At 36.5% G+C, this 144179-nt stretch overlaps 7 protein-coding genes across 23 annotated transcripts in view; 3 read left to right on the forward strand and 4 right to left on the reverse strand.

The window, feature by feature from the left end:
• The first annotated feature begins 310 nt into the window (after positions 1–310).
• LOC127788608 (adenylate kinase-like) lies at positions 311–30687 on the forward strand. The gene is made up of 4 exons (XM_052317085.1): positions 311–751; positions 15426–15566; positions 16751–17023; positions 30250–30687. The coding sequence occupies exons 1-4, from the start codon at positions 437–439 to the stop codon at positions 30397–30399; spliced, it is 879 nt and encodes a 292-aa protein (XP_052173045.1). The 5' UTR covers positions 311–436; the 3' UTR covers positions 30400–30687.
• Positions 30688–32565: 1878 nt separating this feature from the next.
• Positions 32566–37959, forward strand: LOC127788293 (WRKY transcription factor 44-like). 8 transcript variants are annotated; one of them, XM_052316419.1, is made up of 8 exons: positions 32566–32754; positions 33725–33966; positions 34053–34134; positions 34884–35205; positions 35304–35444; positions 35751–36328; positions 36495–36647; positions 37411–37959. In XM_052316419.1, exons 4-8 carry the CDS (start codon positions 35002–35004, stop codon positions 37610–37612), a joined length of 1278 nt encoding a protein of 425 aa, XP_052172379.1. In that variant the 5' UTR covers positions 32566–32754; positions 33725–33966; positions 34053–34134; positions 34884–35001; the 3' UTR covers positions 37613–37959. The 8 variants fall into 8 exon arrangements, with proteins under 8 accessions (XP_052172379.1, XP_052172377.1, XP_052172380.1 ...); XM_052316417.1 differs by lacking the exon at positions 34053–34134; XM_052316420.1 differs by lacking the exon at positions 34053–34134 and having other exon boundaries at positions 34890–35205.
• Positions 37960–54661: 16702 nt separating this feature from the next.
• LOC127787893 (probable serine/threonine-protein kinase PBL7) lies at positions 54662–59976 on the forward strand. The gene is made up of 5 exons (XM_052315959.1): positions 54662–54990; positions 56655–56845; positions 57096–57285; positions 57381–57772; positions 59152–59976. The coding sequence occupies exons 1-5, from the start codon at positions 54897–54899 to the stop codon at positions 59473–59475; spliced, it is 1191 nt and encodes a 396-aa protein (XP_052171919.1). The 5' UTR covers positions 54662–54896; the 3' UTR covers positions 59476–59976.
• A 172-nt stretch (positions 59977–60148) lies between these two features.
• Positions 60149–94284, reverse strand: LOC127787891 (uncharacterized). 8 transcript variants are annotated; one of them, XR_008020275.1, is made up of 19 exons: positions 94092–94283; positions 93213–93282; positions 92364–92945; positions 92102–92284; positions 91863–91976; positions 90419–90477; positions 89037–89121; positions 88791–88842; positions 88604–88696; positions 88391–88474; positions 87861–88273; positions 86354–86415; positions 85829–85898; positions 85215–85295; positions 85001–85102; positions 64993–65103; positions 63238–63362; positions 60756–60843; positions 60396–60542 (listed from the first exon to the last, which is right to left on the reverse strand). XR_008020275.1 is itself a non-coding variant. In XM_052315957.1 (18 exons), the coding sequence occupies exons 1-18, from the start codon at positions 94136–94138 to the stop codon at positions 60397–60399; spliced, it is 2448 nt and encodes an 815-aa protein (XP_052171917.1). In that variant the 5' UTR covers positions 94139–94282; the 3' UTR covers positions 60149–60396. The 8 variants fall into 8 exon arrangements, 3 of the variants coding, with proteins under 3 accessions (XP_052171917.1, XP_052171916.1, XP_052171918.1); XM_052315957.1 differs by lacking the exon at positions 64993–65103 and having other exon boundaries at positions 60149–60552; positions 89037–89103; positions 94092–94282; XM_052315956.1 differs by lacking the exon at positions 64993–65103 and having other exon boundaries at positions 60149–60552; positions 94092–94282.
• A 6180-nt stretch (positions 94285–100464) lies between these two features.
• Positions 100465–113316, reverse strand: LOC127788432 (glutathione S-transferase L3-like). 2 transcript variants are annotated; one of them, XM_052316682.1, is made up of 10 exons: positions 113177–113316; positions 112932–113006; positions 104261–104321; positions 102920–103006; positions 102421–102519; positions 102229–102331; positions 102050–102126; positions 101749–101856; positions 100871–100951; positions 100465–100778 (listed from the first exon to the last, which is right to left on the reverse strand). In XM_052316682.1, the coding sequence occupies exons 1-10, from the start codon at positions 113185–113187 to the stop codon at positions 100755–100757; spliced, it is 726 nt and encodes a 241-aa protein (XP_052172642.1). In that variant the 5' UTR covers positions 113188–113316; the 3' UTR covers positions 100465–100754. The 2 variants fall into 2 exon arrangements, with proteins under 2 accessions (XP_052172642.1, XP_052172643.1); XM_052316683.1 differs by lacking the exons at positions 112932–113006; positions 113177–113316 and adding an exon at positions 104816–105980.
• Positions 113317–120385: 7069 nt separating this feature from the next.
• Positions 120386–144179, reverse strand: part of LOC127788435 (glutathione S-transferase L3-like) — a 26647-nt gene continuing 2853 nt past the window's right edge. Inside the window, exons 1-10 of one of the 2 annotated variants that reach the window (XM_052316686.1) lie at positions 124331–124477; positions 124119–124193; positions 123647–123707; positions 122770–122856; positions 122281–122379; positions 122057–122159; positions 121886–121962; positions 121625–121732; positions 120727–120807; positions 120386–120624 (exon numbers count right to left, since the gene is read on the reverse strand). In XM_052316686.1, the coding sequence (XP_052172646.1) occupies positions 120613–120624; positions 120727–120807; positions 121625–121732; positions 121886–121962; positions 122057–122159; positions 122281–122379; positions 122770–122856; positions 123647–123707; positions 124119–124193; positions 124331–124341 (714 nt within the window). In that variant the 5' untranslated portion in view covers positions 124342–124477 and the 3' untranslated portion in view covers positions 120386–120612. Of the gene's footprint in view, positions 120625–120726; positions 120808–121624; positions 121733–121885; positions 121963–122056; positions 122160–122280; positions 122380–122769; positions 122857–123646; positions 123708–124118; positions 124194–124330; positions 124478–144179 lie in introns of those variants that run through there. The other variant, XM_052316687.1, reaches the window with a different exon arrangement.
• LOC127788436 (glutathione S-transferase L3-like) overlaps positions 140314–144179 on the reverse strand; it is a 6822-nt gene continuing 2956 nt past the window's right edge. Inside the window, exons 4-10 of the mRNA XM_052316689.1 lie at positions 142694–142780; positions 142206–142304; positions 141977–142079; positions 141806–141882; positions 141545–141652; positions 140650–140730; positions 140314–140551 (exon numbers count right to left, since the gene is read on the reverse strand). Coding sequence (XP_052172649.1) covers positions 140540–140551; positions 140650–140730; positions 141545–141652; positions 141806–141882; positions 141977–142079; positions 142206–142304; positions 142694–142780 — 567 coding nt within the window. The 3' untranslated portion in view covers positions 140314–140539. The remainder of the gene's footprint in view (positions 140552–140649; positions 140731–141544; positions 141653–141805; positions 141883–141976; positions 142080–142205; positions 142305–142693; positions 142781–144179) is intronic.

Below are 144179 nucleotides of genomic sequence, written 5' to 3' on the forward strand. Positions count from 1 at the left end.
AACAAAATCATACTCGTGTGTTTGAGAGGATACAAAATAATTGAATTAAATAGATAAATACATGTTATATTTGTTTATTATAATAATTAACAAAATTGGTGAACCTTTTTGATTTAATCTCTTTTAAATGAGTATTTTTTTTATCTCTTTCGTATTAAAAGAGATATAAAAATAAATTTATTTATTCATTATTTTCATCAAATTCTATTATTTTATTTATCTTCTTTATGTCCAAAATAATTAAAATCATCCATCCTAAACATTTATAAATCATTACATTAATCTCTCCCAAACAGAGCCTAACGGTTGGGACTATCGAGCTATCGATTCCTTCATGTTCTTCCCGTGCGTAAAACGGAAACGCAACTCATCTCTCTCTCTCTCTCTCTCTCTCTAAGGCGAGGTTAAGCTCCGGGACTCGGATCCACACTCCTCAATGGCGGCGATGAACCGCCTCTTGAAGCCCTCGCCGATCTCCTCCTCCGCCGTCGCTTCCCTCCGGAGGTGCCTATCCACTGCCACCGCGTCTGAGTCCGACGCTCGCCTGAAATCGCCGTCATACAGCCACGGTTCTCTCCATCCGCGCGCGGATCCCAAAGGGAGGAACGTCCAGTGGGTTTTCCTGGGCTGCCCGGGCGTCGGGAAGGGCACTTATGGCAGCCGCCTCTGCGCTCTCCTCGGCGTCCCCCACATCGCCACCGGCGACCTTGTCCGCGAAGAGCTCTCCTCCTCTGGGCCCCTCTCCCACCAGGTTTCAAATTCTCTCTCTCTCTCTCTGGAAATTTCTATTTATGTGAGTGTTTGCGGTTCTGTGGCGTTTCTTCTTCAGATCCATTGCGAAAAAAAGAATGTTGCAGTGGGCCGTTAATTACTTAATTTACCTGCTCATACACAAAATGGATTGGTGTTCCTTTTTAATACGAGGACAGTGGGGGAAATTGGGGAGTTGTGGTAGTCATTGAACTGGTTATAGCTCGGAAGAAAGGGGAGGGGGAGAGGGAGAGGGGGGGGGGGGGGGGAGAGATAGAGAGTTGAGTTAATGGATCTATAGATATGGTGAACCGGGTCTCTGGCCTGCTTGAGTGGATTATAGGAGATCTGCTATTGGCAGGTGGAGCCGATTATCGAGGTTTGCTCACCAGACTTCGTGAGGGGTTTATGATAGTGGGATAGGTGACTAGCCGTCTGGCCCTGATTGATCTTGATGCTCTGTTAATAATTCAAACTGGTAGGTGTCAGATCCCCGATCTGACAAGGCGAGTTCTCAATTGTTGAGAAGGGTTTAGGCAAAGAATTAGGAATTGAGGGAGGGAGAGAGAGAGAGAGTTCTCCAATTGAATGATTATGTGAGTATTGGCTTGGTCAGTGCATTTTATACTGATCCATAGCCAGGTTTGGGCGCCAAAACAGTTACCCAACTACACAACTTGCCCACTTGGCTAATACAACTTGCTCCACTTGACATGCTGGAACATTCCTCCAGCTATGCCAAACACAGTCTTATTTACAAGGCCTAATAGCCTAATAACGTGACAGTAGGGAACTCAATATTCTCTGAAGAGCATTGGTGCAGCAGTTGTGGGCTAGTCAGGATTTCTATCTAAGATCTGTTGAGGTGCAAGTTTTTTACCAGAAAAATAGGATGAAGCACCTTGCTGAGCCTCAGGCATGGCTAGTGAGTTTCATTTACTCGGAGGCCTTGACTGGCATCACCAAGTACCAATTAGGTTCCCTGTTCTTGGGGTGGTAGCCTCTTGCCCCAATTGATGAGATGCTTGAGCTACTAGTCATGAACGGAGGAATGATCTTGAGCTGAGTAATGATTGACCAGGTTGGTAGAAGAGCTAAAAGCATCCCACCCCTCCCCCCAAAAATAACATCAACAACGTATCAAGCTTTAATATGGTGCTTGTACATTTGAGGCAAGAGACATTTCCAAAGGTTACTTGCCACTTATTGAAGTCCAAGAAGCTTGGGCCGTGCAAGCTCTAGAGAAAATTAGTTTGAATGGCCATGTGATTGAGCTACCAGCAAAATTACAGGTCATTCTAGTTTCCAATATTGCAAATTTATATCCATTTGAAGGTCTTGGTGAAGAGGCAATAGTGGCTCAGCTACTTGAACAGAGTGCAACCAGCCATTGAGGAAGTTTTGGATGTTAGGGAGGCAATCAACATTGACAATTTTTGGTGAAATAGTTGGGCAAACTAGCAAGTAAAATCGCTTGGATTGCGGAGGAAGAGCTTGAAAGGATTAATCTAGAGATATGTGCTGCGGTGATAACAGCTTTCTTGTCGGTGTTGACTTCTTCACCACTAGGAGAGATTGATACAGCGGCATCCAAAAAGAAATCTGAGGCTAATAAATTTCTGTAGATGTTGGATTTTGTTAAATGTTTTAGAGTTTCAACAAATTGTCTTAATTCTTTAGTCTATTTAGTTCTACTGCAGTCAGTGTGCTATTATTTTATTTTCACACTTATTTTTAATAGTCACCTAGCTGGTCATGTGACTTTTAATAAGGTTAAAGGGTGTAGATTAAATAAGATCATAATAGGTAGATCAAGGGCTGGGCTATTAGGGTTTGTATAGCCCTAATATAAATCTATCTTAGGGTTTTGTTATGACCCCGGGGATAGAATTGTAATAAGGGAAACTACTATAATAGTTTGTAACAAGCTATTGGTTAGATAGTTAGAACAACCTAAACCAACATTGGCTGGTAGTTAGCCTTAACTGAAAGAAGCACCTTTAAAGAAGGCTGTTGTAGAAGGAGAAGGCATCATTGAGAATATTCAAAATCCTTTTTTCTCTCTCATTCGTCTCAATTCTTCTCCAAGCGACGTTACGCATGACAGCCAGTGATGGACAATGCAAGTCATGGCGGAAGGGACACATTTGAAGCAACTCGAGGTGCATATGGAGGCTTTGGAGTTAGGTGTGGTGCTCACGCAAAAGGATGTGGCGGCCCATTTGAGGGATATGCTGGTTGTTCGGGAGGATATGGTGGCCCATCAGGAGGACACGACAGCCCTTAAGGATAGCATAAAGGAGCTGGAGAAGGGCCAAGAAAGGGCGGACTTTTATGGCTAGAAGATCGACATGTTTAACATGATGTCCGCTTTGCTGCAATTCCGATTGTCGGAATACTTCCCTCCAAGATCGGGGCTGGAAGCGCTATTCGACAAAGAGGGACTTTTGCCCAAGCTGGAGGGGCTAGGGATGGCGGAGGATCGGGTTGGATGGGAACGTGAAACCCATAGAGATGGGATCGTGCCTAGGTCGAAGGGGCTGTGAATGGCAGATGATCGGGTTGCATGGGAATGAGAAGCCCATGGCAAGAGTCCGGCTTATTTGAGCAGTGTTCATACCCCCACACCACAATTGGAAATTCCAATCTTTGAAGGGGTAAAGCCGAGATGGTGGGTTCACTGTTGTGAGTGGTTCTTCGAACTGTATCGGGTTGGGGAAGAATAGAAGGTGTCGATGGCAACGGTGTATCTCAACGACATTGTCGACGCTTGGTACCAAAGTTGGAAGCAGGCCAAAGGGGTAACAATGTCTTGGGTGGCGTTCTTGGAAGAGCTGTGTAGTCGGTTTGGTGAGAGGAGCATGGCTAACGCAGTGGAAGAGTTTAATAAATTGAGGCGAGAAGGGTTGGTGGAAGATTACTTAAGGAAGTTTGAGGAATTGAGGGCATTGATAGGGATGGCCCATTCGAGTTTGCCCGAGCCTTACTTTGTGTTGAGTTTCATTAGTGGGTTGAGGGATGATCTGCGATCGGTGGTCAAGATGCTGGGGCCATCGTCGGTTAAACAAGTTGCAGAAAAGGCACGCTTGCAAGAATTGACCTGGGAAGCTGTATTCAAGAAGAACAAGGAGTGGACATAGCCTTGGTCGTAGCCTAGTAAAGGCCTAAACGCAGAGTCTGAGGGTAATCTCAAGGCTGTAACATAGGCAGCAGGTCAAGGAGAGGCCAAGAATGCTACGGGTCTATGGGCAAACAAGAATCAAATTATGGAATAGAGGAGACAATCGGGCCTATGCTTCAAGTGTGGTGAGAAGTATAGTCTGGGGCACCAATGTGTCACGAAACAAAAGGAGGCCGAAAGTATAAGAAATTTTGCTGCGGATATTAAGTATAGTTAGCTATTTTCTTTCCATTATTAATTAAAGCCTTTTCCATTCCAGCTGGTAGTTTGTTAGGCTGTTATGCCAGGTGTAAAGGAGGCTAGAATAGGACAAAAGAATCTGTTAGAGGGGAGAGGATCTGCTGTGACTGCTCCTATAGGTCCTATAAATTATGTGTCAGTCTACTAGCCGAGCAGGAATGAATTAACCAATTTCTGATTCCATTCTCTGTATTCTCTCTCCATTTCTCTCTCTCTGTCTCTCATTCTCTCTTTCTTTCTGCTCAAGCTTCCCTTCTCTCTCACGGTTCTCTAGCGCCTGCTTCCAATTCACTTCGAGTTGGAAGATCGGCTGTGGCCACAGTGCAACTGTGACATTTGGTATCAGAGCCTTGGTGTTGGCAATAAGTAGTAAGACCGCAGAGGATGGCCGAAGGAACACGCATGAAGAACATGGAGTCACAGCTCCAGCAACTCAGCTCGACAGTGGGAGAATTTCAAGACTAGGTGGACCGCTTAGAAGTCAGCAAGCAAAAAAATCATGATGTGATCCTGACGGTAGATCGCAGGGTGGAAGGAGGACTTAATCAAATGAGAGAAGACATCAACCAGATGAGGGAGGAGATGGGTAATCAGCTTCAGCAGTTTATGCTGATGTTTACTCGCCAAAATCAGGTTAGGTTGTCTCTTGATTTTCCTCATAAAGATAGAAACGACCCTATAGTACAAAATGAGAGGATGAATCCAGAAAATAGAACCCATGAGATGGTGGTCGAGCAAGGTGTTGACACTGAGGCGTTGTTAGGAGGGGAACAGGAAGACCAAACTGTACCCCCACCACAAGGATTTCCCATGCCTTGAATGGAGATACCCGTGTTTGAGGGAACCAATCCTAGGTGGTGGGTTAGAAAGTGTGAAAGGTTGTTTGAGTGGTATAATGTACAAGGAGAAAGGAGGGTTGCTCTGGCGGCAGCTTACTTTGATGACGGGGTGGATGCATGGTTCCAAGGGTGGACTCGAGGGCGAGAGCACTACACCTAGAGGGAGTTCTCTGAACGTTTGTGTGAGAGGTTCGGGGATAAGAGCATGTCGGACACTATTGAAGAATTTAACAAACTAAGACAGGCTGGTGATGTTGGGACCTACTTGAGAAGATTTGAGGAGCTGAGGTCCTTGATGAGTAGCCACGACCCTCACCTATAGGAGGCGTATTATGTCTATAGCTTCCTTAGTGGCCTAAGCGAAGAACTAAGGCCTATGGTAAAGATGATCAGGCCACGAACCTTGGAGCAAGCGGCTGAGAGTGCTAGGTTGCAAGAAATGGTAGTGGAGGCCCTGTTAAAGAAGCAAAAGGTGCAGCAACATAGAACGACACACGCGGGGAGTAGGCAGCAAGGAGGAAGTAGCAAGGGGATTGACAAGGAGATGGTGAGGAGTAATGTTGGGGGGGAGGAATTTTGCTAATTCCAACCCGGGTGGAAGGCCTAATGATCCTAGACGGCAACCCGGTTCCTGTTACAGGTGTGGGGACAGATATTTCCCGGGGCACCAATGCAAACGATAGCTGCTGTTATTGGAGGGCCGAGGGGAAGAAGAATTAGGCAGCGAAGAAAAAGTGGAAGTAATCGGTGAAGAGGGAATGGAGGATAATGGGGAGATATCTCTCCATGCACTCAAGGGAATCACCAATAACAAGATAATTAAGGTGGAAGGCAAGATGAAGGGAGGTAACTTATCAATCCTAATTGACAGCGGAAGCACCCATAGCTTCCTCGACGACGGCACTGCCAAGAAACTAAAGTGTCAGCTCACCAACACAATGCCTCTGAGTGTCACAGTGGCTAATGGAAACTGGGTAGTGAGTAACATGACCTGCCTGGGGTTCATGTGGGAAATGCAGGGGGAGAAGTTCGAGGCAGATCTCAGGCTGCTGCAATTAGGAGGGTGTGATGTCGTTTTAGGGGTGGACTGGATGAAGAAAGTGAGCCCCATATGCTTTGATTTCAACCGTATGGAGGTGACCTTTGAAAAAGAAGGGAGAAGAATGACACTCATTGGCGGGAGAGAGATTGCTACCTGCAAGATGATCATAGGAAGGAGATTGCAAAGTGTCATCAGAAACAAGTGGAGTCAACTTGCGCAGCTATTCTCCATCGTGGAAGTGGAAGGAAATACGAAGGAAGAGGAACCAGGGGAGCTTCAGCTCACAGTCAGTCACCAACCAGGGAGAACCGACCAGGTATGCACCTTACCACTTATTGATGAATTGTTGGAAGAATTTAAGGACCTCTTTTTGGAGCCAAATACCCTTCCTCCTAATCGAGCTTTGGACCATGCCATTAACCTAAGACCAAACACCGAGCCTGTAAACATCAGATCCTACTGCTACCCTCCTGCCCAAAAAATCGAGATTGAAAGAATGGTGAAAGAAATGATGAGCCAGACTTTCATTAGACCAAGTCAGAGTCCATTTGCCTCCCCAGTTTTGTTAGTTAAGAAAAAAGATGGGTCCTGGCGCTTCTGTGTAGATTATCGCCAGCTTAACACTTTAACCATCAAGGATAAGTTTCCCATACCCCTTATTGAAGACCTATTGGACGAACTTAACCTGGCCCAATTCTTTTCCAAGCTGGACTTGCGCTCAGGCTACCACCAAATCAGGATGAGGCCCGAGGACGTCCACAAGATTGCCTTCCGTACCCACCATGGCCATTTTGAGTTCTTGGTGATGCTCTTTGGACTCACCAATGCCCCGGCCACCTTCCAATCCTTAATGAACCAGGTCTTTGAACCCTACCTAAGGAAATTCATACTTGTGTTTTTTGATGATATCCTTGTTTACAGCCCAACCTTGGACCAACATCTTAGCCACCTAAGAACCACTTTTGAGGTCCTTAGAAACAACCAGCTATTCATCAAAAGGTCCAAGTGTGCATTTGGTTAGGACCAAGTGGAATTCTTGGGGCACCTAATCTTGGGCAAGGGAGTGAGCACCGATCCAAGGAAAGTGGAGGCAATGCTCAATTGGCCGAAACCCACAACCATCAGGTCTCTTAGGGGTTTCCTTGGGCTCATCGGATATTATTGTAGATTTGTAAAGGGATATGGGGTTATCAGCAAACCCCTCACCAACTTGTTGAAGAAAGGAAACTTCCAGTGGGGGGAGGAAGCAGAAGATGCCTTTGAAAGATTGAAGGTGGCAATGAGCGAGGTTCCCACATTGGAGTTGTCGGATTTCAGCAAGCCTTTTGTGCTGGAAATGGATGCGTGTGGAGGAGGAATCGGGGCTGTATTGATGCAGGATGGCAGGCCAATGGCTTTCTTAAGCCAGGCCCTCAGTCCAAGACACTTAGGCTTGAGTATATATGAGAAAGAATTTTTGGCTGCTCTTATAGCTGTTGAGAAGTGGCGGCACTACTTAGAGGTCGGAAGGTTTGTGATCAAAATTGATCACGAGTCCTTGAAATTTCTGCTACAACAAAAGCTCCAAACCCAGTTGCAAAAGAAGGGGATGGCAAAATTAATGGGGTTAGATTATTCCATACAATATAAGAAGGGGAAGGAAAACGTGGCCGCTGATGCCCTATTAAGGTGTCCAGAGGAAGGAGCTGCAACCCCCATAACCGTGGTGATTCCTGAATGCTGAAGGTGGTGGATGGCTATGAAGGAGATAAACACATCCAGAGCCTGCGGGAGAAATTAGCCCTGGGCAGCAACGATACTGAAGACTACACCATGGTTGATGGACTGTTGAGGTATAAGGGAAGAATTGTAGTGGGCCACTATGAGGAACTCAAGAAAAAAAATCCTACAGTCCCTGCATGACTCTCCCCTAGGGGGGCACTCGGGTATCCAAGACACTTACTTAAGAGTGAGGCAGTTGTTCCATTGGCCGCAACTTCAGAAGGCAGTAAAAGAATTCGTGATGGGGTGTGATACTTGCAAGAGGTGCAAGCAGGAAAATGTGGCCTATCCAGGGTTGCTGCAACCCCTACCAATACCAGCATAGTCCTGGACAAGTGTGTCCATGGACTTCATTGAAGGTTTGCCAAGATCAGAGGGGAAGGATTGTATAATGGTGGTGGTAGACCGACTTACGAAGTATGCACATTTTATAGGGCTGGCTCACCCTTACACCACCCAAGAAGTAGCCAGGGCATTCATGGATAGAGTAGTAGCTGTGCATGGGGTTCCTCAATACATTATATTTGACCGAGACAAGGTATTCACCAGCCACTTTTGGAGGGAATTGATGAAGAACTTGGGCATAGGACTCAACCTCTCAACCGCCTACCATCCTCAGTCCGATGGGCAAACAGAAAGGGTCAATCATAGCCTAAAAACCTATCTCCGGTGCATATGTTTGCTACAACCTAAGAATTGGCATAGGTGGCTGGCATTGGCACAGTGGTGGTATAATTCTAGCCATCATGCTTCTATAAGAAGAACGCCATTTGAAGCAGTGTTTGAGTATAGCCCACCGACCCTACCGGCTACTGGGGGGGCACACCACGACCCCAGCGGTGGAAGAATACTTGCAGCAGCGAAGGGAAATGCTACAACAACTCAAACAGGAGCTGTCATCGGCCCAAAACCGAATGAAACAATACGCTGATAGGCGAAGGAGTGATTGAGAGTTCAACGTTGGAGAAAGTGTTTACCTAAGACTCAGGTACCCACACCTTAAGTCCATCTCCCAGGGGCCAGTCTCTAAACTCAACCCTAAGTACTTTGGGCCGTTTCCCATAACCGCTAAGATCGGCAAGGTAGCTTACAAATTACGGCTACCAGAAGGGTCAAGAATTCATCCAGTCTTTCACGTGTCTTTGCTAAAACGGACTACTGGCAAGGAGAGAGTTAACCTCGAGCTACCCGCATTACCGAAGGAGAAAGAAGGAGAGAAGGAGCCCGAGGCTATACTGGAAAGAAGGGTGGTCTACCACCAAGGAGCCCCCCTCATCCAAGTGCTGGTAAGGTGGCAGGAAGAGCCATTGGAAGAGGCTACCTGGGAATATCTCCCTCAATTACTACAAAAGTTCCCAAGGGCAGCCAGCCTCTTGAATATTTCTTGAGGACAAGAAATCACTGAAGGAAGGGGTATTGTCACGAAACAAAAGGAGGCCGGAAGTATAAGAAATTTTGCTGCGGATATTAAGTATAGTTAGCTATTTTCTTTCCATTATTAATTAAAGCCTTTTCCATTCCAGCTGGTAGTTTGTTAGGCTGTTATGCCAGGTGTAAAGGAGGCTAGAATAGGACAAAAGAATCTGTTAGAGGGGGGAGGATCTGCTGTGACCGCTCCTATAGGTCCTATAAATTCTGTGTTAGTCTACTGGCCGAGCAGGAATGAATTAACCAATTTCTGATTCCATTCTCTGTATTCTCTCTCCATTTCTCTCTCTTTGTCTCTCATTCTCTCTTTCTTTCTGCTCAAGCTTCCCTTCTCTCTCACGGTTCTCTAGAGCCTGCTTCCAATTCACTTCGAGTTGGAAGATCGGCTGTGGTCACAGCGCAGCTGTGACACAATGTCGAAGGTTAATGCTGAGAGTGGAGGGTTCTAATGAAGAGGGTGAGGAAGTAGAGGAACGGTTAGAAGAAGAAGATGCTTCCCATGAGGAAATAGGTGAGTGCATGATGATCATCGGAGAAGAATTATAGATGTATTCTATACAGCCTGAAGTGCTTGAAAGAAAGGCTGACGCAGCAAAGGAACAACCAGAGGTGGTGGCTACTACACTTCTACCACTCAAAAGGGAAAAACAAAACAGTAAGAAGAAGAGAAGGAGGTAGCAAGCAGTGAAAGCAGGGATTGGTTGAATATAGTCGTCGCCATCAATTCTTAGGTAAATTCTTGGAGACAAGAATTTTCTTGAGGGGAGGGGAATAAATTGTCAAGCCCTTCAATTGAAGGCTGGGCAATTGACAGAATTCTGAAAGGAAGATGGAAATCTTAGGAAGAAAGAGAATGAGAGAGGGAAAGAGAAGAGAACGAGAGAGAGAGAGAGAGGAGAATTGAGATGAATGAGAGAGAAAAAAGGATTCTAATTATTCTCAATGATGCCTTGTCCTTCTACAACAGCCTTCTTTAAAGGCGCTTCTTTCAGTTAAGGCTAACTACCAGCCAAGGTTGGTTTAGGCTGTTCTAACTATCTAACCAATAGCTTGTTACAAACAGTTATTGTAGTTTCCCTTATTACAATTCTATCCCTGGGGTTGTAACAAGTTCCTTGGAATGTCAGTCTAATGATCTTGTGTATTGCAAAAGTAATTCAAATCATAATTCTTGTGCCTTGGTGCTTTACTGTTCACCCTTTGTTTTTTTCTGACCCTTACTCTTGCTATTGATTGTTCATAAGCATGGCATTGTGGGGTGGTTATATGAACTATGGTTTGCCAATCATCTATATCTATGGTCATATCTTTTGTGAGACCCTTATATCATACTTGGGAGTTTCCTACTAAATCTTTTCTTGGTCTTCCTTTATTTCTTTTGTTGCTAAGTGGCTTTTCTCTATTCCTTTTGCTGGCGTGGGTATCTATTTGTTATTTTCTCACATGACTAAGTCATCTTAATCGTCTCATGCATTTTGTCTTCAATAGTAGTTACTTTTAATTCTATGGGTAAATTGTACCTAGATTCCTTGTGGTTTAAGTCATTTAAATAGAGACCCTGTGTTTAAAGATGACTTTAGAGGTCATTGTGGTTTAATTTTTTTGTTTGAACACTCGTTCCATCACAAATGCCATTAATTATAGACAAATTAAATTAATTAAATCCTAATTACCTAAAATTAAACTAATTAATTTAAAATTAATCAAAACAAAAAATTAAAAAAATGGCATCGGACTGGAACCGATCGCTAGCGATGGGTTTGCATGTGGTGATTACTACTACTGCTCCTCCTCCTTCATTGAAGTTGCTCCCTCCATTTGCCAACAATTGTAGCACTAACTTCAAGACTATGCTCCGTTGTTGATCTTCTCCGTTGAAGACCCTCGCTGCCATCATCAATCTCTCTTGGTGGACCATCTCATGGTCACTTTGCATTGTCTCATCAGAAATTAGTTCCTTGATTTGGAGAGAAATCAGAAGTAGGTGTTGTTTTTCACTACTTAAGGGCTGGATAACTATTTTCTCATCACCAACAACCCTTTCCGCTGCACATCCTCGTTGCAAGCTATTGTCATGATCCTAAGGATTTCTCAAGGGTAACTTAGTAAATATAATAGTAGAATGTTACATTTCTTTTTGTATTTTCTGTTATAGGGCTTTGTCTTTAGCTAATAGGCAGTTGGGTTGTTTGTTACATTGCCACATGGCTGCAAGTGGGAGGCTGTTAGCCTATATATAAGCCACAACTGAGGATGGAAGGACATGCTTGAGTTGATTGAATGAAACTCTAATTCTCTCTTTACAATTCTCTCCCAATCTCCCTCTTGTTTCTTCTACACTCTCCCTCATTTCTCTCTACATTATTTCCCCCATTTCTGTCCATTTTTCCTCTCTAATGTTTTGTTCTTGATTCTATTCCATTAGATCCTTGTGATTGTCAATCCACTCCTAGGCTAAACCCTAGGTACATGACAAATGGTATTAGAGTAGTTCGTTCCTCGACAGTTCTCTCTGTCAAGAAATTTCGACGATTCTTGGTCGTGACTTAGATTACTCTAGTTTTCATTCCGACAATGTCCGATTGGGAATTCTAACTAGTAGATTCCGAACGAGCAAGCGATTCTCGAACTAAAATCTTGGAGACGTGAAGCAAAGGTAACTACAAGGCGCAGTAGGCGATCAATTATAGACTCAAAATCGTAGACGCAACGGAAGCGTGGTGGGATTTTGATGATCGTTAACCATCAGCGGTAGTTGTGTCTTGGTGAATTTAATCAGGTGAGCTTTGTTGTGATTTCGAGAAGAGTACAACAAAGCCAGTGGACATTGGACGATGACTGGGTGAGGCGAGCGCGAATCCAATCAGGTGCGTTGTTGGCACTAACGCTTCGATTGGTCAACGATGCAGGGGAATTTAGCCTATGAAGGATGGAGACGACGATGCAGGTGAAGCTTGATGGAGAGAGGTGGAGAAGGATGGAGACTGCAACATAGATAGGAAAATATGGATGGAGACGACGATGTAGGTAGAGGTTGATGAAGTATGATAGAGACCAAGAGGGGCTAATCGACACAAGTAGAGCTTGACGGTAGAGGTGGCAATGTAAGAGGAGTTGACGGATGGTGGCCATGTAGGAGAAGATGGACACTGGCAGAGACACAAGAGGAGCTCAACGGAGGTGGAGAAGACGTTGGGTGCTCAAAAAAGGGCTGATTGTGTAGCTCTAGAAAGTGACTTCTCAATTTCAATTTTGGAAGTCAGCTTCCAAATTTCCTTACGGTTTTAGGAAATCACTTTCATAGGCTTCATTTGTTTGTTTCTTGGAAAACACTTTTCGGGTTTTCCTATGTTTGGCTCTAGGCAAACAACAGAGATAAAGGAAATCATCAAAATTTCCTTACAATTTTAATTTCCTTTGACTTTGATGTTTTTTGGAGCCAAACATAGGAAAACCCAAAAAGTGTTTTCTGGCAAACAAATGGAGCCTTTGTGATTTTATTTTTAGTTAAGTTTAATTTTATATAATTTAATTAAAGATATTAAAAGCAAAAGTACATCATTTTGACTCAAAGAAAACAATGTTAGTTCTTAAAACTATTGGAATGGGGTGTGCGTGTGTGGAAAAAATTGAAACCATGAGGACTTACAGGGCTAATTTTGAAGTATAAGGGTGTTCTTGAAAACATGTCAAACCACAAGGGGTGTGTACGTAATTTGCCCAAAGTTTAACTTAATTAAGATTTAATTAATCGCATTTGTGACAGAAAGGGTGTCTAAGCAAAAAAGCTAAACCATATGGCTCTCTAGAGCCATTTTTGAACCATAGGGGGGTTTCTTTTTGTGGAAATGACCTAAACCACATGAGGCCTAAGCAAGTTTGTTAAAATCGAGATTTTAAGTAAGATCGTAAGAGAGTCCATAAAATCAGATCATAAATTGTAAGATTTTACGAAAAATTAAAAATACCATTTAATTTATGTAAATATATGTTTATAATGACATATTCCTTATTTTAAATGAAATACATGTACCTATTTCAAAATTACTTCATCTATCAATTTCAAAAATACTAAATAATATGAAATTTCTAAATATTAAATACATTATTTATCATCAATTCATTATTCATCCATCCATAATAAAAATTTCAAACAACAAACATTACCATCATCATCAACAAATATTGTTAAAAATAAATAAAAATATTAAGTCATAAAAACAACAAATATTGTTAAACTTCTACATTATGTCATTACACTAATTAAGTTACCAATACCAAAGAGGTATATTTGTTTCTTGCTAATTATCAATCTTAATATAAAATTAAACACCCCCCCCCCCCCCCCCCCCCCCATGATTTGATTGTGATATATTTAAGATTAATTCTTTGAATTTGCACCTACTTGTACATATAGATAACAATATCCACAAATGAGAATATACACACATAGGCACAACCACACAACAAACTCACTCATCACATCAATTGGACGCAACACAGAGCTCAGCACAACGCGCACACACCAATTAATTATCGAACTTAACAAAACATAGTCACTCTCACTCACGACTCACTCGCATACCTGGGTTGGGTTTGATTCTTCGAATTTTCAAAGTGAACGAATGAAGAATGTTAACCTTAAGACTCTTAGATTATACCCTTAGGCGAGAAAACCCTCTCATAAACTCTCATGGATGCAGTGGAATTATAAGAACATAAAATGAACAACAAAAAGAAATTAACATAATTGAAAAGATCAAACCATAAAGGAGACACAACAGATTTATCCTGGTTCAAGTCAATTTAATTGGCTCTACATCCAGCAGTCCAACACCCCAATCAAGCAGCTTTTATTAAGAAGAAACTGATCAGTACAAAACCCAAACCCTCATACAATCCTATCGCTCAAGTACATTCCTTTGTTCACTCCAAGAAAGCCCAAGAACTCAATACACAAGTCTCATTTTCTCTAGAACAAAGGTACTCGCAATAGTAACTGAGAACTTGAAAAGAAAGAAGATGATGCTCGACTGCCGCCTTGCCCTCTTATTTATAGAGGAGGTGGAACCCCTTTAAAACTAACAATTATAGGGAATTTACAGTTAGACCCAAAGTTTACATTAATTACACTTTGGCTTAAAAAAACCCTGACTGTCTAATAACTTCCACTGATCTTCCAATCAAAAAACTCTAGGCAAACCTCAACAAAGAAGAAAAGCCGAAACAAGATTGATAGCGATTAGGGTTTGCAGAAGGATATAGCAAACGGATGCAACAAGCACACGGACACAACGTTGTTTAGGGTTTGTAGAAGAACCAAAATGGGAGATTGATAACAATTGTATATATATATATATGTTGGTTAGAGACAAAAATATTTTTGTCTCTAACCTTGAAATTGTGGGCAAGATTAAATTCGGACCGGTAAACTAGTGAATCGGGTCCGATTCTATAAAAACCCGATCCTACAAGTGAGTTGACTTGTTTTATGCCTCATGACTTATAAACTCATAAAATTATACGAGTTGACTCACGATTTTAACACCAATGGGTACATGTAATCTCATCAATGCATAAATTCCACCTTTTATCTAAGGTGTTACTTATCCAAATTCAAATCCTCAAAACATTGTTTGGTGAACAAACTTTATCATTAATCTTAGCATGCATATCTTCAAGTTATGGCAAAGGGCTAATTTTTTACTTTTATTTTTCTGTGTTTGTGTGTGCTATTGTAGAACCTTATATCTGCATTACGATATCTTCCTCTTGGAATTAAAAACTCATTTGTCAGAAGACTTCCCATATATTTCTGTATTTCTTACCATCTATCCATGCTAATTTTGTTTCTCTATGAATGCCCATGTTAGATTCATAATGGAAGACTACAAATTTTCTGTGCCATCGGAATTAACTTTTAAGTGCCATTCATTTAGAATTATGCTAGAGATGTTAGATTAAGAATCATTTGTTTTTTCTGCATATGATTTTAGATTCGTTTGCTTTGCTCCTATAAGTTCCTGCTGTCTTGTCAATTTATGGTGGTTTTATCTAGTAGAGGAGGTTATAGAGATTATTATTATTATTTTTTGAATGTGATATTATCCTTATACTTGAAGTGATGATTTATTGCCTTTTATGATGTGCGGCTGCTCATTTATTTATAAATTGTAATTTACAGCTTGCAGAGATTGTAAACCAAGGGAAATTGGTTTCAGATGAGATTATAATAAGCTTGTTATCTAAGAGGCTCGAGTCTGGAGAAGCTAAAGGTGAATCAGGATTTATTCTGGATGGTTTTCCTCGAACAATAAGACAAGCAGTGAGTGCTTTTTCTTTTTAAATTTATTCCATAAGTTTTTATTCTCCAAGTTTTATTTTTCTTTGATGGAAAGCATAAATTCTAAAATGTGGAATGCTCGAAATTAAGCACTAGAAAGTAGAAAAGGAAATTTTATTTCAATTAGTAAAAGTTTTTTAAGTTGGAAATATTCTTTGTTTACTAGTTAATACTGTATTGAAATATTTTAACTAAGAACTTCTTGAAATAACATTAATTGTTTCAGAGCATTAAATTCCATTTCAGGATATTGGTCAAATTCCTAAAGGATAACAAGGGACACCAGGCAAGTTAACTAAATGATAAGTCTTCCATCTTGATGCAAGGAAGCATGGATCAATAGTAATGGCCATCAAATTCAGTGGCAGACAGCGATGTTGCAATTTGATGATTTATAAATATTGCATTTTATTTGCTCAAGTGGTTCCTGTTTCTACCATATCAAAATTATAGTTTCTGACACTTTCTATTGTAACAAAAAAACAAAAAATCTAGGCATGCTAAGGGACAATAGACAATAGATTGTAGATATGCTTAGCGGACTTGAAGTAGCTGGGATTATGGCTTGGTTGATTTGTGTTGAAGTGTCAAGATGTTGTATATTTATGTTAGGCTTTTCCCTCTGAAACATTTCTGAACCTATCTCTTAGAAATCTAAATGAAATGTTTTGAAGTTCCCCATGTCAGTCATGAGTCATGTAAATCTAAATGATATGTCTTACATGTGTCACAACCTTGGCACTCCAAATGCCCCGTGACTGGCACTTAATAATCAACATCTCCCCCTTATATAGGCACTTCACCTTAGAACTGATGGTGGAGATTATTACAATCAATAGTCTTGATTGAATTTGGAAATATTCTATGTACAATAATTTAAGATATTTCCAGGAGAACTTGGGAGGAACTAGAAACATCTAGAACCATCAGAACCTTTCAAGAATAAAATCTAGGACTCTCCTTAAAAGACTAGAACCGGAAGGTTCCAATAACCTCCAAGGCTTGCTTCCTTTTCCTGTTGCTGAGCATCAAAATGTGTCGGGCAATGACAGATAGGTCTAAATATGTATTGAAGTGTTCTCATGAGGATACTTCAATGCATATTTAGACTTTTTCCTGTCATTTTTCTGGTTCTTAGTTACATTTTGATCCTTCTGTCTTTTCAGGAAATCTTGGATGAGGTCACAGATATTGGCCTGGTGGTTAACCTAAAGCTCCCAGAAAGTGTTCTGGTTGAGAAGTGCCTTGGGCGAAGAATTTGCAGCGAGTGTGGGAAAAATTTCAATGTGGCCTCCATTAATGTCAAGGGTGAGAATGGGGGTCCTGGAATTAGCATGGCTCCACTTCTTCCTCCTCCACAATGTGTTTCAAAGCTCTTCACTCGGTCTGATGATACAGAAGCTGTAGTAAAGGAGCGTCTTCGTGTATACTATGAAAAGGTAATTCTTTATTATCCCGGAAAGTTGTTTGTGATGACATTAATTTTCTCACTGTTCTTTTGTTGGATAATTGAAGATCGATCTATGGCTTTAATTGTTATAAAAATGTGAAAACACTTAGTCAAGGAACAAAATGTGTCTTTGTTTACCTGGTCAGCAACCAGAACAGTTCCACTTTTTAATGGACTGCAATGAAACACTTATTGAATTATATTTCTAACGTTTCCATTGATTCTAGCATTTGATGTGAAGAAGTGGACGAACCAGTGGATTTAGAATTACCAGACCCTTCTTCTCCCCTTGCTGATTCTTTTTCTTCTTCTTCTTCTCTCTCTCTCTGTGTGTACCAAAACCCACCTGCGGGTTGTCACTAGTGGGTTTTGCACCCATTGGTGATGGGTTTTGGCAGTTTGGAACCCACTGCCTGAGGTTTTATGCCAGTGGCTGACTGGAACCGTTGCTGGTGACGGTTCCAGCCAACAACCTTTTTTTAATTTTTTATTTTGATTTTGATTTCATTAAGGATTATTTTAACTTAATTAACATCTAATTAAATACTCAGGTTAATCTAATGGAGGGGGTGTCTTCGCCAAAAAACTAAACTATAGGGACTGGTAGAAACATTTTCAAATCACAGGGTGTTTTTAGCCAACGACTCAAATCACAGGGGGGTCTGGGCGCGTTTTACCCATTAATTAATTATGATGCTTTAGCTTTCAAACATTTATTTCAATTTTCAAATCCTTTGTCACTTTCAGAATGTTTCCACTGTCTCTGTTTTCCGTGCTAATTGAAAGCATTGTTGTCAAAAGCACAAGGTGTACTGAGGTGTGCTAAGGGTGCTTGGAGCCTGAGGTGTGAGACACAAGCCTGAAGCACCTTAGGTGCACGTTTATTCAAAAAACAAATTATAAAATAATTATTCACCAATATTTTTAATATGTACCTAGAAAGAGGTAAATGCAAACTCAATACAATCATGAATAAATGCAAATTCATATTTTCAATTGTTCATTTATTTAAAAAATGCAAACTCGTACAATCATGAATAATAAATAACTAACACTAATAATTAACAACTACTATTATTTGAGCCATTATAATGACAACTAATCTTAGTTCAACAAAGTACTAGAACTTTAAAGGATCAATATGAAACATTGTTTCCAATTTTAAGTTTCACTTTCAAGTAGAAAAATTCATAACATAAAGAGCAAATAAATGAAATATAAATTTTAAACATGGAAATTCAAAAGTAATCTTCGAATTAGTGTTCTAAAACACGCTAGGCGCTAGTCGGGCACCAGATGGGGGCCTAGCACCTTGGGAAAATGTTTTTTTTTTAATAATTTTAACATTTTGATGTAAATTAAAAATGTACAAATTTGTTTACTTGCTGCTTGCTGAGTATTGAACAATTATTATTATTATTTTTTTGTCTGAGTATTGTAACTTGTTACTTGCCAAGGAGGAAGTTGGCTTGCTGCTTGCAGCAAGGGCAAGCAGCAACTTCGCAAGGACTTCCTTGTTGCTGCTACAGCAAGCGTCCTTGCTCGTAGCTGCTTGCTGCTTCAGCAACGAGCAAGGACAAAGATGACGCAGCAAGTAGCAATGAGGAAGGAGGAAGATGGCCATACTTACTGGAGGAAGAAGAGCGAGAACTGGCGGGAGAAAACGGCCTGATCGGCGGCGAGAGACACAAAAATGATGAGATTGGTGGCGACAAGTCTGACTAGGGAGTGAACGGGAAAGTGAGAGAGAAGGGGAAAGCGGCGAGAGATAGAGTAATGATGAGAGAGAGAGGGAAGCTAAAACATAATCGGCCCAGGCCGCACACAACCCAAGCAGGTAGGCAGCCCAGGCGGCTAGGCGCTGCCTTGGCCGCCTAGGCGCCAATCGGGCCCAATTGATGGGCCTGGCGCCTAGGGGTGCTGACTAGGGCTTAATCGTGGCAGCCAAGGGCCGCCTAGCTCCTAGGCGGCTGCCTTGGCTGCCTTTTAGTTCACTGCTTCGAATCATAATCTATCATCTCAGACTCACAATCATATGTAAAAAGTTACAAATTGCTCTATTTTCTCATTCCTCATCAAATTCTAGTTTAAAATCTTCTTCCTCTTCATTTTCTTCATTGAACACATCAATATTTTTTTCATCCGAATCCACCAGATTAGGCTCCTTCTCATCTATGAGTTACAATAGAGTGGACCTAGATGACGTAACACTCTTTCTTTTTGATGATGAAGCTGAAGCAGCATGTGACTTTGATCTTGTTTGATGGATGGGATCATTGACACTAGAAGCCCTAGCAACATCATCCCATGTCAAAGGCTCATCCTCAAAAATGAATTTGTCATCAGAATTATCTTCCATTCTTATAATCAACCACTTATTACTATTATCAATGTCATTCAAAAGAATGGGATCAACAGTATCACACATCAAATTGATGATTCAATCCCCAATTGTACTTTACAAAAACCAAATTATTTAGCCGCTCTTGTGCAAACCTATTTCTCCCTTTGCTATGAAGCTGCCTAAATTAAAAAAAAACTTAAAGAGTATAACTATGAGCTATCAATTAAATAAAAATAAAACAAACACCACCAAATAGGTAATAGTGGTCGCTTACATGCTTAAAACATATTCCAATTTCTCTCACACCTTGAAGCACTGCATGCGAGACTTAAAATCCTAACAACAAACTCTTGTAAGTTTGGAGTTGATCCATACATAGTCCACCACTCGGTTGTTTATTAAATAAACTCTTAACTTAGAAAACTACTTTTGCAAAAAATAATTAGAAAAGTAATTTAGATATTACTTGGTGGCTTTTTTTACTTTGCCTTTTAGCTCTCTCTCTCTCTCAGAGCCTTCTGCATTCCTATACTTGACTAGCTCATCAGAAATTTTGCCTTGCAACTCAATACTTTGCACTAACCTTTGGAGACAATCATACAACCCTGTTGTGATGTCTTCTCTCGGTTGATGTTAGGGTTTCAATAAGAAAATTCTGGCTGATGGAGTTGGGAAGACCACCTATTGTCAATTGTATAAAAAATATGTCCATACTTAAGAGTCGTCATCATGGAAGGACATTGCAATCTCTATCCATTGCCTCATAAATATAACCCATAGTGGCTTATTCTCTGCACCAAACGAATGTGCGAATAAGGGGGCTAGGAAATTTAAGAATTTCAACTATATTCCTCGAAAAATGTAATCATCAGTACACTGCTAGCAGCTCTTTTACCTGCTTGCTCCTTTGCCCACTTACTAGTGTTCCATTCTTCAGAAGTAAACATCTTCCTCAAGTTTTTTCTGTGAATATGCAATGATTTAAGTGTTAGAATGGCTGTAGTGAATCTTGTAACTGCAACCTTTTTAGTTCTGTCTGGTAAATTGTCACAATATAACCACTAAAAAAAATATAGCCCTCGTCAAGGTTTGATGAACTGTAGGAAACTAAATATCCTCCAACATCAAATCAATGCAATGGGCTGCATATGGAGTCCAATATAAATGTGGTCTTCTTGCCTCTTAACATTTTGGCTGATGCAAATAGAAAATTTTGGATATATTAACTACTTTTTAAGTTAATTAAATTAGAAAACATGTTTAAAGATGAATACGAAATTAAGAATCTAAAATATATACCTGCAGCAACATAGTTGTAGGCACTGTCTGTCACCGCTTGAACCACATTTGCCTCACCAATTTGTTCCACCATATCATTAAGTAAATGACACAACTTCTCGGCATTCTCCACGACATTAGAGACATCAATTGATTTGATGAACACTGATCCTCTTGGAGAGTTCACTAAAAAAATTTTGATGTCTCTATTCAAAATTGAATCCCTCCAACCATCAGAAAGAATTGAGCATCCATTTTTTGCCCTATCTTCTTTATGAGCCTTGGGCATTTGTTTGGTGTTATCAACTTGCTTCTTCAACAAAGGAACTCTTAGCTCATGGTAACTAGGTGACTTAAAATCAGGACCATGTTGCCCAATTGCTTCAACTGCTACTGCAAAACTTTCTAATTGTGCAGCATTAAATGGTATGTCAGCATCATAAAACCACATGGCAATTTCTATAAATGTCCTGTCCCTTAACTCCTTTTTACATGCTTCATTGATGACCACTTGTTTCATCTTTCCGTCTCTCCTATCCTGTACAACTTTCTGTGGATTAGGAGTGAAATATAAATCCATAGGGCCCTTTGGTTTTGCCTTCTTTGTGTTGACAAATTTATTGTTACTCGAGAACTTGAAACAAACCTTGTCTCTTTAGATTGTATTTTTTACCTCAATTTCCTTCTCTTCATCCCCAATAACATCAAAATCATTAATTCCCATAAGGTCCATACTTTCTTTGGCCTTTTTCAACATGAAATTTTTTATCTCCTCACACACATGAGCTGGACACTTCTAGCATCCTGTTGTATTTCTAAAGCCACCAACAATGTGTTCTTTAGATTGATATAGTCACCCTTTTGTGACTTTTCCACAAAAATTACAAGCAACCTTGTTCCTATTGTTTGGATATGCCAAATGGCAATATTTCCAAGCCGGATCTTTTCTGAGTAGAGATCCCAGAATTCTCTACACTAACCATTTAATTCAAGCCTAAATGTTATAAAAAATAAATAAACCATTAGAAGAAAGAAAAAGCATAAAATTACTTTAATGTCCCCCCCCCCCCCCCCCCAAAAAAAAAAAAAGACAATAGGAACACGTTGACAAAACACAAAACAAAACCATTTTTTTTAAAAAAGCAAACAGGACAACAATTAGCAAAAGTTAAAAAAAAAAAAGTATCAAAAAGTCATTAAAAACATATTGCAAAAGAGATAATAATTAAAATATAATATAAAGATGTCTTATTTGGACTGGACAACAACAATATTTAATATAATATAAATTATAAAGTTATAAAAATATAAGCAGTTAACATAAAGTTATAAACATTGAACAAGCTGCAACAGTGTATTGTTTGAAGACTGGACCAACAACAGCAAGAAGATAAGACAATGTATACTTATATAGTTACAAATACAATAAAGACGTTGAACATAGTATAATATAATGATTATGTTAAATACTAATATAATTATTTCATATAAAAATTTCAAGCAAACTGGTGTTAGCAGGTTGCACTTGCACAAGTACATTACATAGAGTACACAATAAAAACCAAGTAACCAAATAAACAAAGAAAACCAAGCAAGGAGAAAGAACATAATGCCATTGCTCTTAGCGAAAAAAAGAACCAACTCAATGGACAAATAAACCAAAAAAATGAACAGCAAGCACAAAAAAATAGAAAACCAATGAAAACTCAGTCTCTGGAGGTCAAAGTTGCTGGAACTGGTTCGCCTACCTCTAGTGTCAATCAAAACAGGTTGCTGGAGGTAGGTCCTGCGCACCCACATGCAAGGCCTGTTTGCCAGACTATGAGCCACACATGCGGCCACTTGCCAGCATGTGGGAGGCGCCGGTGAACCTCCATCTTGCAGCAGTAGGTTCGCCTGTCGCCTTAAAACTAAAAAATGTAGTCCTATTATGCAACTAACAAGACAATCTAAGGATAAAGCTTATGGACCAAAAAAAGAAAGAAACAAAAATACCTAAGATTGCAGTGAAGCCTGACGATTTGAGTTGATTTCTATGGGTTTGAAGTCTTGGATACTCAATTCACTGGTTCCTTAAGGCTGGTTAACTCTTTGAATAGTTTTGTTTGCATGGAGAGACTCAATATTCTTTAGGTTAGTAGAAGAGAAAAACCTAAGAATCATGGACTTGGGGACACGGGACACAACATTTTTCAAAATATTAGGACACGACATGGTTGGGATACGTTAGTTAATAAACTAGATTTTTTGTATTTCTAGTGACATAATAGAATAGCAAAATTATATTCTAAACTCATAAATATGCATTTAATATCCAAAATACGAAATTCCAGATAAATAACTTTAATCTCATTACTCATTTTGAATTTAAACACCAAAAGATCTAAAACCAGTATCTAGAATTCAAAAAATAAAATAAAATAAAGACTAGAGTTAGGAAATATGTAAACACAAAATGTAAATCAATCCTTTATTCCTTCATACACCGGGTTTTAGCTGCTTCATCTTGAACTTCATTTACATCATCAATACCTTCTACGAAAATCACACCGTCCAAGTCTGGTATCCAGAGAAAGATTAGCAATTTCAAGCATCCCAACATCCCCAAATGAATCAAATGAATCCCCAGCTATATCCCACATCTTAGTCTCTCCTTGCATATATTGTGGGGATTTTCTTGACAAAAGAAGAAAATAAAACCAAATCTTTGGCACACTTTGTAGTCATATTGTTTCTCTTCATGGAATGCACAAAAGAGTAAGTACTCCAATTTCTTTCACAACATGAAGAGGATGATGGCTGCATAAGTAAATCTAAATGCTAACCCCTAAAGCAAAGGAGCTGAAGAACCATGGAGGCTCCACGATGTAATGGGATCCATTGAGTACACTCCCCTCATGAATGAAAAATCTGTAAATCCAGTAGCTACTCTTGACATGTTCCTCGTTGTCAGAAAAATATCTTTTCATACACTTTCCCCATTCTTTGTTTACGTCCAAATTCTTATGTGGAGCAATTGGATTTGGATCTTCTTGGAGCCTCTTTTCACTGTAAAACCTTTAGTAAAACATAGAGTAAAAAGGAAAAAAAGATAAAATTCAGTTTGAATATAAATGACAAACAAAAACTCAGTATAAAATTAAACTAAAAAGATATAAAGACTAACCTTGGATTCAAAGAATGAGCTAAACAACAGACTGGTGTATTATTTTTTGTTCAATGATCAACAAGTATGTCATACACCACATCATAAAAGATGGATCATTCAGTTAGCCTTTTCCCCTCATGCCTGTATATTGCCTACTTCACATTTTCAATCATAGAATCCCACATCTCGTGCATTAAATGGAGACAAGGTCTATTTGTGTCACAATCTCTAATCATATCATATATAGGTGTTGTGAACACAAGTATACAATCAACACCATCCCACCAAAGTTCATCCAAAATCTTGTCCCTCACAAACCATGACTTAATCATATAATCTGCTCGGTAGCATGACCATTTGTCACTGATCACCATTGATTGCAGACCATGCTTGATAAGCTTGAGCCTTTTTAACATGACTATAGTTGTTGCAAACCGTGTATCTGCAACAGATAACAACTTCAATGGAACAAACTCATTAAAAATTGCCAATCTCATAGAATGATTCATGATGAAATTTTTAATTTGGCAAGCATCGTCATCAATTTCTGTAATCCAACTGCATGCATCATAGGTAACTTGATTATTTTCATGATTCCTGGCTGCACAAATATTTTTCAATGCCAAGTTCAACGTATGAACCACGCAAGGAGTCCAAAAAAATATTTGGAAATAATCCTTCGATGATTTGCCCAGCACCTTTACAATTTCTGGCATTATCAGTAATTACCTGAATCACATTATCAGCCCCAATCTCATTGATCACCTCTTGTATCAAATCAACAATAAATTTCTTATCTTTAACTTCCCCTGAACAGTCAACAGCTTTCAGAAACATGGGCCGACCATCTGAAAGTGCCATAAAATTAATTATGATCTCCTTTGTGAGTCGCTCGTTGCATCACTCATGATACTAATGCCCTTTACCTTCCAGGTTCCTTTGATGGGCTGTAACAATCTGTCAACATGTGCCTTTTCTTGTTGGAGCAAACTAGTCCTCAACAAATTATATCCAGGAGGCAAATAACCAGGAATTGCATTAGCAGCTGCATATGTATAAGAACTCATATAATATGGATTCCTCGCAAGATGAAACAGTAAGCCAGCTGAATAAAACATTCTAGCAATGTGAGCATGCAATTCATTACGAGCTTGCATATTAAAAGCTTTGGAAAGAGAACTACTTTTGCCACCACTTTTAGTCACAAGTGTTCTCTTTTTTGAGCCAACACTTCCTTGTACATAGCCTGCTAATGGTCCTGATCCCATAGTCTTTGATGAACTGCTCTGAGGAGGCAAAGGAATTTTTTTCGGCCCATTCTTCTTTGCTATTTTTTTAGCTTCATCATCTAACTTTTGTACCTCAATGAAATCACTTCCTAGAATTTTCTTACAAGGTGCAACACCTTCTCCTGATATTTTTAGCAAGTGAACTCTAATCCTTGTATGTGAGAGACTTCTTCTCATTGCAAAAGTCACATTGCCATTGAATGTTCCCCCCTCCCTTTTGAGAAGTATTAATTTTGATGACATATCTCCACAATTTCCAAGTTTTCCTCCGAATGAATATTAGTAGCATCAACATTAGAAGAAGAATCCATCTTTGAATCCAAGCAACCCATTCTTTGCTATTTTTTTAGCTTCATCATCTAACTTTTTTACCTCAATGAAATCACTTCCTAGAATTTTCTTTCAAGGTGCAACACCTTCTCCTGATATTTTTAGGAAGTGAACTCTAATCCTTGTATATGAGAGAGACTTCTTCTCATTGCAAAAGTCACATTGCCATTGAATGTTCCCCCCTCCCTTTTGAGAAGTATTAATTTTCATGACATATCTCCACAATTTCCAAGTTTTCCTCCGAATGAATATTAGTAGCATCAACATTAGAAGAAGAATCCATCTTTGAATCCAAGCAATCTAATCAAATAAAATATAAAATATATAATATTGTACTGGTGGTTTCTGTATCGGTGATTTCTGTTGTTTATCCTTGTCAGTTTGGGGCAACATCCTCTTTCTTCGTTCTGCTTTCTGAAGTAGCATAATTTTGGTTTTAAACTCAAATGTATCATGCCTTTCTTATTATCTCAGTCCCAAGCTAAATTTGCCGCATCCCCACAATAATGGGAACACATTTCAGCTGCGTAGACCATCTCCAACCCAACCCCAAATTTGGGGTAAAACCCTCTCCAACCCACCCTCAAATCCTACCCCAAATTTGGGGTTGTGAATAGTATTGTCCCAAATTTGGGGTTACACTATTCCTTGACCCCAAATTTGGGGTAATATGTTTATTCCTATCCCCCCTCCCCCCATTTTAACTATAACAAAATTGAATTCCTTTTGTGTCCCACTTTTATATATTTTTATTTACTTATTATTAGTATTAACAATATTTAAATAATATTAATAAATTATAATCAATTAATGAATAATAATTAATAAATGCACTAAATTAGAAATTACTAAATAATAATTGATTAATAATTATTAAATATATTAAATTAAAAATTACTAAATAAAATTTACAGACACAATAATTAAAAATAAGCTGAATAAACACTACAACATCATACATATTGAAAACTAAATATTATTGAATTTGAAATATTACATAAACAAAGACAATAATTTAATAATCTGGTAAATCACTTCCGGATCCTCCAATATCATTGAAAAATTGGCCAAAAGAACCAGGGGTACTTTGAGATCTGCCAGCTTGTTGTTGAGTCCTTTTCTGTAAAATTTTCATTTGTTCAGTTCGAAAATATTCCCGTAGATTTGGATCATCTATGGATGTCAAATCTTTCAATAAGATCTTATTTTCCTCGCGATATTCAGCCATGGCCAACTTTCTTGACTCATTTTGTGCTCGGATCATTTGGATTTGATAAATCTGTTGTCTATCCTCGCTGCTCTTTTTTAAAATGTTGGCAAGTTGTCGATTTTCTTCCTTAATAGCTTCAATAAATTTTGTATTGTCTTCATCAGTTTTCCTTTTCATTTTTTCCTTTTTTACCCCTATGGGTCGTTGAGTAGAAGGACTTTCATCACCTTTTTCATTTATATCTAGAGAAAACGAAGACAATCCAGGAGATGTTGGTTGTGATGACGGGTAGTACTCTGAAGTTGGAGATTCTCCTTCTGATGATGCACTAATTCCACATGGTCGATGAAGGATTGTTGTTGTGTTAACATCACCTCCAAATTTTTCAATATCTTTGAGGAGAGGCCAGACATGATCAAATTTGAATCCTTTCTTGTAGTTTTTATCTTTTGCTAACAACATCTTGGCTCGAAACATCTACAGAATAATGCAAATGTAATGTTATGTTCATTTAAATATAATATTGTAAACTAATGTTACAAATAATACTCACAATATCTTGTTCCGCAGCACCACTTTGATTCAAATTTTCTACTTGCCGAACACATCCCCGCATTTTGCTAACTGCAGCCAAGATAACTTGCATTCTCTTCTGTAATGATTTTTTATTTCGAGCCTGAGTTATAGAACTTGGAAGTGTGTTGTTATACTCACCTTCAATTTGAGACCAGAACTGATCCCTAGACTGGTTGATACCTGTAATCGGATTTTGCGAAACATTAAGATACACACGACATAGATGTATATCTTCTTCGTGTGAGTATGAAGAACTTCGTTGGACAAAAGTCATTTTTAGGAGAAGGTTTGGGATAGAGTAAATGTGATACTAAAGAGATGTCATATTTATAGACAAAAAAGAAGGTAATTATAAGATTTGATTTAGATATGAATTGTAGGGCTAAGATCTTATCAAATCTAATCCAACGGATGGGGTGACTTATCCAAGATATCTTATCTATTCAAAAAGTAATGATTTTTTTTTTCAACAATAGTGTTGTAAGGCTAAGATCTTGTCAAATCCAATCCAACGGATAGGGTAACTTATTCAAGATATCTTATCTATTCAAAAAGTAATGATTTTTTTTTCAACAATAGTGTTGTAAGGCTAAGATCTTGTCAAATCCAATCCAACGGATGGGGTGACTTATCCAAGATATCTTATCTATTCAAAAAGTAATGATTTTTTTTTTTTATATGGATTGTAGGGCTAGGATATTGTCAAATCCAATCCAACGGATGGGGTGACTTATCCAAGATATCTTATCTATTCAAAAAGTAATGATTTTTTTTTTTCAACAATAGTGTTGTAAGGCTAAGATCTTGTCAAATCCAATCTAACGGATGGGGTGACTTATCCAAGATATCTTATCTATTCAAAAAGTAATGATTTTTTTTTCAACAATAGTGTTGTAAGGCTAAGATCTTGTCAAATCCAATCCAACGGATGGGGTGACTTATCCAAGATATCTTATGAGTTTATCACTAAATAATGAGTTTCACTGCTGGAGGTCCCTCCTATGTTTCTTCTTCTTCGTTATCCGATGGTGAAAGTGATAATGAAGTACAATTTCAGGCTAATCTTGAAGCGATTGATGCAGAAGAGGATGCAGCAATTCGCCTAATTTCCAACAACAATCTCTTTATTGCTCACTATCTCAATCAACAAAAAGCATGCTTACCAATGCATGGAGGCTCGATTCCTAGTCATATAGTGATCAATCGTGACTGAGAGATTGCTGGTGCAAACTTGTTCAATGACTATTTTGTCGAGAATCCACGTTACAATGAAGAGATGTTTCGTCGAAAATTTCATATGTCTCGAAATTTATTTTTACGAATTGTTAGAGCCGTGAAAAGTTATGACAACTACTTTGTGCAAAAAAGGGATAGTATAGGAAGACTTGGATTGTCATCTCTTTAGAAGATAACGGCTGTGTTTCGAATTTTGGCATATGGTGTAGCTGCAGATGCCACTGATGAATACATTAAAATAGGAGAATCCACAGCAATTGAAAGTTTGAAGAGATTTTGTCGTGCTGTTGTGGAAGTATTTGCAGAATGTTATTTAAGATCGCCCAACTCCAATGATGTTGCAAGGCTACTCAATGTCGGTAAACAACGTGGCTTTCTAGGGATGTTGGGTAGCTTATATTGTATGCATTGGAGGTGAAAAAATTGTCCAACGGCTTGGGCAGGACAATATGCAGGTCGTAGTGAATCCCCAAGCATTATCCTCGAGGCTTTAGCTGATTATGATCTTTGGATATGGTATGCATATTTTGGCATGCTAGGGTCAAACAACAATATTAATGTGTTGGAGGCGTCCCGTCCCATCTTTTTGCTAACCTCGCTGAAAGTATTGCTCCTCCTGCTCATTATGTTATTTGAGGAAAAGAATATAGCATGGGTTATTATCTAGCTGATAGTATATACCCAAAATGGTCTATCCTTGTGCAAACAATTTATGATCCACGCGGTCCAAAAAAAAAATTATTCGCCATGAAGCAGGAAGCATGTAGAAAAGACGTAGAACGTGCATTTGGCGTTTTGCAATCTCGCTTTGCAATTGTGGCAGGACCGACACGTTTCTGGCACAAACATGTATTACGTGACATAATGACTACGTGCATTATTATGCACAACATGATTGTAGAGGATGAGCGTAATGTTGATGCACCAATTTAAGATTGGATGGAAGCACCAATTCCAGAAGTCAAGATGCTAAGTGATGAAAATTCTCGCTTTGAAGGATTTCTTGCTCGTCATAGACAAATCAAGGATAAAGAGGCTCACATTGTACTTCAAGATGCCTTAATTGATCATTTGTGCGATGAATATACTAATTCCGAGAATTAAGTTTTATTGTATGTTCGACTTTACGTTTGTGTGGTGAAGATTTTTACATTATATGTAATAATATTTTCTTAATTTTGTCGTGTTCAATGTAATGTTTTGTTGATTGAGATAGTAAATGTAATGTTTTTATTTTTTAATATTATTGATAATTAATTTTTTTAGTTAATTATGTAACTTTTAGGTAATAATTTAAATTGATATATAATAAATAAGTAAATAATTTACATTATAAAAGAATGTTTAGAATCAAAAAATAAAGAAAAAAGAAATAAAATATTCCTTTACCCCAAATTTGGTTGGAGAGGAATTGGATCTTACCCCAAATTTGGGGTAAGTTTGGGGTAAAGGGTTGGAGATGCCCTTAGCCATATTGCTCTCTTCTAAGAAAGAACAAAGTCTCTCCTTATGGTGCCTATTTCTTTTTTCTTTGACTCTCCCACCCATCCTTCCCCCTCTCCGGTAATCCCATGATCATGCTCCTTGTTTCATTTTAAACACTGTAGCAGTTAATCAAAACATTACCTTACAAGCAGTAAAGTTGTGTTTATGAGTACTATTATAAATCATGTAGTTCTCACAAACAAGAGTATGAATGTGGAGTTATAATCTGGTTCTGAGCCCTCTAGGCCTGAACCGCTTTTATAATTATCATGGAACTTGGTTTATCGAATGATTCTTTGGCATTCATTTTCATTTACAGAGTCAGCCCTTGGAGGAGTATTACCGCAATCAAGGAAAATTGCTAGAGTTTGATCTTCCCGGAGGGATCCCAGAATCATGGCCTAGATTGCTGGAAGCCCTTAACCTCGACCTCGATGGCCATGAAGAGAAGCATTCTGCGGCAGCATAAACTGCTGTTAATCAATTTGTACACGATCATTCTTTGCGCGAACAAGACGCATGCCAAGCAATTTTGCAGAATGTTGAGGGCATTATTTTGATTTTAGATATCTGCAAGGGAAATAAAAACAATCTGGTTGTTAGCGCAGCCAGCCAGCCAGCCAGCCATGTTATCATGGTAGCTACCTATCTGGGTTTTGGGCATTTGTTTTACCCATGGTTCTGTTGTTGTAAGCTAATAGGAGAGCATAAGAATGTTGGGATTTTATAATTAAGTAGTTTCTATGGTTTTTGAGGAGTTTTTGGTGGTTTGTGGACTTTGTGGGGCCCTATGAATTCCTTTTTAAGAGCCCCTTCACTAGTTATTTCGTTAAATAATAGATTATACCACCCCGAGACTTAAAGACTTGATAGGGAAGCAACTGAAATATACGAAACTTGAACTTCTATTTGGAAGTACACTTCACTAGGCGGCTATAAATAACATCTTTATTAGTAGTGGTTTTAGTTTCTACGGGTCAGTGTGAAATGAAATATAGTTATATTCATTCCCAAGTCAAAATTACACTACTTTGATTGCACAATTGATGTTTCCTACACAAAAATCTCTAATGAAATTCTCTTTATTATTTGGATAACAATCACATACATACAGATAAATTTTATATAGAACTTTTATTTAAGATGACGACATGGTTTACAAGTCTCCATGTCCATGTAATGTAAGGAAAAGGCAAATATTTATTAAAGTGATTTGAAAAGGCTTCCTTTAGGGTTTGTTGTCACTTTTTTATGTGCTCATGTTTTAAAATTTATGCTCAATGTGCTTTTTTAGTTGGGAAAATATATTTTTTTGATGTGCTTTTAAGGTTTGTTTATGTTGAAAAAATAAAATTGAATATATCGCATAATCTTTACTATCAGTTCAGAAATTTTAAAAAATACAAATGTTGATTGATAAATCTATTTACGTTAGTTTTTTTTTTTTTTTTTGTAAGTTCAAGTAATATAATTTGGTAATATATATATATATATGTATATTGATTTTTACTTAATAATTATAATACATATTTTGACAAGTTCTTTTTTTTTTTAAAAAAAAAAAAATCAAGTCAAGAAATGGAAAAGAGTGAAATGAATAATAGAACATTTGGCCAATGGCCAGACTCCAAGCAGCAATCAAATTCAATGGCGAATTAAGGATAGTACAATAAAAATACTATTTTGTTTTGCACGTGGGGAGCACCAACTACGAGGAGGACAGTGCCCACGTGTGTGTATCTGCCCAACTAACTTTCCTCTTTCGGGTGTCTCAACTAATCCTCGAAATCCACGAAAAACATCAAAATCTTCAATGCAAATCGTTTAATTTCTCATTTCGTACTCAGTACACTCAAACTCAACTACTTATGAATTATTTTTTCTTATGCAGAATAAAATAGATTTTGAAAATAGCAGCCCCAGTTCTGGATTTGATAGCTTCCTTCCCTCATTTCCGTACGCCTCGTGCCTTGTAACCCAAGCCAGGGACAGGTAGTTGGCCATTGCCATTGCCCACCAACCGCAATATCATCCCAAGATCCCCCAACACACACACACACATATCTACTATATCTATACAATTTAAAGCAAGGAAATATGATTTAACAATTGTTAAATTGAGGGGATAATAGCAAGCCTTTTATATACAAATTCTTGTACAATAACTTTTAATTTAAGATTGGTTATATAAATTGAAGATATTTGAGCTCTATTTATTTTATGATAATGTCATCGTATGTTATTCAAAAGTTTAGATTCAATTTTTTATATTATTATCAATTAGAACTACAAATACTAATTTTTTTCCCAAGATACTTGTAGAAAAAGTAACTATCTTAATTTAATTTTATTCTTTTTATAAAAAAAAAAACATGCAATCACTATTAATTCTTTGAATTCATTCCAAAACAAATTTAAGTCTATACATATCAAATAAGCATATAAAAATTTGGGCTTTGAATCGGTTTCGAAAAATGTTAAATTATAGTGGCAGAGGAGAAGAACAATGATGTGAAAATTTCTATATCATTTTTTCTTTAAATATTTAACAATCGCTTTAATTAAAACGTCATGACGTACAGATGGCCTATCATTACAAAAGGAAGAGAGCAAGCTCATTTGATGACACTTTACCGCAGCATGGAATGCAAAGATTGAAGTTATTTCTCTCTTTACAAAAGGAAGAGAGTAAGCTCCTTTGATGACTTTACCGCAGCATGGAATGCAAAGATTGAAGTTCTCTCTCTCTCTCTCTCTCTATTGGGTCAAGTGTTGATTCTCTTCGTGTACATATTATATATTGGGTCAAGTTATTCAAGAAGAGGTGGGTTCTGATTCTTCAGATTTGAAAGCCGGTTAGAAACTAAGATAATTGGGGCAAATCAAGTTTATTTGTTATTGATTCTGCATGTCTTGCTTGTTCCTACTAATCTTTTGTGGGTGCTTTTGGCTTTGATCTGTGGTCTCTTTCGTTAATTTTTTACTTGTTGGGATGTGTTTCTGTTTCTATCCTAATTGTTTATTTGCAATGGACATTTAGGGATTGGGCATGTAAATTTTTATTTCTAAGGTGTTGGGATAAAGATGGATTTGGTTGATTGTTGTAGGAAAAGTTCTATTGTCCATGTGATCCTTTTGCTTAACACTGTGCCAATAAGGTGGTATTACGGAACTTTGAAAAGGTTGTTGGCTTCAACAAATTAAGTGAAAGTTACCACACTCATTAATTTGGACAAGAAATATGCTCAAGTCTGGCTTGAATCGACATATTCAATTGCCTATTTTCTGAGTTCTAACAAGCATTCAAGAAACTAAGAGAACGGGTTCTTAGGTTTAGAAAAATATGAGTGCTGGCCTGCTGGTGAAAGTTTACATCAAGGGGGTAAATATGGGGTGAATGTGGATTGTGGCTACTTGTGTACTTGAGGTGTAGTTTCCGCAACACTGTATGTATGAATCTCTTGTACCTTCAGAGACAAATTGGTTTATCATGCTACATAAGATGGGAGATTCAAGGAGGGATTCCTTTTTTCTTTTTTTTTTTTGTTGGACTACATTTGATTATTCAAGAACCAGTGGGAAGAAAACTAAGAGCTTGAATGGTGAAACTAATAATTCTTTTTGCCATTCCACCATCTAAAATCTATATTGCTACCATTTTAATTTTAATCCTTCCTTCTTCGAAGACAGATTGCTCATTGCACTCTCTATCTGCATATGGATGTTAATTGGTTTCCTTTTCAGATAATATGCTGTAAGGGAAGACTGATCGGACTATATTTTGTTCTCTTTAGGCAAATAATGGTGGTATTCATATGTAGGTTGAGGGATTGGTAATAAGCCCAATTCTTCAAATTCCAAAGCTGAAGGCAAATCTCTTTCTAATGGGGAGAAACTGCTTCATGGATAATCTACCTACCAGAGAAAGACCTTGAGGTTGAGTGGCTTTGATTTCAAGGAAAGGGCCCAATTTTAAGAGGCAACAATGCCAACACAAGGCATCCTACACACTTCAAAAAAGAAGTGCACACAAAAGGTGGATATAGAAAATGGCTTTTCCCTTCTTTCCCTATAATGCTCTACTGTCATCAATTTTAAGAGGTTTGTGTATGGTGCTGCTAGGTGTTAAAATTGCAGTTTCTTAGTAGTGACTGGTGATTAAGTGCTCAAATAACCACACAAGAAGGTGCTCCTACAGAGCAAGGTATCTTAAGGCAGCAGAACAAAATCCTAAAATGTTATCCTACATTTACTTCATCAAAAGTGTTTGTATTCTTAGGGTTGCAGATAATGATGTACTATTCTAGTACCTTCAAGGACTGATCATGAGAGTTTGTATGTCCTTGGAATGAAGGTACATAAAATTCTACTTATTGCAACTTGCACATGATCAGGCCATACCAGCTAATGTGTTAAACCCCCGATACATGTTTCTTAGTAAGTTCGTTCCTTATCTTCTGCAATGTACACCATTTAGTGATTAAAAAATGTTCTTTCTCAAAAGTATATGGTATGAAATCAGGACTTTCCTGGTTATCTTTCTGTTTCCCCTTCTTCCCCTCTCAAAGTTGCATGCTATTTTGGAGGGAAGTTAGTCCTGTTAGGCTCAAAACCTAGGGTGTGTCCACTTGGGTTACTGATTTTTACGTCTAGTGTATGTCAAAGACTTGTTGGGGCATTAACATTGATGTCAGGTACAACATGTTTTAAAGCAGGGTTAATTACTAATCATGACGGACAAACCATTATTTCTGCAACTTAAAAGTAACAGAGTAACATCATTTTGTTCTCTGTAAATAGATTTGCTTTTCCTAGCCTCCAGTGATATTAACATGTTACAATTATAATGCAGCTGTGAAGAAATTAATTTTCTGTGTACAAATAGCAAGAAGCTGATAGCCATTTGGTTTATCACCTCATTCCATGCATATTTTTACTCCTTTTTTCTGATAGCTGCAGGCAGGAATCTAATTTGGAGAGATCTTATGATGGTTGAGAACCAGATCATCATTTAACTTCAACATATTAGGAGCCATCATACTTGAATAAGAACTTCTTATAAGGATTGATAATGGAGATCAAAGACGCAGAGAGAACAGTTATAGCTAAACCGGTTGCATCAAGGCCTACTTGCTCCAGTTTTAGTTCCTTTTCCAACCTCCTTTCTGGGACCATTAATTCCTCACCCTCTAGTGCCTGTTCTGAAACTGCAGTTACTGCCATTAGACCAAAGACTCTGAGGTTCAAGCCGGTGGCAAACCAGGCTTCAGTTGAGGTAATTTCTTCAGGCCCCCCTCCGCGTTCTAGTGATCTCATAGTTCATGAGTTTCTTCTGAACATTCTTTTCTGATGTTAGAGCCATCCTAATTTCAGGCAGAGGTATGTGCCGCTGATGTTTGTTATCCATCTGATAAGCTGGACAAGGTTCTATATTCAGACAGCAAAGACACCTTGGATCACAAACCCCTAGCAGAGGTTGCAACAAAGAAAACATTTTCTTCCTTACAAAATACGGTTAGTATCTCTGAATGTTGATTAGAGGTTGCATTTGATCTTTTCTTGATAATTTTCATGTAAATTATTCTCTCAGAGTTTCCATCCCAAACCAAAAAACTTGTGCAAATGCATAGAAGTAAAAACTTGCTATATAACTGTCTAAACCCTTAATCGAAATATAAAAACAAGTCTGCCATTTCTTGAATCCGGGGAAACTCAAATATTGGTCACAAACAAGCCTTACCTCACACTGAGGCCTGTGTTCAAACTTCAAACCGATTTAAGTACCATTCCAGATCTGATCTTAGCCCGAATCTTCAACAGAAGTTCTCGTTGCAACCAGATAGAGAGAAGATTACCAATGCTTCAAAGATGTCAGTAGAGAACATGGAACAAGATAGAACATCTTTGCCACTCACTGGTAATGGAGATCGACCTCCTTCTGACGGATATAATTGGAGGAAATATGGGCAAAAGCAGGTTAAAGGAAGTGAGTATCCAAGAAGTTACTATAAGTGCACACATCCAACTTGCCCAGTCAAAAAGAAGTTAGAGCGGTTATTAGATGGCCAGATAGCAGAAATTGTATACCAGGGAGAGCACAACCACGCAAAGCCATCACCTCCCAAACGCCACACATCAGGGAGACAAGGTCAGGGATTTGTATCTGGCGAGACAAACAACCCATCATGCATTAACCAACTCAATTACAGAAATGACCTTGGATTACGGACCCATTCAACTTATTCAAGCAAAGCTCCGTTAGCTTATGAGCCAGTTCTTGCTGGAGCTCTGAATACTGCTGTCAGGACTCCTGAGAATTATTCTGGTGTTACTGGGGATTGTGAAGAAGGAAGCAAGTTGTGGGAGGCAGAGGATGATGAACCAAAATGCAAGAGAAGGTTAGAATTGATGGAACTTCAATATGGTGGTGCATGTTTCAATAGTCTTTTACTATGGTTCAAAGAACAGTTTTCTGCGTCATCAGAATTAGAATGCTCTTTTCTTTGTTCCTTTTTTTCTACATACATTAATTTTGTTCAGCTGATTTTGTTATCTTTCCTACAGAAAAAATGAAAATGAACCAGACATATCAGGAGGAGGAGTTCAACAGCCATGTGCTGTGGTGCAGAGTTCGAAGGAGTCTGAGATTGTTGGTGATGATGGCTTTTGCTGGATAAAATATCGACAGAAAGTCATGAAAGGATATCCATATCCCAGGTTGGTAAATCCGCACTTACCATTTAGCTGAAGTTGATGTTTAGTTATGCATCTGGGTATTCATTTGAGAAAATTACAACATATAGGTCAAAAACGAGTCGAGTCTCATCATTCTATAACCTAATGTTAGAACTGGAAGTGTTTTCCTATGTAATTTGATCCTTTATCCAGCTGGAGATTTCAGGATCTTGTCACATTTAACTTTTCAACAAGTTTCTTTCTTACCATGCATATTCTGATAGGTTATCTCCATTCAAGTCCCTGGTTCCGGAGAATAACTCAAATTGTTTACGATTGTTTGGAACTCAAATCCTTCAACCAAAAAGAATTAGGTGGAGGCAAAAATGAAATTACTTAGTCTATGTGTACTTTTACATGCACATAAAAATATTTATTTTCCTTTCTTTCTCTTGGATTAATATGAGGCTGGCTAATAAAAAACAAGTCAAACGGTTAAAAGGTTCTTACATTCTTGGAATAATCTGGGGCTTGTAAAATACCGTTTACTCGTTGACCTCAATGAGCAGTCACTAAATATCTAAAAGATAAAACCCAGGTTTACATGATTTTCCTATTAGGTTTTATATATTATTATAGCATCATTATTCTTGTCTTTATATATAGGACTACTGACACTACAATCATTAAGAAGCTGAAATCGAATAGTATTTTTGTTTCATTTAAACTCACTATGTTTCTTATTCTTTCTTATGGCATGTATGCATGCCATTAAATAGAGAATTTGATAACCATAGCCATGCAGAGTCTACTACAGATGCGCAAATGTGACATGCAATGCGTGCATGCATGTTGAAAGTGCCTCGGATGATCCAACAGCATTTATCACAACATATGAGGGAAAGCACAACCATGAAATGCCCGCTAGCAAAAGTATGAATACAATGCTGGCATCTGAACGGGAATCACATTCACAGGCTGCAACAACCTCAAAGAACACATCGTGAACAATATTATGTAGTTCTGAAGAACCAGATCGAGCTTATGAGCATCTAAAATTCCATGATAGTGAGCCACTCCAATATGTCTTATCGTCTTTGAATTCTACAAGTGAAGGCTTCTTCATGAAGATGACATTTTCCTATTCTCTGTGTGAATAACTATATGTATGTCAAATGTGCAATTCTATTATCTTTACACTGCTTCTGGTTTTCTACTTTATGCATATAGTTCCTGTCTAATATATTCCCACATGATTTAGTGAATAGAGTTGTCAAATGTGTGGTTGAACCATATGTTACATCTTATGTAAATACATGTTCATATTCCGGAGTTGTTATAGCTAGAATTCATATAGCCAACCCCTATAATGGGATAAAGACTTGATATATTGTTCTGGTTTATTACTTTGAGTTGTTATCCGTCCTTTCTATAGACGGCACACCATGAATAACTTGATATGCTCTTTTTAGAAAAAAAATTTGAAACCTTTGTAAACACCTCTGCCTTTATCTAGCTACCAATTTCATCTACTGTGTTGACGCATTGAGACTTTTCTTAGTGTCATATAGCATATTTCAATGGAATAAAAACTGTGTTTTTTTTTTTTTTTTCGTGGCAATTTTTTCTACAATTAGTATCAAAGCCTTCTTCAATTGAGGGGCTGTGAGTGTTTTTACAAGAAATATAATAGAGTTTGTGAGCTGTTTTTTTAATGGCCTCAAATCATTTTTCCGCTCTTAGTCCTCCTATTTTTACAAGAGAAAATTATCAACTTTGGGCTATCGAGATGAAAGCCTCCCTAAAGGCCTTGAGTTTGTGGGAATTGTAGAGAGTGAAGTTGATCCTGCTTCTCTTGTGCAAAATCCAACACCGGTACAAATTAAGAAACATGAAGAAGATGTGGCTAGAAAACCCAAGGCATTGACCTGTATACACTCAGCAATATCATATGTAATTTTCACAAAGATAATGGCTTAAAAATCACCAAAGGAAGCATGGGATAAATTGAAGGAAGCGTTTGAAGGTAGTGACAAGGTAAAGTCAATCAAGTTGCTAGAAAAGAGAGTTTGAAATGTTAAGAATGAAAGATAGGGAGACAGTTAAGGAGCATTCTTCAAAACTCATGTAGCTTGTAAATCAAATTTGACTTTATGGTGAGGATTTTGAAGACTCGAGGTGGTGGAGAAAATGTTGATCAGCTTCCCTAAGAGATTTGAGTCCAAGATTTCCGCAATTGAAGAATCTTGTAACTTGAAACTATTGTCAATTGCAAAGCTAATCAGCAAATAGCAAGCACAAGAACAGATGGCCTCTATGAGGTTAGAAGAGAGCATTGAAGGAGCATTTGTGATGAAGTATAAAGGTAAGAATTAAGTATGGTGGGAAGAAAATCTATTGGTGACAAGCACAATAAAGGGAAAGCTCAAAAGAATTTCACAACAAAGGTAAGTACCCATCCTATGGAACTTGTAAAAGAACAAAAACCTGAGTACCAATATAGATATATATTGCAAGAAGTATGGGTATATTGAAAGGTATTGTAGATTAAAGATGGAGCAAACTGATCAACAACCTGTGGAACAAGCAAATATGGCCGATGATCAACCACAACCTGAGAAACGTTTGTTTATGGCAATTACATCTTCTCAGTCACATGGCAGCAACCTATGGCTTGTTGATAGTGGCTGCACAAGCCATATGGCAACTGATATTAACATGTTTAATTCACTTGACAGATCCTATAAAATCAAGGTGAAATTGGGAAATGGAGATCTTGTACAAACTGAAAGCAAAGGAACTGTTGTTATTAATACTAAAGAAGGTACAAAGTTCATCTTGAATGTTCTTTATGTTCTTACCCTTGATCAAAATTTGTTGAGTGTGGCTAAAATGTTAAAGAAGGGTTACAAATTACATTTTAAAGGTGAATTTTGTACTATTTTTGATGTTAATGGCTATGAAATTGCAAGAGTAAAAATTGTTGATGATAGTTTTTCTTAGATTTTAATATGGCTGCACAACATGTTTATAGTACTAAAACTGATGAGGCTTGGCTATGGCATAGATGATTTGGACACAATAATCATAAATCTTTAAAGGTTATGGAAGAAAATGGATTTGTGAGAGATATGTCTACAATTATAGTAGGTGATGATGTTTGTGAATGCTATCAAAAGGGCAAGATGACTAGAAAAGGCTTTCATGTCACAAGGCTTGGAGGGCAACTCACAAACTTGAATTGATCCACACTAATGTTTGTGGTCCATTTAGCATCCCATCTCTAAATGGAAGCAAATATTTTATTTTGTTTATTGATGACCTTACAAGAATGGTTTAGGTTTATTTTACGGCTAACAAATATGAGGTTTTCTCTATTTTCAAGAAGTTTAAGGTTTTTGTTGAAAAACAGAGTGGTCATAGTTTTAAAACCTTGAGGTCATATAATGGTATGAAGCACAAGTTCGGTGAATTTCAAAAGTTTTGTGAAGATGCAAGCATTAATCATCAGTTGACAGTAGTCAATACTTCACAACAGAATGGGGTATCGGAAAGGAAAAATAGGACTATTGTTGAGATGGTGAGGTGCATGGTTTTTGAGAAAAATTTGTCCAAGATTTTTTTAGTTGAACCTGTAAATACAACTGTCTATCTTCTCATTAGACTCATAACAAAGTCTGTAGAGGGGATGACATCTTATGAAGCATGATTTGGATTAAAACTATATGTTTTACATATGAAAATCTTTGATTCAATATGTTGGTCTTATACCAGGTGTGAGAAGTGAAGAGAATCACTAGTACGACAATATAGGCAAAAATAAATTTTTTTACCGTGTATCAAATACACACAGCGGAATATAATATACATGCTATACATAGCTTGGGTATTTAAACAACACGCATATTCAATAATTGAATACATAAATAAATGCATACCTGTTGTCCGATGTAAGGATGGAATACAAAAACGGTTTCTATACTAAGACTGAAACCATTTTAAGATGTGGTGGTTCTAGTTGGTCTACACCTAGTATGCAGTAAGATACCATTCCAGTCACCTCTTCCCATGCTAGACACGGAGGATCTGCGTATCACCGGTACCCGTATCTCAAAATTATATGCGTAATAACTACACATATAATATTTCTGTAGCAGTAGAATATTTTTAAATAAAGAAGAAAAAGAGAAAGCTACATGGGAAGCATACTCTGTTGCCCTTATAATTTTTCTCCCTCTCCCAAATGTTCCCATTCCGATTCCCTTTTTAAATCTGTCGCCCGCCCCCTACCTCAATTATTCTCTCAATAATTCAAAAGGTTACTATGTAATTTTACTATGCACTATGCAATTTTACTATGCACTATGCACTATTTGCAATCAGTCCCTTTTGTGAAATCAATAATTGATTTCACACTATGTACTATGCATTATTACTATGCACTATACACTATTGACAAGGGCTAATAATCAATTTTTGACCAATCAATTCTTGAGACATTTGGGCACACGATGTCGATACCAAACGCAACACTATATGGTGTGTGACTTTCTAGGTTCATTACCCGCTAGCAATCTGATAACACCGAAACCTTTTTCAGTATCGGTCAACCCCTTGACCCATCACTAAAACTTTTTCAAATCCCGACAATGTTCCGAGTGTTCTTGAATAGCACCTAGCAGCAGTTCAGGATATTATAGGTGGCAGTGAAGTCTCACTTCAAATGAACCTATTACAATTGATGATTACTATGTGTTATAATTCTTCCATTACCTAACGTCCCGATCTAAGCTAGAGTGACAAACTCACAAACTCAATAACTATGTGTCAAAACTTATTAATGACTAAATGACACATCAGAAAACACATTTCCTGACTTTCAATCTACCATGGTTAGAGATTGTTCCGTCACATCAATAGTTAATTACATAGGACGTTCACCCTATCAAATACCGATAAAGGCGACGAATCTTATTCCCAACACTTGTCTTCATATACTAGTAATACGGAATCACGTAGATGAGCGTTCTCATCTCTCAATTGGATGGTTTGGCTTATTAGTAAATCTAGCACACTAATACACAAAACAACCATATTGGTTTAAGTCTAAGAATCAATACACCATCGTAATCTGATGACTTGACCATTATTCACCATGCCATGTGGTCAGTCATTGGCGTCACATTCAACTGATCATTCCCCAACGACCACTGACAACTTTACTAGCGACATCTCATGTCATATGGCCCGTGACACACCACCCTCTCATCGGTATCCCTATACCAAATGAGGTAGTAACCTCTGTGCTAATCCATACTCGATTAATTGGAGTTTCCATTCAAATAATCTAAGGACTAGGATTAGTTTAAGATATTCTGTTACCAGATAATTTTGTTACACAATTTCAACACCTTGAGAATAAGATTCTTATACAGAAGATTTAGGGACTCATTCATATAATTGATTGGAGAAAATATGAGTGAAGAAAACCTTACCTTTTATAGATTTATACAAAGATACAATTAATGCATTACAAACAACCCCGCTAGATGTCATCCAAATCTAGAATCAGGATACACAACACTAACAAGAAGTAACTTGGATGCAAAGGCAAAATTGGGTATCTTTTTGGGTAATGTAGCTCATTCCACATTGTACAAAATTTATAGCATGGAGACTAAACAAATTCTGGTTTCTAGAGATGTTAAAGTAGATGAATTTATTTCCTGGAATTAGGAGAAAAATTTAGTTGAAAAACAACTTGCAATTTTGTTATAGAAATCCAATTTTAGAAGAGCAATTGAGTTTTCCAAATCTTTCATTGCAAATAAAGATGGTGATGACGAATCAAAACCAAATTCTCCCGTTCTGAAAAACTAAATCTCTATCTGAGATTTATGAAAGTTACAATATTGCCAATTCAAAACTAGCCGACTTTCTTGAAGCTTCCAAGCATAAAACGTGGCAACAAGCAATGAAATATGAGATTGCAATGATTGAGAAGAATCAAACTTGGGAGCTCATTACCAAACCAAAGGGAAATAATTTCATTGACGTCAAATGGGTCTCTAGAACCAAGTTGAATCATAATGGTTCTGTTTTCAAGCATAAAGCTAGGCTGGTAGTGAAGGGATATGCACAAATGATTAGTGTGGATTATGAAACTACATTTGCACTTGTGGCAAGGCATGACACCATCAAATTGTTGATTGCCTTTGCTGCTAAAAATAGATGGAATGTGTGTCATTTGGATGTCAAGTCTACTTTTTTGAATGACATTCTTAAGAAGGAGATTTATGTAATATCCGGGTATTTTGGAAAAAATAATAATAATTAATTTTTGTATTTGAAATGATTTATTTGTGATTTATTAGAGATTGTGGATTGAGAAATTTAATGGAGGACATTAGTATTATTGTGTTTATGAATAGAGTTAGTGGGAGAATAATTAAGAGAAAAAAAGAGTTAATGGAAGAATAATTAGTGGGATAGAGTTAGTGGGAGAATAATTAAGAGAAAAAAAGAGTTAGTGGGAGAATAATTAAGAAAAGAAGAGTTAGTGGAAGAATAATTAAAAGAAAATAAGATGGGAGAATAGTTAAGAGAAAAGAATAATTAAGAGAAAATAAGAGTTAGTGGGAAAATAATTAAGAGAAAAGAAGAGTTAGTAGGTGGAGATTAGATTATTATAATACTTAAACCAATTCCCTATAAATAGAGATTGGAAGATTGTGAGATTAGAATTGGCGTGAGAGAAAGAAACTGGGAGAAATGATTGAGCTTGAGAGAGAGAGATTGGAAGAAAGAATAGACAACACCATCAGAGAGAGAGAGAGATTGGGGAAAAGGAATGGTCAGTGTAAGCTTAAGCTAAGCAGCAAGGTAAGTGCAAAATGTTTGAAATTAAATGGAAGTTAATTTTAGTATTATTTTCTTTTGTCTTATTGTGTTTAATTTTTGTTAAAGGAATTTTGAGAAATAATATGTGATTTTAACACTCTGGAGAAAATTTTCCAAATGTGCTATCAAGGCATCAAAAACTAATACAGTAAGGGTTTAATATGTTTTCTGTGTAAACTATTATGTCATGACTTGAATATAATGATAAGGGAGTGTCTAGACATGAGGCTATGATTTGGGACTAACAGAGCTCGTGTTAAGGGTTGAGGAACATCGTATAGGGTTATCAAGAGTCCGAGATGAATGGGGTGAACAAGTCTGCATGCATGATTCATTCCATATTTTTTTATATTTGTTATGAATTTATGATTTTCTATTTACATATTATTTTTACTGAGTCTTAGGACTCGCCCTTTATTACTAACCATATAAATGGATTGGGTTCTAGAAAAGGGAAATTGGTAATGGTGGATACATTGTCGGTAGATTCAGTTGATGAGTCGTGAGACATTTTTTTTTTTTATATGATATGGGTTTTATGAATAAAATGCCCTGGTTTATATTTTATGTGTATAGAACAAACGAATCTTGTGGTAAAATTAAAATTTTTACTATTTACTGATAAATAATGAATTTTATGTAAATTTGTTTCCATGATCTCATCATACTTCTGTAACACTTCCGAGAGTTCAAGCGTGTATCTCGACTGAGTTTCAAGTGTCCTCTGTTGCTTTTTTCCTAGGGCTCGAGTTCTTGGCGAGGGAAGGTAGCGAAACCTAGATCTCACCTAGGGCGCCCTAACTTGTAGAGGCATAGCTAACCTTCAAATTTGGTAGGTAGCCGTAATTGTAATTGTGGGTTATGATAGCATCTCGGATGTAGGATCAAGGGTGCCATAATTTATGTGCATCAATCTCAAAGATTTAAAGTTGTAAGTCATAAAGATAAAGCTTATAGATTAAAAAACACACTATATGGTTTAAAGTAGACTTTTAGGTCTAGTATGATAGAATTGACTCTCACTTGATTTACCAAGGATTTAGGAGGAGTGAAAATGAGACTACACTATATGTTATTGGCTTGGAAGATGGTGAACAACTAGTTATATCCTTATATGTGAACAATATGTTGGTGACAAGAAATAATTTTTAGCTTTTGAAAAAGTTCAAGTAAGAAATGCAACAGGAGTTTGAAATGTATAGCCTAGGGTTGATGAATTACTTTTTGAGAATGGAGATCTATAAAATAGAAAAAAGACATTTTTCTTACTCAAAGAAAATATGCATGGGATATGCTTAAGAAATTAAAGTTGGAGCAGGGTAAATCACTTGTAAAGCCACTTGTTCAAAATAAAAAACTAAGGTTGCATTATCTTTATTGTTTTTAAACCATTTTTAGTTTTAAGTTTTCTAAAACAATGAAAATGTATTTACTTTGTCATTTTCAAAAACAAGAAAAAAATTTGTAAAGGAAACCTAAAATAATAAGATGTTATTTTGGCTGTTTTCAATCAAAACAATCTTTAAGTTCAAAATATGGAAAACATAATTCATTTTCCATATTTTGGCTCTAAAAAAGAAAAGAAAAAAAATCTTAAATTTTAAAAATAAAATTATATATTTATTTAAAATTTTAAAAATATAGTATATCTATATTATAATTAAAGATTTAGGATAACATATAATATTTATTAAATATATTACACATATTATGTATAATAATATTTAATATAAATTATCACTCAACAATTTATTAATCAAATTTATTATTTTATTTTAATAGCAAAATTTTATTAAAAAGAGTTAATTTTATTATTTAATAATCAAATTCATTCAGCAAAATATCATAAAATATTTTTTTCTCAAAATTCTAAAGTAAATGCGTTTTTTATTTTTTTATTTTAAAAAATATTTTTTTAAAATGATAAAAAGAACACATTTTTCAGTTTTTGAAAACAAACTATCAAAATAGAGAACTGAAAATGAATTTAAAACTCAAAATTAAAAACACAAAGAGAATGTAACCTAAAATTAGATAATAGAAAGGACAAAGTGGATGCTACTATTTTCAGAAGTTTGATTGGGAGTTTGCTCTATTAGACTATTACAAGACCTGATCTTATGTTCTCAACCAATTTATTATCCAAATTTATGCACACACCAAGTCAAGCTCATCTAAATGACACTAGAAGAGTGTTGAGATACATTAAAGGCACAACTAATTTTGGATAATAGTATGAAGAGAATACATCTGACAATTTGAAGGGACATATGTTGACAATGATTGGGTTGGAAGCACGGAGGATTGCAAAAGTAACTCAGGATATGTCTTCTCATTTGATTCAAGTTCTTTTTCATGGAACTCTAAGAAATAGCAGGTGGTAGCTCAGTCAACTATTAAGCCTAAGTATATTTCAACTGCTGTGTTGTAGCTAACTATGCCATTTGGTTTAGGAGGTTAATGTTTGATTTGGGAAAAGAGCTCTACTGATATTTTTTGTGATAACAAATTGCAAATAATCTTGTGTAGCATGACAAAATTAAACATATTAAAGTTAAATTTCATGTCAAAAGAGAAGAATCAAGAGGTTGAGTCGCTGCATTGTAAGTCTGAAGTGCAAGTTCCAGATATGCTCACCAAGACACTTCCCAAGAATAGATTTGAAGAATTGAGAAGCAAACTTGTTATCTCAAAGACAAGTCACTATGAGGAATGTTGATGCATCGAGAGGGAATTAGCTCTCAATATACATTTTTTTTTTTTATTTTGTTTAATGTTTTACTTAATTTATTTGTTGTAAAAGCAAATTAGTTGCTTAAAATTAGGAATGTTGGTTGCTACTTTAAAGGCATGTTAGGAGTGGCGGAGACAATTATGACCCTATTCTCTCTCATATAAATTTATTGTATATAAGTATTTCAATGGTATAAAAATTGTGTGCATATTTTTTATTTGCAATTTTATGTTCTACTATTTTTTCTACATACTGACTGATTTTTTAAGGAAATTTGACTTTTTGTTACTTCCTTAAAAATAGTTTTGAAAACAAATCAGAAAATAATTCTTGAAACTACAACAAAACTGACTTTGGAATTCTCTCAAAAATGATCAAATACCAGATTAAAGCTCTTGTTTTGAGTGGGTAGTATTAGACTCTCTATCAAATACCATTCTTGATCATTCTTAGTCAAATATGATTTTATAAGGTATTAGCAACATGGGGAAATGTAACGCTAAAATGGATGGGATATTACTTTAAAAAGTAGTAAACTCAAAAAGAAAATAAAGAAATAAAAGTAAAAGATATCTTTAAATTCTAGCACTAGTTATCCTCTCCCACACCATGCTTGCATGTTTGAAACTTTACCTAGTTGATAAACCATTTTCTCTCTTACAATTTACTACTCGAACAGTTAAAATATTCAATATAATTGTAATACTATGTTATTATACTGATATGATATTATAATTTAATCATAGTGAATACATGGCAATTTGTAGTATGTTACAAAAACTTAGAAACTAAAATAGAATCTGCCGTGTTCTCGACATGAATATATGATAACATGTGATTAGACTATGAAAGACTAATGGCATCGAAGATCTTGCCAATCAAACAGCAGCTTACTTGAAGCTGAAAATCTGGAAAATATAATGAGAGTAAAGCACAAAACTACAACAAATGGATTGCCAAAAGTCATGGGTGAGAAAGAAAGAAAGAAAGAAAGAAAGAGAGAGAAAAGAAAAGAAAAGGTTTCTTGTGTGCTTGAGGACATGAGTAGCCAACCCTTTTCATCATTTTAAAATGATAGCTGCATGTAAACAATAGAAAGCTTGCTCTTTTCCCGGGTCTTTGAACTTTGAATTTTCTGATAGAAGCCAGACACACATATATCTATTGCTGTGCCAGCCATTTAAGGACAGTTGGAATATATATATAGTACTGTAATCAACCCCTTTTCTTAAAACATTTTGCCAGTCACTTTGTTAGCCTGACCATGGTCAACCATTTAGAAGAATCAAGAATGAAATCTTGAGCCCCAAAAACCAATATCAAGTTGATCCAGACAACCGATTGTTATTTCATAGTTCATAGACGTGATTTCTACGCAAAGATATGAGATACTACTACTTTATAAAATGGAACATTTAATTAATAAAAATCACACACAATGCTGTGGGTTCTTTATATTTAATGATTTGGATTTGGAACCAAATGGTTTATCATAATTGATGGTACCCTCGCCAAGAATCTTAAGAATTTAGTGATTTGGTCCAATCGACAGACGCCTCAGAGTTGAGCTGGATGAGTAGCTGGAGGGTTTTCTCGAGGTCTCACGGGTTACGGCTACAACAACAAAGTATTGCTCTAAGACTTTTCAGGTTGACCCTTCGATTCGATGATTAAAAGTCAAGAGACAAAGAAAGTCAAGAATTTAACAATTAGAGTGTGTTTGATTGCATATATTTTTTATAAAAAAATATGTAATTATTACACATTTTCTATAGAAAATAATCAAACACTCTTAATTTTTTTATGAAAAAATATATATGGTACAGCCATTTAAAACTTCTTTCCATGGAATTCATTTTCTAAGAGGGTGATGATTTTTGTTTTCTAGACAATATTAAATAGAATTAAATTCTAGGTAATGCAATTAAACACACATTTAGAGTCTGTTTGATTACACACATTTATCATGGAAGATATGTAATTATTACACATTTTCTATGAAAAATAATCAAACACTCTTAATTTTTTTATAAAAAAATATGTATGGTACAAACATTTAGAATGTGTTTGATTGCACATATTTTCTATGGAAAATATGTCATTATTACACATTTTCTATGGAAAACAATCAAACACTCTTAATTTTTCCATGAAAAAATATGTATGGTACAACCATTTAAAGATTTTTTCCATGGAATTCATTTTCCAATGGGGTGAGATGATTTTTATTTTCTAGATAATATTATCTAGAATTAAATTCTAGGTAATGCAATCAAACACACCTTTAAAGTTTCTTTCTATGGAATTTATTTTCCAAGGAAGTGGGGTGGTTTTTGTTTTCTAGGCAATATTACATAGAGTTAAATTCTAGGTAATGCAATCAAACACACCTTTAGAGTGTGTTTGATTGCACACATTTATCATGAAAAATATATAATTATTACACATTTTTTATGGAAAATAATCAAACACTCTTAACTTTTCTATGAAAAAATATGTATGGTACAACCATTTAAAGATTTTTTTCCATGAAATTCATTTTTCAAGAGGGTGGGGTGGTTTTTGTTTTCTAGGTAATATTATCTAAAATTAAATTCTAGGTAATGCAATCAAACACACCTTTAGGGGTGGGGTGGGGTGTGTTTGATTGCATGAAATTTCCATGAAAAATGTCATTTTCAAGAAATTTAGAGTGTGTTTGATTGTATTTAGTTGGAAAAGGAAAATATTTTCCATCTTTCATGGAAAATAAAAACCATCGCCCCCTTGGAATCAATTTTCCATAGAAATTAAGTTAAAATATGTTTTAAATGGTTGTACCATGGAATTGAATTACATGAAAAATGTTGTATGTCAAATAATAATGATGGAATTAAATTTCTTGGATATGACATTTTTCATGGAAATTCCATGCTATCAAACACACCCTTAGGCCGCATTTGATAACCAACATTTTCCAATAAAAAGACAATTTTTTCACCCAATTTTCATCTTATGCATTATTTGATAGCCTTTTTTTTCTAAGGAATTCATTTTTCCACTAATGGTCACGTGAAGGGATTTTCCTTCAAATCATGGAAATCAAATTCCTAGGGGAAGGATATGGAATTTTCTTGGCAATTGAAAGCACACAGCAACTTGGCAATTTTCTTGATTTTCTTGATTGTTTGGTTCAAGAAAAGTAATTTTAATTTTGTAGTTTTTTATTTCTTTGAGAAAATAATTTAATTAATTTAAAATATGTTATTATTTTATTTTTTTTATAAAATTTAATATTTTTCAATATATTTTCATCATTGGATTTCATAAAAAATATGTCATTGTTCATGAAAAATAATACTTATCAAACATGAAATGCCAGGAAAATAACCAAATTTTATGAAAAATATTACCAATCAAACACCAACCAAATTTTATGAAAAATATTACCAATCAAACACCAAAAAATAAAAAATAACATCATTTTTCAAGTAGAAAATTATACCAATCAAACAGCTTAAACTTTCAATTTCCAAGAATTCATTTTCTCTGCAATTCAATTCCCTGAAATTCATTTTCTTTCCACTCAAATTCCACATTTGCAATCAAACTTAAGATAAAGCGATTGAAGAAGAATTGATTCTCTTAATAGAAACTCCAAGGTTCAACTCTTTCTACTTGCTATTTGTTGGAAAATAAATAAGCAGAATAGATATATATATATATATATATATTTTCCACAATGATAACAGCAGTTACAGCAATAGCACCATAAAGATAACTCTTGTAACACCAACACCAACCGAACATAGAATTTCTGTGATCAAATTTGCACCGAAAACTAAAGGGTTGGAGGTTCAAACCACCACTGTGCCGGAGGTGCACGGACTTGAACCAGGGTAAGAGGCGACAACAGTTGAAGCATGTCGAAGACGCTATCCTGAAGATAGATACACCCTGCACAGATTACAACATCCAATTCAGTAGGATACAACGGCCAGCTCGACAACGGCAACCACGATGGCGGACTCTAGCAGAGCTGACAGACATTGGCTCTCCCCCGCTCAAAAACTAGATGATAGGGAGTAGTAGTTGGAGACTTGGATGCCCGCACACTAAGGTATACTAACCTTGGATGCAATTTGCTATCTGAAAATCAATCGTACTATACTACGCCCGTGGAGGCCTAAGGTATACCAACCTTATATAGAGATTCAAAAACGCACGAACAAATGCTGACATTTATTGACGGAGTGAATGTCGCCATTACGCGCACCTCTGCAAGTAGAGATATTCTCTGATTCATTGCTGCATTAAAGGAAAAAATAACAACGTTGGGCCATCCAAAATAAAAAAATTAATAATTTTATTTTTTAAAATTTTTTTATATATAAAAATATATAGATATATTTATTTTTTGAATTGATCAACTAGTGGTGGCACGTGCGGACGAATAAGGGCTTGCCCTCAAAATCTAGGTGAATTCAGTCTTGCCCGTTCTTCCATATGGAAGCTCTTATGAGATTGATAAAGAGTTGTGAGGTAGGATTAGTATAGTCATGTGTTAATTTTTGTCTCAAAACTAACATTAATAGTGACTGTTAATTGCAAAACATTACTGTTACGTTATTTAGACAATAATTTATGATTGTTTTTGAATTCATAGGCGATCCATAAAGAATTATTATTATTATTATTTAATATAAAAAAAATTGTTGAATGTCTCCCAAATGAATACAAGAAAAAGGCCATTCGGGGAATAGCCAACAACAGATGGATGGAGATGTGGACGGACATTCTGCCTCTTATTTTAGAACATGGGCGGTTCCATCTTCCTTGCTTTGCATGTCTTAAGAAGAGTTCTAAGAGCCGTGACTGTGAAAACTGTTAATTTTTCTCTCTTAAACTATCTCAATTGGGAGCACATAAACTCCCAAATAATCCGGCCGGGTACAATGATAGCAACCAGAATGTTTGGTGGTTTCCATATGTTATCAACATATATGCTAAACAAGAAAGATACAAAACTTGGTTGAATGATGAGTGTTAATTACAGTTGTAATCTATTAGGCTATTTATTTAAAGCTCATTGTGGCTCAAGTGTGGTCCAAAGGGTTTGGTTGATGATTGGTGAAAAGTCTATGCAATTGACAAAATAACAAGCCCTACTAGCATTAATTTAACCCTCTCATTCATCCATCACCGGTGAAAGTTGCAATCTCAAGGCTGTTGCTGCTTGTCATAGTGACATATGCATACTAAGAGAAAGACCCTAAGGAGACAACCCAACCAATGGAGCTGTCCTCACATACAAGACAATGTTGGCTCCTGTTTTAATTAGGGCATGGACGGCTTTCCTTTATTTCTGGATCAGTTAGGAAGTTCATTTGATTTTTTTTATTGTCTTTTTGGGTTTTCTTTTGAGATCATCTTAGTATTAAAGAAGGTTAAAGTTAACAAAATCATATACCCTTAAAACTTGGACTAGTTGGAGAATAGATCCGTGATTTAGAGGCTGTTTGGCTTACCGGTATGGCCGCGGATAAGCTATTTGAAAGCTGATAAGCTATATAGCTTTTGAAGGTAAAGTGTTTGGCAAAAATTTTCAGCGTAAAAGCTACCCCGCGTAAAAGCTATTATACCAGCGTTTTTCAAAAGCTGGTACCCCCCAGCTTTGCCCAAAAACGCTGCTTGGTTGACCAATTAAAATACCAAAATGCCCTCATCTTCTCCCAAATCTCAACCAGGTTCCATCATCTTCTCCCAAGTTTTGCTCTACCATTACCGACGTCGCAGCCGTTGCCCCTCTTCCATATCGCTGTCGACGTGGTCGTGTAGTTCAGTTGGGTCGTGCCATTGCTGCAACACCAGGTCACGCCATCGTTGCAACCAGCAGGTCGCGCCATCGCTGCAACCAGGTTCCAGATCTGCCGCAGCCGTCGCCGAGCACCATCGACCTTCCTCCATTACCGCCGTCACCATCAGGTACCGCCTCCAGCCTCGATCGCGGCCTCCTCCTCCATCGCCGATGGCGTCCGTAACAAAATATATACAATATATATATATTACAGCTGTAAGTATATATATATTAATAGTAATATTTAAAAAATAATAAAAGATGTATTTATATTATATTAATATTTTTTTAATAAGTATGTATAATTTATCTAATATTTAGAAATTAATTTATAATTTTTTTATAAAAAATAATATTTTTATAAATTTTATTTGAATTATTTAACATTATATCTATTTTAGTCTTTTTGTCAGTTTTGACAACTTATCAGTTTTTACAAACCAAACACATAACTATTAATTGACAGCTTCAAAACACATTTATCTAAACACGTTATCAACTTAAACATTACACAACTTTTATACTAACCGCTATTTAACTTAAAAGCTACAATTAAAAACGATAAGCCAAACAGCCTCTTAGTTGGGTGGTGAGTTAAAGACAAATAATAATAAAATGAAAGGAAAGATTTAAAAATTAAGAGTAACATATATTTAACGTATCATCTTTTTATAATTGAATGAACTGATCTCAAAAGAATCTAATTTCACATTTGAGAGGATCTTTAAATTAAAATTTTCTTTGCTATCTCTCATCTCAATTAATCTTGATCTTCTCCATATATATAATATATATAGAGATGCAAATTATAGTGTTTGTGGATCATAATTGAGGAGAGTGCAAATAAGCTTTGGTTTGGGGCATAGGATACTGTTTCTAATAATTGATCTTGCAAAGGAAGCAGAGCAGTTCCATTCCATACTCATTCAAAGCTTCAACATTTTGATACGAACAAACGGAGCATAATACAAATGAGAGCCCACTGTCACCAGCTGTCAGGCAGGCATGCCAAATTCAATTCTCCACAATATCTACAATGCCTGCTAATACCAACACCATTCAACATTTGTTTAGGATTTATATTGTTTGATCTTATAAATTTCATGTTTATTGTGGAGTTTTTAATGTAATTAGTTTTTTTTTTATTTAAATTTGGGATCGACTCTAAATAGAAATTCACTAGTGGAGTTAGTTCTAAAATTTTATATCGATTGTTAATGATTAAAACATGAATTTTCTCTTTTATTAGAATTTGAGACCCACTAAGAAAAAATTCATAATGTATGTTAATCAATATATATATATATATATATCATAGGCACTGAATACTATTTATCTTGGTAGTAGGTTGGTCTCAATTAATGTTATTGGTCCCAATTAGGGGTTTGTACTTTGAATTTGGATGCATTCCCTTTTTCTTTTAATATTTAATTAAAATTTTATAATCATTTACATAAAATAGATAAAGGTTTCAAGTTTTGAGTTTTTATTCTGGGTAATGAATAAAAAAGAAATTTTGTATATATATATATATATATATCTTCATTACTATTCCTAGTTAACTCATATTTACCGGGAAAAAAATAATTTTATTAGTATTTATATGACTTCTTTTTTTTTGTAAAATTCTTTATGAATGTAATTTTTGTACTCATTTAGGGTTGATATTTTTTAGGAGATGACAAAGTTGGCCCCACTTTTGATTTTTTTTTACTTTTTTAATTTATTATCACTTTTGATCTTGAGACTCTTAATAAGCACCAAATTAGAAGCTTTAAGTTGCGGGGGACCCACTGATTAATTACTCTAATGACAAGTTAAATTACTAATGAAGGGTAGATTAATTAATTATTTACAAAGTTGCTAAGTTGGCACACTAAGGACAAGTAATCATATGATTTAACCAAAGGCAAAATGTGATAGACATAAAGTGGAAGCCTTTTAAGTTGAGATAAGGCTGCAATGTTACAACGTAAAATTCAAAACGTCATTCTCTTATAAATCTACCTTTTATAAAAATACAAGAAAAAAAAAATTGTAATGGGCACAACAGAAAGAGAAAGGCATTATTAACTAAGGTAGGTTCCCTATAGGCTATGGGCTATGGTTAAACATTGAAATTTTGTGAATTTATAATTATCCGCAGAAGAGGGTTCCTTTATTCCTTCCTTAATTAATAAATACTATGCTCTTTTAGGCTGCCCCTACAAAATCTTGATGGTCTTTCTTGCTGTTTTGGTCTTTCTTTTTCTAGCTAAGGAGAATATGTCAGTGTTACTCGGATCAAATTATATTAAATAAATAAATTTATTTATTTATGTACAATTTTAATTTAAAAAAAAATACAATTACACTCTCTTACCATCAAACCCATCCTCAAGGAGTAAATTTAATTAACTTTTTAGCATTTACAATATAGAAATTATACTGTTAAATGAAACTAAAAATTTACATAAATTGTTTGTTGTATGAATGTTTAAATGTTTATTATGAGTGAGTGGGAATTTGAATGAAATTGGAAGATAATAGAGAGGAGGGGCTTTGGTTGGTCTTGGGGAGATGGACCAAACCAAACCAAGGTCAATGTCACTGCATAGCTGAAGTTTCACTCACAGCTGCCTTCTGCCTGCCTCATATGGTTTCAATTTTTTTGGAACACCAATACTTTTTTCTGCCTCTCTCTCTCTCTCTCTCTCTCCCCCTGCTTTTCTATATGAGTACCTCGGGTTGGGTCTGCCCTTTTTCTTGAGCTTTCTCTCTGTACCATCTCTTTCTCCGTAGCTCCGTCTCTGCAAACAGTTCTGAGCAAACCAACAACAATATGGGCTGGTGTCCTTGCTCTGGCCAATCGGACCACACGGCCAAGAAGAAGAGGAAGAAGAAGCAGACTCCTGATCCGATCCAACCCACTTCAGGTAAATGCGTTGTATTTGCAAATCTTATGCGTAAAACGCATGTATCTGTGCTAAGTTTATACCAATAGGGCTGGGACTTGTTTCTCATCTCCCTTTTGCTCTGTTGATAAAAGCGGCTGTTTTTTCAGTTATTTTTACTGTTGTTTCTATATGGATTTTGAGTAGATTCATCTGGGTTGGGTAATTCAGTCGATTTGGGTGACTTGGTGGATTCTACATGAAAAAAATTTGGGTAGAGAGGGATTGATTGAAGGAAAAATTGAAAGCTCTTATTTATTTGTGAAAGGCCCATCTTAGCTCTTTGATATGCAACTAGCTGCCTGAGTCATTTGAGTTGTTCATTTTCTTCAAACCTTAATACTAAAAACTTCAGAAATGGTTCATTTTTTCCTTAGCAACCGAAAGCCTAACGGGCTGTTTAGTTGTGGAAAATGTTTTCCAGTTTTTTATCTCCAATTTTCTATAAAATCTTTAGTTTTCATTTTCCATATGAAATTTGAAAAAGACTTAGAAATGTTAAAAAGTACATAAAACTAATTTCCAATCTAAAAAATGGGAACATGCGCTGGAGAGAGAGAGAGAGAGAGAGAGAGAGAGATTTTCTTTCGTTTAACTTGTATTAAAGAAGGAGATTGAGATGATTTGGGAAATTTTTTGGAAAACCATGTTTTCCAAATCTCCAAATTAATAAGGAAAACTTGGAAAACTCATTTTAGGAATTTTCCAAGTTCAGTTCAATTTTAGAGAATTCAGTTTTCCAAATCTCCATTCTCTAGTTAGAAAATTTATGTATTTGAACAAATTTTCCAATTTTCAATTTTCTATGGAGTAATTTTCCAGAAAATTTGGGCTGTTTTCCATAACTAAACAACCCTCAAGTGTCTTCGGTTAGAATGTTCATGACAAAGTGCGTGTTCTAGACTTGAAGTGTAGCTTTTGGCTGCTGTGTGCCTTCAGATGATTGGTTACATACTTTCTTTCGAAATATTTTCCGGAGTTGCTTCAAAATACAGTAAGGTTGGGATGCTAGATTATATGTTCCTTCCAACCTAAAGGTGATTCATAACATGCAGTGTTGGGGGGCGGAACTGTGATGGGGCTTTGTTTTTTATGTCAATTTATTGTAATGCATCATGAGTGAAATCTCAACATAGACTCTGTAGTTCCTGGTTGCTAGTATAATTGTGTGACTTAAACACTCGACCCTCATCTACAACTGAATCCAAACCATAAGGCAAGTACAAGTTAGAGTTCTAGCATGTCATTGATTATGCAAAAGTCATGCTTATAATATCAATGAAATCCTTCTTGTTTGGTACTATGTGAATATTTCACTTCTGAAAATGCTTTTCTCTGTATAGATTTTGTACTTTATATCTACATTTATCATTGAGAAAATGGTACTTATGATATCAATGCAATCATACTACTACTAATATGGCCAGATTTGCGTATGAAAGTTCCTGGTTCAAGTTGTTTGTTAGGAAATTTGCATTCTTGTTTCTGATATCTTCTCTTTGAGTTGCTTGCATGATATTAAAACAAACACCTTAGGAAGCAATTTTCAGTTAAGAGTCTAATCACCTTTCAAATCCCATATCTCAACATCATTTTTGCATTATATGTATGCATATTACCCTAATGAATCCTTTTTTACGTTTCAGAGAAATTGAAGAAAAATCCTTCCTTGAAGGTGAAAGAGTCCTCAAAAGATGGAGGGTCCAATCATATTGCTGCCCAGACTTTCACATTTCGAGAATTGGCTGCTGCAACCAGAAATTTCAGGGGTGACTATCTTCTTGGAGAGGGAGGCTTTGGCAGAGTATACAAAGGGCGGCTTGAAAATGCAAATCAGGTCGAGCAAGTTCATCTCAAATTACTTTCCCATAAAAACTGAAGAGAGAAGAAGAGAGTTGGCCCCTGCAACAACATGCTTCTTATTACCTAATAGATATAAGCTGTTTTTCTATTGTCTTTTTGACAAATATCTTATAAATTATAGCTAGATTGTGATTATTATAGTTTTCTCATGACAAACATTGAGTTTAATGTTTTGTTACTTTGATCATGGTGAAATTCAAAACTCTTTGCTTCTTTTGGTGTAGACTGTGGCCATAAAGCAACTTGATCGCAATGGATTGCAAGGCAACAGAGAATTCCTTGTTGAAGTGCTGATGTTAAGTTTGCTTCACCATCCTAACCTTGTTAATCTTATTGGTTACTGTGCTGATGGAGATCAAAGACTTCTGGTTTATGAGTACATGCCACTTGGGTCTTTAGAGGACCATCTTCATGGTATGTAGAATATTTGATAAAGCACACATCTTCTCAGTTGCCATCTTTTAAAATGTTCTTACTTAGCAACAAAACTCGGACTCTTTTTTGTGCAGACATTGCACCTGGAAAGAAATCACTTGATTGGAATACAAGAATGAAAATTGCTGCTGGCGCAGCAAAAGGATTAGAGTACTTGCATGATAAAGCTAGCCCCCCTGTTATATACCGTGATTTAAAATGCTCCAACATTTTGCTTGGCAAGGATTATCACCCCAAACTATCTGATTTTGGGTTAGCCAAACTCGGGCCTGTTGGAGATAACACACATGTATCAACTAGGGTTATGGGTACTTATGGATACTGTGCACCAGAGTATGCAATGACTGGCCAGCTGACTCTTAAATCAGATGTTTATAGCTTTGGGGTTGTTCTTCTTGAGATCATTACAGGTAGGAAAGCGATTGAGGACTCGAAATCTGCAGGAGAGCACAATCTGGTAGCATGGGTAAGAGATCCACATATCTTATATCTTTTACTTATAATTAAATATTTTGAATTATTTGTTTGTTCTTTCTGTTAAAATATCACATGGGCCAGCACATATATTGTCTCACATTCTATACTTCTCAAACTTCACTGGTTGCATAATGGTAGGTTTTAGTGATTTAGATTACTGTTGATGAAATCCTGTGGGGATGTCTAACATTGTGGCTCTTCCTACTGGGGGTGATTTTCTGTGTAGATGGAAAGTAAGCTGCCATAGGTTATCACCCTCCCTTTTCCATGCTGGCCACCAAAATCTTGTAGACAGAGGAAGGAACTTAAAATGTTTGGGTTGCTAAACTATCGGACAACACATATAAGGCCTTAATTCCACTATGTCCAGAAAAATATTACAACAAAAACAACATATCAAGCCTTTAACCCACTGTGGGCCAGGTACATAAATCCTAACTCACTACTCACTTATGCGAGGCCCTTATAACTTGTATACCTAAATGGCTCCCACTAAATTTTTCCCAGTCATTATGTTGGGAAAACTATCAGACTAAAATCTTCAATATCATATTTCTTGGTAACAAGGGATATGTTTCTTGAGGATCAAACCTTATTAGACAATAGCTGAACATATAAAATTACTAAAATTATTCTTAAAGCTGTAGTTGATACCAATTACCAGAGAATTACCCAGTTGTTAGTGAGCTCTTATAAGAAATGATCACCATTACTCGGCATATCTTTGTGATACTCATTAAGGTTCATGGAGCTCAATTTGAATGGTGGACTTAATGGAACCAAACTCCTGAAACGGTTTCGGTTGGTTCTGGTTAGGTTCAAGTTAAAGCACAGGAGTGCAATGAAGAGTTTATCAACTTCTAGCTTTCTTAAAGAAAGAAATCTTGACAATATCTTCAAAATGATGACATGAAGAAGAACCAGTAGAATCGTAACGATGCCTTAGATCCCAATTCCTGGTAAGAATGAAACTTGCTGAAAGTCCACCCCTGGTCTTGTGAAACAGTCATCTCATTTGCGTGGAAGTGATTTGACTTCTTGATTCTATGGATCAAATTGATTACCTTAAACTTAATCTAAATGACAACAACATAAAACCAAATGAATACAGATAAAATTCAACAAAGCAGACCCAAGTCAAGTGAATTGGAGTCCAGTTAGATTCAACCACCTTTACCCAGATTGTATGTTGTACTCAAGTCTATAGGAAACACCAGAGAAAAGCATGAGATTGATTTGCAGTTTATGAAAGTCAACTTTTGTAGTCGGATGTCATGAGTGACAGAAAGGGTAGAGAGAAAAGGACATTGACTTTTTCCTCAGTGGGCTGGTTTTCAAACATATTGATCGTATCTTGACTTCATCCAGGCAAGACCTTTATTCAAAGATCGAAGGAAATTCTCACAGATGGCTGATCCAATGCTCCAAGGTCAGTATCCAGTGAGGGGGTTGTATCAAGCACTTGCAGTTGCAGCAATGTGTGTCCAGGAGGAGCCCACGATGCGCCCGGTCATAGCTGATGTAGTAACAGCTTTGCGTTACCTTGCTTCGCATAAATATGACCTCGAAAGCCAGCCACTCCAGAGCTCCCACTGGACCCCTTCTACTCCTACTGGGACCAGGAGAGACAGTGACAAGAGGCCCAATGCTGGTGGTGCATCACAAAGAGATCGAACCAGAAGGCTAATCTGAGATTGTTCTTGGTGTCAAAAGTTCTAGGTATTCATTTTCAAGAGTAGGCTGCCTTGAAGCATCAGTTTGCAATTTTAATTACTTCCAAGCACCAGACTGGTGCTTAGCTAGCTATCCTTTATACACTGCAGTCAGAGATGACCAGAGCTCAAGTGGAAAATTTCATGTTGGTTCATTTGTCGGTGTGCTCATCAAATTTTGTGTCTGATCTACGCTACCTGATCCTGATGTGTTTGTTCTGGGAGAAAAGTTTGGGTTATTTGTTGATGCATACATACATATACATCAGTCCAGGGGGTCATATTTGTGCCATGCCTTCAAGTCACTGGGTTTCCTCGTTTTCCTGTGTCTTCTTTTTTGTTTTTTTAATTTGTACATATACATCAGTCCATGCATACATACTTATTCAATAGATAGGTCTTGTAAAATTGAACGGTTGTTACCGTGACAATATTGTATCATGGATTTGATATGCATATGGAGATCTCAAGATTTTTGAGTGTTTGGTTTTGGGGATGGGTATTTGTTCCCCAAACTGTGTCCACTGTGGTCTGTTTATTTATCTCCTTCCAATTGCCGCAGGGCCCAGCTCAGTTTGGATATGATTTTGAACTTGTCTTCTTTTTTTTCTTTTACTTTTGTTGGGGATGGGGGATTTAAAAACTGGATAAACTTGATAAAAATTTAATATATATATATATATATATATTGTCTTTCATCCACTGGTAGACATTGCATAAATTAATGAACGTAGAGTGACAATATATGTGTTTTACAAGAGAGAATACAGGGGAAGAAAGGTCAATACTGCACATAGAAATTTACTCGGAATCCAAAATTTAACCAAAGAAAACTAGGTGCTGCTAATCTACCACATGTACAAGGTGTAGCCCAGTACTGCTTCGGTACTGTCCACTTGAATTATATCTTATTCCTCGGTAAAATTACCATAAATCCCACTATTTTTCCTGCTCTTGGGAGCCACTTGTGTTGATGGCAATGCTGGGGGCGAGTTCCTCGGTGGCAGGTTTGCTTTGACTGGGCTCCTCGGCACCAGGTGGTTTCCCCTGCTACATTCTAGTCATCTTATTTCAAGTATCAGCATAAAAGGGAGCACACGGTGAAGTGGGTGTGTGAATGAATTATTCCAGAGGACAATTTCTGTGAATAATCATCTTAACAGGTAGTTGAAGGTTCAACATTGTTCATAAAACCCGGAAACTTGATGATGATAGTCACCAAACCAAGAATCATATTGGACAAAGTAAATAAATCATTACCTTGTTCCTGTCCCGCCACCCAATCCCAAAAGGGAGTAAACCCGTCTTTCTAGCGGGCACTTCCCTTGAATAATCTGGACGCCCAGGCCTACAAAGCATGTTCTAGAATCGTTATACACCCCATCTTCATCCAGAAGCAAGGAGAAGAGTATAAATTGACGTTCACAAGCATGGATACAAAGAGCGTAGGTTTTATCTATTTTCTTTATTGGTACCAAGAGTTCAAATTTTATTTTAATCAAATGTGTAAATAGTTCGTACATCAACAGAGGAGATGTAAAATATGGAGATATCGGTGGTAAATGATTTTAAACGCCTATAATTACTTGGGTAGTGTTGGTTGTGTGTGATCTACAGAGTGATGCAGAACTAGAAAGCTACTTCTTCTGGAGTGACGTGCCCAATGACGACAAAACCAAGGAAATTTGAAATTTTCATGTTGAGAGCATGCTGTTCTCATATTTTGCTGAAAGTAAAACCACTTCTCATGTTCACAGTTCTTACCTAGAGAAAATACTCATCCTTCATCAAGAATTAACCTTGTTAGCACAGACCAACTCAGAACGGACCATACAAAATTCAATTTTCCATGGTTAGCTTAGTCATTTATCGGAAACTTGTTATATCCATTGATCATTTTGTTCAAAACATGACCAGTATAGCAAAATCAAAATTCTCATAAATAATAATAACATATCAAGCCTTAATCCCATTATGTCGGGTTGGCTATATGAGTCATGGATTTATTTTCTATAAAGCTCTTATAACTCATATCGATATCTAAGAGTCTCCCACTAAGTTTGTTTTGATCTTCATCGACCTTTTTTGCTAAATACTTGTTTCATTCCATATAATCTTCTCACAAAAATCTCTGTTGATCTTTTTCTCACATGATCAAAGTATTTTAATCATGTCTCATGCATCTTATCTTCAATAGCAGTTACTTTGACCTTATTAATATAACCTCATTTCTAATTATATTTTTTCTTATTTGACAGCACATCCATTTTAATTGATGGGAATTTGCTGATTTAGCGACATTATAATGTCAATGTTTCTAATCTATTTTAGTGAAATATTGAGAATACAATAGTGGGGTTTCAATGTAAGAAGCACTGATTTAGGCTCACAAATAGGCAACCAAAATAAGGAGATCACCAGTTGCATCATTAAGGTACAATGGCTGCCCCAGCTATAATTTCACGCTTACAGCAGACTTTGTTCTAAAATAAATGGGCATTTAGGAATCAAAATAAGTTAGAATAAGGAAAAAAAAAATTGGTTTAACTTTAACCCTAGCTAAGTGATGCTAAGAAAACAGCCCCTAAATCAGTGAAACCTATTGTACTCCATAAGTTAAGATGGGAGAATAGCCGGCTGATATTCTAACAAAGGGCAGTACAAATAATTTTTTTCTACACAATCTTGGACAAGTTGGGAGTGAGAGACATCTTCACCTCAGCTTTAGGGGGGGGGGGGGGGGGGGGGGGGTGTTGATAGATGTGGATGGGAGTCTCAATTTGTGGATTATAAGAGCTTAATTTAGGATTGTAATTGGTATGATTTGTACTATTTGTGTTAATATATTTTCTAATTTTTTGGTTTCAACCATTTCCATATGTAAGAGTGATTGATCAATGGAACTATTCCCCTGTATTCTTCTCATCTATGCATGGAATCAAAGATGGAAGATCAGAATTATAGGAAAGAGAGGATGTCATCAAAGCAAAAGTAACCTTCAAGAATAATCTGGATGAAGGAGAAATTGTTGTTGAGTTGTTATTTCATTGTCAATCCAGACACTAGGTTTGTTGTGATACGTATATATTTTACCAATATATTTCTCTTAAAACAATTCGGAGGCCTAGCACATTTATGGTGTTTTGTCTTCAATTTTCATTTAAAGTTGTCATGAACCTAGGGTTTAGCTAGGATTAGATTAGAATTCGGAAGGATCCGAGAGGCTTAGGATTAAGAACATAATGTTTAGAGGGGAATTTGGACAGAAATGGGGGAAGATAACATATAGAATTGAGGGAGAGATATTGAGAGAAAGCGGGGAGAAACAAGAGAGAAACGAGAGGGAGATTGGAGAGAAATTTGTAGAGAGAGAATTAAGATCTTTGTTTATCAATTCAAGCACACTCTTCTCTACATACTTAAGCCTATTTATAGGCTATATAACTGAAAGAAACATTAAGAATAACAGCCCCATGTGCTGTAACAGAATAACAGAAATAACTCCTAACAAACTAAGGTAACTAATGACATTATTGCCCTTCTAATTACCCTTGGATCGTGACAAAAGTTAATTCAGACTCCTTTGTTAAATAAGCAACTGCAAGAAGCAAAACAAATTCTCAAAACAAGTTTATACTTTTCACTACAAGAAGAAAAAAAAAATTGCACATTATCATGAACTCTTGGATACAGATAAGAATGCTATAAAAAGAACAAGAATGTCATGTCATTGCTCATGTACCGTGGGGAAGCTAGTGCTTTAACTTGACCGTGTTCGTATTGCACAGTGGCCTCCAGCATCGTTTCGGCCATAACTGCCCTCTTCTCCATTTGAGCAAGTGAAGCTACAGCCCTTTCATATTTTTCCTACATAAAAGTGGATGGCTGAGATATATATAACCATATAGCATAGATTTTTTAAAAAAAGAGTGCTGAAACTTTTATTCTTAACCAAGATATGGATCCAGATAGACAAGGTCAAATAATAATGTGTCCACATTCTTAACCAATTTCAGACTGCTTTTCCACAGAGAACTGCTGAACATTGATCTTTTTCCCCAATTGAAACAAAAACAAACTTAAATAATAGTGGGTGGGCCCCAGTAATCACCTTGGCTTTTAAATATTGAAAAATAATAAAAAAAAGACCATTAGTTAGGTTTATTGTTACACAGTTCATGATTCCTCTTGGAAAGAGGTAAAATAAAGGTCCACAAATCTCAAAAAGAAAGAATATGAATTTTAAGTGGGCAGTTAAAACAAGGCCAATTTGCAATCTGTTTAAATTTAAATGAGCACATTCAAATGGCTTAAATGTACCTCACATAACAGTAAAAACAGGTGAGCCTCACAAAGACAATTATTAATTATAGGCAAAGCATATGGCTTTGGAACAAGATGAAACTCCAAATGGTGAGAACTGAAATGAAAAATTATGTGCTGTTGCAAATTTATTAAATGTCACATCATACTGGAACGGAAAAATATATTTTTTTCATAGAGAACAAATCAACTTAAGAAGCCATAAACCTAACTACTTATTTGGTTGATGACAAGCAAATCAGCTCTTATATGGTTCAAAAATTTCCAAAACACATAGAGATTATATGAGATTGCAATACTTATAGGAAATTAGAAATAAACACAAGTTATTTTTATCCATTTTATTAAGTTGAATGCAAAGTTCTTGCTCCTTGGAGAACAAAACTAAGGATTTTGCTTTAAAAATTTAATTATATCATTTTTGTTGAGCTTTTTGTTGAAAGTGCAGGTACTTCACATGAGCTCCCTAGAACACCATACAACCCCCCCCCCACCCCCCCCCCACCCCCCCCCCAAAAAAAAAAAAAAGAAATTATTTAATGCTGTCCCTGGATAAATCCATAGCAATAGCACTTGTTAACACCCGGTCTTTGGCCTTTCTACTGTCAGTCACCAGGAGGAGAACTTTCCTACCACAGAGGGAACACCTCTTTCACTAATTTTTATTCAGAAATATGTTAACATTAGTTGGCACTTGAGTGTATAGGGTGACTAGGATTCGAGTCAGAACAAGGTATTCAACGGCGAAAGGTGCCATTAAGGGGCTATGATGTTCATGGCACTTGAGGTGCTAGGCACCAAAAAAGTGCTTGCCCAACGAAGTAAGGTGCTAAATTAATAATAAATATATTTAATATAAAAAAAGACAATCAAATAATGCATTATAAAACATCTAAAACATTACCAAATACAAATTCTTATAATATTTTTCATGCAAATACATAAAATGTAGAAATATTATATAATAATTGATAGAATTTGAGCAGAAAAACATAATAATTTTATTCCAAGGATAAGTCTAAATATATATAGTTTTTGGAGAGTCAACAAACCACTTCCCTAAAAATAGGACACTAACTTAACCACCTAAATTGAAACCTTAAAATTAGAGATAAGAGGATAGAGATAAAAGAATAAGTCCACTAATGGATCAACTTTAACTGTAATCGCTTACTCAAATATAAGATGGGAAGACTGAATAGGATAGGATAAGATTCTTATCTCTTGACACTCCCCCTCAAGCTAGTGAATGGATAGCTTCCATTCCTAGCTTGCTAATTATTTTCTGAAAAACAACACCAAGAAGTCATTTTGTGAGTAAATTTGCAAGCTAATTTCCCGTAGACACAAATGGAGTACGAATCAAACCACTATCAAGTTTTTCTTTTACAAATTGTCTATCAACTTCAACATGTTTGGTGCGGTCATGTTGCACTGGATTGCATGCAATATTAATGGCTGACTTATTATCACAATAGAGCTTCATCAGACCCTTCCACCTAACTTTCAGATCTTCTAAAATTATTTTTAACCACAAAAACTCACAAATTTCAAGAGCCATTGACCTAAATTCAGCCTCTACACTAGACCATGCTACAACACTTTGCTTGTTACTCCTCCAAGCTACAATATTTCCTCCTAGAAATGTGCAGTATCTAGATGTTGACCTTTTGTCAATTACTGACCCATGCAGTCACCATCAATATAAGCTTCAAGAGTTAGCTCTTGTCCCATTTTGAACAAGATTCCTCTACCTGGTGTACCTTTTAAGTATTGTAGAATTTTGTGAACTGCTTTCTAATGTATCTCTTTACGGTTATGCATAAATTGTCTGACAACACCAACAACATATGCTATGTCTAGCTTGGTATGTGATAAATAAATAAGTCTCCCAACTAACCTTGGTAGAGGCTCTTATCTATTGCTGCATCTTCTGGATTATCACCAAGCCTATGATTAGGTTCGATAAGAGTTTCAACAGGCCTGCACCCTAGCTTACCTATATTTGTTAATAAACCTAGGATATATTTTCGTTGAGATATGAAAATCCCTTGCTAAGAATGTGCCACTTTAATACCCAAAAAATACTTCAGCTTGCCTAACTCCTTTATTAAACATTTCTTTAGACTTTCCATCCCTTCTAAGTCACCCCCTATCATTATGATGTCATCTACATAGACTAAAAAAATAGTTACTTTCCCTGAAATAGAGTGTCTTATAAACAGAGTATGATCACATTGACTTTGTTGTATCCCAAATTGAGCATAGCTTTGGTAAATCTTCCAAACCATGCTCTTGGAGATTGCTTCAAGCCACATAATGCCTTCTTTAATCTGCACACAACACCCTCTCTTGTATTTGAACAAAACCCAGGTGGAATTTTGTTGAAAGAGGCTGAATAAATTAGAGGATTTACTTGAGATAGGGAATAATAGATATGGAATGTATAGATATTTTCTCTGTATTAGGTAGTTTCCAATTGTACAGATTTCCATTGTTAGTTTCCTTATGTAGGTGTCAAGATTCACCTTAAATAAGGCTGTAAATTCATTCTAAAAATATAGAAGAATTACAAGAAGTTCTTCAAATCTCCATATAGTCTCTTCCTCTAGGTCACCATATAAAAAAGCATTTTTTTCATCAAATTGCTGCAATTTCCAATCAAGGTTAGCTGCTAATGACAACAATACTCTTATAGTGTTCATTTTTGCAATTGGAGCAAATGTTTTAAGACAATCTACACCATAGGCTTGGGTATAGCCCTTAGCAACTAATGTTGCTTTATACCTTTCCACTAACCCATTTGATTTATACTTAATTATAAATACCCATCTACATCCCACTGGTTTTTTTTTCCTTTAGGCAAGCTCACCAAGTCCCATGTTTTGTTTTTATCAAGTGCCTCCATCTCCACCTTCATAGCATTTTTCCAATTCTCATCACCTAAGGCCTCAGATACAGTTTTTGGTATTGGAATGGTATTTATGTTGGTAAGTAGGGCTCAATGACTACGGGATAGATTTTTGTAAGACATGAATAAGTGTAGAGAGTGCTTAGTGCATGCTCTAGTTCCTTTATGAATAGCAATGGGAACATCACTATCGCTAGAATTAGATGATTCAGCAACATGTTCATTAAGATTTTCATTCAGAGAATTAGAAGGAGAAGTAGTTACCTCAATATGACCAATGTCAAGACTAGGAGTAGAGTCTAATAATTGGATAAGTGCAAGCTGAGTAGCCAATACCTTTCTTCTTGAGTATACTAGCAGTGGGCAGGTAGGCTCTTAAGCAAGTTTTCCCTGGATCAGTTCTTGTGTGTGGGACTAATCAGAATTGGAACTACTAGATTTGGGTTGAGAGAATGGAACAGAGGGAATTAACGAGAATGGAAACTCAAGAAGGAAGATGTCACAACCCTAGGGTATAATGGTCATTAAAGCATGCTGCAATTACTTATTTGTATTTTTCCTTTACAACTAGTATTTCTTCAGTTACATTTCTATTTTAGAATGGAAAACTGTAATATTTCAGTTACAAATGATAACTGAAAGCATTAACTATAAGAGTAGCTATATAAGCTACATGAGAGAATCTTTTTGGAGGATATTGAGAAATAACTGATTGAATGCTTTTCTCTCTTCAATTCTCCCCCTGATTTCTCTCTCGCATCTTTCTACACTTCTCTCCCTTTCTCTCTGTTCTCCCTGATCTCCCTCCATTCTTCTCATTTCTGCCTCCCTTTCTATGCTCTCTTTCCCAATTTCTTCCAAATTCCCTTACAAACCCTAGGTTAAACCTTAGTGCATGACATTTGGTATCAGAACCAATTAGTCCTCAATTGTAATCTCGGCAATTTGTGGCGAAATTCTTAATAGTTGAATTTAGGTTTAGATGCGACACAAAGCAAGCAATTTTCGAAACTAATCGAGCCGCAAGAAGTGGACTCAAGAAGCTCAACAAAGCCAATCAACTCTCAAAAGACTGCAACAAGAGCCGATTGATTTCCAGTGCGTCTTGGGTGTTAATTTCCGCTTAACATTCAAGCGAATTCCAATGTTCTTGGCTTGGAATTGAAGGTAAAGCAAGCCAGAAGAAAAGGTTGACGATTCTTGGTGCGATTCCGGGCAACAAAATAGATCTAGCGGAGTGTGGATCCATAACAATTGCAACTGAGATTCTGGTGATAAGGAAGGCACGAAGTGGACGCAAGTCAGGGGCGATTGTTGAACCACAGCGACCGTAATAAGAGTCCAAGCGATCTTGAATCCGCAACAAATCAAACATAGAACTGGAGGATCGTTGATCTGCATGCGAGCCATCAACAATTGCTTTCAGTGACGAACTCAGATCAAATTGATTCTCAAGTGATTTATGAGATTTTCGACCAACTAGATCTCACTTATTGAATTAGAAACGGGTCAAGAAGCAATCTTGATTGAAGTTGAGAGCAGCGATATCGTGAGCCTATTAATCGATTCCCTGTTTTTTTTAGGCTACTAAATTGGAAAGTAACGGAAGGCGAATTGCTGGAGGCTAATACGGAAGTGAATTTTTAAGGATTGAAACTATCAAGATGGCCAAAGAACTTTGTGAAAGTATACAGTCATGGGAGAAAGCATTCAAGGAAAAATGCACTTAAGAACGCAATCAAATTGGCTCAGCCACAAGCTGGATGACCTACTCATTCTAATGTGTAGGACATTCCAGATCCCACTATCAGTGACTGCCTTCAAAATCCACTGCTGAACCAATTATAGAGGATGCTGAAATCCTACCAGCTACCTTTGGTTTGCGGCAAGAAGTTGATGAAACACCTGCCTTGGATCTGGCAAGTCCGACTGAAGCATCATTCAATTGTGCGGATAATGGTGCTAGAATCCTTCCTCCGACTTCGGACTTACAGGAAGCTGAGGAACAATCAGAATTGGTAAAAGATATTGAGTTATTAGATGTTCCAGCTAGGAACCAAGTTGGAGATGCCCAGAAAGGAATGGCAGTTGCTGGAAAGATCACTGCAACACCATCGGGGAAGAAATCTGTTGAGGATGAACCTTTGGTGTATGCTAGCAAGCAGGAAGCAAAAGATGTTGTGAAGTGGGAGAAGGTTACGAGCACATCAATTTTGAATTTTGAAGATTATAAGCCTGTTGTTCTTGAAGGAATAGGTACTCCTCCAATACCTTATGTCAATGCAAAGCTATTAATTGAGGATTTACTGGATGGAGTCAGAGAAGAGGAAGAAAAAGAAGTTAAAAATCGTTCATGTTTGGCGAAAGAATTTACTGATTTTTTAGGCACCATCAAAGAAATCACAGGAATTTTTGTTAAGGGCAAAGCAAACAGAATTTTGAGTTTTCCTCAAAATATAGATCACTTGGAGAAGAGAGCTTTGCCAAAGAGATCTTTGGGGACTTGCAAGAAAGGAAGAGGAAAAGACCAAGAAGGAGAAAGAAGGAAAGGAAAAAAAGATGGCTAAGGAACAGTCTAAGATGGATGAATCAGATCGCGAAAGCAAGGATTGGATGAAGTAATTTCTTTTGCGGGAGGCATGCAGAATCAATGGCCATAATCACTCCAGATCTTTACTGTGATTTCTTGGGGACAAGAAATTTTTAAAGGAGGGGGGATTGTCGCAACCCTAGGGTATAATGGTCATTAAAGCATGCTGCCATTACTTATTTGTATTTTTCTTTTACAACTAGTATTTCTTCAATTACATTTCTGTTTTAGAATGGAAAGTTGTAATACTTTTAGTTACAAATGATAACTAAAAGCACTAACTATAAGAGCATCTATATAAGCTACTCGAGAGGATCTTTTGGAGGATATTGAGTAAGAACTGATTGAATGCTTCTCTCTCTTCAATTATCTCCTTGATTTCTCTCTCACATCTTTCTACTCTTCTCTCCCTTTCTGTCTATTCTCCCTGATCTCCCTCCATTCTTCTCATTTCGCTAAAAGCACTAACTATAAGAGCATCTATATAAGCTACTCGAGAGGATCTTTTGGAGGATATTGAGTAAGAACTGATTGAATGCTTCTCTCTCTTCAATTATCTCCTTGATTTCTCTCTCACATCTTTCTACTCTTCTCTCCCTTTCTGTCTATTCTCCCTGATCTCCCTCCATTCTTCTCATTTCGCCCTCCCTTTCTAGTCTTTCTTTCCCAATTTCTTCCAAATTCCCTTACAAACTCTAGGTTGGTGCATGACAGAAGAGATCTTTGTCATATCTTTGAATAATGTAGTCTCCCCCTAAAGAGAAGGTTGAGCAAAGTACTGATCTTGCTCAACAAATGTAACATCTGTTGATACAAAAAAAAAAAAAAAAATTATGGGTTAGTGGATGAAAGCATTTATATCCTTTTTGAGTGGATGAATAACCAACAAAGATGCATTTAAGAGCTCTAAGATCAAACTTTCCCCTATGTTGGGGAGGTGTAAATGTACAAAAGCTACACACCCAAACACTCTAGGAATAAGGCCACTGGAGATGGAAAAATGGGGAAAGAATTGTGAAAGGATTTGCAGTGGGCTTTGTGAATTAAGATTTCTTAAAGGTAACCTATTTAGGAGATGAGTGGCAGTCAAAACAGTTCCTCCAGTACTGTTTTGGAACATTTTTCCGAAATAGAATGGCTCTTGTGATGGTAAAAAGATGACCATTTTTCCTTTCAACCACCTCATTTTGTTGAGGGATGTTTACACAAGAGGATTCATGAATTATACCTCTTGCTTGAAAATAGGGAGAAAGAAATTGATTGAAATAATCCTTAGCATTGTTAGAACGAAATCTTTTAATGTCAACATTGAATTGAGTTCTAACAATATTATAGAAAACTAGAAATATGGAGCTCACTTCGGATTTATTTTTCAAGAGGAAAATCCAAGTGACACGGGTGCAATCATCAATAAGAGACAAACCACCGAACCCTAGTAATACTAGAAATCGAAGAGGGACCCCATATGTCACTATGAATAACAGCAAATGGAGAAGAATTCCTTTTCATGTTAACTGGAAAAGATGCTCTTTTATGCTTTGCAAGTTCATATATATCACAATGAAAATTCTCTCCAACTAATCCTTTGAACAATAAACGAAACATTAATCTAAGAACACTAAAAGATAGATGACCAAAACAAAAATGTTGTAACCAAATTCTTTCTATACGTGACTTGGAAGACTTGGATAGAAAAGATAATGGTGAAAACTTAGTTGTCCTATCTTGTCCACTAGATTCCTCAAGATAGTAAAGACCATCTCTCTCTTTAGCACGTCCGATCATTTTCCTCTTGCCCTGTTCCCGAATTTCATAGTGAGAAGGATAAAATTCACACTACAGTTAAGAGTCTATGGTGAGTTTTTGGATTGAGACAAGGTTAGCAAACAACTTTGGTACATGCAGGACATTTCTTAACATGAGAAAATCATTGATGTAAACATCTCCTTGGTTAGCTACTATTGTTGTTGTGCCATCAGCCATGACTATCTTTTTATTCCTAGGACATGGTGTACATGGAATAAATTTCTAGGAGGAACAGGCCTTGGGATCTGTGGCCCCTGAATCAATGATCTAGATGCTTGGGAGAGTCATATTTGAGGCATTTAGAGCAAGAGAGAAGGAAGAAATACCTGAAAAAGTTAAGGTACAAGTACCTATTCTAGTTGGCTTCTCTAAGACCCAAGTAACTATTTTAGCTTTGTAATTTCTTCCTTATTAAATTAGCCAGTGATTCTTGAGATTCCTCTTCCCCAATTTGCTGTGTGTTTGCCACATACAACTGCTCATGTCTTCTCGATTATCCTGATGATCCTTTGTTCTCAGCTTGAGGCTTACCATGGAGCTTCCAACATTTTTCTATGATATGTCTAGGTTTTTTACAATAAGTACACCATAAGGAGTCTTTGTTTAACCGAGATCCATCTATTGCCTTTCTAATCTCACCAGATTGTTGTTCTAAACTAGGATGCTTCATAGTCACTTTTTTTATCATTAAAGCTGAACCATCTACTATAGGAGTCTCAAGCATAACTCCATGCCTTCCTTTCTCAACACAAACAATAGCTATGGTCTCATTTAGAGGTGAGAGTCTTCTTTTCCAAGTATTTGCACCTTCACTGCATCAAACTCAATGGTCAGTCTGTAACTGTCCCAGACAAAGACAATGAACTTCCCTTGACCCGATGAGATTCAAGGGGACTAACAGAGAGAAATGGGTAAGGAGGATAGAAAGAACAGAGGAAGAAGAGAGAATTGAGTGAGACGAAAGAGAGAGATAGAGAGAAAATAGGATAATTTTGTATTCAGTCTTTTCATGCCTTCTCCCATGGAATGGGATGAATACATATAGGCACTTGGTGTGGGAGTGCATGCAGCAGATCATCTCCCCTCCAACGGTTACAACAAACTATTTTGTCATTTTCCTAAGGCCTTACACATGGCTCTCTAATCTAACAGAATTTGATAGCTAGAAGATAAATGCAACAGTCAAAATAAAAGAAATACAACATAGCCTATTGAATGAACAAGAATAAGACCAAAATTAAATGCAAAAAAATAGCCATAGCTATGACAATTCCCCCCTTAGAACATTTCTTGTCCTCAAGAAATGCTAAGAAGGCTCGCAGCTCTTGGAAAACGCTGAGGTAGACTTGGTAGATACTCCCATGTGTTGTCCTTGTTGCTTCCTTATTCCCATTTCACCAACACTTGGATGAGAGGGACCCCTTGATTGTGTACAACCCTTCTATCTATAATAGTTTCTAGTTCCATCAAACCTTCTTTCTCCTTAAGTGGTGTTGGTAAGACTGTATCAACTGGCTCTGCTCTGGTTGATCTCTTTAGCAAGGATACATAGAAAACAGGATGAATGTGGGTGCCTTCGGGTAGTTGAAGCCTGTAAGCCACCTTAGCTATTTTTTCTGTTATGTTGAACGGGCTAAAATACCTGGGACTTAACTTGGACACTAGCCCTTGACTGATGGTCTTCAAGTGAGGGTACCTTAGCTTTAGATGTACCTTTACCCCCACTTCTAATTCTCGGTCACTTCTTTTCTTGTTAGCATATTGTTTCATTCGATTTCGGGTTGATGCCAACTCCTGCTTCAATTGTTGTAAAACCACCCTCCTTTGCTGCAAGTATTCTTCCATTGATATTTCCGTTGCATGCCCTTCTGTAGCAGGTAACAGTGGTGGTTGGCATCCATACAATGCCTCAAATGGAGACATTTTTAGGGATGTGTGGTGAGTGGAATTATACCACCACTGTGCCAAAGCTAACCACCTATGCCAGTGCTTGGGCTACTGGATACATATGTATCTTAGGTAGGTTTCTAGCACCTGGTTGACTCTCTTAGTCTGCCCATCCATTTGGGGATGATATGCCGTTGACATGTTGAGTTTAATCCCTATAAACCCCATCAACTCTTGCAAAAAATGGCTAGTGAACACCTTATTGCGGTCTGATATGATGGTCCCCAGCACCCCATGCTGTGATACTACTATGTCCATAAACACCCTAGCCACTTCCTTGGTGGTGTAAGGGTGAGCCAGCCCTATAAATTGAGCAAACTTTGTGAACCGATCCACTACAACCATAATACTATCCTTCCCTTCTGATTTGGGTAGTCCCTTGATAAAATCCATAGTCACACTAACCCAAGCTCGATCCAGCACTGGTAAAGGTTGTAAGAGACCAAGGTAAGCCACATTCTCTAGTTTACATCTCTTGCATATATCACAAGCTAACACAAAATTCTTTACTTTCGTTTTCATCTTGGGCCAATAGAACAATTGTTTAACTCTGAGATAGGTATTTTGGATCCCAGAGTGTCCCCCCACGGGCGAGTCATGCAAGGACTATAAATTTCTTCGCTTAAGGTCTCCTTTCCTCCCTATGACAAGCCTGCCCTTGAACCTCAACATCCCCTCCGTTAGAGTGTAGTTTCCAACCCCATTAGGCTCAATCACCAACCTCTCCAATAACTCCTTAATCTGTTCATCGTCGGCATAGCTGTCAACAACTTCTTGACACCATTCAGGAACCACTTTAGTAATGGTTGCCACACTGCCTTCCTCTTGACACCTTGATAGTGCATCAGTAGCTATATTTTCCTTGCCTCGCCTATATTGTATGGAATAATCAAGTCCCATTGTTAGGACTGAGGGGTACTTTTGTAATAAGTAGTAGGAGAATGGAAGGTGGGAGAGGAGGTTACAACTAACTAACCTACCTATGAATAAATAAGGGAAGAATGCAACATAAAGGCAGTTTTTGGAATAAATACAAACTCTCTTCTTTCTCTGGTCTATTCTCTCATCTCTCCCTATCTCTTTCTTCTCTCTTCCTAAATCTTTTCTAACGGAATTTCCCAGAAATTCCGATTCATCTCCAGCCCATTTAAGGGGCTGGACAAGTGGTATCAAAGCTAAGCCATCCTCGGCAGCTTCTGGCGTGCAGTTAGAAATTGACGAAAGGTCCGACTCAGCAACTACGAAGGCATGGCGGAAGGAACACGCCTGAAACAACTGGAGCTTCGCCTGGAGAATCTTGATGGATTAATGGGCCAGACGCAAGATGATGTGAGGGCCCAACGAGAAGACATGGCAATCCAAAGGGAGGATATGGCGATCCAGAGGGAAGATTTAGCTGCCATCAAAGACAGTATACGGGAGCTGGAAAAGGGCCAAGAACGGGCCGACTTTTATGGACAGAAGATAGATCGCATGTTTGCGATCATGTCGACATGGCCACAATTCCGATCGCAAGAAGAGTCGGTTCCAAGAATGGAGACAGCCGTAAGAGGCGATGGAATATTACCGAGACCAGGAGGCTCGAAGGAAACGAAGGAAAGGTATGCATGGGAACGTGAAAACCATGGCAGGAATTCCGAGTCAAGATTTGACGGGGGACACCCGCCAACGCCAAGATTGGAAATTCCGATCTTCGATGGATCAAAACCATGCTGGTGGGTACGACAATGTGAAAGATTCTTTGAATTGTATCGGATAGGAGAAGAACAAAGAGTGACGATGGCAGCAACCTACCTAGATGATACCGCGGATGCGTGGTATCAAAGTTGGAGGCAATCAGAAGGGGGATGGGTGACATGGACCAAATTTTCCAACGAACTGTGTGGTCGTTTTGGCGAACGAAATTTGGCGGACATGGTGGAAGAATTTAACAAACTGAAACAGCAAGGATCGGTCGAAGATTATTTGAGGCGGTTTGAGGAATTAAAGGCGTTGATAGGAGCAGCTCATCCGAGCTTACCCGAGTCATACTTCGTATCGAGTTTCATCAGCGGACTCAGAGACGATTTAAGATCCGTAATAAAGATGCTAGGGCCAGTGTCGGTAAGACAAGCAGCAGAGAAAGCACGTCTCCAAGAAGTAACATGGGAGGCAGTATTCAAGAAGAATAGGCCATGGCCGCAAGGAGGGTCGACTGCCAACAGAGGGGGAATTTCTTTCGGAGGAAGCAATTTCAAACCGAGCATAGGAGGAACAAACCAATGAGGCGTTAAGAATGGAAATGGAATAGGAACAAACAAGAATACGACAATGGAGCAGAAGCGCCAATTAGGCCTATGCTTCAAATGTGGGGAAAAATATGGACCTGGCCACCAATGTAAGAGATTGATGTTAAAAATGGAAGCCTCCGATGATGAAGAGGCAGAAGAAGATACAGAGGAAGAGCTGCAGATTGAGGAAGAACAAGAGGATGATGGAGGACAAATCTCTTTTCACGCGTTGAAAGGGGGCCCTACAGGGAAGATCATACAAGTTAAAGGCCAGGTAGGAAAACGAAGACTAACGGTGCTGATTGATAGTGGAAGCACCCATAGTTTTGTGAATAAGAAAACAGCCCAAGATCTCAAGTGTGAAATGACCAGAACCAACCCACTATCAGTAACTGTCGCCAATGGAGACAGAATGTACAGCAACCATAAATGTTCGAATTTTAAGTGGGTAATGCAAGGAGTAGAATTTGTGACAAACTTAAGAGTCTTGGAGTTAGGGGGATGTGATATCGTATTGGGGGTTGACTGGATGAAGAATGTAAGTCCTCTAACATTTGATTTTAAGAAGCTGGAGGTGACAGTGGAGGTTGAAGGCCAAAAGCTGACACTGATGGGAAGCCTAGATCAAGGGGAATGTAAAATAATATCAGGAAGGAGGTTACACAAGTTAATGAACCGAAAAAAGGAGCAGATTGCAGAATTATACTCTATTCAGGCAATGGAGTATGAGGAGGAAGAAGATGACAGTCCACAGTCCAGGGGAACAGCAACAGCTACACTGCAACTTCTTCAAAAGGTAAACACTAATGATCCCTTGCACTTATTATTGCATGAATTCCAGGATCTCTTCCAAGAACCGACTACCCTACCACCCCAAAGACCTTTAGACCATGCTATCCATCTTAAACCCAACACAGAACCTGTAGACATCCGCTCCTACCGCTATAACCCTGCCCAGAAAACTGAAATCGAAAAACAAGTAAAGGACATGCTAAACAATTCTATCATACAACCCAGCCAAAGTCCCTTCGCCTCTCCAATCCTCCTTGTCAAGAAAAAAGATGGCACTTGGAGATTTTGTATAGACTATAGACAGTTCAATTCCCTTACCATAAAGAAAAAATTTCCTATTCCTATCATTGAGGACTTATTAGATGAGCTCAATGATGCTGCCATTTTTTCTAAACTAGACCTAAGGGCTGGTTATCACCAAATTAGAATGAGACCCATTGATATTCCTAAAACGGCTTTCCGAACACACCAAGGGCTTTATGAATTCATTGTCATGCCCTTCGAATTAACCAACGCACCAGCCACATTTCAAGCATTGATGAACCAGATTTTCAGTCCCTACCTTCGCAAATTTATACTTGTTTTCTTTGACGACATTCTTGTTTACAGCCCATCCCTACAAACCCATCTATCCCACCTCAGAACCACTTTTGAGATCCTGCGAGTTCATCAATTATATGTCAAGATGTCTAAGTGTACATTTGCTCAAGAAGAGGTGGAGTATCTAGGCCATGTCATTTCAACTAAAGGAGTGAGTACAGATCCTAAAAAAATAGAAGCAATGGTGAATGGGCCGAGACCTAAGAATGTGAAGGAGTTAAGGGGTTTCTTAGGCTTGACTGGATATTATCGGAAATTTATCAAAGACTATGGATTGATTAGTCGGCCTTTAACAGAGCTGTTGCAGAAGGACAGTTTTCATTGGAATCCTAAAGCTGAAGCAGCCTTCGGAATTCTTAAACAAGCCATGACTCAAGCCCCTGTTTTAGCTCTCCCAGATTTTTCAAAACAATTTGTGGTTGAAACAGATGCTTGTGATTATGGGGTGGGAGCAGTTCTCATGCAAGAAGGGAAACCTTTAGCCTACATAAGTCAAGGGCTAGCCCCCAAACATCTAGGCTTGAGTGTGTATGATAAAGAATTGATAGCAGTATTAGTAGCGGTGGAGAAATGGCGTCATTATTTAGAGAATAATCAGTTTGTGATTAAAACGGACCACAAAAGCCTTCAATTTCTACTCCAACAGCGATTACACACTCATTTACAGCGAAAAGGCGTTTCTAGACTATTGGGATTGGATTATACAATTCAATATAGAAGAGGGAAGGAGAACTTAGTGGTAGATGCGCTGTCCAGAAAAGAGGAAAAGGGAATTTACCAAGCTATATCAGCTGTCACTCCCGAATGGGTGAAAGAGGTGGTGAGAAGCTACGACCACACACCTTGGTTGCAAACATTGTTATAGCAGTTAGCAATAACACCTAATGCACAGCAGAATTATACTCTGGTTGGGGGACTCATCAGGTTCAAAGGCCGCATTGTTATAGGGGAGGATGACCAGTTGAAGTTACAAATTATGAAGGCCATGCACGGCTCAGCAGTGGGTGAGGCAATTTTATTGGGTGAGGCAATTTTTCTATTGGCCAGGATTAAAGAAAACAGTGGTGAAATATGTGTTGGAATGTGATATATGTCAAAGATGCAAGCATGAAACAGTGGCCTTACCAGGTTTATTACAGCCACTACCAATTCCAGATCAAGCATGGGAGGATGTCTCAATAGATTTCATAGAAGGCTTACCAAAATCGGAAGGAAGAGATACAATTTTGGTGATTGTGGATCGCTTAACTAAATTTGCTCATTTCATGAGTTTGACACATCCCTTTACAGCTCCAGAGGTGGCCAGATTATTGTTGGATTCAGTGTTTAAAATTCATGGAATTCCCAAAACTATTGTGTCCGATAGAGACAAGATCTTCACCAGTAAATTTTGGCAAGAATTATTCAAGAATTTGGGGGTGGGTTTACACTTATCTACAGCCTATCATCCAGAAACGGATGGACAAACAGAGAGAGTAAATCAATGTCTAGAAGCCTACCTTCGTTGTATGTGTTTTGCTAGGCCTAAAAGTTGGCAACATTGGCTATCACTTGCTCAATGGTGGTACAATTCTACATATCATACAGCCATTAAACGGACCCCTTTTGAAGCTGTGTTTGGGTACTGTCCACCGTTACTTCCTGCCATTTCCAATTCCACTGCTACAATGGCGGATGTGGAACAATATTTCCAAAAAAAGGAGAGAAGTATTATTGGAACTTAAAAGAGAATTGGCGACAGCCAAGAGCAGGATGGTACACTATGCAAACAAAAACAGAAGTGAGCGGCAATTCAATGTGGGGGATGCAGTATTTTTGAAGGTTAAACGATTTTTACAGCCTGCTTTTACTAAAGGTACAGTCTCCAAATTCAGCCCCAAATATTTTGGGCCTTATACAGTCATGGAAAAGATAGGAGAGGTGGCCTATCGATTGCAGCTACCAGAAAACGTGAGGATTCATACAGTATTTCACGTATCATTGTTAAAGAAGTGTAGAGAAGGAACAACAGCCAGTGAAGCTTCACTGCCACCATCAGATGAAGAATTATCAACTGTTGTCTTACCAAAGATGGAAGAGGAATCAGAGGAACCCATTGAACATCGAGCAATTGTAGACAAAAGGGTGATATATAGAGGAGCTGCCCCTATTACGCAAGTGTTGATCCGATGGTCCCATCTACCACCAAACTAGCCAACTTGGGAATACCTGCCAAACATATTGACAAGATTTCCCCATGCTATCAGTTTGCTCTAAATTCTTGAGGACAAGAATTATTTCATCAGGGGGGGAATTGTTAGGACTGAGGGGTACTTTTGTAATAAGTAGTAGGAGAATGGAAGGCGGGAGAGGAGGTTACAACTAACTAACCTACCTATGAATAAATAAGGGAAGAATGCAACAGAAAGGCAGTTTTTTGAATGAATACAAACTCTCTTCTTTCTCTAGTCTATTCTCTCATCTCTCCCTATCTCTTTCTTCTCTCTTCCTAAATCTTTTCTAACGGAATTTCCCAGAAATTCCGATTCATCTCCAGCCCATTTAAGGGGCTGGACACCCATTAGCTTGGCCATACCCCTTTTTTGTAGTTGAGTTTGTAACTTCTGTTATAGTAAAAATTTTAAACTTTCATGATTTGTTTTGATGATAAATCTATCTCCTTCTAGATAATGTCGCCACTTCTCCACAACCATTAACATTGCTAGGAATTCTTTCTCATAGATGCTCAACCCCAAGTGCCTAGTACTTAAGGCTTGGCTCAAGAATGCCAGTGGCCTCCCCTTCTGCATTAGAACTGCCCCTACACCAACTCCACAAGCGTCAGTCTCTAGCACAAAGGGTTCACTAAAGTCTGGTAGCCCTTAGAACTGCCCCTACACCAACTCCACAAGCATCAGTCTCCAGCACAAAGGGTTCACTAAAGTCTGGTAGCCCTAAGACTGGCATTGTACTCATTGCCTCCTTAAGCTTTTCAAAAGCTACTTCGGCCTCCTCACCCCACCTAAAATTCCCTTTCTTCAACAAGTCAGTTAGGGGTTTGCTGATGATGCCATAACCCTTAACAAACCCTCTATAATATCTAATCAGGCCGAGGAATCCCCTTAAAGCCTTCAAGTTCGTGGGTTTGGGCCAATTAACCATGGCTTCCACCTTCCTTGGGTCTATCCTAACCCCCTCTCTTGATATTATGTGGCCCAAATATTCCACCTAATCTTGGCCAAAGCAACACTTAGACCTTTTGATGAAAAGTCAGTCGGATTTGAGGACTTCTAGGGTGGTTCTTAGGTGGGATAGGTGTTGTTCAAGGGTCAGGCTATAAACAAGAATGTCATCAAAGAAAACTAATACAAATTTTCTCAACTAAGGCTCAAATATTTGATTCATGAGAGATTGGAAGGTAACTGGTACATTGGTGAGCCCAAAGGGCATCACCAAGAATTCAAAATGCCCATGATGGGTTCTAAAGGCAGTTTTATGGACATCTTTAGATTTCATTTTGATTTGGAGATAGTCTTATCTAAGGTCTAGCTTGGAGAAAATAGTGGCATTATGCAACTCATCCATTAGATCTTTTATCAGTGGTATGGGAAATATGTCTTTTATAGTGAGGGCGTTCAATTATCGGTAGTCTACACAAAAACGCCAAGAATCGTCCTTCTTCTTGACTAGAAGGACCAGTGAGGCAAAAGGGTTGTGGCTAGGGCTTATAAAGGATTGGTTTAGCATCTCTTTTATCATCTTTTCGATCTCTGTTTTCTGAGTGGGCGAATACCGGTAGGCCCTAATGTTTACAAGCTCGGAATTTGTTTGGTTTAAGGTTGATAGAATGGTCTAGGTTTCAGGTGGGAGGTAGGGTATTAGATTCAGCAAATAAGTCCCCAAATTCCACCAACAATTCATCAATAAGGTAGCTAGAGTGTACCTGGCCAATTTTCCTCTAATCGTTGCTGATGGATAAGGTTAGTTCCCCACACCTCAACTTCTCCTACCCTTCCTCCACTGCCACAATCAAAAACAATTGAGCCAGCTTACTCCATTTGTTCCGAATGACTCGTTATAGACTCCTTCCTGTCATTATCCTACAGGCCCCAGTTTCTCTTTCTCCTTTGAGTGTCATCCTTTTTCCTTCTTTTTCAAAGGACACCTCCAGATTAAAGTCGAAACTGATGGGGCTGACTCCCATCATCCAATCAACCCCTAGGACCACGTCACATCCTCCCAGCTGCAGAAGCCTAAGATCAACTTCAAACTCTTCTCCTTGCATCTCCCAATTGAATCTTGGGCAAGCTGAGTTGCTAATCACTCTACCCCATTAGCTACTGTCACACTAAGGGGTGGAGTGTCCAAGAGGGGGTTTTTCAATCTCCTAGCAGTGCCTTCATCAAGGAAGCTGTGAGTGCTTCCATTATCTATCAAGATCATTAGGCTCTTTTCCTTCATCTTCCCTTCAACTTTGATTATCTTATTGTTGGTCACCCCTTTCAATGCATGGAGTGAGATCTCCCCGTTGTCTTCCTCTCCCAATTCTTCACACTCCTCAGTTTCTTCTCCTCCTTCCATCCCTTCTCCCGAGTCTCCCTCCAACAGGAGAATTTGTCACCTACATTGATGCCCTGGAAAGTACTTATCCCCGCACCTAAAACACAAACCTGGTTGCCTCCTCTTATCGTTAAACCTCCCAGTAGGGTGGGGTACTCCCGACTATTTAGCTCCTGAATTATTAACAATCTACTCACGGTTAGATCCTTTGCCCCCTTGGTGGGAAGTTCCCATTGTCATAGCCTTACTCAGCTGCCTCTGTTTCTTCATCAAGGCCTCAACTACCATCTTCTGCAGTCTAGCACTCTCTATTGCTTGTTCCACTGTTCAGGGTCTGGTCATCTTGACCATAGGCCTTAGATCTTCACTTAAGCCACTCAAGAAACTGGACACGAAATAGGCCTCCAAGAGATGAGGATCGTGGCTACTCATAAGAGATCTAAGCTCCTCAAATCTTTTTAAGTAAGCTTTCAATTCTCTCACCTACCTAAGTTTATTAAACTCTTCAACAATATCAGACATACTTCTTTTCCCAAACCTCTCACATAGTTTCTTAGCAAACTCTCCCCATGTAGGATGGTCCCTCACACTAGTCCACCCCTGACACCACGCATCCACTACGTCGTCAAAGTAAGCAGCAGCTAAGGTTTCTACCTTCTGGGATGTCATACCATTCGAACATCCTTTCACACTTCCTTACCCACCAACAAGGATTATCCCCTTCAAAGATGGGGATCTCCATTCGGGGCATGGGAAACCCCGGTTGTTGTCGATGGGTCTGCTCCACACAACCCTTATGCAGCATCGTTTCCCCCTCCTCATCCTGTTCTCCTCCTTTATCGAGGGTCTCTGGCTGACGAACTGCTCTATTGTTTCTTAAGAAAGGCTCGATTCTATCTTTGGGAGGGAATTTAGGGGCCATACACACCGAGTTTTGGCATGTGAACATCAACATGAATTGTTGAAGTTGCGCTCCTAGCTCCTCCCTCATTTGCACCATCTCTTCTCGCTTCTGTACCAACATTCCATCCAGTCTCCTTTCCAATCCTTCTATCTAACCTTCCAGCTTATGATCGATTGCCATGATCGCCTCATGGTTGCGACCATTCCCTAGCTCAAGATGGTCAACTCGCCTCTGGACTTCGGACATGGATGAGCTAACTTGTTGCAGTTGAGATTCCATTTCTTCATGCGAGTTCCTTCCGCCATAACTTCCTATAATTCTTAGTTGGGATCGAGCTCTAATACCAAATTGTCACTGTCCTAGCAGAGACAATGGACTTCCCTTGACTTGGTGAGATTCAAGGGGACTAACAGAGAGAATTGAGTAGGGAAGATAGAAAGAACAGAGGAAGAAGAGAGAATTGAGTGAGCCGAAAGAGAGAGATAGAGAGAAAATAGGATAATTTTGTATTTAGTCTTTTCATGCCTTCTCCCATGGAATGGGATGAATACATACATGTGTTTGGTGTGGGAGTGGATGTAGCAGATCATCCCCCCTCCAGCAGTTACAACAAACTATTTTGTCCTTTTCCTAAGGCCTTACATGTGGCTCTCTAATCTAACACAATTTGATAGCTGAAATATAAATGCAATAGTAAAAATAAAAGAAATACAACATAGCCTATTGAATAAACAAGAATAAGACCGAAATTAAATGCAAAAAAATAGCCATAGTTGTGACACAGTCCAACAAGAAATTCATAAATTCTATCCTTCTCAACAAACCTTTTGAGAATAGTTGCATCCTTACTGCATTTCATCTTAATACACTTATAATGATCCATCTCTTGCCATAATGTTTACAGGAGATTGGAGAATTCAATGATTAATTGGTTCCCCTTCTTTGTAGCCGAGATTTTGGTTTTAATCTCATAAATTTGGGCAGCATCTCAAACTTTAGAATATGTTTGTTTAATGGAATCCCTAATCTCTTGAGCCATACTTAAAAACATAACCGTGTCACCTATTTTCAAGAACATAGAGTTCCATAACCAAGACATTATCATAAAATCTTCTTCATCCCAAGCCTCAAATGTAGGATCCCCTTTCTTAGGCCCGATACCAAGAAAATGACTCAGCTTGCCTTTTCCCTTCAAGAATGTGTGAACCAACTGAGACCATTTCAAATAATTTTTACCATTTAGCCTATAGGCTGCTTGAATATTTTGCAGTTCCCTAGTTGGAGTTGTGACCTTGTTATCTCTGCCAACAGGTGCTGGTGTAGGTGCCTTAGAAGCACCATTAGATTCAGTTGATGTGGACATGGTCCCTTGGTATAGATTGCACGATCTCTCAGGTGATTATGGGGTGGAATATTGTCCTTGCAATAGTACAAATTTGCAAGACTCAAAAACACAAAGAAGAAGAATGCTTAGTTCCCAGAAAAGAGCCTGCAGCTCTAATACCTTGAAAGAATTTTAGCAGAAAAATTTGGAGAGTCAATAAACCACTTCCCTAAAAATAGGACACTAACTTAACCACCTAAACTGAAACCTTAAAACTAGAAATAAGAGGATAGAGAGAAAAGAATAAGTCCACTAATGGATCAGCTTTGACTGCAACCCCTTACTCAAAGATAAGATAGGAAGACCGAGATAAGATAGGATAAGATTCTTATCTCTCGACAATAATAATAAAACATAATTGTTAACTAAGTTCTTTGTGGACTGAAAATACCAGAATAGACCAGATTTTGTGGGGAGATTAGAGGAGGGGAGGCCACTGCCATCACAAGCTGAGGGTTACTAGTGCATGACAGCTCTAGCTGACTACTTTCAACCTCGCCTCACTCAAATCTATTTGATGGTGGCCTTTAGAACAATAGAAAATTAAGAAATTTGGAGAAATCAAAAGAGTGTTATAGTGCTTTGTGTTGGTTTATCACAGCAACAGATAAATGAGGTTGAGTTTTCTTCTCTACTTGATTTCTTATTTTTCCTCTTCCTATTAGATTTTTTAGGACATTTCGCATGCCTTCTCTGACATGCAGAGACGATGATGTTTCATTTTCAATTTTTTTTCTTTTTTTTTTTCCTTTGTTACAATGTAGGTGAGCGCCTAAGGGCCTCAATGCTTCATCATAGGCACTCACCTAGGCGATGCCTGAGTAAAGGAGCCTTGCCTAGCAGTGCACAAGGCACCACCATGGCACTTAGTGTCGCCCTAGTGCCTCTCTGGCCTTTGACTACACTGGGTCAGAATAAGAAAACATGAAACCCATTGACAGTTTCCTCTCAAGCCACAACTATATGCCTCCAGACAGTTGTTATTACTGCATGCACATATATTATTTGTTCCACCACTGGGGGATAAATTACACAAATGCCTCAAAAATGGATGAACTCAATAGGGCTCAGGCGGTGCTGATTGAAGATAAGATGAAGTACATGTGAGAAAAAGATTGATAGAAGCACTTGGGAGGCAAGCGGAGGAAATATGTAGCAAAAGAGAGAGAAGAAGACCAAAAAGAACTTGGTGGGAAACCTTTACAGATGGTTTACGATATATGGTCTTACAAAGGATATGGCTATGGATAGAGATGGCCTTACAAAGGATGTAGCAGACCTAGCTAGTGGAATAAAGGCATGTGATTGTTGTTGTTGTTGCCATTGTTCCTATTTCTTCCTGTGTCTAACAATATGCTAGCAGACCTTTCCTTTCCATGGGTGAAGTGAGATTTATACTCTTTTGAGTTAGATACAAAAATAAAAATATGAGAAAGAACCTGAAGCATTTTCACTGCATATTTCTGAGCAGCTGCATCTTGCTCAGCAAAGATGCGAGCATCTTCAGTCACCTTCTGTTCTTGCTCAACCCTCAACAGCACCTATGGTGGTTGCAAGTACAAATCATGGTAAACCATACACACAGTTACTATACATTGTGATATGTCTTTTTTAGTTCAGAACATGTCAGAAAGAACACTTGGCAAATTAAACCTGAAGCATCGCATTTTCCTGTTCTTTCTTGTCGGCAAGGGCTTCCTGCAGCTCAGCAATCTCTTGCTCCAACAGTTCCACCTGCAATCCTCAAGTTGGAAGCATGATAATCAACTTGGAACTCAAAGTGCCCGCCCTGGGGGGAAGGGGGGGGGTGTTGAAGGGAGAGAGAATCAACATAAAACTCAATTAAGTTTCAGGGCAGCATCTCAAAGTGGATTATGCATCAAATATCATAAAAAGCAACTTAAAGTGTTTGTGAGTCACAAAGAAGTAAGATGTTTGCATTTTGATTGCACGTGTATGCATAAAATGCCAAAAATAAGAAAGATCCATCACTACAAGAAGCAAACAGAGAAGCACATTTCCTCTTTGCATTAAAGGATAGAGCAATTAGAATTCATCTAGAGAAGCTACATGCAAAGTTGGTGGTTACTCTAAATATATCATGAAAGGAGAAATAAAATCTAATGTTAAAATAACACCTTTCACCCATACACACTAAGTTGCATTTCATTATCATAACAAAAGCATCTAACTGTATGTTTCCTTAACATGATGCAATGAGCAGGCAGATAGAAGAAAAGGAGGTGGACAAATTATTATCTATATACCCTTGCACTCAACTGCCTTCTATTATCTTGCTTGACCATTTCCATCAATGCTGTCTCCAGTTCTTCAGCTCTGGGGAAAAAAAAAAAAAAGGAACCATTCTTATGGATGCACTGGAACTTTAATTATCTTAGGAAAACTAATACCAACTACTCCAGGGAGAAAATGGTTAAACAATCATTTTTTGAGTCATTTCCTATGTCTTGAGACTTTTATTGCATCAAGTTGTATGCCCCTAAAGAAGCACTGAACTGCAGATGTGTGAGTTACATGATAACATAGATGAATGGGAAAGAAAAATGAACATTTTGCTCCGTGGGAAGAAGCTTTGAGAACAACAAGATGTAGGCAACACAAAAGTGCAGCTGCACATGCTAACCACACAATACACATTAGGCTCCCCACGTACTAGATGGGACTCTGCATTTGTTTATCTTATCAAGTTGTCATAATCAGTGTCTAATTTTACCTCATAATATAGTCTAACTAGTGCCAAGAATCTACAAGAAGATGCAGATACCACACACCTTAGCACAGCAGATCTCTTCTCCTCTAGCAGCCTGCAAAATTCAACCTTCAACCAAACCACCTGCACAAAAGCTCTGTTTAGTGAAACTTAAACAGTTGCACAGGGGTTCTCATTTTGTCAATTGATTGTAAGTAACACGCCATTATTTACTTACATATGCTCCACTATTATAGAACTGGAATTATTTTCCTATCACACATTCAGAGCAATTCCATGGACTGGAAGAAACTTCATCAAGCTAATAAAGAAATGCAATTAACTGTCAAACTACAAACTGTTACACAGTCAACAACGATAAACAACATTGTTTTGGGGTTTAGGCAGTTATCAACATTGGTACTCACTAAAGGACTTAATTAACACAGTTAACACAGCAAAAATGAATTCTAAGTGTCCAAGAAGAGGCCAAGGCTCTGTGGGTGAGCCTGCAAAGTATTTGACAATCAGAGCTAACACTGGTGTTTAAGACATACAGCAACCACTATTCAATATTGTAAAGGATCAACTAAGTTCAAGTCATTCCATCAATACCTGCTCAAAAAACTTATCGTGACCACTGCCTATTTTGTTTAGGATAGTGGAGTAAGCATGCCCATAGGCTAATCAGGTGCTACAAGAGACTAAACACCTCTCAAGCAGCAGCAACAGAAATGATAAATCAAACATTACTGTGTTCCAATCTCACACCCTCCTAGAAACTTCAATTAACAAGGTCTGATGCTAGTTAATATCCTTTTTTCCTACATGAGCATTTGCACTGAAAAAATGTTGATCTCTCATTTTGATCACTTGAAAAATATAAATAACGGGAATTAAACTGTGTTGATTTATTGCATGTATGCACACACATGAATGTAAACATAGAATGGAAAATATAACATTCATTTATTATGATAATTACTAAAGCTGCAAGTCAGTAAATTTTGCATTTTGCTTAAGAAATTATATGCAAGCAAATAAATAAAAGAATGGAAAAAAATTAGTACCAAGAATGGATCATCAGACACCAGTACAAATAAAAGATTTGGGCCATTTGATTATATTAAGATGTCTTCAAGAAATATTCCTAGGAGGTGATAAAATAGAAATGGTAATGCTTTGAAACACATCAATCCAATAATTTATTCCCAAAGGAAAAAGAACTAAAAGAGAAAAAACAATAAAGGAGAATATAGCAAAAGATAATGTTCAGACCTCCAAACTATCACAGTGGATATATGAATCTAATTAGCTTGAACGGATTAATTACTCAAAGAGATAGCAATTTACAGTTCCACATCATGTGATACATAATTACCAGTATCAGGAAACAATTGAATCTCTAAAAATGAAATACATACATAGGTAATATATGTACAAAACATCAAAAGACATGTGGGCAATACAACATAAGAAAGCAACCAAGAGTCTGCTATATGCACATTTCTAATATAAGCCTAATAAAAATATCACTTCTTAATTTGTTACCATATTAATGTGATAAAGAGACAAAAACCTAAAGATACCTGGTCTTGAATATCTGGTAAAGAATCTAATTCAATGGCTAGGCCGCTGAGAAAGTCATCCATATTAGCAGACTGAGTCTCCAGGGGAGTATTTTTCCTATCTATTTGTTTACCACCTGACTCCACTTCTGCCTTTGTTTTCTTTGGTGTTTTGCGATCATGCTTGAAACTATATAGCTTCGTAGCAATGCCCTTGGAATCCTCTGAAACTTGTCCCCTTGATCTCTCCTCAATTGCTTTTAGTATAGACGGACGATATTTTACTCTCAACTCTTCCAATCTATCTTCAGTAACTGCCAGGAAACCCATGCAAGCAGTCAAGACAAGCTGGCTGCTATCAAATGTTGAACCAGCTAGCGACTGCAATAAAGTAATTGCATCTCCAGCATCCTTAGTTGTAACTAAAGCAGGACCTGCAAGAAGTTAAACCTACTAAATATTTATGGTTAAATCATCATGGGTACTAATAGAACAACAACTAATAAATAATTAACTTCGCATAAATTAATAAATAAAGGTAGTCCAAGTACCATATAACTCCATTAGAGCAAGCGCAGTTCGGAAAAGCATAACACGATTTCCTTCATATAGAAGAACATCCCAAATTCGAAGAACTGAAGTTGAAGGAAACCATCAAATTGTAACTACATTTCATAACTATAAGAAATTCAAACTCAAGATTCTAGCATTTAGAGGAATAAATTTTCAAAATAAATTGCAATACAACACTGTATAAGTCTCACCACTTTCCCACGGGAGCATGTTCACAAAGATGGAAAGGAACCAAGGTCCAGAAATCCATGCAACCTGAACTCCCAAGTAATCCAGATGATTGACTGCAGTGGAAACATATAGGAATAAAAAAAAATTGAATCTACAGAATATGATAACATCTTATTGGGGATGATTATGCAATAGCAATAGGTAAACCTAGTTTTGGTAATCTTTGACGCATCAATTCCTCAAAAACCAGTTGGTCCACCTGAAAAGGGAACATTTATGGGAATAGTTAATAATAAATAACAGTACAATATAAAATATTTCTTCAGATCATGAAGTAGTAAGTGACCTTTGCCATAAATAACAAAAATAAGACAATATACACAGGATTATTTCTAAAAACCAAAATGAAGGTCTGGAAAGTTGTTATAGAGCTAAGACAATAGAAAAATATACCTGAGATTCTATCATTTCCTCTGAATAGTAGCCATCAAAATAGTCATCAATTATACCAACCAAAGCCCTGAAAGAATACATCAAACTAGTTCATGCTATTTAGTTGCTACAGTGAAAAGAAAAAAAATTCTTTTCAGCTATTTGATAGCCCCTCTTATGATGGCATATAATTGCTTTAAAAAATAATGTTACAGGAAAAGAATAATAAACACATCTGAATAGCAAGCAAGCTCCGAAAGGAAGTATTTCTGACATGGCACATGCCCAAATTATTTTGACCAAACAACAAACTTTCCAAGCTCTAATTCTTCATAGATCTTCCCTTCCTCCTACCCTTCAATCCAACCTGATTTCCACTTGCTTTCTTAGAACAAACCACCTTCCAATAAATAAGGTGATAATTAAACTCCCAACCAGACCAATTTCATATATAATTTCACTTAAGGCAGAAGCTACTCAATCTCCATGCCTTGCCTAAGAGTGGAAAGGATAGCAGAGAGGTGTAATGTGTGAAAATACTCATTAAGTTCAGCGAACAAGAGTGGCACCACCTTGTCCAAAATTGATGAGGATTTTGTTTACCCTTGCACTAAAGATGGAAAGTGCAAAATGGAGCCCAGCCCTTATTCATAGCTCTTGGAATCAAATGCAAGTCATAGGGACCAAGATTGGAAAATCCTTTAGGCCCTATAATAGTAGTTGACTGGGGATGAGAAGAATGTTTGAAGCCTGACCCTTAAACTTTTGCATGCAATATTTATACAAGCATTTGCTGCTTATCTTATTTTATTTTTCAGCAAAGGAGAACCCTTATTGGAAATCTTGTGAAGAAACTTGATGGAAGTTTCAAACTCTTCACATTTAGTTTATGAAGAAAAACTACTTCAAATGTTCCAAATAATTTATGGTTCAGTTGTGATATAAATATTTCAAAGATTTAAGTCAAATTGGCGGGGTTCACTATCTAATTTCTCTTTTAGGCAGGCTTGGGAATTCAACATCAGACCAGCTAGAATCAGCTACATGCAGAACGTGTCCAAACAATGGCTTAAGCTTCATATTCACCCCTAACTCACTACTGTTTTCTATGCCACTTGATGAAAGCAACAGACCACTGATATAAACCGAAAAGCTAGAGGGCAAGGACTGTGCAGTGCCATGTAAGATGGAGGCAAGTTAGATCCTACCATAGACCAATATAAGTTATGTATTTCCCAAAATGTTGCATCATCAATTTCAGAAACAACAACAAAAGGCAATGAGGTTTTAGAACGTGATTATAAGATTAGTCATGAGGAACATATAATTATACATTGGTATGATGCCTAACAGGATTAACTTCATCAACAATTATTAGAAAAGTCATTGACTTGTAAGCTTACCAAAAAGCATTTTCTTCGGGCATCATCAGCAATAGTAAACCAGCAAAGAAGTTCATTGCCTGCATTAGTATTCATGGCGGCGCCCCCCCCCCCCCCCCCCCCCCCCCAAAAAAAAAAAAAAAATCATTTCAAGTATTAATTTCATTAAATGGATTGAAAGAAAGAGCATTTTTGAGTTCTAACTTCATTAGATTGATTGAACAGAATTAAGAGGGACATTGTGCAAAACAAATATTTATTGTTTCGGCACTCTTTGTCTCATAAAGCAACCAAAAAAAAACCTAGTATCTTCATCCCACCTGATGTAAATTTGCCTCCTATACTCTTACTGGATATTTAACTATGGACTGATCTCATTTATCCAGTGATATTCAATGAAAGGTAAACCATCACTTTACAATGTTGAACTACCACCAAAACTGATGCAATAGATCCACAAACATCCTACTTTTGAGTTATGCCTTCCAGTTAGGAGCCACAATATTCAAAAGCATCCATTTTCATATATTTATACAGCAGCAAGAAGCCACCTAGTAGTTGAATGATAAACTGCAATATTAACATACTCCCAACCACAGACTAGAAGCTGGAGTTGCTTCAGAAAATTTAATTCCAAATCAGAGTTTTTTCTAAATTTAAAATTACTTTTAACAAAGAAAACTCAGACAAAATTAATTCCTTATCTAAATAAAAGTCTGACCCACTTTTTTTGTACAAAAAAATTACAACTCTAACTTACAAGACCTGTCAAGACATGTAAAAAATTTAACACGAAACACACACAAAAACCCGCTGTTTGGTTTTTTGGAGAAAATGAGAAAACTGTTTTTTGCATTTTTGTACAGAGAATTCAAAAACAGTAAAAAAGAAAAGAAAAAAAAACAAAATAAAACAAAACCGCTTTAAAAATAGGGAAAACCCACACAGAGTAGTTTTGTTGCCAAGACGGCAAGAACCGTGCCTGTGGTTCCTGCCAAGTTGACAGGAACCACAGGCATGATTCTTGCGATTTCTGCCCTTGGGGAAGAAACCAATGTGCCAGGAAATTTTCTTTGAAAGGAAGAAACTGCAAAGAAAAACCACAATGCCATTTAAAAAACAAAGCAGAAACGGGCAAAGGGTATTCTGCTTTAAAATGGGAAACAAAGGGCAGTTTTACTTTTAGATCAAAACTGCCTTGGCAGTTTCCCATTTTAAAGCAGAATCCCCTTTGCTGTTTCTGCTTTGTTTTTTAAATGGCATTGTGGTTTTCTTTTAATTTTTTGTCTTGCCAGTTTGTTTATTCTTTCAAGAGAGTGAGGGGATAGATTTGACAATAATTTTAGATTAGGAATTAGCTTTTAAAAAATCTCCCAAAGGAATGTAGATACCAAGCACCACACTTCAAAAAGCAGGATTTCGTCTAATCATTTATTAAATTCAGAGATTTCTTCACACCAATTACCTGACAATACCCTACGGAAGGGTTATGCCAAGCATATGCTAGAAGTATGCGCCTCAAGGAACTCCTACCATTTTCATCCAGTGCAGGATGACCTGGGAATGTTCGATGCAGATCCTACAAACATAATATATGAATTTAGTCCACAGAGAAACCACAATTGGAATGCCAAGTAAAAGAGTGATCACCTACAAATTTAAAAAATATAGAACGATAAAGTCCAGGGCCCACGCATCAATGACCTTCTCAATTTGCCTTCTCCATTTTTCAGGTGCACCAACTTTGTTTGTGTTGGTCCCCTTGCTACCATTGCCTGATTTGTCATGCTGCTGAGCGTCATTGGCATCATCATTTTCTCGAGCTAACAAATTTTGGTAATATCTCTCTACCCGTCGTGTTCTCACCCCAACAAAGGCTTGCCATACCTATACGATGGTTTTGTAACTCTGTTACACTCATTAATTGAAGAGAATTTGCAAACTCAAAGGAAATTTCAAACTTTACCTCTCCTCTGAGATCCCTTGGTACTCCCCCATGAACAAGGGACTCTAGTTCTTGTTTCCAAGGGAAGAAAGGTTCCTGAGAAACATCACCACTAGCAGCAGATTCTTCTGCTGGACCATTTGTAGTACCATATACTATTTCATTATCACAGAACTCTTCCTCCAATACCCCTTCAGATTCCAGACTTGAAGTTGTAGCCCCTTCAATTGAAGAAGGATTGTTTTCTGCAGAGGCCATCTGCTCCTTTTTTGAGTTCTTTCTCATCTTAACACGAAAGCTCATCATTTTCTCAATAGCATGAAGGGATGATCTAATCTGAGCCCATGTTTGCAGCTTGTCAGTTTTTGTTTGTATTTCCACATTTACCTCCTCAGTATCCCTTTCTGTTTGACTATCAAAAAAAGACTTCCTTCCACTTGAACCGTCCCCTTCCCCACTCAACTCTGGACCAGGCTTTGCTTTTTGTACAGTAGCTTCAGCATGCAGTTTGCTTTTACTTTTCTCAGGTGAACATGGTTCAGTAGACTGTGCTTGTTGGTCAAGAAACGTTTTCCACTTGTCTGATCTTTCTTCTTCCTCTTCCTGAAACCAAGAAATGAAACTAAGGTGGGAATGAGATACTTTGCCTTTTCTTTCCAAAAATAAAACACCAGTATACGGCTTCACCAATTCTTTTATTCTTTTTCCCAATTGTGGTATAAATTTTGTTGTTGTCTACTCTTGTATCCTCTACATGTATATGGGTTGCAAATTGCAACCTTTTGCTAGCATCAACGAATAACCCCTTAAATGAAGAGATTATTACGAAATAGAGGAGAACCAAAGAAAACAAATCTATATAGGAAATACCTTGTAGATAGTAGTATACTCTTTATATCTTTGAAGGTGTTGAGGTCTCACAGCAAAGCCATAGGCATCCCTGTCAAGATCAATGTCTATGTGATTCTCAATCATGAGAGACCAATCGATTCATTTCAACATTCTCCAGGAGAACAAATTTAATGGCAGGTCTAATAAATAACAGGGGAAAACAACATGATGATTAAAAAGAAAAATTCATGAGTGACATCTTATAGATAAATAAGCTGCAGTGAAAAGCTAATAGCACATGATTCCACAAATTTTACCTGGAATCAACGTCTAATAACCGCTTACTCAACAAGGATAACAACATACTTCAAAAGGAATCCAAATTCTCCTGCCCATAGCGCTGTTGCGCCTCAAACCAATCGTAGAAAGCTAATCCCCGTGCATTTCTTGATTTACAACAAACTCTAAACGCCCAAATAAATCGCATACATTTCTAGCGAATTTCAAGTGAATGACTGAACACTAAATGAAGTTGCATATGATAATCAACATCTACATGTACAATATCCAAAAAAGGAAAAAAAAAAAAAAAACCTAGAGGTCAAAATCCCCAGAAGAATAACGAAGCTAACGAGAAATCCGTGAGAATCCAAATTAAATTGGCTAAAACAAATCGATGAGATCAAGTGAGGAAAATGGAAGAAGAAAAGGAGCCAAAGGTGGCAAATTAGTGAAGTCGCTCATAAATCCACCAAAAGAAAATCAGTGCTCAGAAACTTTTAAAATTCCGAATCCCGTGCAGGGCATAGCTCAAACAGCATTTCTAGAGTGTCGGCCTTTGGGACGCGTATGAAGGTCACAGCACCCAACCAACACACCTACATATAGATATCAATGCATTTCTATAGTGGCTGTTACCTCTTGGGCTCAAAAAAAGGGACGAAATTGGTACTCTTGAGCGTCATCTTCGATCGACGAGCTTGATGCGATTTTGGATCGATCAGCGTCTGCTCGATCGATTCGGAGGATCGAATGGCTACTCCTCCATTTTCTGCAACTGATTTTCCCTCTCTCTCTCTCTCTCTCTCTCTCTCTGTGGAGAATAATAGAATATATCCAGAGAGCATGCCCACGTGCTATTTACTACGCAGGGGATTGGGGCGCAATCGCATCAGTAATTAGGAAAATCCTATTTGTACAGAAAAATCTTTACAAAATACTTATAGGAACGATATATTGCGATATTTTGATCCATATTCATCCCCTTCTCCCTCTCCCCCCTTCCCTTGCCATTACAACCTCATTCGCCGCTGTTCTTCACCTCCTCCTGCTCTCGCCTCTTCGCCGCCTCGCCCCATAGCCTCTGCTGCCTCACCCCGTCATCTTGCCGCCTCATCGCGTCGCCTCAGTCGCCTCACCTCGTCGCTACCATTGTCGTTGCCGCCGACGATGTAAGAGGGAGAGCGAGAGAGAGACAGAGGGAGAGAGAGATGTTATTGGGCATTTGAGTCATTAATTACAAGGGCAAAATAGATATTTTGATTCTTTTATAAGTGTTTCTGTAATATATGTTCTGTTTAAATAGCATGATCCAAGTAATTATAAACTATGGCCCCCCAACTTGGCCATGGCGTGGGACCAAAGGTGTCGGGTCCAGTGTCGTGTCGTGTCTCACAAAAAATGGTGTCTCGTCCCATGTCATGCCATGTGTCAAAATATTAAAATTATTTATTAACTCATGTTTGATTGTTGAAATTTATTAATAAAATAAATTTTGATTAGTGGTAAAGTTATTTAATAAATTAGTTTTTATTATTCATACTTTTAAGAATATGCCTTATTGGGAACACATCGTAATATCAAAATGTGATTATATTGTTTCTACGAGCATAGTATAATGGTAAAATACCTAAAGTTTCACATAAATTATCAGAATTCGAATCAATGTAAAAATTTGTGAAAAGGTTTAAATTTTGTATGAATTGCATTGAATGTTTAGTTTTGAATATGTATAAATTGTGTCCACATCTAGATTTATCTAGAGACTGTATCAGAAGGGGAGGTCACCTGTCTTTGGAGATTAGTCAGACGAGCCTCAGACACCCTGATGAATCAAAAAATATATATATATGGTTATATTTGTTTATATAATAATAAAGGTGAGTGAATGATATTAATAGAATTTTTTTTTTTATAACAAGATATCAATGGGGTTTTGATACACAATAATTTTCAACCTGAACTATCATAGTTTTTTTTATAAATCACAGTCTGCTTGCTCGGGTTAACGAATAAAACGAATAAGTCTAAATCGAAACCCAAGCTCCAACCCCTCAGATAGATTCAAATAATACACTACTCACACAGATCTTGACTCAAACCCACAACCTTGCGACATCCAAGCTCCCAAACTTGTGCAGAAGGCCGTTTATATTACCAAAAGTTGATATTAATAGGTTTTATTTGGGATGACTTATCGTGAAATTTAAACTCAAATTTATAAATATTTTTAAAAAAATTAATGTATAAAAAGTCGTTAAGAGTATTTGGTTTATCTAACATATTTTGATAACTAAAAATTTTATTTTGTGTATATCACTTCTTTTAATACATAAACACAAATTAGTTGCTTCATTTTTCAAACACAGATTATACCAAAATCTTAATAATGTAATATTATTTTAAATTGTTATGCTTTTCACTTAGACATTAGGTTATAAAATAGTAAATATCTATAAACTTATGATAAAAATAAATAAAGCTAGTTTTATTTCAAATATAACAATCAAAATAATAAAATAAAGCCTAGCAACCGAAAGCTATATACTGTCAATGATTAAGGGTGGGGCATCAGTTAGGACATGATGGGTATTTTGACTTATCAGAAGGGGTGTGATTGTGATATTATTTTAGCTTAGATGGTGTTGACTGACAACTGCTCATAGTTGAAAGGGTTTAGGTGCAATGAACGGTTTTTGTCTGGATATATTAAATTTTCTGCGCTGTTGGTTGGCCAGGTGGGACCCGCTAGCTGCTGGAACTGTTCCTGATATTTACTTTACCGCATGCCTCACTGCAGCCGGCCACGTCACCATTTTGTCAGCCAGATTTGTGGAATTGTACGAAATTGTCTGTACCTCCACCACTGATTTATTTTATCCTTTTACCAATTTATTTTATCCATGCTACGTTGGTAATTAGGTTACACTTGATTGATGCAGGAATAAAATAAAAGATAATATTAAAAATTATGAGTAATGACGATATTATTAATTAAGTAATATTTTTTTTATTAAAGTAGAGTAAAAAATAATTTGTCATTCTCTTGCTACTCTATCTAGTACATCAGCCAATAAGAATGCGACAACGATACATAATTGATGATTCATTAGTTATGATTAGAGATGGCAAACGGGCCGGGCCGAGCCAACCCGACCCGCCACCAAGTGGCCCGCGGGCCGGGCCAAATCGGCCTGCTTAAAAATGGGCCAGCAGATTGCTGGCCCTACCCCAACCCTACACGGGCCAGCTCAAATTTTTTTTTTTTTTTTAAACCATTTTTGGCCCAGAGACAGGCGGCATGAGCGAGAGAGGGTGAGGGGCGCGGGTGACAGAAGGCGACTGAGGGGCGAGGGCAGCGAACAAGGGCGAGAGCGAGGGGCACAGGCAAGGGTGAGATAGAGGGCAAGCGAGGGCGAGGGCGAGACGAGGGCGACGACGACGGTGAGCGAGGGCCAGAGTGAGGGGCGAGGGCGAGACAGAGGGCGAGAGCGAGGGGCGCGGGCGAGGGCGAGAGCGAAAGACGAGGCTAAGGGGGGGTTTGTGGCCGATTAGCGGGCCAAGCGGGCCAGCCCGGCCCGCCACCATTTGGCCCGCCGGGCCAAGCGGGCCGGGCCAAATCGGCCCAGCCTTAAATGGGCCAGCAAAATGCTGGCCCTAGCCCGGTCCTGGGTCGGGCCCCAACGAGCCAGCCCGTCGGGCCGAGCCCATTTTGCCATCTCTAGTTATGACTCTTATTATTATTTTAAAATAAATAATAATATTTTTAGATAGAAAAATATTATTGGTATATCTTTGTGTACACATTGGATTACACAAAGGTATATCAATGACAAAAAAGTCTCTCATGAGGCACATGAAGGTGAGGGGTATTTTGGTCATAATACCCCTTGTATAGCTCAAGATGTACAAAAATAATGTACATCTAGTATGATTCTTTTAGATAAGAACATGAGTCATATTATTTGTACATCATTTATGTACACTTTGAACTACATAATATACATACATGACATAAATACCCCTCACCTCACCGCTTTGGGTGAAGGCATTTTAGACATTGGTATATCATTGTGTAGCCTAAGATGGACACAATGATATACCAGTAACATTTTCCTAAAAACATTGCATCATTCGAGACAAGAAATTTGTGATGATGGTTTTTGGAACCGACCACCACGTGCCACCTCTGCGACTGGACCTCGAGAATGGAACCTCGGACTTGGGGATGTCGGACCTCAGGTGTAGAACCTGCAAGACAATGGAGGGCCGGGGCTTGGATCCCCCGGGGTGGACTCTGACACTCAAATCAGTAGAGTAAATGCAAGTAGTAGTAAATGACAGAGCTGTAGAGCTTGGGTATACCTGGCAAGAGTCCTTGTCTTTTATAGGCGAACCCGTTTTGGGGTATCCGAGATGAGTGGGCACGACTCCGGAGAATTTCGGTCAAGTTGGAACGGGCCTTGCGGTTCGGCCCGGATTTCTTGGGCTCCGCTCTAGAGTGTTGACTGGCCACGTGTCGGTCTCTCAAGTGATCCACGTGGCAAGTGAGACTATCAGCGCGTAAGGGTATTCTAGTAATTTCAGTTAGTGCCACATCAATTTTCATTTTGCCCCTCCCACGCTTCCTTCAAGGGAGAGGCAAGCTGAGAAAAAATTTTAAGCCCATTTATTTATGAAAAATATTTTTCGTTCTTCATTTAGTTTTATTTTTGTTTATGTATTTTATTTTTTATAAAAAATACATTCACTTGTGCTAAATATGGAGCTAGTTCTAAATTTCAAAAAATGAAAGAACATTTTCAAAATAAAAAAGTTTTATATTTCAACCAAAACTAAAAATAAACTAACAATGATTTATCTTTAACTTTTATTTTTTTGTTATTTTGTTGCAAAAATATTTATTGCATTTTTATCAAGTAAATAATAACTTCAATTGATTCGAAATGGCTTCTATAAAGAAAATTTAGTAATATCTGAATATGGATATTTGATCATGAATTGGATGTTTTTTACAAAACAAATTGTCAATACAACCCAAAATTAAGTTGAAACAAATGGAAGAGGAGAGGCCAGAGGTGGATGGAGGAAGAAGAGGATGGCAATGATCCGCAACGCACAATAATAGTGGACGATGAAGAAAGAAACAATGCTTGGCTTTGCAACGAAGGAAGAGCGAAAGAAGACTCTACGAGTAATTTTTTATAAGAAGAAGAAAAAATGAAGAAAGACTGAGAGAGTTTTTTTTGGAGAGTTTGTTGTCAAATTTGAACTCCATCTTGTCCGGAGAAAAACTTGGGAAAATTTTTGAAAAACTTGATAAGCTTTTAACAAAGGAAACATCTTGGATTTCCATACAAATTTGAAATTTTCTAATTTGGAAAAAAAATAAATTGTTTAAAGATAAAGTCATGTAAAGTTCAAGGGATAAGTAAATATGATTTTAATGATAATAAAAATATTTTATTATTTAAATAAAATTTATAAACTACTTATGTTGAAAATATAAATGTTTTTTGTATCTATGTATATCTTATATGATTGATAATTAAGTTTAAAGTCAATTAAAGTGAGAGAGAATGTTTAAATATTGATCTAGAATATTCTTCGATTGATCGAAATTAGCTAGAATATTGATCTCATGTCTTAAGTCGACCTAATCTTCGATTGAAATTGTATTTTTGGTTACTGGACAACTCCGATCCACCAAAGTTGTGCCTTCGGTCAACCGAAATTGATCCGTCATTGTTGATTATCCCAGATTTCTTGATATGTTGTTATTGCACACCAAGAGTATATTTTTATATATGTTTTATTATTGTTCTCAAAGTCATAGTTTGATTTTCTCTTAAAATTTTGCCTTTTGAAAATGTTGTTCGCTTAGCATTCATTTTTTACTTTTTATGCAAATGATTCTTTGGTGTGTTTAAGATTTCAACATATGCTAACTAGAGCTAAAAAAGAATGAAGAATTTTTTGTATTTCAAAATATTGTTTATCTCTCTATTTGTAATAGCTAATTTTCTAAAAATGTGTATAAATACAAGGTGAGTACGAAAGCTAAATAGATAGAATAAACTTAATAAAACATTCAAACAAGAGTGAGAATGTTAAGTATTGGAAGTGTGCTGGCTAATAGAATCTTCAACCATTGGTGACTTGTTTGAGATTGTCTTTGATTATAAATTTATTATTTTTACACACTTGTTGGGTGAAAAAATTATATCTGCTAGTAATATGCTAATTATTTTTGCTTAGACAAACAATTGTACGTTGATTCTAACTCCAATTAAAAACTAATCTTAATTTTTCTTAATAAAAATTCAAGTTAAATCTTGAGAGGTTTAACCTAAATCTTGAAATAAAAGAGTAGGCTCTTTAAATTTGAATCTTTACAAAAATTCTCTTATTAATTGTGATTGCTTGATTTTATTATGTTTATTTATTCTACAATATCTACTTGTTAATATCATAAATTTAAGAGTTTAAATTATTATTTTTTAAAATACTCAATTCACCTCCCTCTTATATAAATGATCAATTTACATGATCCCGTAACAGTAGGAAAGGTCTATGTTATTTTTAAAAAGCACAGAAGTGATAATTGTTCTTTTAGTGAACTTTACCTTTATATTTATATAATATAAACTGTGACATTATTATCTTCTACATATACATTTTTAAACCAGTGGTTCAACCAATGAACCAGCATGTAAATCTATTGGTCGCCCATTTGAGTTTTAATAACTAGGCTTGTAATTGTTATAAAAGAAAAAAAGAAAGAACTATGCTTGTAAATGGATCACATTTTTTGAAGGTTTATTTTCAAACATTAAAAAAAACAGAGATTTAGCTCAAATACACCACTCCGAAGTCCAAAACAATAGGTTCAAATTCTAACACGCTAAGAAGCAAATCAAGAAAACCTCAAACTTAGGTTATGGCACGGGTAAGAAGTTACAGATAACACGTTTGGTTTACTAGAGTTCAAAACTTAACAGGGACGAAGCCATACAGAATTTTGTATGTTTATTTCATACTCATGATCTGTGAATTATTCCACATCTTTAGTGAATTTATCCAGTGCACATCCCAAGATATAATCGTCCCAAGTTAAGGGTAAACAAAGAAAGAAAACACGGATTAACACACTTGCATTAGTTCAGACAAGCCAGACAGGGAGACATTGGCAATAGGCATTAAGCCCTCTTATTTAGCCCGTAGCTCTACCAGTTTTAAAGTTCAGATAATGATATAACAAGCACCAAGCTTACTCTTTATTTTACTCGTAGCTCTTAACTTCTAAAGAGGTGTTCGGTGCTGACTCTGCAAGTGAAGATATAGATTGCAAGTGTCATCAATCATGTTAGGAAAAACCAACTGCCTCTGCAATTTTGTTGGGGGAAATGAAGAATTACCAGATATTTGCTCTTGTAGCGTCTAACAAGCTCATTTGGATCATATTTTGTCTCCTTATAAGCATCGATCTTGTTCATCTCCTGTGCAAGGACCCAAGAAGATGAAATTTTGTCATTCTGAGGCAAAATAATTTCATTCTATTGATCAAGGCAATGCATCAAAAAGCAACCAAACCATTGAGGCCAGGGATGGCAAAGGATCGCCCCTACCTTGCTTAAGTTAAACTGGTTAAGCGACTCATGTAATGGTTGCATACCTAGCACTCACAAGAGACTCAGCATTGTAATAAATTTTAATCTTAAGTATTGGTTTTATTAATAAAATACAAGCCTTAATCCTATTATGTTGGATCGACTATACGGATTATAACTAGTCAATCATCTTTATTTATGACCATATCTTACTATAAGCCCAATATGATCCATATTATGCATACAAGTTTCCCACAATTTTTGCTATCTTCCTCTACCTCTTTAGCTACAAGCTTATTCCACTCCATCCATTCTCCTCAACTCAGGTTCAAGGAAAGACATTTTTTATATTTAAATCTGTTTGAAACTCACATCAAGTTTTTCTAATATACCATAATCCCGTTATTATCCCCATATATAATCCACCGGACTTGTTCTACCAAGGTTGGAGTTGGTAGAGGACCCATATCCTTGGGTCAAATTTGTATATGGTCTATACCCTGAGCTGAGCCTAGACCCTTCCTGGTTTTTCCACTTAAGACACATTTTAAACCAGCCAAGGAAGATGGTCTAGGCATCTATATACAAAATTGATGTAAGTGCAAGATGAAAGAAAATGCAGCTGATTGTTCAAGAAGGAAGATTTTATATCTGCATCCAAGAAAGCGTTTAGTTCATTAACTCACTTCAATCCATAATGCTAGCTTAGGCCGTCCTGCCACGATGTCATACTTCCATACATCTTGTAAGAAAAGTTGAAACCTTTCAAGGAATGGAGCATATGCCACATCCACCTATACATCACAAATGTGATCATACAAACAGAAGACAATATCAAAATAAGCGATGAAATTGAGAAGCTATGTCAAGACATGGTGAAAAGTTTTTTAAAACAAGTTATCCACTTAACATAATGGAAAAAACTGATGGACGAGGCTGCACCAAGTTCTACAAAAGGCAGCATTATAGAAAATGGACAAGACGAACCAGACTAAACTGGCCAAGTAAGAAAGGTCCATCATCATATTTGTGAAGAGCAGTTTCAAGGTAATCAAAAGCACTACCTGATTCAGAAGTTACAGAAGTAGGTAAGTTTCAGTAAAAGGACAAATTACATTAGGCAAAACATGATAATCCACCCCAAATGCAGAAGTTTAAGGTCTCACCAACTTCTTTCACCGAATCTCCTTTAAAAAAAGCAAAAATGATTCCATTGAATTTGCCACTGTAGGATAACAACTCTTCAGCAAACTGCCGTTTGCCAGGATCCTAAAATATTGACACATTACTACTCATCAGGGAGCAGGGGAGGGACAGAGAGCAGGCAGGAGGGGTAAAAATTCACTTCCACAACTTACATTGGGTAAAAGTGCAGGCCCTTCAAAGTTGTCGTTCAAATATTGAAGTAAATCTAGACTCTCTCCAATCACTCTGTTCTTGTGCTCCAGTGATGGCACCTAAAAGAACAATAAAAACTGCATTACTGAACAACAAAGGAGGATAATTCTCAATTAGGTAAATATACTAAAGGCAATCTCCAAATAATGATTGTGGACTTCTTTTTGAATGTATAACAGGCATCACACACTAGACCAATAGGTTGTAGATGACATCCTGAAAGTATTTCTGGCTTCGCCTGATTTTATTTAACATAGCTAAAGGTCAAGTCCCAAAAAAGTCATGGAATAAGACTTCGCGCCATTGCTTTCGTTACTGCAGTTATCATGGAAATTTGGTTGTGTACTCAACAATACCATATTCATATTCATCTTTAGTAGTTCTGGCACAAGTGATAAATTTCAATACTTGAATGAACAGACTATATTTCAATACTTAGATAGGGGAAAAAAAAAGAACCTTATTTTCTGGGTAAACTTTCTCTTTGTACCAAGTGGGCCTGTTTTCAAGGTCAATAGGAACCAATTTGATCTTGTCTTGTAAACCCTGCATCTCAAATATTGTAGAGAATAAGCCAAACAAACAGGGGAAATAAAATCATAATACATGTAAAAGTTCAAAATTTAAATTAAATTTCACATAGTGAAATAATATCTTTTTCTCATCATAACTTCTGAAAATTTTAATTCTCTGCAAAGTTTGATGAACACAACAATCTTGTTAATTGAGCAGGCATGTCCAATAATTTATGCATGATATGCTCTTAAGAGACAGGATAAAGGAATAAAGTTCACTAATTAGAAAAATATCTATCTACAAAGGGCATTATGAAGTGACATTTGACATCTAAAGGTTAGGATATATAGTGTAGTTTGCTCTCTTGGGTTCTTGAAAAATAATTTAATGTCTAAAAGTCAGTACCAAAAAAGGAGGAAAGATGATAAAAAAAGAAGCCCAAGAATTCAATGGTGAAGAATAAGTTATTTTTAGGGAAGAAAAATGTGGAGAAAGAGATTGGATTGGGAAAGGTGAAGCTAATCTAATGTTGATTGAGAAGACTACTAGTATCCAAACCATGAGAAATACAGTTTAAGGAGAATTGAAATAAAAAAGCCTCAAACCAGAAAGAGTTATGGTGATGGAGCAAGGAGGTACAAGAAAAAATCAAGACTAAGAGAGCTCAATATAACAGTACACACATGCTACAATGAGGAAAAAAAAAAAGGCATCCCCAGAGCATGAAGCTCCCAGCTTTGCAAGTATCATAATGAAAAAAATATATCATATTTTGGCTAAAAGGAAGTTTAGAAAAGCATGCTTGAGCTCGTTTTAAGTGCAGAGTGCAGCAGCTTGGGGCATCTCTTGTGTGAAGCTCAGTGACTTTAGTTGAGCACAATTAAAGCGTGCTTATGTTACTAAGTCCCTTAAGCACGCTTTGGATGCATGTTGTCTGACTCTCAAGGTGACAATGTAATATCCCAATTCTATACATAGACACAGCATACTTGATTCTTTATCGAGTACATAAAGGTAGAACAACAACATATCAAGCCTCTATCCCATTAGGTGAAAGAAGAACCTAAAGGTAATGTTAACAAAAAATAAATTTCATGCAAAACATGCAACCAGGGTATTATAAAATTTTTATCCACTTACAGGAAGCCATAAATCTAGAACCATCCATTATGACCACTAAAAATACACAAATTTTGTAAGAATTATCATTTTTTTAGGCATAAATATTAAGAATTGCATGAAAAAACCCAATATCTAAGAGGGCGTGGCGAGGAAGGAACATACCTTATAGTTCCTGGCAATCCAAACTCGTTGTGCGAAGGGGCACACGTAACTGATATACAACCTAGGTAATAAAAAGAACACTTTTAGTTAAGCTAAATAATGTATGAACACCGAAAGAAAAAATCAACCCTAAGCCCACTCAAATGTCACGACCCTAGTGGAGTAGTATGTAATATTGTAAAATGTAGGGTTTAATGGGGAAATAAAGGAGCTAACAGTATGCTATAAACGGTTAAACCGTTGGGTAGTTAGAGTTGTTGAGATAGATAGAGGTCTTATAAAGCATAGACCTACGGCACACTTGAGGGTATCTTGGAAGTTAATAAACAGTTCTCTCTCTTTCTTGATTCTCTCTTTCTCTCTTCTATCTGTTATTCTCTTTCTTTCTATCATTTCTTACGTCCTATTCTACCAAATTGCAAGCCCTAATCCCAGGGCTTGACAAAGTGGTTCAGAGCCGATCGGTCCGACGGTGGGTAGTAGCGACAATAGCGGAAGAAACAAGCGTAGACTAGTGCGGGTGAGGATCACGAAGCAATGGCAGAAGGAACGCACCTGAGATAATTGGAGGTCAGATTGGAAACCATGGAATTTGGCATGAATAACACCCAGGAGGTACTGGCCAAACGAGGGAAGAATTGACGAAATTGAAGGAGCTCATGCAAGCAACCGCGGAAAAGCAACAAGAAATGGTGGAAAGATGCCAAGAATCGGTTCAAAAGTGTCAAGAAACAGTGGAACAACAAGGGCAGAAGATCAACAGTATGTTAAATATGCTGGCCTCTTTGCCCCAGTTCCGGTTATCACCGACATTCCCACCGAGACAAACATTAACACCAATCTTGCTGCATTGCGGCGATCAATTGAGCGCGGAAGGAGCCATGGAAGAGGCGAAGCAGCATCTACTTCAAGAAAACGCGGGAAGAATTGGGCAACCGATGTCGCACGGCCATGCACCTACGCCAAAGCTGGAAATACCACCGTTCAAGGGAAAGAGTCCAAGGTGGTGGCTAAGGCAGTGTGAACGATTCTTCCAGCTCTACCAGACGATGGAAGACTAGAAAGTAACTCTAATGGAAGCCTACTTGAACGAAGTAGCAGATTCTTGGTACCAAGGGTGGGTCCAAGATGGAGGGCTGCAAGAGGGGTGGAGAGCTTTTGCAGATGGCCTTTGCAAACGTTTCAAAGAGAAGAAGATGACGGACATGATTGAAGAACTTAGTAAATTAAAACAAGAAGGTACTGTAATGGAGTACCTTGCTCGTTTTGAAGAATTGAGATCCTCGGTATGTATGATTCAACCTGGACTTACCGATCAGTATGTAGTATCAATTTTCATGAGTGGGTTGAAGGAGGAGCTACGGCCCATGGTAAAGATGATGACTCCAACAACAGTGGGTCAGGCGACGGAAAAGGCTAGGCTTCAAGAAATGACCTTGGAAGCCACTTTCAAGAAACATAAAGTTCCTTACAAGCCAAGTATATTGGCCGGAAAGTACGGGGGAGGAAGTTCTAGACCATTAATAACATAGCCTAATCAAGCAACGGCCAAACCAATAGTAAACATCAATGGAGGAAAAGGCAGTTTGATGGAACAAAGGAGGCAACTGGGTGTGGTGACAAATATGGGCTGGGTCATTAGTGCAAAAGATAACTGATGAAGATAGAAGGCATGAGCAAAAAGGAAGAAATGGAAGAGGAAGCATAACAAGATACAAGAAGTGGCAGAAAGAAAAGCATTGCAAGATGCCGAGGAAGAAGTGCAGAGGGAGGAAGGAGGAGAGATCTCCTTTCATGCGTTAAAAGGCAACTCGATGGGGACAGATAATCAAAGTTAGGGGTTAGGTGGGAAAAAGAAAGCTAATGGTGTTGATCGATAATGGAAGCACCCATAGCTTCCTTAGCAAAGCAACTGCTGCAGACCTAAAGTGGCCTTTGATAGCAACAACTCCTTTGTCTGTTACTGTAGCTAATGGCAGTCGAATGTTCAGTCACTACAAATGTGTGGGATTCACATGGATTATGCAAGGGCAAGAATTTGTGGCAGATCTCAGAATTCTAGAATTGGGGGGGGGGGGGGTGTTCTTGGTGTAAACTAGATGAGGACAGTGAGTCCCCTTACATTTGACTTCAATAAATTGGAAGTCACAATAGAAATTGAAGGAAAGAAGTTGACCTTAATGGGCAGCCTAGAGCAAGGAGAATGCAAGCTCATTGACAGAAAAAGGCTGCAGAAGATGATGGGAAAGAAATAGGGGCAAATAGCATAGCTCTATTCTATAAGAGTTGTAGAATCGGAAGATAACAATCAGCCCAAGGAAGGAGCACCACTTACAGACTCATTGAAGATACAAATCGCAAAGAAAGTACAAAATCTGGATAGCTTACATTCAATTTTGGTAGAGTTTAAGGATCTATTTGCAGAAACCAATTCCTTGCCTCCCCAAAGACCCTTGGACCATGCAATCCACCTCAAACCTAATTCTATCCCTATTAACATTCGGCTATATAGGTATCCCCCTATCCAGAAAACAGAAATTGAGAAACAAGTAAAAACCATGTTAGACTCAGCCATCATCCAGCCAAGTCAAACTTCCTATGCTTCTCTAATTCTCCTTGTCAAGAAAAAGGATAGAACTTTGAGGTTTTGCATAGACTATAAACAACTCAATTCTAATACAATAAAGAATAAGTTTCCCATACCTTTGATTGATGACTTATTGGATGAGTTGTTTAGTGCAAAAATATTCTCTAAACTAGATCTTAGGTCTGGTTACCACCAAATTTGAATGACACCATCGGACATACCTAAAACTAGGGGTGTGCACGGTGCGGTTTGGCCGATCTGAACTATTTTCAGCAAGCCAAACCGCTAGTACGATTTTCTGATCAAACCAGACCGCGGTCTAGTTTGGGTGCGGCCAAACCGCACCGCATTTGCGGTTTGGTTTGGTGCGGTTTACCGCGGTTTGAAAATAACTATTGACAACATATAATATATTATAAAAATACTAGAAAGAATAATTATATATTATTATAAACTATTATAATCTGTTGGCAATTATAATAGTTATATATTATTATTAACTTATTATATATTATTATAAAAATATAAGGTGATTTTTATAATAATAAGGATTGTAGGGGCTGTTGGGGTGATTTTATAATAATATATTTTTTATATTTTTTTTTTATATTTCCTTGAGCGGTTTGGTTTAAAACCAAACCGCCAACCATACAAACCGCAAACCGTGCGGTTTGTACAACCACCAAACCGTTTTGGACCACACAAAAAAAAAAATCGACTGGTTCGGTTTAGTTTGGTTTGGTTTGGCCGATTTCCACGGTGCACCGGTTTTTTTGAACACCCCTACCTAAAATAGCTTTTAGAACTCATCAAGGCCTCTATGAATTCATTATTATGCCATTTGGCTTAACCAACGCCCCTGCCACCTTTCAAGCATTGATGAACCAAATTTTCTTACCACATTTGAGGAAGTTCATCCTAGTTTTTTTTTTATGACATTCTCATTTATAGTTCCACCTTTGACCAGCACCTATCACATCTTCGGACCGCATTTGAGATCCTTAAATCTCATCAATTGTTTGTTAAGCTTTCCAAATGTACTTTTGCTGCTAAGGAAGTTGAGTATTTGGGTCATATTATCTGTGGTGAAGGGGTGAGGACAAATCCTAAGAAAGTGAAAGCTATGTGCGAGTGGCCTAGACCTAAAACAGTAAAGGAGTTGAGAGGATTTTTGGACTTGACTAGTTATTACAAAAAATTTGTGCAGCACTACGGAATGATCAACAAACCACTCACTGAGCTGCTCAAGAAGGAAGGCTTTCAGTGGAATCCGAAGGCCAAAGCAGCCTTCATTGCCCTCAAGAAGGCTATGCCTATGGCCCCGGTCCTTGCTTTGCCAGATTTTTCTAAGCCTTTTACAGTGGAGACTGATGTGTTTGACTCAGGAATTGGGGTTGTCTTGGTACAGCAAGGGCAACCATTGGCCTTTATAAGCCGAGCCCTTTCTCAAAAACACTTGGGCTTAAGTGTTTATGACAAAGAACTTTTGGCGGTGTTAAAAGCTATTGATAAGTGGCGTCATTACTTAGAAGGCAGTCCATTTGTGATCAAAACGGACCACGAAAGCTTGCATTTTTTAGCGCAACAAAAGTTGCGCATGCATCTCCAGCGAAAGGGAGTTTCAAAACTCATGGGCCTGGATTTTACTATTCAGTACAGAAGGGATAAGGAAAATGTAGTGACCGATGCCATTTCTAGACAAGATGAGAATGCAGTTTACCAATCTATTGTAGCTATAGTGCCGGAGTGGATGACAAATTTGGCAGAAAGCTATGGAAAAATGGAGTTGCTCAAGGAAATATTGGCACAGCTGGTAGTTAATCCTACTGCAGTCCCTAATTATACCTTGGCGAATGGATTGATGAGGTACAAAGGATGGTTGGTGGTAGGAGATGACACTATCCTAAAAGATAAGATTCTTAAAGCCCTGCACTACTCCCCAATAGGCAACCATTCAAGAATTAGTGCCACTTATCAAAAAGTAAAGCAACTCTTCTTTTGGCCGAAACAGAAAATGGAGGTAGTGAAGTTTGTGATGTCATGTACAGTATGCCAGCAATGTAAACACGAACAGGTGCCCTATCCCTATCTACTACAACCTCTAGCCATACCACAACAAACATGGGACAGCATTTTGATGGACTTTGTAAAAGGACTCCCTAAATCAAAAGGTAAGAATGTTGTTATGGTGATAGTCGATCAATTCATGAAGTTTGGGCACTTCCTCAGCTTATCTCATCCATTTACAGCTTGAGAAGTGGCCAGAACATTTTTGGACAGGGTGGCCAGCTTCCATGGGATCCCTAACACCATTATATCGGATAGAGATAAGGTTTTCACAAGTTCATTTTGGCAGGAGTTATTCAAGAAGCTGGGAGTGGGATTATGTATGTCAACAGCCTACCATCCTCAAATGAATGGCCAGTGCAGTATTTGAGGTGTATGTGCTTCAACCACCCCAAGAGTTGGAATAAATGGCTACCATTAGCACAATGGTGGTATAATTCCACTTATCACAATGCCATCAAAAGAAGTCCCTTCGAAGCTATGTTTGGATATAAACCCCCATTACTGCCTACTCTATCAGAATCGCAACCTACTATGGCTGATGTAGAGCAATACTTCCAACAGAGACAACAACTGTTAGGGGTCCTAAAAAGGGAACTAGCTACTGCCCGCAATAGAATGAAGCGGACAGTGGACAAATGACGCAATGAGAGGACTTTTGAGGAAGGAGATCGGGTCTATCTCAAGGTAAGGAGGTTTTTACAGCAACCCTATGTTAGTGTAGGTGCTCTAGACCCAATCAGATTGGGCATGTTGTACACTGACAATTGTAATCATGTTATTATTTGAATAAAGAGTTATTCAAATTCACAAGAAGTCATTCTATTAGTTTCTTGTTATTATTGTAATAACCGAATGAAACTAGATAGAAGTCCATATGATGTATACTGTGAATAATCTATAAAGATGTGAGATGATGCATCACAGTTTATAGACATCATTAAACGTCCCAAGTCGTAGCAATGTCAAGAATGGACATTGACAATTGCGGTAAGACTTGTATGTGCTATGTTTTTGCTATGTGATAGCAATGGCGGTCTCACACCCATAGGCATGGGGATGCCTAGACAAGTACATAGGTGACTAATGTTGGAGAACGTGTCACTGGACATGACTCGCCATTAGAATCCATTTTGGTTATATGTTGATGAAATTCTCATACGAGATGGGTGTAACTAATCCTTGGACCTGAGGTTGTCACGGTCATCTCATAAGAAGACTGGTATGCTTTGACATCGTTTCGATGGGCCTAGACAAAGGCTGCACATGGGCGATCGTTGGGTATATCATGAGGCTTATGGAGATGGGTGCATAGCCAAGATGGGACTCGTCTATCCCTTGATAGAGGATGATGTATCTAAGGCGCCTTCGGTGGATATTCACTTTAAATCCATGGCCATGGTGAAAGAAATCAATAAGGAGTTATTGATTCACTTTCTATTAAGTGAAGATATCCGAAAGACCGAAGAAAACTCATGTGATCATTATCAAGCAACACATCGCCATACTTGAGATCACATAAGATGCATTGACGAGAGGATCGTATTACACGGTAACCATGCTCGTGAAAGGTTATTTGCGGATTATGAATCCTTCTGAATAATTGGGTAGGCATGACGCCTTGCTAGAGGCCAATCTTGTCTTATGTGTTCGTACCTACACATTGCCAACATATTCGGAAGCCTAATGAGTCATACGCAATAGGCACGGTCCTTGGCTTAAACCAGGAGAGTGGACGTATGGTTAAGTGGGACACTTCGGCAAGAAGTTGTGCCGTCGTAGGTTCTCACGGGAAAAGAACCAATAGACATAATGACGTCGATATGACGAGGAGTCGTCATAATGGAAAGAGTTTCCTAAAAATGGCATTTGATTAAATTAGGAAGGAGTTTCTAATTTAATGATTTTCTATTTGTTGGAGTGGCAAATAGGAAATAAAATATTTTTGGGCTTAAGTTAATATTTGGACTAAATTAGATTTGGGCCAAATATTAAATTAAATATTATATTTGGACTAAATTGGATTTGGGCCAAATATTAAAATAAATATTATATTTGGACTAAATTAGATTTGGGCCAAATATTAAATATTATATTTGGACCAAATTAGATTTGGGCCAAATATTAAATAAAATATATTTGGGCTTGAATTAGATTTGGGCCATAATATTTTATTTAACCTATAAAAGGATTGGGCCATTTAATTATATTTCTAGTTGGACTAGAATAAGCCCACTTATGATTCTAATTAAATTAGAATTAATGGGCTAGCCCAATCCATTAGGGTTTTAGAAACCCTAGGATATTTCATTATAAATATCCTTTTATAGGTTGCCCATAATGGTGGTGATTTTTGGTGTCGTTTTTCAAGAGTTGAAAAACGCATTGCCGTTCACTCTTCCCCGTTTCTTTTGGCATCGATTTGAAACGTGGGTGTTCTTTTACCGTCCATACACAAGCCGCGCAAAGGAGAAGGAGCTAGCACTCCTATTCCGCTCTCCTTGCCAACGGACGCGTGCCGCGTATCACGAGTTAGAGGCCGGACGCTTGGACGGCTCGAATCCGCGAACGACTCGATAATCTAAAAGTTAGATTTATTTATTTGTTTGTGAATGATTTGATTTCGACGTTGATCCAATCGCCGGGATCAGGGTAAGGTTCAAAATTTTTGAACTACGCTGCTTGCCCCGTAGCGATCTTGCTTTACTTTCACCCTATACATCCTTACCAGTCTCAAAACTAAGTCCAAAGTATTTTTGACCATATCTAATTGAGGCTAAGGTGGGTCCAGTGGCATATAGGTTGCAGCTATCAGAGGGAGTGAATCAACATCCTGTATTTCATGTATCCTTGCTAAAAAGAGCAAAAGGAGTAGTTGTGTCTGCTGGATAGGACCTACCATCTTCTACAGAAGAGGAAGAAGAGATAATTGAACCATGAGCAGTGCTAGAGAAACGGGTACAATACCAAGGGCAGCTACCCTTAGTTCAAGTGAGGGTGCAGTGGTCTCATTTACCACCGGACAACACCACATGGGAGTATCTCCCAGATCTACTGAAGCAGTTTCCTTGAGCTTTCGACCTTCTTTAACATTCTTGGGACAAGAATGATTTGAAGAGGCAGGGATTGTCACGACCCTAGTGGAGTAGTATGTAATATTGTAAAATGTAGGGTTTAATGGGAAAATAAAAGAGCTAACAATATGCTGTAAATGGTTAAACCGTTGGCTAGTTAGAGTTGTTAAGATAGCTAGAGGTCTTATAAAGCATGGACCTACGGCACACTTGAGGGTATCTTGGAAGTTAATAAACAGTTATCTCTCTTTCTTGATTCTCTCTTTCTCTCTTCTATCTATTGTTCTCTTTCTTTCTATCATTTCTTAAGTCCTATTCTACCGAATTGCAAGCCCTAATCCCAGGGCTTGACATCAAAGAGTTGTTCCTTTAAAGGATTAAGGTTCCAAATAGTAATAACGCCCGCTGCATAGTTAATGGAGTCCCTTTTCCCTCCTAAAACCAGTCCATACTCCATGCCGTATGGTTTCAGTTAAAGCGGTAGATTTACAAAATTATTCCTAACCACTGCCTTTGGGGTTTGGGGCTAGGTCCTCGCATTTCCATGTAAGCATAACTTAAAAACCACAGTTCATGAAAGGACAATTCTTCTCATGTTTGGAAGTAGAGGATTCGAGCTGTGGATATTTCCACGACTTCTATTCTCTCCCCAGGCACTGACGTTGGCATCCATTATTAAATTCGAAATCTTTATCCAACTCCATTGCCATTGTTGACAGTGTCTGTAGAGAGCTGATTTTTCTCTTATAAATTCTCAGCTTCAAAGAGTGGCAACCGTTTACTTTTCTTTTAAAGCAAATTTGAACTGATAATGAGATTAGAACAACGGTAAGATTGCTCTTATTTAATTGTGATTTGAGATTATAGATTAAGTCATAACTTCTTTGTTGTTTGCTTATATATTAGAACATATCTGGGTGCGCGGGTATGAATTCCTGTATACCTGGTAGTGCCATCAAAGATAGAAGGAGGTTCGGACGTAGAGTCGAAAACCGGGGGACGAGATCCTCCGAAGCAGCTGAAATTTCGGAAATACAACAATCAAATCAATATCATCATCCAAAAACGCTACTGAAACCCTGAATCATGGCACATTCGCATATCAAATCATGACTCGCGCGTATACATAGATATACAAATATAGAGAAGCAGAGAAGAAAGAGGAAGGGACAAGTCTTCTTAGCTTACGCGGAAGCCATAATCGTGCGTGAGGAAGCGGGAACAGGATTAGGTGGAGATCCTGACCAAACGCTGAAAGGAAGAACTCATGGTACGTGGCGTCGCAGCGCCTCCACATCCTCCGTTTCAACGTATAAAGTAGATGAGAAATTATATTTGCGGCCGTGGTTTTTTATTTTTTTGGCTCCCCACAACCACCTCTTTTTTTCTTTTTTTTTATTGAACGGTAAAAATTAAGAGTTATGTTATTTGTACATAATAACTTTTACAGATTAATTTATAGGAGGAAGAAATTGACCATTTTACCCCTATATGAATTTAATTAGAGAAATGTTATTTGTACAGAAACTGTTTTACAGAATAGGTTACAGGGGATATATCGCGATATATTCAATATGAGTTGGATCAATTTATCACGAGAAATTAAAAATTGCAAACAGAAGCAGAAGAAGCTCGGCGGCCCTAATTTCTTCCCTAATTTATCTGCTCTACCCTAATTTCTTCCTACCACCGGCGAAATAGAAGGCGGGAGAAGCTCGGCCAAACCATCCTTCTTTGCTGCTCTACTCTTCCAACCATCGTTATTCCTTCTTTGCTGCTATGCTCCTTCAGCCTGTCTGCTCTTCAAGCATTTCCTGGAAAAGTTCCCTTAGAAAATGACTGGAGTTTTTGCCAACTGGTATAATGAACCAAGCTTGTGCTTGTTCCTTCATTTTCCTATTGATTAGTTGAGGTCAAATGAATGATCTATGAGAGCAGAGGAATAAAAGCATTGAATTAATTGGAAATGAAAATCTTAGAATGATCTGATGGCACTTGCAGGCAGATGCTAGCATTATACTTAACTGATTTTCAGCATTATAAGTTTGATTTCCTGATTGCATTAAACCTTAGAATGTTCCACCATTGTGAGCACGGTGTTCGGAGAGGGACGAGCGGGTGGCCAGAGGGTGGGGCTGACGGTGTCGTAAAACGGAGACGCGGATGGGGGGCGATAGTGTCTCTGAGAGGGAGAGCGAGAGGGAGACGCGGGGGGGGGGGGGAGAGAGATGATTTTGGGTCATTTGGGTTTATCACAGAGATGATTTTGGGTCATTTGGGTTTATCACAGAGGCAAAATGGTCATTTCATTATTTCTGTAAACTATCCTGTATGAGTGCTTCTGTACAAATAGCACAACTCATTTAATTATTTTGCCCTTATGTAAAATTTCTCTCTCCCCCCAAAATCTGCCGAACGCCAAATATAGCTTGATATCTCTTCCTCTTTCAGTTTTTCAAGAAGGCCTCTCACTGATCAACACATTTAGCAGTTTTAACTTTTAAATTGCATTATTTTACAGCCTGCATCATTCTAAGAAAATGAATGTGGAAGAAGATTCTGGAGACAAGAAAGCCATGATTTTTTTTGTTAGTTTGTGAAGAAAATGCCAGAAAATTTGAAAGAAAATCCAAGATAGGAGAAGATAAATTTGGAAAGAATTTTCTGTGATAAAAAAGATTTTCCTTTTGTCCTTTCTCTTTCTCTCATTTCTCTAGTTGGAAATCAAACAAAAGCCGAACCAAAAATCCATAATCTTCTCCTCAGGCCAATCTACACAAAACAAAATATAATCACTTTGAATAACTAATTTCTGCATTGAAGCAGAGAAAGAACTAGAGAGAGAACTTGAAGAAGTTTGAATTCTATATTGATAGTTAGGTTTTATACAAGAAAATCAGATGAAATAAAGAGCGAACACAGTACAAAAAAAAGGGAAAAAAAAACCTAGAAAAACCAAACCCAAACCCAAATGAATCTCAAATTAGCTTTGCCTCAACTTGCCAAAGTCTCACATTCCAGAGATAGAAACAGGGTTCTTCAAGAACAAAGAGAGAGAGAGAGAGAGAGAGAGAAACTTCCAAACCCAAAGCTAGCCACTAGAGCAATAGCCAAAGCTGGAGGCAGAGGTAGAAGAAACAGAAGTGGCCACTAGAGCAATGGCTTCTTAAGACGGAGACAATCTTGAAGAGGAAGCCGTCGACGAACCAAAGCTGGAAACTGAGTTTCTTCCACCGGAGGCCGGAGCTTTTGAACCACCACTGCGACGAGCCCTTCTTCCCCAGTCGCTTGAAGATGAACGATCCCAACTTCTTCTCCATTCTTCTCTCTCTCTCTTTTCATTTAGATGAGATTCACTTTTAAATATATCGCGATAAATTGCTTTACTTTACACTTGAGATATTGCTAATTTATCGCGATATCTCGTCCCTGTAAGCATTCTGTAAAAATGCTTTTGTACAAATAGCACAACTCAAAAATTAAATAGATCAAAAGTGAATGTAAAAAGTACTTTGGGTATGCTAAGGAGAAACATACAAAGAAGGCAAGATTAAGGGCCTAAGGCATAAGAATTCAAATGAACTAAAATTTAAGGATACAAAGTGTAAATGGCTTTGTATATATGAGTTTTAATCATGAAGATAATCCTCAGAATACACAACCTTAGGCCTTTAAAAATTATGCGATTCCAAGTGGTCCATAAATGATAAGTAGAATCTGCTAAAGCAATTTTCTTAGCTTTACTTAGCCAAAAGGATCCCCTAACTTCCTTTTTAATCCATTTTAGTGCACTAGAGATAGTGGACATAGCACGAGAGATACCCAGCCAGCTCCTAATGTTGGACCAAACAGCAGCACTAATCAGGCATTGAAAAAACAAGTGATTGGCTAACTCCTTTGCTGCCCCGCAAAAGTTGCATGATCTATCAATGCCAAGGAAGAGAACCTTGTCCTTGGTGCAAAACTTGCCTTTAATGCTGAGGCAAAGAATGAAGGAGTGCTTCAATGTGTAGTAAAGGGCCTAAACAACTGAAGCCCAAATGGCCTTAGACACCTTAGGCCAAAAGTAATCATAGGCCTTGGAGGGTTTAATTCGGCCCTGCATGGCCCAACTAGATAACAGCCTAATAACCCCTAGAACAAAGCCCTCTGATTGGGAGATGTGCTTTCTGATAGCAACCAACCTTTTAATAAGAGTGAAATCATCCCTCCTAAGACTCCATTCCCAGATAGAAGAGCCACGCACGTAGAAATGATGAACCCATTGCACCCAAAAGGAATCTTTCTTATTGTGGATATTCTAGAGGACTTTAGAAAGCAAAGCAATATTCCACGCTTTAAGATCTTTGAACCCCAACCCTCCATTAGCCCTCGACAAACATACATCCTTCCAAGCCATGAGGGGGGATTTAGATTTCCAAAAGAAAACCCTACAAAGGCGGGTGATGTGATCAATGACAGTAGTCAGGGCAAGAAACATCGAAAGCCAAAAACAATCCACGCCCTACAAGACAAATCGGATAAGCTCAGCTCTCATAGGAAAAGACAGAGAAGCAGTCAGCCAGGCAACGATAAGGCCATAAATTCTATCAATGAGGGGAGCAAAATGGGCAACTTTAAGCTTTACAGCTGTAAATGGAATACCAAGATAGCGAAAGGGCAAGGAGCCAAGAAGAAAATTCACCAAACCCTAAATATCAGCAAGCTGTTGGCCAAATATCCCAGTACTGAATAAGGTAGACTTCAAACCATTAGCCCTTAGACCGAAAACTGCACCAAACTGGGAGAGGTTATCCATGGCGATCTTAATCGAGGTGAAGTCACCTCTAGTGAATAGCATCAAGTCGTCAACAATGGCAAAATGAGAAATAGCAAGGCCCCCACACTTCGAGTGAAAATTGAAGTGTGGATACTCATTTTTAATATGCCTAAAATACTTAAAATACCCTCAACCACTTCTTAATATGCCTAAAATACCCTCAAATGAAAACTCATTTTTGCCATCCATTCAACTCTTCAATACTCAATCACCCACTATTGCGCAACCATTTTCTCCTCACCATAGCAGTCAGCTCTATAACTCATTCCCTATTCTTTCATGTCGGAGTTGAGTAATGGATAATTATTACACTCAAATGTTGACAACATGGGCGGAGTTTGATGAGAAAGAGAACAACTACTTAGAAGAACAACACAAATCGATCGAAGATGGACTCCTAATGAGTACGCAAGTTTTAATACCTTTGAACCCGAGAGTTTAGGAGATTTTTATCTCCTGAACAAATCTCCCAAACTCTCGAGTTCAGAGGACTCCAAGTTCCCTGAACCCAAGCATTGCTCGAACCCCACCAGAATTTTTTTTTAATTCTATTTTATTAGCTTGTTTTTCTTTTATATTAGGATAATTGTGAGAATGAAATCACTTTAGCACTTGAGCAGTCATTTGATACTATTCAACCATTTACTACTAATGAGGTATGAAATATCCTTATTAAACTTTAATTTAATTATCATTTTAACATGAGACAAGACATATCAAGTCTTTTTTTTTTTTATCAATATTTTAGTAGTAGAGAAGAACTTATTGGATTAGCTAAGAAAATTGGGAAAGAAAATGAAATTATTATTGTGATAAAGAGTTCTAAATGTGGGAGTCCTGGGAGGAAATCTAGAGTTCGTCTTGCTTGTGAACGGAGTGGAGAGTATAGACCATCAAAAAAGGGAGAAGAAGTAATAAGAAAATTAAAACGTAAATCCATAGGTTCAAAAAAATGTTGTAGTCCATTTGAGTTACTTGATGTGAAATTTTTAAATAAGCAGTGGAAGTTGAAGGTTGTACGTGGACTGCACAATCATGTACTAATAATTCAACTTAAGGGTCATTCATATGCGGGGTGACTTACAGAAAAAGATAAAGAAATATTGAAAACAATGTCTAAAAATCTTTTGAAGCCTAGAAATATTTTGATAACCTTAAAGGCAGAGGATGAGAAAATGTTATTACTATCAAAACTATATATAATGCATGCTAAAGATACAGACTTATACAGAAAAGTGGTCGATCACAAATGCAATAGTTGATGAAGAAATTGGGGGAATGTAATTATGTGGAGTGGCATAGAAGTGATGGATCAACAAATTGTATTCCAGATTTATTTTGGCCTCATCCGATGGCTATAGAGTTATTAAAAGTCTTCCCATATATGTTAATAATGAACTGTATGTACAAAACTAACAGGTATAGGTATCCACTACTTGAGATCATTGGTGTGACATCGACTGAGTTAACTTTTCCTATTACATTTGCATTCATGGATCATGAATATAAGGATAACTACACATGGGCAATGGAGAGATTAAAGAGTCTGATGGGACCTAATATATTTCAGGAGTAGTTGTCACCGATAGAGAATTAGCATTGATTAATGCAATACATAAAGTGTTTTCAATCACAACCACCTTATTGTGTAGGTGACATGTATCAAAAAATATGCTTGCCAACTATAAGAAGATATTTGATAGAAATGAGATATGGGAGAAGTATATGTTAGGTTGGAACTTTCTTATTTTTACCTCGACTGAGAATGAGTATGAACGTTAACTTCATGACTTAATAGTTGAGTACCATACATATGAGGATGCACTTAATTATATGAGAAAGACATGGTGGAATAATTATAAGAAAAAAATTGTTGTAGCGTAAACAAATAGAATAATGTATTTTGACAATGTTACTACTAACAAATATTCTTTATGAAACTCAAATATCGTATATCTTTACTTATTTTTATTGTAATATTTTCAATCAATCTAATATATCAATATATTTTTGTTCAATGGCTAAAAGTATGCATGCAAAACTAAAGAGACATATTGGATCATCTCAATGTGATTTTGAGTCATCATGAACAATTATCAACTCTCTTATTGAGTTGTAACATACAAAGATCAAAGGATCTTTTGAGAAGAGCTTAACGTTGGTGCAATATAATTTCAAACCATAAATTTTTAAAGAACTGCAATGTATTATATCTAGAAATGTAATGAATATGGTGCTAAAGCAAACGCAATTAGATCAGAAAATTGGGGTAGATAAGGTTGCATATGAATATGTGATTAGAAGCACACATGGTTTGCTTTGTACACATGAAATTGTAGAGTTCATAATGCAAGAACGAGCAATTCCTTTGTTAGATGTGCATTCTCATTGAACAAAGTTACATTTGGTGCAAACTGTTTCTGATGATGTATCATCCTTACTTACCATTGATCCAAAGATAGAAAGCATATATCACACGTTTTAGTCAGAACTAGAAACAAGTAAATTAGTATTGAAATAGAAGTTAAGAGAATTAGTCAATCCAGCTACGACTTCATTGATGCTGTCAGGCTGAGAGTTCAAACAAAAGGTATAAACCATCATCAAAGAAGAACTTCAGGTTGATATATCCACCAGATGTGATCCATCGTACTTTGAAATAATGCAAACTAGTTATGACAGTACATCCCCAACAACACATAACTCAGTTAAGATACCGAATGAAGGTAAACTTTCAATTTGTCGTACTAATGTCAAACATAAATTGCTAGGTTATGATGTTTATTTTCCACCAAATATACAATATTTTATACACAATGTTATTAGTGTGGAGTCGGATGGACATTGCGGGTTCCATATTATTATTGAGTTACTTGGTATGAACGAGTACAATTGGGAGGGTATTCGTCTGAATCTAATTGAAGAGTTACATACTTTTCGTGTTGAGTATAAAGAGTTATACAGATCTGCTATGCGTGTAAAAAAGTTAATGCACATTATTTTGCTTTAACTGCGTTGCACCTTGTCAACACTAAATGACTTTACTTGACATGGACTATTTGATTGCTTCAAAATATAATTTTGTCTTGGTCAATTTGTCTTGAATTTAGTGTCTTGCATATCTTTCACTAAAATCGGTCCTCCAAGAGAAAAATTCCTCAAATCATAATCTTTATTTAATAAAAAAATATTAATTAATTACATAATTTATAATATCTCATCCCAATTATTCTTAGTGAAGATTTACGTTTAACTAATAACTACCACAATTTGTCTTGAATTTGATGCCCTATAAATAATATGAAAGCCTGTTAATGTATGCAAAACTCACAATTTTAAGAATCAAAACTAGTATGGTGGCCTGGTGATATACAACGAGATTCACAATTCACTAAAAACTTAAGACCCACAATTCTATGTACTTCCTTAGTGCATGTGATTTGTAAATTATTTCATATATTTAGTGAGTTTATCTCATGTAAACCTGAAATGTAATACTTATAGGTTAAAGGTAAACAAATAACAAAACCCACATAACACACATAAAAGCATCACAGAACACAATGTCTCTGCACTAGTAAAAATAAGCTGGACAGGCAAGCTGACCAAAATCTTTCATAAAACAAGAAATTAAATAAATCCACACATATCAGAGTTTAATACAAAGAGATATTGACAATAGGAATCGAGCCCTCTTATTTAACCCATGGCTCTACTAGTTCCTAAAGTACAATGGTGATATAAGGGGAGCCAAGCTAACTCTTTATTCCACTCAAAGCTCCAACTTCTAAACAGGCGTTGATGCTCACTGCTGGCCCTGCAAATGAAGTGAAGATATAGATTGCAGCGTTATAGATTATGTATGTTAAAATTAAATCCAACTGCCTCTGCAATTTCATTAGGGGAAATGAAGAATTACCACATATAGGCTCCTCATGAGCTTAAGAAGCACTTCTGGATCATATTTTGTCTGCTTGTAACCGTCGATCTTGTTCAACTCCTGTGCAAGGACCCAAGAAGACGGAAATTTGTCATTTTAAGGCAATAATTTCATTCCATTGATCAAGACAATGCACCAAAAAGCAACCAATCCACTAAGGCTAGGATGGTAAAGGGTTGCGCACTGGGCAACCCTATCTCAACTCCCCCCGATCAAGCTTACGTAAATAGGTTCAAGCTATACATGTCAGGGTTAGTACCTAACACTAATAAGAGACTCAACATTGCAACAAATTATAATCTTACATGTTATGGTTTTATTAATAAAAATACAACACGTCAAGCCTTAATCATACTCTGTAAGATCTGCTATATCGATTTTACCTCGCCAATCATATTTATTTATGACCATATCTTCTGTATGCCCTTTATAATCCATGTTACACCTAAGAGCTTCCTACAATTTGTTTTTATTTTCCTCTACCTCTTTTCTACAAACTTATTCCATTAGCTCCACTCTCTTGACTTCTTGAGCTCAGTTCAAGGAAAGACGTATGATATTTAAATCCAGAACTCACATAAAGTTTTACTAAAATCCCATATCCTCTCTTACCCATATCACTGGAATACTTGCCCTCCTAAGGTTTGAGTCAGGAAGGACCCACGTCCTTGGGTCAAATTGCTATGCTCCTAGCCGAGCCTTGTGCATTCCAGGTTTTTGCAACTTTAAGATTAGCACAAGTAAACTACAAAGAAATATGTTCTAGCAATCTCTACACACAACACTGATGGAGATTCAAGATGAAAGACAATGCAATTTATTTTCAAGTAGGAAGATTTTGTATCTTTGCTAAGATGGATATAGTTCATTAACTCACTTCAATCCATGATGCTAGCTTAGGTCGTCCTGCTGTGATGTCATACTTCCATACATCTTGTAAGACAAGTTGAAACCTTTCAATGAATGGGGCATAGGCAATGTCCACCTGTACACAATGAATGGGAAACCAAAAACAGATATTGAAAAGTTTGTATGTGAACACATGGTTTAAAGTTTTCAAACCAGTTTAACACTTCACAAAGTGCACCAAGTTCCACAAAATGCAGCATTAAGGAAACAGAAAATAGATGAGACAAACCAGACTAAATTGGCCAAGGAAGAAAGGTCCATCATCATATTTGTGAAGAGCATTTTCAAGGTAATCAAAAGCACTACCTGATCCAGAAATTACAGAAATCGTTAAGTTTCAGTAAAGGGACAAGTTTACACATGATAATCCACCCCAAACACAGTAAGTTTAAAATCTCACCAACTTCTTTCACTGGATCTCCTTTAAAAGAAGCAAAAACAATTCCATTGAACTTGCCACTGTAGGATAACAATTCTTCAGCAAACTGCCCTTTGCCAGGATCCTATAATATTGGCACATTGTTACTCATCAAAGTTTGAGATCAGGGAGAGGGGGAGGGAAAGCAGGCACAACAGGGAAGGAAGAGGGCGGGGGATTGTACAAAGTACACGTTCACATCTTACATTGGGTAAAAGTGCAGGCCCTTCAAAGTTTTCGTCTAAATATTTAAGTAAATCTAGACTCTCTCCAACGACTTTGTTGTTATGCTCCAGTGATGGCACCTAAAAGGAGGAGGAGGAAAAACTGCATTATTGAATGATAAATGAAGATAATTCTCAATTAGGTAAATGTGCTGAAGGCATTAGCTCCAAATAACCATTGTTGACTTCTTTATGAACGTACAATAGGCATCACACACCAGACAAATTGGTTGTAGATGACATCCTGTAAATATTTCTGACTTGGCCTGATTTTATTTAACATAGCCAAAGGTCAAGATCTAAAAAAGTTGTGGAATAAGACCGTTGCATTTTTTGCTACTATAATGCTACTGTATATCATAGAAATTAACAATACCATATTTAAATTCAATTTTAGAAGTTCTGGCACTAGGGATAAATTTTAATACTTAATAAACTCTGCTATATTTTACAGTTTGGGGGAAGAAAAACCTTATTTTCTGGGTAAACTTTCTCTTTGTACCAAGCAGGCCTGTTTCCAAGGTCAATGGGAACCAATTTGATCTTGTCTTGTAAACCCTGCATCCCAAATATTGAAGAGAATAAGAAATACAAGCAGGGGAAAATAAAATCGCAATACATATAAAGGTTCAAAATTTAAATTAAATTAAATTCGGCACTGTGTAAAATAATATTTTTTTTCACTTCATAACTTGTAAAAATATTAATTCTCTGCACAGTTTGATAAACAAAAGAATCCTGCTAATTGACCAGGAATGTTCAAGAAGTTGGAGATGAAGCAGGATAAGGAATAAAGCCTGATATAGAGTTAGAAAAATATGTATCTACAAAGGGCATTAAGGTGTGAAATTTGACACCTAAAGGTTAGGATACGTAGTGTAACCTGTTCCCTTGGGTTCTTTGACGAATATTTTAATGCCTAAAGTCAATATCAGAAATGTAGGAAAGACCACGAAAAACAAAACCCAAGAATTAAATGGTGAAGAGTAAGTTATTTTAAGGAAAAAAGTACCCGATGAAAGAGATTGAATTGGGGGTGGCAAAGCTAATCTAATGTTGATTCGAGATGACTACTATAATCCAAAACATGACAAATAATGACAAACACTGCATGATAACGAAATTAATATAAAACAACACATAAAGCCTTAATCCCACTAAGTGGGAGAAGCACGTAAAGGTAATGCTAACAAAAAAGAAAAGAAAAAACAATCATGCAAAACATACAACCATGGTCATACAAATTTTATCAGTTATTTGAAGCAACAAATCCAGGAGCATCCCTTATTACCACTACAAATCACAGGTACATCATTCTGCGTGGGGTGGACACAAGGAAGGAACATACCTTATAGTTCCTGGCAATCCAAACTCGTTGTGCAAAGGGGCACACGTAACTGATATACAACCTAGGAAATAAAAAAATAAACACATTCTTAGTTGTGCTAAAAATGCGAAATGATAGATAATCCTAAAAATAAAAATAAAAAACAGTAATAACAACTGCTGCATAGTTAATAGAGTTTTTTTCTTGGCTCCATACGGTTTGACTAAAAGCAGTGGATTTTGTCCTTGCTAAGCTGCACCACCTCCCCCCACCCCAAAACAGAGAAAAAAGAAAAGAGCATTGGATTCACAAAACTGTGCCTAAGCACAGGCTTATGGGCTCACAAAATTACCACGACAACATTTTGATTTCTACGCAACCAAAATTTAAAAGCACAATCCATGCGAGGGCAACACTTATCAGGAATCTGTAGATGGATGGAGAGCTGATTTTGGTGCTCTCTTCTATGTATGTACGTGTAAGTGGCGCATACCTGGTAGTGCCATCAAAGAGAGGAGGAGGTTCGGATGTAGAATCCAAAGCCGGGGGACGAGATTCTTTCACGCAACTGAAATTTCGGAAATAAACAATCAAATCATCGTCCAACAACGCGACTAAAATGTTAGATCGTCACAGATTCACATCACAGATCACCACACACACGCATAATATAAAGAAGGATAGAAAAAGGCGGAAAGGAATTACGCGGAAGCCATGATCGTCGTTCTCAGCGATCCCGAGCAGCAGCAGGAGCAGGTCTAGATAAATTTGTGTAGATTCAGACGCCGCGTTGCTTTTATAGGCGATCCTGGCGCGTCAGCAGTGACGGAAGTGTTGAAAGGAAAGAAGGAAGAATTCAGTGCCTGCCTCATCCTCACCCTCAGCTCCTCACCTCTTGGAACATTCTAGTATTCAGTGCTTTCTCTTTTCCTTTTCTTTTTTTTACTTAAAAAGAGTTTTTATTTATAATTATACACATTTAAATAATATTAATAAATTTTTCTTTTTTTTACTTAAAAAGAGTTTTTATTTATAATTATACACATTTAAATAATATTAATAAATTTATATAGATTCAGACATCAATTTATAATGAGAATTTGTCAATTATGACGAAGTGTTAAAAAAGAAAGAAGAAAAAATTAGTATTCACGCCATTTTCATTCTCAGCTCTTCACGGAATACTCTGATATCTATTTAGTATTTTTTTTATTTTTTATTTAAAAAATAGTTTTTTTATTTATGTTTATACATTATTTAAATAATATTAATAGTTATATATCATTATTTATGAGAATATTTTAAAAGGGTTCCAATGAAATCAAAACAGTTGGTGGGCGTTCAAACCTTCAGCCTTGGCAATGCCAATGAACCTGCCCCTTTTTTCTGCCCCCATTCCTATGAAAATTATCCCACGACTCTCTTCAGGTTTAGAAAGTATTATTTGATTTCCTTAATTTTTTTAAATTTTTCTAAAAATAAATGCTATTATTTTTTAAAATACAAATTTGAAAAGGAATCCAAATTAAATTAGCTAAAACAAATCGATGAGATCAGGTGAGGGAAATGGAAGACGAAAAGGAATCAAAAATCATGCTAGATGTACAATTATTTTATATATTTTGGGCTATATAAAGGGGTATTATGATCAAAATACTCTGCGCCTTACATGCATCTCACGCACCTCTATACGTCTTATGAGGGATCTTTTTATCATTAGTATGCCTCTATATAGTCTAAGGTATACATAAAGATATATCAATAATATTTTTTAATTAAAAAAATGACAAATTATTGAAGTGAAGTGGCTCATAAATCCACCAAAAGAAAATCACTGCTTAGAGCAGGGATTGGGGGGCAATCGCATCAGTAATTATAAACTGTGGCCCCCTACTTGGCCATGGCGTGGGACCAAAGGTGTGGGGTCCAGTCTCGTGCTGTGTTTCACAAAAAGGATGTCCCATCACATGTTATGCCATGTGTCAAAATATTAAAATTACTTATTAACTCATGTTTGATAGTTGAAATTTATTAATAAAATTTTAAATAAAATAAATTTTGATTAGCGGTAAAGTTATTTAATAAATAAATTTTTATTATTCATAATATCAAAATATGGTGATATTTACTTATATAATTGTTGAACAAGAGATAGAGGGAAAATTCTTTTTAAGATAAGATAATTGTGTGATATTAGTCTTTTTCTATTGAAATTTAGATCCCGTTTGATTGGTCATATTTTTTCATTTTTCATAAACAAGAGATAGAGGGAAAATTCTTTTTAAGATAAGATAATTGTGTGATATTAATCTCTTTCTATTGAAACTGTTTGATTGGTCATATTTTTCATGAAGAAGAGATAGAGGGAAAATTCTTTTTAAGATAAGATAATTGTGTGATATTAGTCTCTTTCTATTGAAATTTAGGCCCTGTTTGATTGGTCACATTTTTCATGAAAAATGGCTATTTTCCATGGAAAATGACCATTTTTCATCTAAATTCCAAGTTTTGATGTGTTTGATTACCCAAATTTTTTATAGAAAATTATTTTCATCTTTTGGTCACGTGATGGCTAATTGCCACTTTTGCTGGAAAACAAATTCTTAGATGGGGGTTTGGAAAAACTTTCCATGGAATTGAAAGTAAAAAGGGTGACGGAATGAGGGAGTGAAAGAGCGAGAGAGAGAGAGAGAAACTCACTAAAGAGCAAACCAACTCCATCACATTGGAGGCAGATGATGGTCACTACAAATTAGCTCCCATAATCGCTTATGGTGGTAATTTCAACGGTGGCATATGCGTCAAAGGCAAACGACGACAAGTGGAAAGGTGAATCAGCTACTGGCGGATCTACTACTCTGCTACCGCAAGCAAGAGATATATATATATATATAGAGAGAGAGAGAGAGAGAGAAAGAGAGAGAGAAAGATGGGGGGATGCAAAGAGAAAGGCAGTGGGTTTGGAGGGGGAGAGAGAGAAAGATGGAGGAGGCAAGGAAAAAGAGAAAATGGGTTTGGGATGGGGAAGGCATGGGAAGTGGGATTGGCAGGAGAAAGAGAGAGATAGGGGAAGACAGAGAGGTGAGGAAGTGGGTTTGGGGAGGGAGGCAAATAGGAGACCGTGGGGTTTGGTATAATTTTATGAAAATTAAGTTGTAATTAAATATTAAAAAATAATAAATTATAATAAATTCTTGGTAAAAAATTAAATCAATCAAACACTTTTAATTGATAATTTCTATGCAAATAATTTATAGACAATTTAATTACCTAGAATTTATTTTCTTTTCATGCAAGTTCCATACTTACAATCAAACACACCCTTATAGTAAGATTATATAATAATTAAATTTAAAATTAAATCCTAATTACTAGCTAATTACATTTATTTCAATACTCTTGCTCAAACTAAAGCATATAGATAATATGTACCAAACTTGTTATAACTGAAACCAATACGAGGACTCTAAAGAGATTTAGTAAAGACGTCTACTAGTTGATCAGCTGAATTGACAAAACTAGTGACAATATATCCAAATAAAATATTTTATTTGATGGAATTATAATCAATTTCCATGTTTGGTTCTCTCATGAAAAACAAGATTTGAGGCTATATTCAAGACGGTTTGATTATCACAAATTAAGTTCATTTGCTTCACCTCGCCATATTTTAATTCTTAAAGCAATTGTTCTAGTAATATAAGTTCACATATTGATAAGGCTATAACACGGTAATCTGCTTTGGCACTAGATTTAGTAAGCACATCTTGCTTCTTACTCTTCCAAGATATTAAAACTGCGTTCTTTTACTTTTTAATTTTTAATTTAGAGTTTTGAATTCAAAAAATTAAAAATGCGTTCTGTTTGTCATTTTGAAAAACTATTTCTCAAAACAGAAAATTAGAAAACACGTTCTGTTGAAATTTTGAAAATAATTTTTTAATAATATTTTATTAAATAAATTTAATTATTTAAAAAATTAAAACTATTTAATTTTAAAAAAATAAATAAATTAACTTGAAAAAAAAAGCAAGTACGATCATAATGTGATTATAAATAAGAATCATTAAAATAAAAATTAAAAGCGTGAACTAATATTATATAATGTGATTATAAATGATAATATTGCATCATTAGAAAACGCGTTTATTTTAAAATTTTGAGAAAAAATATTTTATAATATTTTATTTAATAAATTTAATTATTAAATGATAAAATTAACTTTTTTTAATAAAATTTTATGATTAAAATAAAATAATAAATTTAATTAATAAATTACTGACATCGTGATAATTTATATTAAATATTTTTATACTGTGTAATATATTTAATAATATATTATATATTATCTTATATTTTTAATTATAATATAAATATACTATATTTTTAAATATATAATTTTATTTTTAAAATTTAAGGATAAATTTTTTTCTTCCTTCCTTTCTTTTTTTTGAGCCAAAACATAAAAAATAAATTGTGTTTTCCATGTTTTGAATTCAGATATTGTTTTGATTGAAAACAATCAAAACAACGTTTGTTGTTTTGACTTTCTTTTATAAAAAAATTTCTTGTTTCGAAAATGCATTTTTGAAAATGACAAAATAAACGTATTTTCATTATTTTAAAAAAATAAAAATTAAAAATGACTTAAAAATAACAAAGAGAACACAAGCTAACTTGCTATCAATTAGAACATAGTACCCAAAAGTATAGCGTCTATCTAGGAGAGATCATGCCCAATCAACATCAGAATACCCAATCATTTGGGTACGACCCTTATTTTCATATAACAATCCCTGACATGGTGCACATTTGATATATTTGAGAATGTGAACAGCAACATTCTAATGACTATCACATGGAAACTGCAAAAACTAACTAACCACACTAACAGCAAAAGAGATGTTTGGCCAGAGTGATAGTGTGGTAGTTTAGCTTTCCGACAAATTTGCGATATCTATTAAGGCCAAACAATATCTCCCATTATCCTGGTAAGAACTTGATATTCGAGTTCATGGAAGTATCAACTGACCTACAATCAAGCATATTATATTTTCTTTGTGAAATAATTATGTCGCTTTTGGACTGGATCATTTCAATGCCAAGAAAATATTTCAACTTACTCAAAATTTTAGTTCGAAAATAGTTAAAATTCATCTAATCATAATCATTATTCAATAAATAATATTAATTAATTACATAACTTATAATAACTCGTCCCAATTATTCTTAGTGAATATTCACGTTTAACAAATACCTTCCACTTTTAAGCAAAAATATATGGCATTACAAATAATCTACATTCAAAACTACCATCAAGTGAATGCTTTGAGAACAGATTTAAAATTTTTGAGTTAGCAATAATGCTGAAAATAGAAAATTGAAAAGTTTGAACAACTCACTTTAACATTGATATTAGTAATTTTGTACGCCTGCTAGATATTATTGTTAAAATAAAAAATAAGTAATTATAATAATTAATATTACAAAAACAATCTTTATTATGAGAAATATCTTAACTAATAAGACGTAAAAAATAAAAGTTTAAGTATCATTTGATAATTGATGCTATTCACAATTTAGTGAGAATAAAATTATTATTATTATTATTATATTTTAAAGAAAAAAATATTTTTTTATCTCCTCAAACAAATTAATTGCATGTTATACCCATCGTGCCAGTTTTAACACTGTAAACTAATTTTATAAATCTATCCTCTTATTTAAAAATTTAAAAAGAAAATAAAAATAGTCAAATACCAAAATACCCACATCATAAAAAAAGGAGGAATTCATAAGTAACCAAAAACCTGATCACTCTCTCTCTCTCCAAAACCCGATCTCTCTCTTTAAGACTCGACCACCTTCACTATCGTGGGCCTCATTGCCACTATCGTTGACCACTAACCCAATGCTTTCATCATGCATTTGTTGAACAACTCAGTAATATTGGTAGTCATTATGAAATATCTTTTTTTTGGACAATGTGTATGTGACCATTTTTTCAATCTAGCTTTGACCAATGTCCAATGCGTCTGAGGATGCATCGACTGAATTTCTGTCAAATATATATCACACTCTTCTCGAGTGTAGTTGTATGTTACACAATAGAATGCGTCCATCACATCCTTTTATTGTTTAGATCGTCTCTTCAATTTTACTTTAGATGGAATAAGCAAAGGACGTGTGGGACGAAAAGAAAAACATGACTCATCACGTTCGCAATACTTTGATGACGATCAAATACGATGATCAAATCTAATGTTCTACCCTTGTGCTTAGTTTTGATGATGAAAAACATATGTTATTAAATCCCTAAGTCATGAATCAAGGTGGTGGTTTTCAACAAAATCAATTTCAAGTGCATTGTTAAAATGAAAACCAAAAAGATTTATGATTTTCTATTTTAGTTAGAGATTTGCAAAGTCAAGTTTTTAGTCTTAAAAGAATCTCCTAAAATGATTTTCAAATTAGCTTTGAAGTCGTTGGTCAACATAGAGCTAAAATTGTTCTAAGGCAAAAGACCAACTAGAACATGTTTTTGAAAGTGTGTTCATTTTAGAAAGTGTTCATTTTAGAAAACTATCTCCTAGTATTTTGATATCTAATATCTCTTAGTAATGAAATGGTTTTGATGAATGTCTATATAAAAATCAATTTCTATCATGTGGATTATATGAATGAGAAAATGAATTTTTAGTATATAAGTTTTGAAGTAAGATATGAAAACTTATAGAAGAAATATTGAGTATGGTTGAAAGTGTTTTGAAAAACTTGCTTGTTGAGAGTGATTTGTTTCAAAATATACTTTTGATAATCTCAACTTGCTTTAAAGATAATCAAAATGAGTTTTTAAAGAATCGAATGAGGATGTTTTTAAAATTCAAGTTTTTCTAAAGAATAGTCGACTATCAGGATTATTCTGTTGACTATGCTTCAAAATAGTCGACTGTTTTTAATGTTCTGTCGACTATTTAAGCATCTGTCGACTATTTTAGCATCTGTCGACTATCGAGTAAAAATAGTCGACTATGCCTTCTGATCTGTCGACTATTTTTGTTCATAAGTTTCAAAAATTTCTTCATATCTCAACATCTGTCGACTATTGGAATGTGTCTGTCGACTATTGAAATTTCGTGTTATAAAATAGTCGACTATTCGTTTTGTCTGTCGACTATTTCTTGCTTTAGTTGTAAAAATAGTCAACTATATATTTCTTCTGTCGACTATTTCTTTTTGCAGAAAGTTCCAACGGCTATTTTTTCAAATCCCAACGGCTCCAAACGGCTATATTTCTCTTCAACTTCGTGGGACACTTATATATACATGTCATAGATGATCAAGAGAAGGCTAATGGACGGGAATGAATTGAATTGAGCTTACATTTTACACTCGTTTCTATTTACATTCACTGTGCTTCAATTTTCTCTCTTCAAGGCTGTGATCTTAATTTGTTTACATTCATTTAAGCCTTGTATCATTTTTGAGAGACATTGTAACTAAGAGATTCATCTCTTAGATTCTCTCCAACTATATATTTCTTGTTTTCCTAGCTTGTATAACTAGAGGGCCCATTTGAGTGGGAGGTTTTGTAATTCCTAGTCTTGGACTAGAGGACCTACTTGGTTTAAGTAGGGGGTTTTAGTGGATGGTTTGAAAAATCCTTAGTGAGGAGCTAAGGTAGTGGATTAGGCTTGGGTTAAGCCGAACCACTATAAATCATTTGTGTTCTTCTCTTGTGCTTGTGTTCTTTAAATTATCTTTATCTTTCCAAGCATTCCTTAATTCCTCACTTAATTCACATTTGTCATTTTATATGCTTCACGTTTTAAATCATTAAAACTTCAACCTGTATCAAAAAGTTTTCAAGTTTCTACCAAGTTTTTAATTATACCAATTCACCCCCCCTCTTGGTGTGTGCCATAGAACCTACCTGTTCTAACAATTGGTATCAGAGCCTCACTCCCTGTTTCAAGGTTTAACAACCTGAGGAGAGATCCATGGCTCTTAAGGAAGGTTATCCTACTAATGTGGCACCTTATTTTGATGGCTCTTATTATGATTTTTGGAGAAAAAGAATTTGTGTATTCATGACATCCATCGATTGTTATCTGTGGTATATAGTGGAAAAGGGTTTTGTTTTAAAACCAAAGATGGAATGGGATGATCGTGATAAAATGAATTTTTCTTTAAATATTAGAGCTATGCATATTTTACAGCATGCCCTAAGTGATGATATTTATGTTAAAGTTTCTAAATGCTCCAATGCTAAAGATATTCTAAACACTCTTGATTCATTATATCTTTCTAACAAATGTTGTGAGAATGTTGATGAAAGTATACAGATTGAAAATCCTTTGAACCATCAACAAATAGAGGAGAAAGAAAGCTCCCACGTCTCTAGTGATAAAAGCTCAAACGTGTGCTTCATGGTAAATGAAGAAGAGGAGGTAACCTCTACTTCTACTCTTGTTATTGATATTGAAAATGATCATGAATCTAGTTATTTGAATGATAAAAATGATGATCATGATACTTTTTCAAATGAAGAATTGTTAAATGCTTTTAATGATTTACATGCCAACTTTGAAAAACTATGTTTGAAAAACAAAACTCTTCAAGATCAATTAGACTTGTTGTCAAATGAATTGGAAGCTTTAAAATCTAAAAATGAATATTTGCTTGCTTCCAATAATGAACTATCAATGAAAAATGATTTGAATGAAAATCAATTGAAATCTCCTAATGTTCCTTTAAATGAGAAACCTATTTCAAATAGGAAGATTTCAAATTCTTGTGATCATGTTAAAGGTGTTAAAAACTTTCATAATCAAAGAGCAAATTTCAAAAGCTCATCTATACACACCTCTCATGATATTAAATGTTTTCATTGTAACAAGTTAGGCCACATTGTATCTAGTTGCCCTTTTAGGAGGAAATCATCTAGTGGTCCTAAAATGAAATGGATTCCTAAGGGAACTAAAGTATCTAATACTTCCTATATTAAACCCCAAGGATCCAAGTATGTTTTGAAACCTAAAAATGATCATTTTAAGAGGAATGTGCATAAGGATAAAAGGAAAATGAATTTCAAACGAAAACCCTTTGCTACACATCCTAGTCATTGGTATCATTTTGAACATAAAGGTTTCATAACAAAACATCCACATAAGCTAAAACAAGTTTGGGTTCCTAAGGAGGAGCTCTATGCTAACATGGGTGAACCCAAGGTGGTTTGGGCACCAAAAGCTTGTGGATAGTGTTTATGTAGGTTGCTTGACATCCAAATGAACTTTAAAGAGAAATCTTTATGGATGGATCAAGCATGAAGGAATGAGGAAGTGGACAAGAAGATCACTCCTCATTTTGCCAACCAAGTGTAAGAAAGATTTTATTAATCAAAATCTTTGTGGTATGCTTCTATCCCTTAACTCCCTATGCTTATTAGTTTTTGATAAAAATGAATGATATGCTTGCACTCTATTATGTTTTGATATGTGCATTGAGTGAGGGAAGAACGAAGTTTGTTGATATATGCTAGAAATACCTTCTTGATAAATGCTCCTATGCATAACCTAGCTAGCATAAGTCAATTATGTGATAAAGATATAAAGTATGCTTTAATGATAATTCATGTGAAAATATCTTGTCACAAATAAAATGAAGATCATAGAAAATAGGATAGAATTTGTGCATAGACTTATTCTTGTCTAGTATAAGAGAAATGCCCAGTATAATCCATATCTCAAATATTTACCTATGGCATAATAGACTAAATCATGCAAATATGAATATGCTTCTATAATCTATCCAAACATGATCTTGTTGAGAAATTGCCTAAAGCTTAAATATGAAAAATATTTGTGAGGCATCCATGAAAGGCTAACAAATAAGTATATCATTTAAGCCTTCAAAATTTGGCTATGTCATAAAAGACTAGGTCATGTGAGCATGAATGTTATGACTATCTATCCAACGTGATTTTGTTGAGAGATTGTCTAAGAACAAATATGAAAGAAACCACATTTGTGGTGCATGAATGAAAGGCAAATAAATAAGTTTATGCTTAAAAATGAGGGTTCAACCCTTAGGCCTCTAAGTTTACTTCATTTAGATATTTGTGGTCCTATGAGAACTCTAAACTTAGGTGAAAAATAATATGTGCTAGTTATTATGAATGATTACTCTAGGTGCACTTAATAATATTTTATATATCTAAGAGTGAAACATTTAACCCATTTGAAATATTTTCAAAAGATAAAAGTATGTGTATTTCAAAAATCAGAAAGTGAACATGGGGATATTTTGAAATGAACAATTCAAGCACTATTGTGAAGAAAAATAATATTGGTCATAATTTTTTTTTAGTGCTAGAACAAAATGAGGCAGTTGAAAAGAAAGATAGATCTTTATAAAAAATGGCTAGAATTGTGCTATGTGACAAAATTCCTTTTTAGTCTAAGCCATTAACACCTTAAGCCATTAACACCTCATGCTACATGTTGAATGGGATTTTTATAAAGCCTATCTTAAAGAAAACCCCTATGAGTTATAAACCAAATATTCCATATTTTCATGTTTTTTTGCAGTACATGTTTTATTCTTAACAATGGTAAAAACTCTTTAGAAAAGATTTGATGAAAGAATTTTCTTAAGATATTCTACTCAAAGTAAAGCATATAGAGTATTTAATAATATGACTCTAAAAATAGAAGAATCTATTCTAGTTACAGTTAATTATGTGAGGGTTGAAGTTCCAAAACTCAAAGAAAGTGGTGATAAAGAATTAGGATAAAGATTTGAAAAATTCTCATTAGATCATTAGAATCAAATCTATCAAATGATAATAAGCTTAATTGCTTAATGAAGAAAATGTAGCTCATGAAAAGAGAAAATCATCATTTTTAAGAGAAAATGTGTGCAAGATAATGAGATCATAGAAAATGTTTCTAGAAAAATTAGAACAAGATCTTCTCATTAGAAATAAGTGTTAATATGATGTCTTTATATCTCAAGAAAGCCAAAAAGCATTAAGAAAGCCTTGAATGATGAAAATTGGTTTATGGCTATGCAAGAAGGGCTAAATAAATTTGAAAGAAGTGGTGTATGCGATTGGTTCCAAGACCTAAAGATCACCCAACCATATGAACCAAATGATTGTTTAGAATCAAAATGGATAAAAGAGGAATAGAGCTAGATTAGTAGCTTAAGGGTATAGTCAAGAAAAAGGAAAAGATCATGATGAAACCTAGGCTCCCGTAGCAAGTCTAGAATCCATAAGAATGTTGTTGGCATTAGCATGCCACAAATCCTTTAAGCTCATCAAGAGAATGTCAAGAGTATTTTTAAGTGGTTATAAATGAGGAAGTGTATGTGGAACAAATTCCCAATCTTAAGAATCCTCAATATGAGAATTATGTGCTCAAACTCTCCAAGGCACTATATTGTTGAAAACAAGCCCCTAAGTCATGACATGAAAGTCCTAGCAAGTTTATTCTAGAGGAAGAATCTAAAAGAGGTCAAATAGATATAACATTATTATAAACCTTATATCAAGGGCATCTTATGAATCTACAAATAATCTATGTAGATAACATTTTATTTGAAACCTCAAACAAAATCCCTATGGAATCAATTTGTCAATCTAATGCAAAGGGAACTTGAGATAAGTATAATATAAAGAAGATGAAGGGATCCTTATGTCTAAGCAAACATTATATCTTCTTAAGAAATTTAATATTTTTGAAAAGCTGCATCTCAAAAGAATTGTACATCAAGCCTAAACAATTATGAGAAATGCCAAATGGTGGAAAATGAGCTATATAGAAATATGATTGGACTTTTACTACATTTGATAGCTACTAGGACGAACATCATGTTTAGTGTTTGCCTATGTGCTAGACTTTAATCCAATCCTAAGAAATCCCATTTTGGAGGCAAAATAGCTAAAAAGAACACTAGTGATCCATGTCAAGTTATGAGAAATTTCCTAGTGTCTTTGTTTAGAAGGAAGTGAATTTCCATTCCATTATCTTTCACTAAAGGTGAATTTATAGTTGCTCGAATCCTATGGATGGAACAAAAAGACTATGGCATAAATCCCCACAATATTCCAAATCAAATGTGCAAATACAAATGCTATAGCCCTAGCAAAAATTCAAGGAATCTTGCTGAAAAAGAAAATATCAAATGGTATCATGTCCAAATCTATTGGAAATCAAACTCTAGATAAATCCCCATCAATCCTTGAGTTCAAGTGATTTTATCTAAAGAAGTTTCGATCCTTCATGTCTCTCAAATCTATCATTGGTTAAATCAAAGGGCTTTGCCGTCAATCTCTTAGATCTCAAAAAATTGATGAATGATATATTCCTGATGGCATGTAGTATTCATGTCTTGAATCATTTATAATGCTATTTTTCTTGTATGAAATAGCTTGATTATCTTTGTGTGACAAATGAATACTTGAGTATAAAATCATGCTTTATTTGCTAAAGGATCATCTTGCTTCTTGAAGATTATCTATATGTAATGATCCTATGTGATTACAAGTATGGCTAATATTATCAAAAGACAAATGTATGTTCTTAAAGCCTATCCTTAATATGTCTTGCATTAAATTTGCCATAACTTGTTTAGATTTATGTTTTTGGATGACCACTTATTCTTTGAATATATATGTGAGTGCATGTGGTTCATTCCTCAAATTTATGATCATTGTTATATTTTACTCTTGTGAAAATCATTTGAATTGAGACAAATTACTATTCTATTTTTATATGAAAAATGTCTTTATATCTTAAAACCTCCCGTATAAGTTTAAGGGGGAGTCTTTTTCAAAGAGAGTCTTTCTATTTGCTCGAAATGATTTATTTCACTCCTATATTGATCATTTAATGTATATGCCTCTTATATGATGAATGGCTATACATTTGATCTAGTGTTTTGATTGTTTAAATATGAGTGATTACTTTGAAAGATATAGATTGGCTCTGATATGATCATGAGTTTGCAATATGGTATGAAAATTTTTTTTGGCATCTCATGAAAAATGTTTTTTTTATATATATGACACGTGCTGAAAAATTATATATGTTTGATATTAACAATGTCATCTTAAGAGGGAGCTATCTCTAGTTTTGAAAACTATCTTTACTTGATTATGTTTATCTCCAATTCCTTTCTATTGAAAAGATTTTGGTTTAAGGGGGAGATTATCTATTTTAAGATTTGTGAAATCGTTTGAAATGTTTTTATTTCAAAATGAAGTTTTTCAAACTATCGTTGGGGGAACGTTAAAAAAGGGGGAGAGATATTATCTTTTGGTTTAAGGAGGCTTCTATTATTTTTTTTAAGTATTGCCTTTTTGATTTATGACAAAAAGGGGGAGAGATTTGTGAAATTGATTTTAAGTTTTGTCATCCTCAAAAAGGGGGAGATTGATGTTCTACCCTTGTGCTTAGTTTTAATGATGAAAAACATATGTTATTAAATCCCTAAGTCATGAATCAAGGTGGTGGTTTTCAACAAAATCAATTTCAAGTGCATTGTTAAAATGAAAACCAAAAAGATTTATGATTTTCTATTTTAGTTAGAGATTTGCAAAGTCAAGTTTTTAGTCTTAAAAGAATCTCCTAAAATGATTTTCAAATTAGCTTTGAAGTCGTTGGTCAACATAGAGCTAAAATTGTTCTAAGGCAAAAGACCAACTAGAACATGTTTTTGAAAGTGTGTTCATTTTAGAAAGTGTTCATTTTAGAAAACTATCTCCTAGTATTTTGATATCTAATATCTCTTAGTAATGAAATGGTTTTGATGAATGTCTATATAAAAATCAATTTCTATCATGTGGATTATATGAATGAGAAAATGAATTTTTAGTATATAAGTTTTGAAGTAAGATATGAAAACTTATAGAAGAAATATTGAATATGGTTGAAAGTGTTTTGAAAAACTTGCTTGTTGAGAGTGATTTGTTTCAAAATATACTTTTGATAATCTCAACTTGCTTTAAAGATAATCAAAATGAGTTTTTAAAGAATCGAATGAGGATGTTTTGAAAATTCAAGTTTTTCTAAAGAATAGTCGACTATCAGGATTATTCTGTTGACTATGCTTCAAAATAGTCGACTGTTTTTAATGTTCTGTCGACTATTTAAGCATCTGTCGACTATTTTAGCATCTGTCGACTATCGAGTAAAAATAGTCGACTATGCCTTCTGATCTGTCGACTATTTTTGTTCATAAGTTTCAAAAATTTCTTCATATCTCAACATCTGTCGACTATTGGAATGTGTCTGTCGACTATTGAAATTTCGTGTTATAAAATAGTCGACTATTCGTTTTGTCTGTCGACTATTTCTTGCTTTAGTTGTAAAAATAGTCAACTATATATTTCTTCTGTCGACTATTTCTTTTTGCAGAAAGTTCCAACGGCTATTTTTTCAAATCCCAACGGCTCCAAACGGCTATATTTCTCTTCAACTTCGTGGGACACTTATATATACATGTCATAGATGATCAAGAGAAGGCTAATGGACGGGAATGAATTGAATTGAGCTTACATTTTACACTCGTTTCTATTTACATTCACTTTGCTTCAATTTTCTCTCTTCAAGGCTGTGATCTTAATTTGTTTACATTCATTTAAGCCTTGTATCATTTTTGAGAGACATTGTAACTAAGAGATTCATCTCTTAGATTCTCTCCAACTATATATTTCTTGTTTTCCTAGCTTGTATAACTAGAGGGCCCATTTGAGTGGGAGGTTTTGTAATTCCTAGTCTCGGACTAGAGGACCTACTTGGTTTAAGTAGGGGGGTTTAGTGGATGGTTTGAAAAATCCTTAGTGAGGAGCTAAGGTAGTGGATTAGGCTTGGGTTAAGCCGAACCACTATAAATCATTTGTGTTCTTCTCTTGTGCTTGTGTTCTTTAAATCATCTTTATCTTTCCAAGCATTCCTTAATTCCTCACTTGATTCACATTTGTCATTTTATATGCTTCACGTTTTAAATCATTAAAACTTCAACCTGTATCAAAAAGTTTTCAAGTTTCTACCAAGTTTTTAATTATACCAATTCACCCCCCCTCTTGGTGTGTGCCATAGAACCTACCTGTTCTAACAAAATCTTCCAACACATCGATAGCCTGTCTCAATTTAGTAAGAAACCAAATCCATGATCTGTTTGACTCTCCATCATCGAATCCAAAAGCGATGAAATAAATCATCTCCTCCACATTTTTGCAAGTAACAATGAAAATCATCTCTTTGTATTTACATTTTAAATGGGTGGCATCAATAGTAACAACCAGTCTTATGTAAAACCTAAAACCCTAAAAAGAAGCTCTGAGTACAAAAAATGAATATAAGAATCAATTATTTTTATCGTCTCGATTGTCGTGATATTTGTTGAGGTTTGTTTCTTTTAACATATAAAAATAAGAGGGTAGCTGCTGAAATGGCTCATCCACATTCTCATAAGACAGTCTCTTTGCATATTGTAAATACATCTAAACTTTAGTGTACATGATCTACACATCATACTGCTCCGACAGTTCCCCCATTAGCATTTCAAGTGTAAAATCATGACTCGTCACTTTTTTTGAGAACAAATTTCTGACGACAATAGCATTTTATACTTCGAAAATGTGAATCGTATACGTCCGAAGTACATATGTGACCCAATATATGCTTCACCACATGCTAAAATGAACAACCGGGTATGCATCTTGCATGAAGCTGAAATTTGCAGGTCGTATCCTTGCAACCAAACTGAAATCAAATCGTGTACTAATGTCTAATTTGATAATCCATCTTCACATCAATACTATAGTGTCCAAGGGCCAAATTCAATTCCAGTTTACTTTTAAAGAATGTGTCATAGTAAAATATATCACATTGGTAGGGGATTGACACTTCGGGTCGTGTTACTTCAATTGCAAAATTTTTTGCATTAGAAACGATCTAACTTTCTTGTAAAAGGTTGTCCTCAAATTGTGAACTTCAAAATCATACTTCTAGATACTCCGGACTGCCTCATCCATCATCATCATCATCATCTATGTATGAAGCATTATCTAATAAACCAGCCATACTATTTATATCGAAATTATCATTCCTTAATGGACTACGTGCAGATATAAGTGGAACAACAATAGTTGAAACCTAATTACAACCACTAGATCAAGGAAATTGGTTTTGCAACTGATTTGGATTAAGATTCGAGTAAAGGGCAACTTGAGGGACTATAAAAATAAGTTAGGGGTGAAAGAGAATAGAGAAAGAAAAAAAATAATTTGAAAGAGAAGTGTATTTTCATAAATGAAGTTAAGAGTAATATGAGTATTCCATTGTAAATTTCATTAAGGGTAGTTTAGGAATCTTACATTTAAAGTGACTATAAAGTGTAAATAATTTGTTTGAGGGAGTAAATTTTTTTTTTTTTCTATGAAAAGGTTAAAATCAATTGTGTCCATTTGTTTTTGCCTAATTATGAATTCCTCCCTAAAACTTAATACCCACAATTCTATCTACTTCCTTAGTGCATGTGATTTGTAAATTAATGCAATAATTTAGTGAGTTTATCTCATGTAAACCTGAAAGGTAATACTTATAGTTTAAAGGTAAACAAATAACACCACCCGCATAACACACATAAAAGCATCATAGAACACAATGACTTTGCACTAGGAAAAATAAGATGGACAGGCATGCTGACCAAAAATTTTCATAAAACTAGAAATTAAATAAATCCCCACATATCATAGTTTAGTACAAAGAGATATTGACAATAGGCGTCGAGCCCTCTTATTTAACCCATGGCTCTACCAGTTCCAAAAGTACAGACGATGATATACGAGGATCCAAGTCTTTATTCAACTCAAAGCTCCAGCTTCTAAACAGGTGTTGATGCTCACTGCTGCCCCTGCTTATGAAGTGAAGATATAGATTGCAGTGTTATCGATTATCTTAAAATTAAATCCAACTGCCTCCGCAATTTCGTTAGGGGAAATGAAGAATTACCACATATCGGCTCTTTATGTGCTTAAGAAGCTCTTCTGGATCATATTTTGTCTGCTTGTAAGCGTCGATCTTGTTCACCTCCTGTGCAAGGACCCAAGAAGATGGAAATTTGTCATTTTAAGGCGATAATTTCATTCCATTGATCAAGACAATGCACAAAAAAGTAACCAATCCACTGAGGCTGGGATGGTAAAGGGTTGCGCACTGGGCAACTCTGTCTCAACTCCCCCCGACCAAGCTTAAGTAAATAGGTTCAAGCTATACATGTCAGGGTTAGTACCTAACACTAATAAGAGACTCAACATTGTAATAAATTTTGAACTTACATGTTATGGTTTTATTAATAAAATACAACACGTCAAGCCTTAATCATACTCTGCAAGATCTGCTATATCGATTTTAGCTCGCCAATCATATTTATTTATGACCATATCTTCTGGATGCCCTTTATAATCCATGTTACACCTAAGAGCTTCCTACAATTTGTTTTTATCTTCCTCTACCTCTTTTCTACAAACTTATTCCATTAGCTCCACTCTCTTGACTTCTTGAGCTCAGTTCAAGGAAAGACGTATGATATTTAAATCCATAACTCATAAAGTTTTACTAAAATCCCACATCCTCTTTTACCCATATCACTGGAATGCTCACCCTGCTAAGGTTTGAATCAGGGAGGACCCACGTCCTTGCGTCAAATTGCTATGCTCCTAGCTGAGCCTTGTGCATTCCAGGTTTTTGCAACTTTAAGATTGGCACAATTAAGCTACAAAGAAATATGGTCTAGCAATCTCTACACATAAAACTGATGGACATGCAAGATGAAAGACAATGCAACTTATTTTCAAGTAGGAAGATTTTGTATCTGTGCAAAGATGCATGTAGTTCATTAACTCACTTCAATCCATGATGCTAGCTTAGGTCGTCCTGCCGTGATGTCATACTTCCATACATCTTGTAAGACAAGTTGAAACCTTTCAATGAATGGGGCATAGGCCATGTCCACCTGTACACAATGAATGGGAAACCAAAAACAGATATTGAAAAGTTTGTATGTGAACACATGGTTTAAAGTTTTCAAACCAGTTTAACACTTCGCAAAGTGCACCCAGTTCCACGAAATGCAGCATTAAGGAAACAGAAAATAGATGAGATAAACCAGACTAAATTGGCCAAGGAAGAAAGGTCCATCATCATATTTGTGAAGAGCATTTTCAAGGTAATCAAAAGCACTACCTGATCCAGAAATTACAGAAGTCGTCAAGTTTCAGTAAAGGGACAAATTTACACATGATAATCCACCCCAAACACAGTAAGTTTAAAATCTCACCAACTTCTTTCACTGGATCTCCTTTAAAAGAAGCAAAAACAATTCCATTGAACTTGCCACTGTAGGATAACAATTCTTCAGCAAACTGCTCTTTGCCAGGATCCTATAATATTGGCACATTGTTACTCATCAAAGTTTGAGATCAGGGAGAGGGGGAGGGGCAGGGAAAGCGGGCACAACAGGGAAGGAAGAGGGCGGGGGTTGTACAAAGTACATGTTCACATCTTACATTGGGTAAAAGTGCAGGCCCTTCAAAGTTTTCGTCTAAATATTTAAGTAAATCTAAACTCTCTCCAATGACTTTGTTGTTATGCTCCAGTGATGGCACCTAAAAGAAGAAGAAGGAAAAACTGCATTATTGAATGATAAATGAAGAAAATTCTCAATTAGGTAAATGTGCTTAAGGCATTAGCTCCAAATAACCATTGTTGACTTCTTTATGAACGTACAATAGGTATCACACACCAGACAAATTGGTTGTAGATGACATCCTGTAAATATTTCTGACTTGGCCTGATTTTATTTAACATAGCCAAAGGTAAAGATCTAAAAAAGTTGTGGAACAAAACCATTGCATTTTTTGCTACTATAATGCTACTGTTTATCATAGAAATCAACAATACCATATTTAAATTCAATTTTAGAAGTTCTGGCACTAGGGATAAATTTCAATACTTAATAAACTCTGCTATATTTTACAGATTGGGGAAGAAAAACCTTATTTTCTGGGTAAACTTTCTCTCTGTACCAAGCAGGCCTGTTTCTAAGGTCAATGGGAACCAATTTGATCTTGTCTTGTAAACCCTGCATCCCAAATATTGAAGAGAATAAGAAATAGGGAAAATAAAATCACAATACATATAAAGGTTCAAAAATTAAATTAAATTAAATTCAGCACTGTGTAAAATAATATTTTTTTTGGCCTATCATAACTTGTAAAAATATTAATTCTCTGCAAAGTTTGATGAACAAAAGAATCCTGCTAATTGAGCAGGAATGTCCAAGAAGTTGGAGATGAAGCAGGATAAGGAATAAAGCCTGATATAAACAACAACATATCCAGCCTTTATCCCACTATGTGGGGTCGGCTACATGAATTCTAGACTTCCATGTATTTCTGTCTTTTGTCATATCCTCATTTAGATCCATATATTTCATATCAAATTTTAATGTCTTTCCCAAAGTCTTCTTGGGTCTACATCTACCTCTTTTTGTGACTAATTGTTCCATTTCATCAACTCTCCTCACAGGAGCGTCTCTTAGTCTCCTTCTCACATGACCAAACCATCTTAGTCTAGTCTCTCTCATCTTCTCCTCGATTGGCACTACTCCTACCTTATTACGAATAACTTCATTTCTAATTTTATCCTTTCTTGTATGTCCACACATCCATCTTAACATCCTCATCTCCGCTACACTCATCTTTTGCTCATGCTGGTATTTGACTGCCCAACATTCTGAGCCATATAGCAAGACTGGTCTTATAGCTGTCCTATAAAATTTTCCTTTCAATTTTAATGGGATTTTACCATCACATAACACCCCCGACGCATTTCTCCATTTTAGCCAACCTGCCTTAATTCTATGTGCGACATCCTCGTGGATTTCTCCATCTTTTTGAATCACTGATCCCAAATATCAAAAATAGTCTTTTCTTTGTAAGATTTGGTCTTCTAATTTTATTATAATATCATCCACTCTTGCATTTTTACTAAATTTGCATTCCATATATTCTGTTTTCTTTCTACTTAATTTAAATCCCTTAGATTCTAAATTGTTTCTCCACAACTCAAGCTTAGTGTTCACTCCTTCTTTTGTTTCATCCACCAATACTATGTCGTCTGCAAATAGCATACACCATGGCACATCTGTCTGAATATCTTTAGTGAGTTCATCCATTACTAGGGCAAATAAATATGGACTTAGTGCAGAACCTTGATGCAGTCCTATTGTAGTTGTAAATGGTTCAGTATCCCCTCCGCATGTTCTGACCCTTGTCTCTACACCATGATACATGTCCTTAAGGGCTTGTATATAGGCTATTTTGACTCCTTTCTTCTCTAAAACCCTCCATAATATTTCTCTAGGGACCCTATCATAGGCCTTTTCTAGATCTATAAACACCATATGTAGGTCCTTCTGATGATCTCAATACCTTTCCATTAGACGCCTCAGTAAATATATAGCTTCCATTGTTGACCTA

Source organism: Diospyros lotus, chromosome 13 (genome assembly GCF_014633365.1).
Source record: "Diospyros lotus cultivar Yz01 chromosome 13, ASM1463336v1, whole genome shotgun sequence".
Taxonomy (NCBI): Eukaryota; Viridiplantae; Streptophyta; class Magnoliopsida; order Ericales; family Ebenaceae; genus Diospyros; species Diospyros lotus.

Excerpts from the sequence above, each read along its gene's own strand:
- LOC127787893 (XM_052315959.1), top strand. The coding sequence starts at position 54,897 with ATGGGCTGGTGTCCTTGCTCTGGCCAATCGGACCACACGGCCAAGAAG. Across the intron at positions 57,286-57,380 it reads TTTAGAGGACCATCTTCATG|ACATTGCACCTGGAAAGAAA; the intron begins GTATGTAGAATA and ends TTTTTTGTGCAG. Across the intron at positions 57,773-59,151 it reads AGCACAATCTGGTAGCATGG|GCAAGACCTTTATTCAAAGA; the intron begins GTAAGAGATCCA and ends GACTTCATCCAG.
- LOC127788293 (XM_052316419.1), top strand. The coding sequence starts at position 35,002 with ATGGAGATCAAAGACGCAGAGAGAACAGTTATAGCTAAACCGGTTGCA. Across the intron at positions 35,206-35,303 it reads CAAACCAGGCTTCAGTTGAG|GCAGAGGTATGTGCCGCTGA; the intron begins GTAATTTCTTCA and ends TCCTAATTTCAG. Across the intron at positions 35,445-35,750 it reads TTTCTTCCTTACAAAATACG|AAGTTCTCGTTGCAACCAGA; the intron begins GTTAGTATCTCT and ends AATCTTCAACAG.
- LOC127787891 (XM_052315956.1), bottom strand. The coding sequence starts at position 94,138 with ATGACGCTCAAGAGTACCAATTTCGTCCCTTTTTTTGAGCCCAAGAG. Across the intron at positions 85,103-85,214 it reads AGGAAAATGCGATGCTTCAG|GTGCTGTTGAGGGTTGAGCA; the intron begins GTTTAATTTGCC and ends CAACCACCATAG. Across the intron at positions 63,363-85,000 it reads ATGCAGTGAAAATGCTTCAG|GAAAAATATGAAAGGGCTGT; the intron begins GTTCTTTCTCAT and ends ACTTTTATGTAG.
- LOC127788432 (XM_052316682.1), bottom strand. Across the intron at positions 101,857-102,049 it reads TACTTGGCCAGTTTAGTCTG|GTGGATGTGGCATATGCTCC; the intron begins GTTCGTCTTGTC and ends TGTGATGTATAG. Across the intron at positions 100,779-100,870 it reads GCTACAAGAGCAAATATCTG|AGTCAGCACCGAACACCTCT; the intron begins GTAATTCTTCAT and ends CTTCACTTGCAG.
- LOC127788608 (XM_052317085.1), top strand. The coding sequence starts at position 437 with ATGGCGGCGATGAACCGCCTCTTGAAGCCCTCGCCGATCTCCTCCTCC. Across the intron at positions 752-15,425 it reads CTGGGCCCCTCTCCCACCAG|CTTGCAGAGATTGTAAACCA; the intron begins GTTTCAAATTCT and ends TGTAATTTACAG. Across the intron at positions 17,024-30,249 it reads TTCGTGTATACTATGAAAAG|AGTCAGCCCTTGGAGGAGTA; the intron begins GTAATTCTTTAT and ends TTTCATTTACAG.